The following is a 144,179-nucleotide window of genomic DNA, read 5'->3' as shown; positions in this document are numbered from 1 at the left end:
TATTTAATTTTTTTATATATATATTTACAGGCAGAAACATACATGGATCACAGTGATCTGTGTATGTTTCTGCCAAACTCGCAGATGACAGGCAGGTGTATTTATTTCACAAGTTTTTACAGGAGAGTTCTCCCTTCTCATGAGAGTTTAGAAACTCTCTGCTTAGTAAATTCCCAAATTCTGTCTTCACTAGTGAAAAGGTTCTCGAGTTTTCCCGATGGTGAATTGAAGAGAGTTTGATAACTCTCCAGTATTTTCCCGTAGCAAAGGAGATCTCCCTCCCGAGTTTGACATTAGTAAATTTGAGAGTGGGAAAAAATGCCCAAACTCCAGAGATTGCTAACTCTCCCAAACTCTCACTTTAGTAAATTTACCCCTGGTAGTGCTCATTCACTAGCTGATTCACCCTACTATCTGAAAAATTGTAAAATGGTACGCGGAATGTCGGGTTTTTAAAGAGACAAAACTGATCTAGTATAACCAGAGCAGGCCCTAGGCATAGGCATTACAGGCAAATGCCTAGGGCATTTGCAATGCCTTAGGGGCATCCCGCCTGCAGCCAGCAGTACTAATAATGAGTCACACTGACTCATTATTACAGTACTCTCTCTGCGCTGCCTGCGGCTGGCCGGGGACCGTACTGAGGAAGGAGGAGGAGGGATGAAGGGGGGTCTACTTACCCTCACTGTACGTGATCAGAATATCACTAGACTGCCTGAGACACAGCCCGTCCCCCCGAGTCCTCGCCCCCTCCTCCGTCTATTCTACATGCATAGTCCTTTCCCTGCCTGAGACTCCGCCCCCTAACAACGGGTCCCCGCCCCTTCCTTTCCAGTATAGCCCGACTGTGATTGTGTCACAGCCTCTCCTCTCCTTTCAGCATGTGCCATGGAGACCAGCCCCAGCAGGGACCACGCATCCTCTTCCAGGAGAGGTAAGTGCCAGTCTAGAGCGTGGTATCTATATGCATTGGGCAGGGGTGTATTGTTTTCTTATTTCTGGGGGAGGGAGGTTGGAGTGTGTTTTAATGTCTGTTGTGGGGTGGTATATTAATGTAATAGTGTGTGTGAGTGTAGGAGGGGTGTATTAATGCAATGTGTGCGTGTGTGTGTGTTTGTGTGTGGGGGGTATTAATGTAGTGTGTGTGGGGGGTGTATTAATGTACTGTGTGGGGTAGGGGGTGTATTAATTCTATGTGTATGTATGTGTGAGAGGTTTTTATAAGTTATATGAGGGTCAGTGATGTTCTGTTATATGGCTGTCACTGTGGGTCTCTCTGCGTTATATGGTGCTCATTGCAACTCTCTGCGTTATATGGTGCTCACTGCATGCTCTCTATATTATATGCCGCTCACTGGACACTCTCTGCATTATATGGCGCTCATTGCAACTCTCTGGTGCTCACTGCAACGCTCTCTATATTATATGCCACTCACTGTGACACTCTGCATTATATGGCGCCTTTGCATTATAAGGTGCTCACTGCGGCGCTCTCTGTGTTACATGGCGCTCACTGCAACTCTCTGCGTTATATGGTGCTTACTGCGATGCTCTCTATACTATATGCCGCTCACTGTGACACTCTGCATTATATGGTGCCTTAGCATTATAAGGTGCTCACTGCGGCACTCTCTATATTATATGGTGCTCACTGTGACACTCTCTGCATTATATGCCGCTCACTGTGACACTCTGCATTATATGGCACTCACTGACACTCTCTGCATTATATGGCACTCACTGACACTATCTGCATTATATGCCGCTCACTGTGACACTCTGCATTATATGGCGCCTTTACATTATAAGGTGCTCACTGCGGCGCTCTTTATATTAAATGGTGCTCACTGTGACACTCTCTGCATTATATGCTGCTCACTGTGACACTCTGCATTATATGCCGCTCACTGTGACACTCTGCATTATATGGCGCCTTTACATTATAAGGTGCTCACTGCGACGCTCTTTATATTATATGCCGCTCACTGTGACACTCTGCATTATATGGCACCTTTGCATTATAAGGTGCTCACTGCGGCGCTCTCTGCGTTACATGGCGCTCACTGCAACTCTCTGCGTTATATGGTGCTCACTGCGATGCTCTCTATACTATATGCCGCTCACTGTGACACTCTGCATTATATGGTGCCTTAGCATTATAAGGTGCTCACTGCGGCACTCTTTATATTATATGGTGCTCACTGTGACACTCTCTGCATTATATGGTGCCTTAGCATTATAAGGTGCTCACTGTGACACTCTGCATTATATGGCACTCACTGACACTCTCTGCATTATATGGCACTCACTGACACTATCTGCATTATATGCCGCTCACTGTGACACTCTGCATTATATGGCGCCTTTACATTATAAGGTGCTCACTACGGCGCTCTTTATATTAAATGGTGCTTACACAAAGAAAAAATACAGGTGCACAACTCCAAATTAACTGATTATATATAAATAAATACATTTTGCAGTAAATACAATAGAGGTTTTTGGCATAATCTTGGCCAAGCTTATGGGCCTGCTCACCATATCCGGGTAACCTCTTGTCGGGCAGGTCCCTAACATACTAAGGCTCAAATCCAGAGCGCAGGACACCCCCAAACTAGCCCAGCCAATCCACCCCAAAGCACCACTCTAATAAGAAAAGTGAAGTGTTAAGAGCAGCCGCTGGCCGCATATAAAGCATAAAAATAAAAAAGTGAAATACATATATATAAAGGACACAGACAGTGAAGAATTGTATTTACTGCAAAATGTATTTATTTATATATAATCAGTTAATTTGGAGTTGTGCACCTGTATTTTTTCTTTGTGTATATATCAATGGTCTCCACAGGTAGCACCTCCAATTATATATATATGTCCAGAATGTGCAGTCTGAGATCTATTTTCTTTGTAAACTAATTAGTGCATTGATTTGCACACCTGGGAAGCCTGAGCCACTTCCCACTCAGACTAGCACTTCTTCTACATTGGTTACAGCATGGAGTCTGGCAATGTAATATGCACACCAGTCAGAGGCACAATAATAGGTAAGTCCTGCTAATATTTAGACTGTGTAGTGCAGCTTTGGTTCATTTTTGGGGTGTGGGTCCCCCTAGATTGCTTTGCTGATCTGCTTCAGGGCACCGCAGTATAACACATTTTCCTTTAACACATTTTAATTCTTCACTGTCTGTGTCCTTTATATATATGTATTTCACTTTTTTATTTTTATGCTTTATATGCGGCCAGCGGCTGCTCTTAACACTTCACTTTTCTTATTAGAGTGGTGCTTTGGGGTGGATTGGCTGGGCTAGTTTGGGGGTGTCCTGCGCTCTGGATTTGAGCCTTAGTATGTTAGGGACCTGCCCGACAAGAGGTTACCCGGATATGGTGGGCAGGCCCATAAGCTTGGCCAAGATTATGCCAAAAACCTCTATTGTATTTACTGCAAAATGTATTTATTTATATATAATCAGTTAATTTGGAGTTGTGCACCTGTATTTTTTCTTTGTGTATATATCAATGGTCTCCACAGGTAGCACCTCCAATTATATATATATGTCCAGAATGTGCAGTCTGAGATCTATTTTCTTTGTAAACTAATTAGTGCATTGATTTGCACACCTGGGAAGCCTGAGCCACTTCCCACTCAGACTAGCACTTCTACTACATTGGTTACAGCATGGAGTCTGGCAATGTAATATGCACACCAGTCAGAGGCACAATAATAGGTAAGTCCTGCTAATATTTAGACTGTGTAGTGCAGCTTTGGTTCATTTTTGGGGTGTGGGTCCCCCTAGATTGCTTTGCTGATCTGCTTCAGGGCACCGCAGTATAACACATTTTCCTTTAACACATTTTAATTCTTCACTGTCTGTGTCCTTTATATATATGTATTTCACTTTTTTATTTTTATGCTTTATATGCGGCCAGCGGCTGCTCTTAACACTTCACTTTTCTTATTAGAGTGGTGCTTTGGGGTGGATTGGCTGGGCTAGTTTGGGGGTGTCCTGCGCTCTGGATTTGAGCCTTAGTATGTTAGGGACCTGCCCGACAAGAGGTTACCCGGATATGGTGGGCAGGCCCATAAGCTTGGCCAAGATTATGCCAAAAACCTCTATTGTATTTACTGCAAAATGTATTTATTTATATATAATCAGTTAATTTGGAGTTGTGCACCTGTATTTTTTCTTTGTGTATATATCAATGGTCTCCACAGGTAGCACCTCCAATTATATATATATGTCCAGAATGTGCAGTCTGAGATCTATTTTCTTTGTAAACTAATTAGTGCATTGATTTGCACACCTGGGAAGCCTGAGCCACATCCCACTCAGACTAGCACTTCTACTACATTGGTTACAGCATGGAGTCTGGCAATGTAATATGCACACCAGTCAGAGGCACAATAATAGGTAAGTCCTGCTAATATTTAGACTGTGTAGTGCAGCTTTGGTTCATTTTTGGGGTGTGGGTCCCCCTAGATTGCTTTGCTGATCTGCTTCAGGGCACCGCAGTATAACACATTTTCCTTTAACACATTTTAATTCTTCACTGTCTGTGTCCTTTATATATATGTATTTCACTTTTTTATTTTTATGCTTTATATGCGGCCAGCGGCTGCTCTTAACACTTCACTTTTCTTATTAGAGTGGTGCTTTGGGGTGGATTGGCTGGGCTAGTTTGGGGGTGTCCTGCGCTCTGGATTTGAGCCTTAGTATGTTAGGGACCTGCCCGACAAGAGGTTACCCGGATATGGTGGGCAGGCCCATAAGCTTGGCCAAGATTATGCCAAAAACCTCTATTGTATTTACTGCAAAATGTATTTATTTATATATAATCAGTTAATTTGGAGTTGTGCACCTGTATTTTTTCTTTGTGTATATATCAATGGTCTCCACAGGTAGCACCTCCAATTATATATATATGTCCAGAATGTGCAGTCTGAGATCTATTTTCTTTGTATATTAAATGGTGCTCACTGTGACACTCTCTGCATTATATGGCGCCTTTACATTATAAGGTGCTCACTGCGACGCTCTCTATATTAAATGGTGCTCACTGTGACACTCTGCATTATATGGTGCCTTTACATTATAAGGTGCTCACTGCGACGCTCTCTATATTAAATGGTGCTCACTGTGACACTCTCTGCATTATATGGCACCTCTGCATTGCGATCTGCATTATATGGTGCTACTGATACCCTATGTGCTGTGAGGCCACCACTGGGCTGCGCCAAGTAAAATGGACATGAGGGGCATGAAACCGCACATCTCACGGCTCCGCCTCCATCCATAACCCAGCACCCACCAAGTCCAGCAGGGACAGGCCAGAAGTTGGAAAAACAAGCAGGGGTGGGCGCGACTGCCTCTTTGGCCCTGAAAAGAGTGAGTCTAAAGCTGGGTACAAACTTAACGATGTGTACCCAGCGTGATATCGCAACAGCCGGACCCGGCAAGGATCCCAGTATCGGCAAGTGCATACACACTTGCTGGTGCCAGGAGCAACAGAGCAACGGCGGGGGCCATGCTACATTCCACAGCGTAGCCCCCGCTGATGATATCACCCATCGGACCTGCATGCAGATCCAACAGTTGATTCTGCTGGCATGCGCAATCTTCAGTGACATAGCGGGTACACACTGGCCAATGTGGACAATATGTTGTCCGATCCGCCAGATCGGACGACATAACATCCACTGTGTAGCCGGCATAAGGGCCCCATTTATTAACAAAGCTAAACACCAGAAGCATTTTTTAATTTAGAGTGGCAGTGACACAAACAAAAATGCCCCTCCGGGGAGTTGCAGCAAAGTCCTCCTTGTCGGCCACGTCCTCCACTCAGCTGTTGGCAGCCTAATGCTGCCAGCGATGGGCTTCTGTGTAATGCACATGCGCGACGGTCCATCTGCTCATGTGCATGCCACTTAACCCAGAGGGGACCCGGTAGTGCCTGGAAGTCTTCACTGAAGCTGGAAAGGCAGCGCTGGATCCCCGTTGCAAGCAATGGGGACCGCATCGCTCTCGCCATCTAAAGATGGCGGGAACGATGCTGTGACAAACAGTAGTAATCTTAGATTATTGCTGTTTCTTAAATACAGAAAGAATGACATAGCCCTTTTAGTGAGCGTTAAAGGGGTTATACATCATTGGTAATGGGGCCCTAAGTAAGTCAGCTGAGCTCTCAGCTGGTAGAGGGGCGCTGCTGGATAACTGGGAGATGCTGACTGTGCTAGGAAAGGGGTGCATAGAGGCCAGCCTGGCCAGGGATGCTGACTGTGCTGAATGATTGACGGGTGCTTTGCTGGGAAAGGGGTGCATAATTAATTAGCACAGGGGGACTGTGCTGAATGGGTAGAGTATAGATCCCCTTCAATATTTGTACCTGGAAGTGACATGCAGTGAGGTTGGAAGTTCCATGCCCATACAGTCCACAAAAAGAAGAAATGTGTCCACTTGCAGGCTCGCTTTGCTCGCCACAGGTTTATATCCCCCCTTTATGTCCACGTGGATAGTAGGGAATGACTTTGGACAGTAACAGATGACATCAGGGTACAATTAATGAAGAGGATCTATCCATTACCATGCTGAATGAGGGGTTCTGACTGCTTGGTAAGGGGTGCATAATGAGGCCAGGGGTGCTGTTCTGGATGTGGGGTGCTGGATGAAGTCACGGGTGCTGTGCTGGGAAAGGGGTACTGGATGAGGCCAGGGCGGCTGTGTTGAGAGGGGTGCTTTTCTGTGAGGCGGGCAGTGAAAGGGTAGTATGTGGTTGTGTGAGGTGGGCAGCAACTGGATCAGTATGTGTGCTGTATATATGTGTGTGTGTGTGGGTGTGTGTACATGTAGCTATATATCTATCTATATATAAAGAGAGAGGGAGATGTAATAAATATGTCAAAATGGGGGCAAATTAATCACAATTTTATGTCCTCTGCCAGACTCCTAAAGAAAGAAAGAAGAGAAAAAAAGAAAAGGAAGGAACACCTAGGAGGGAAGTGAAAACTGAGTATCATGTATGAAGAGGTGGGGGAGAGTGTCTATAGAGTGTAGTGTGGTGGAATTATCTGCTAGGGGGCACCAGCCAAAATCTTGCCTAGGGCACCAAATTGGTTAGGGCCGGCTCTGAGTATAACTATATAAAAGATAGCCATAACTTAACCCAGGCGTATTTAACATGCGGCCCCCCAGCTACAATTTTAGCATGCCCTAAAAGCAAAACTGTTAGGTCATGGTGGGATTTGTAGTTCCACAGTAGCTGGAGGGCTGCATGTTGACTATCCCTGACTTAACCCATCGCCACTGAGGGTTCTATCCGGGGTCCGTAACCAGGGCCGTAGAGAGTCGTGGCGGGCAGTGGGGGTGGCTTAATGGCGGGAGTTGTGGCCACGCCCCTTAGAAAAAACACCTTTTTGCTGTGCTGCGAACCCCTCAGTCCGGTGCAAATCAGGAGAGACAGGCAGAGGAGTCTCAGCAGCAGACAGCAGTCTCCCACTGCAGCCCAGTACACAGTGTGCTGGGCTGCTGATAGGCAAGTGGGAGGAGGAGCGGGCCCCTTCAACAAGCTCGGGCCTGGGTAATTAGTACCTGCTACCCCCCTTTCTTGGCGTCACCGCCCGTAACTAGGGGTGTGCGAGTGGTGCTGTTGCCCAAAGTTCAGGGCCCTGTGGACAGCACCATTGCTGCCACACGCCCCTTGCTTCTGGCTCCAGGCAGGCAACCTGCAGTCTGTACAGCCACTCAGAGCATCCTCAGTGCAGAGTATGTACTATATCTAGCCATCAATATATGTATATCATCTATTTTTATATCTATATCTCGCAAGCAAAGAAATCCAGATGAGAAGGTGTTAAATACATTTTCGATTTTATAGCTTTTACACTATCAAATGTCCAAAAATTTAATAAAGCTGATTTATGAAATTAGATATGTTAACTATACCAGGTACATATAAAACTTCTTCACGGCGATGCCTCCACCTGAGCTGTCTTCTTTCTTTTAAAAACGAAGTTCACCAGGGGTCAACTCAGGAATATCCCTATAGTGTAGATATGGTAAACCCGATGCATTATCTTAAACAATAAATTGTCACATAGGACACTTATTAGAAAATTAGCCCACTATATGTAAGTGATTTTTAGCAAAAATCATAAAAGGTGAACAGTGGTACAATAATGAATGTCTGAAGGCAACAGTGAAGCATGGTGGAGGTTCCTTGCAAGTTTGGGGCTGCATTTCAGCATTAGGAGTTGGGGATTGGTCAGGATTAATGGTGTCCTCAATGCTGAGAAATACATTCACAGTGCCGTAACTAGACTTGTTGGTGCCCTGTGCCAGAAAGAGCATTGGTGCCCCCCCCCCACCTATTTTTCAAATAGGGACATAAGATGCACACCCGAAAAAGGGCCATGGCCTCATGGGGAAGAGCCAGGGGAGACATAGGGGAGGAAAGGAGATGCTGGGGATAAAAGAAGAGAAAGCTACAAGTGAGAATGATAATAAACAGAAAATTGACAGGCCCTAACAGCGCCCCTGCCCTGTGGTGCCCTGTGCCATGGCATAGGTCGCACCACCCTAGTTACGGCCCTGTACAGGCAATACCATCAGGGAGGCATCTGATTGCCTCCAAATATATTTTGCAGCAGGACAATGACCCCAAATATACAGCCAATGTCATTAAGAACTATCTTCAGGGTAAAGAAGAACATGGAGTCCTGGAAGTGATGATATGGTCCCCACAGATACCTGATCTCAACATCATTTAGTCTGTCTGGGATTACAGAAGGATTTGAGCAAGCCTAGTTCTCCAAGATGTTTGGAACAACCTCCTTGCCAAGTTCCTTTAAAAACTGTGCGCAAGTGTACCTAGAAGAATTGATACTGTTTTGAAGGCAAAGGGTGGTCACACCAAATATTTATTTGATTTAGATTTCTCTCCTGTTCAATTACCATTAATCATTTTGTTAATTGATAAAAATAAACTATTAATACTTCTGTCTTTGAAAGCATTCTTACTTTGCAGCATTTTTTCCACACCTACCTAAAACTTTATTTCTCAGGCCGTCTGCCGGGCCCAATACTTCAGTTGCCTGGCACAGTAAGTGTGATGCAGCCAAATGACATGCTGCACCAACGTTTCATATAGTTATGTTAGCGCAGCACAACTTATTGGCCATGTCACAGTGCTGGGCGTCGTCAGTCTGGAGGGCAGATCAGATCCCTCCCCCGGTATAAAAGGAATGGCGCATGCCGGGTAGGAACAGTTGCTAGTGAAAAATGTATTTGTGTCCAAAAAGCAAGTGCGCAGTATTTGGTCTGCTCTTTATAGAATTGTTTCCAAAAATCAATTGTGCAGTATCTATTCTGCTCTTACAAAATGTATTTGTTTAAAAAAAAACTGTTATGCAGTATATGGTAAGTTTTTTTCTTTTTTTTTAAATAATTTTTATTGAAACACCGTATAGGACAAACAGAAAAATGAAACATAAATATTACAATTCCGGTTATACATATGAAAATAGAATCATATGTCTTGAAAGGGGAATTAGTATGATTCGGGTCTAATCCTAGGGGTGCCTAACACTAACCTCCCCCCTAAGTACCTAACCCTAACCCCCCTTAAGTGCCTAAACCTAACCCCCCCTTCCCCTTGCCTAACGCTAACCTCCCGGGTGGGTGCCTAACCCTAAGTCCCCCCCGGGAGCCCCTAACCTAACCCCCCCCGTGCGGCTGTCCGCGCCCAGCTTACCTTCAATCGGTAAGCCGGGTGTTGAAGTAGGTCTAATCACAGGCGTCAGGATTTCAACGCCTGTCATTTGTACCTTGCCGGGCTTAGACAGTCGGGAAGCCGGCGCTCGGGATTTCGGAAGTCATCACAAAATGTAAGCAAAATATCACTAATTAAGTCATCCTACAACAAAGTAGTAGAGGTCCCAGTAAGGTTCTCAATTCAATTCAGCAGAAAATGAGAGATAGACGTCATGAAGCGAGACCGAGACCCCAACAAACACTAAACAAAAAGAAAATAATAAAAAGAAAAAAAGACATATATCCTTCTATAGATTCTACGCAGGATTCCAAAATAATCGCAGGGTCGTTAAATAGTTCACGGAGGTTATACCATTGAGTATTCTTAAATGAAACATAAATATGTTTTCGAAAATCAACAGACAGGGTTGAGATATAACTCTCCCATGTGTCAAAAAATTTAGAGACACAGACTTCCTTTTCCAATGTGGTTTCTATCCAATCCATGTTTAACACATGGAAGAGTTTCTCCTTAAATAACTGTGCTGATTATCAATAATATTTTTTTACAGCCTTTTGTCACCCTCTGACCCTCTGGTAATATCCCAAATAATGCCCACTCATTAGTAAAAGTTCACCAAATTATGTAAAGCGTATTTACGAACTTGTAACTAAAAGATTCTGAAAAGAGGCCAGCTAACGGAGAATGGCATCATGGGCATGAGTGTGACGTCGACATTCCTGCCCTAACTGTCTGTGGGGAGAGAAATATGCCTTGTGAAATATATTTAGAAACATCTCTTGGTGTTGAGCCGCCGGGAGCAATTTCCTAGAAGTGGCAGCATTTTATTTCAAGTGTCACAGGAGAAAGAGGGAATGTCTACTGTCCATCAGCTCATACCAGTGCGTATTGAGCGTGTGCAATTTGCGTTCTTAAGAAGGAGCAATAAACAGAGAGTACATGACTAAGAGTTGGGGGAGACAAAAGCATCTCATCTAAGGAGTTATCCCAATCAATATCAGAAAACCATTTAGTAGTTGCGGAGACATAATATTTTGCTTGCATGTATGCTAGTGGGTAGGAGCAGAATGTAGGGAACTTTTCTAACGCTTGAGAATAGGTTAAGGATCATTTAGCATGCCTAGCTAATAAGGCGTCAACCATTTTCAGAAGTTCTCTCTGTAGCTTAGTAAAAGGGAAAGGCGCCAAGCCATGTTGGAATCTGGATTCCCTAGGAAAGATTAAAAAATTGATTTATGGGAATTGAATTAATGTTTATGATGTAAAATGTGCCATAGTTTGCACATGGACCATAGGAGTGAATTTTCTCGCAGTTCTTCTGAGATCTCAGCATCGTGTTAGTGTAAAAATCCCAGCAGGCCACAATCTTGTAAAAAATGCTGTTCAATCGATGTGTTCGCATATGTATCCTCTCCATGTAGCCAATCCTTTAAATATCTCAGTGTCAAAATTGGATTATTGGCTGAGACTAGATCAGTTTAAAATTGAATCGCAGCAACACCATCTTGCGACTGGCCGCAAGACGCCATTTTGCAAAATGGCCGCCTAAGCGCCATTTTAGATAAACTCACACTTTAGTACATGTGTCGATAATACTATTAGCATCATGCGAATGCATCTGTGACCATCGCCATAAGTTACGGCGATTCACCAAAACCCATTTCATGACTTTACGCATTATAAAGGATATATTTCAGAAATGGCTTTACAGTATGTCAAAATTGGATTGCATTAGCTGAACAGAGCAAATGGCCACGTGACAACTAGCTTGTGTAGATAAGCTTCCTGGATAACGTCTGCTCTCACTCCAGGTGGCCCGGCTAGAATACACACCTTACATTAGCAAGCTTCCTGCAATGAAATAACTTCAAAGCCTAGAGTGTAATCTTAGGTTTGGGTCTTGTAGCTGGGTTAATTTGCATCCACACAAGAGTCTGGGAGAATAAAGAGCTTTTCTTTTGAGCCTGGGAAAGGTGGGGGCTGCTTAGAGAGGGGGCATGTGGAACTATCAGGCTCAGCATTTCACACTGCTAGATATTCACTTAGTAAGTGAGATTTAAGTGCACCATTTCTCACACACACATTAATACGCACAATTGCGCTGGTAACTAATCGCATATTAGTGAATGAATAAGATCCTGTATGAAAACACTGTTTTATTAGCTTCATGCTCACGCATCTGCCCCAAGTTAACTAGCGTCTTTACATCACACCCCGCATACTCACACATTACATATTCACACATAAGGTTTAATAAGCTTTAAAGTATAAGATTTAAGTTGGTTCAGTTAGTATAAATGCTGGGAAATAAAGATATTTGATAACTAAGGTTTTATACATGCTAAGAAAGCCGTGTTTGGTTTCGTATTGATGCGTACTCTTTCAACAGAATTCCGGTATTATCGGTGTGGAGATCGCATCATGCATTCTCAACTTATGGACCGCAGAGACTTCAAGCAACAAAATGTATATTATATGAACAACTGTTAGGATGATTGCATGGGGCGGGAGGGCAGAGACCCCCAGTTGTTGGAGGCTGGGTTCAGTCTATTTGAACCAGCCTGTTAAACGCTCTGTAACAGATGCTTCCCCCATGGGAACCAATGGCATAAGCAAGAAACTTCTCTATTGTCCTGTCTATTCTGGGGGGGTATAAATATGTGTGCTTAAACACTGGGTCTTTAGTCTTCTTGCTGAATGCTGAATGACGACGGGGTTTCTTGCTGATGCCTAACATCTGGACCAGAAAGCGCTGCGTATGTATACTGTACTTGGGGTCTGTATAATTCCTTTGCGTCTAATTGTGTCTGGATCAATAGCGTGTAACTGACTGTACTTTTTATTTGAATAATACTTTGTGCTTCGGAACCACATGTTCTAAGTCTGGAGTCTCTATTTACTATATGACTGCGTACGCAAATTGGCGTCATCCTTAGAGGTTTATAGGTAGGATTTTAGAAGGTACAGGCAGGGGTATATAGAGGTTCTGATCCAATATCGTCACTCAGTATGACCAATACGAGGCCACTTAGCCCCCCAAATAAATTTTCAAAATAGTGAGTGCACTTAATTGTAAGTCCCTTTGAGAAAATAATAATGGGAGCGATTGAAATCTGGTATGTTTTTATAAAAATAATGTGTGTTAAAAAAAAGCAAGTGTGCGGTATTTGGCCTGCTCTTTATAATATAGTAACCAAAAAGGAAGCGTACAGTATCTTGTCTGCTCTTAAAAAAAATATTTTTTTCAAGAAAGCAAGTGTGCACTATCTGGTCCGTTAGAAAAAAAATATTTGGGTAAAAAAAAAAAAAAACAAGTAGGCAGTATCTGGTTCACTCTTAAAAAATATATTTGTGTCAAAAATGCAAGTGTGCAGTATCTGGGCCTGTCTAAGAGGATTTTCTTCTCTAAAATTAAATAAAACCTGTTAGTGGAATCACATGAATCAGAGCACACTAAATAATATTATGCTGATTTAACAAGAGGGACAGATCCTACAGACTTTGATTATGAAAATGCTGCAGATCAGAGCCATAACTAGACTTTTTGGTGCCCTCTGCCAGAAAGAGCATTGGCACCCCCCTCATTTTTCAAAGGGACATAATGCACCCAAAAAAGGGCCATGGCTTCATGGAGAAGGGCCAAGGAAGAGATAGGAGAGGACAGGAGATGCTGGGGATGAAATAAGAGGAAGCTACAAGCAAGAATGATAATAAACAGAAATTTGATAGGCTAATGCGCACACACACACAAAAATATTTTTTTTTCACACTGTGGGTGCAGATGAAGAGCACCCCTGATGGACAGAGCAGTGAGCACACCCTGGACAACACAGCAGCACAGCCAGCCAGTCCCTATGCACAACAGACAGCCAGCCCCTTTGGACATTAAGCAGCCAGCCCCTGACACAAGTGACAACAGTAGCCAGCCCTATCAGCACAGCGATCACAGCCCCCTCCTTCCTCTTCACTGAGTGTGTCAACTAACCTAACCAGCCCGCACAGTGTCCACTCTAGCTAGCCAGCCCCTTAGCACAGCGATCACAGCCCCCTCCTTCCTATTCACTGTCCACAGCCAGAATAAAAATGGCAGCGATCGCGGGATCTTTTATACAATTCAAAACCTTCGAGAATCCGACAGCGGGATGATGACGTTTTGCCTCGTTTTGAGATCCAAGTCAGGTGGGAAAACCCGAGTCGACTCGGATCTCGGCTCATACTCCAAAGTTCAGGTGCTCATCTCTAGTTGAAACAGGCCTCCCATCTCTGTCTGCATGCTGCGAATGAGCAGGAAAGTTGGCCAACGCACTCATGAGACAGAACAGTTCTGCGTGATTGCATCGTCGCCGCCCAATTGCCACTTAGAAATTGGGCGTCCATTGTTTGGACAATTTTTTTTATTTTTTTTATTTTATATGTGGCCACATTTTTTCTTACTCATCCCTTTCATTTAGTGTTTTTAGACACTCGTTTACACCTAGGTCTCCCAGGTCAGGTTGCATACAATTCCTTTATTTTGCACCCATGGGTCTGTTTATCATACTGTGTTTACATTTTACTTCTGTATTTAGATAATACATTTATTATTGGTATTACAGTGCTCCCAGTTCCTGTTTTTTACTCTGGATGACATGTAGTTTGGAGGCAAATTGGAACTATATATTATCCACATTGCATCGTGTGTTCGCTCTATCACGCGTTTATGTGCGTCGTTCATCACATCTTCTAATTTGATGTCTTGCACGTCAGATGGGAAGATATATTTCTCTGAAGACATCACCGGTACTGTCAGTGATCTACACGATGATTGCACAGTGTGTACAGGAGAAAAGATTAATTGGATACAATACTCCGACATGCTATATTGTGCCGTCATTTGGAGGATTGCACAGTGTGTATTCTCTATATTGTGTGTTCTAGGATCATCGTACAGTATCTCTTGGACCACGTTCTGATGTGTACCCAGCCTAATACTTTTAAGGTGTTCATGTAGTATGGAATATAGATTGTAAGCTCCACTGTAAAAGGGACCAAGATGAATTATTCTCTGTGTAATATGTAGTCATAATATAACAAAGTTAATAATATAAATATAACTCATGCTTCCCTTTGAACAATCCTTTTTGGTGGTTTATATATATAGCTGCCATTGCAAAATGTCTCTCAGCTTGAAAGGATTTGCATTTGAGCTCTCAAACTCGATCCTTAAGGAAAATGTAACCAAAATTCTGAATCGGAGCCAGTCAGACAGGAAGCTCCTCAGAGGTCACATGACGGCAGAAGTGGTAGTGGGGTGCGCTGTGAAAAGGGATGTTCCATCCCCTAATACTCCCATCATGTGTCATGTGACTGTTTGCCATGACATTTAATAAATTGTAAATTATTAAGCTGAACAAAACCTGAGTCTTACATGTAACCAGAATGTACGTAAAAAAATATGTTCATGGGATTGCAGCTATAATGTTCTAACTATAATGCAGTCTGCCTGATCACAGAAAACAAAGAAGCAGCATGCTCCAGGTTTGAGAAGCAGGTGAGTAAAAGTTTGCATTTAGGTGGCAACACAGCTGTAAATGGAATGGTAAGACAGAGCTGTACAGGTAGGCATCAAGCGTTATCGCATATATCAATGAAAGTCATCAAAAACTATTACGATAATAACATACACTTTAGAAAATCGTAAGTATGGGAAGCTGGAAAGGAATCAATGGGTGAAAACAAAATCAAGCTATGAGTAAAGCAGGGGAACACAAAGTGTACAAGTGAATAGAAAAGCGGTTAAAACAATATTAGGTTTTAAGTGAGGAGTCATTAAGTCAAAACATCAATTAAATTGATGTTTTGATCGTGGCCCTTTATAACGGCAATAACAACAATAATAATAATAAGTACTGTTTATACATGAGAGACAGAGCAATATGTCCAACTTTCCCAAAAATAAATACATAAATAAAAAGAGTATGCGGAATGTCACTTTTGTTAAAATGTCACCTGCTGCAACACTGGAGCTGCCCTAAAGACTTGGAAGCCGCCGCTCAAACAGTTAAAGAGTTAATAAATCACAGGCAGGAGAACTCCTGGAGTAGTAACAGGTCACAGCAAGTGAGAAAAGCCTTCTTTCAGAGCAGAGAGGCTGTCACATAGCATCAGCAATTTACATTCATAAGTATAAAGGAAAGTGATAAACAAGGAGCTTACAGTTCAAAGCCACTCGCAGAAAGAAAACAGAAATGTGTGGTATGTGTGGAATGCCTTCACTTACCACTGTGCTATATCTAGAATAGAAAAGTATATTGCTTTTAAATTCCTCCGTAACAACTCGCATAAATAAAGAACCATGGCGAAGGCACACCAATAAGTTAAAGATATAATTCAAAGCAGAACATGCTAACGGTGGAAAATAAGAGCAGAGTTGAAGACTTTGCATTCAAAACTATAACACGGAGAAGAGCAGCTCCTTAATGTGTCGCCTACATGCAACTTCTACACTCCTCAATAGAGGACAGGTCAAATACTTCACCAGGTCCAAACAGATCCCAGAGAATGAAAGGTACTGAGCACACCCATAAAAGGGCAAAGTGTTGTGTTATCCCCAGGAAGGTACCTGATTAGCAGTAAAATAATCTGGAAAACTGTTATGATAACTGACCAATAGTTTATATAACGGAGCATGAAAGGTCATTTGACTGTTTAACTCAATGCAAAAAAAATGAATGAAGCAATGGGGATGGTATTGTTCAGAAGACAGGATGTTTATATTATGGAACATAGCAGGGGAACGGGCAATGAGCAGCACAGTGAGTTAATGAAAAGAAAAGGCCCCTTACTACTATTCTCATACTATGGGACTGGGCATGATAAAATCATAACACATGTTCACTTGCTGCTCAGATGTTTTCTTTATCTGACATTTCAACCCTTAAAACAAAGAGCTTTTTCATCAACCAAGCTCGTAATATCATTAGCCCACCTTGGTTAAAAGATCTGAAAGATGGGATTTTCCATTTTTTTTTACAGTGTTGTAACCTCAATTTAACCTCCTGTCATTTGTCTGTAGATCCTATGAACCATACTGAGCACCAAGGTGATCAATGGTAAATTTCAGCCATTTTAAAGTAACTGGATCCCTTAAATAGCATTGCCTTAGGCAGGAGGGTGATAGATGTCTTTAAAAATTGCCTTTCCCAACATGCCCAAATTCAGGTGTGGTATGATGTGTCAACAATCATAATGTCGATATTGACCGTGTCTGCATTCATCATGCTGAAATGTTAGAATATCAAAATATCGTCCCTGGTGGCCAAGCGGCGACTTACATGCTCCCAACAGCTTCAGTGGCTAGTTGTGCGGCTTCTAATGGACATGTATCCCTAACCCTCCCTCTAGTGCCCTAACACCCCCCTATTCCCTAACCATAAACCCGGTCACCCCACCCCCACCCCACCCCCGTAGCTTAACCAAAGAAATAAAAAAATAAAAAAAGACTGCACCAAAGAACATTTACCTATTGTGGTTGTCACCTATCGCAACCAATAAATTGTTATTGAGAGATATCACAACTTTACTTATACATCTGAATGACTGTAATAAGAACGTTGAGGAGGTACAGTGAAATTTGTCTTACCCACAAAGCCATTTTCTCCCAATGCTACCTTGTCTGCCAATATTGAGGAGCTTCCATGTGCAGTGTTAGCGAAAGGCCCAGCAGGGACAAATCCCATTGTTGTTCCCTGTTAAAATCCAATTTATACAAGTAAATTTTTAAATACAGTTTACATTTACAAACTGTTTTATAGCAGATTATTATAATGAATATTATAAGTCACCCATTTGTTTTACCATTCCTTTTTGCTAACTTAACTTAACCTAAGCCTAGAAATGAACACACTGACACATGTATGCGATTAAAAGAGGTCACAGACAGAATTTATTGATCCAATTGAAATTAGAAATAAGTGGCAGGAAAAAAGCAGTGCTCCGAGGCCACAGCCCTATGGCTGTAGCCTCGGAGCAGCCATAGGGCTGCTCCCCGCTCCACGCAGACCGACCTGAGGCAGTACCATCCCCCCTTAATTGGCACAGCCTCGGCCCTTCCCTTGGACAGGGACCAGGTCCCCCCTTTGAGCGGTGACCAACTCGCCGCTCTCAAATGAAAGATGCTCCCCCAGGCACTCTTGCGCTAATAATAGGCCGCCCAGGAGCACTGCTTCCCGCCAAAGCCCGGTTCACAGAACCAGGCCCGCCACCAAACTGTGACCCTTTGAGACCTACAGGAAACTGCATAGGTCGCTGATAAACAGCTCTAGCCCCACTCCCATTAGGTGTACCCCATCAGGCCTATAGAAGCTCTCCTCTTCTTAAGGCAAACGTGGGTGCCGTATGACACAGACTCTATATTCCTTCACAGGCAAAGAAGTGTCAAGTGCCTCAATAACTTCAAAGCCAACGGCAATTCCACCCTCTGATTATTCACCGCCTGGGCCATGTCCAAATGATCACACCAGAAAAGGATCCGCCTATTACAAAGCCTGTGGGCCCACAGCTCAACGACCACCACAATAGGGAAAAGTTCCAGAAGCAGGATGTTCCTAGTAAGGCCTAGAGCCCCCAAGCTTCCGGCCAAGGCTCCGCGCACCAGTACCCTTCCAAAAAGGCGCCGAAACCGACAGAACCGGATGCATCTGTAAATAGTTGAAGCTCGGAATTAGCTACAGGGGCCTGGAGCCATATCCGAACGCCATTGAAATCGTGCAGGAACAGCAACCAAATGCGAAGGTCCTCCTTCAGATCTTGCGATATGCGAACGAGGTGATGGGGCTTCTTAACACCTGCCATGGCTCTTTCCAGCCCCCTACAAAAAACCCATCCCATAGGAATGACTCTACAGACAAAAATAAGGAGGCCTAGCAACGATTGCAACTGCTTTAGTGAGACCTTTTTCGCTAAAACAAATGCTTCCAGCAACTCCCCCAAACGACGCACCTTCTCAATCGGCAATCGGCATAACCCTAGCACGGTATCTATTTCTGTACCCAAATATGATAAGCGTGTAACCGGACCCTCCGTCTTGTCACAGGTAACAGGAACACCTACAACTGTGAACAAGACCTGCAAGGAAAACAATAAATCCTCGCAAACCTGGGTATCTGCTGGCCCCACCAACAGAAAATCATCTAGGTAGTGGGACACACCAGCTTGCCCGATACCCGCCTGTAAGCACCAATGCAAAAAGGAGCTAAAACATTAAAAAAGGAACACGAGATGGAACATCCCATCGGCAAACATCTATCAACATAATAGAGCTCCGCAAATCTAAAACCTATGTACTTAAAAGAGTTGGGGTGAAGGGGCAACAGCCGAAAAGTGGACTTGATATCCACCTTGGCTAATAAAGCCCTCCTACCAAAACTCTGTACTATTTCTAGAGCCTGCTCAAATGATTGGTAAACGACCCGGCAATCCGACGGATCTAGCGCGTCGTTGACCGACCCTCCCTCTGGGTAAGAAGATGCTGTATCAGCCTCAATTTACCTGGTTCCTTCTTCTAAAGGCGACACGCACAAACCCTCCAAAGGGATGGAAGAAAAAGAGCTGCACATGCGCCTCAACAGACCTCCCGTGTCACAGGTAACCGAAAACCTTCACTAAACCCTTGTAACAAAAAGGCCACTTCCTCCCTGAGAAGATAACGACCCAACCAACTCTTCAAAGCCCCTAGGTCGACCGGTGAAGGTGCTTTACTTAACACCACCACGTGGTTCGTCGCGCTGATCACCTCAACTCGCCCTTGCACCGCCGGGTCACCCACAATCCTTAGCCGGGTGCCCGCTCGCACAGAGCATGCATATGTGTCTATAACGACAGCCCAACCCTGTATAACATTGCGCGTTATTATACACATAGCATTTCCCTCTGCCGGCTCCAGTACCACCTGGGCGGGCTAGAAAGGGCTGCTTACGCACCACCGAGGGGTCCGAAGGCGTGCGAGGCAGCTGGTTGACTCAAGGAAGAAAGCTGCAAAAACAAACATCCCTGCTTCCCAATTCTGGAACGAACGGAAGTTTTCTTCAGCGACCGCACCAGCTGATTTAGCCAATCTAAAGCGGGAGCCGGCAGCATGGTGCGACCCGTGCCTGGCTGGGGGTGATGCCGCAGATGTGAGGGGCCTGGAAGTCTCCATGAAGCGGCGGGGGGGGGGGCGCTGAATGGTGGGGCCTGGGCATAATGGATTGCAGGAATGAGGGAGGGAGGGTGTAATGTCAGAGGACAGGGGGATGAACCAAAGCAGGGACAGGAAGTGAACAAAGGGGAGGGAGCAGGAGCTGAAAGGTATGAGTTAAGGGTGAAAAGAAGGATTAATAGATGGATAGAGAGGATGTAATAAAAGGAGGGAATTGGACCAGAGAAGGACAGCTAAATAAAACAATATGTGACACTTAGCCAGCCTGGTTTGAAGAAACTGGAAAAGAGGAAAATGGCTCCTCTCACCAGGATATGGGTAATCTGAACCCTCCCACAAATCCTATGATAGGCTTATACCACCCAAATGACCACTGCCTAACCGCACCTTCCCCTAAGCCTTAACCTCAAACTAACTAACTAACTAACTAACTAACTAACAAAACTACATATCAAACAGGGTGCTTATCTATCCTCAAACTTAATTAAGTATTCGGATGCATTACTGTACATACAGATACTTTATTATGCAAATGCTCCAGCTACTAAATGTACAGTACCTCCTATGCTGAACAGTAATCATTACAGCCAAACAGAGGATGTGATTCCATTATCAGCAATGTTTGGTCGCAGTTTGTGTCTATACACATTGAGGAGAACTATGTAGAGCAGTAGCGCTCATTTTCTTATATATATCGCTAAGGCTGTAAAACGAGCAATGTTGCAGTCGCAATGTGCCGCCATTACAAGTGTTCTGATGGCACTTCGTCTACAACTTAATCATCCTCTTAGACTGGTTAAGGGAAGACAATGTAATCTTTGCACACTGCCTCTCTCATTGGCTGCACACAAGGCTCTCCTTGTACTTCTGACTCTCATGTATGCTGACCACCAGTGGAACATGCCAGTGACACAAACCAATTCTTATATCATCACAGATGCACTCTCTCAGCCAGCACAGTGATAATTTACTCGATGCATCTTTATTTCCCACTACTACTATGTTCAGTGATAGACTAAAGGCCCCCATACACGGTGCGATATAGCAGCCAATCCGACGAATTGGAACGATATCGCTGCTATATCATTCCATGTGTGGGTATGATATCGGCCAGTGCGCGCTCCCGTGGGATCGTACATACCTATTCTCCAGATCTTTCTGCATGTTCAGTTGATCTGGGGGAGTGATGTACGATCCCATGCAGCGTTATACCGGTGGGGGAGAGGGGTGCAGGCAGTCGGCCACCCGATCGCTCCGTGTGTGGGGACCGCCCGATATGTCCGCCATCGGATCGGAAATCGCATCGCAAGGTGTATATCGCACAACGTGTATGGGGCCCTTAAGCTCTATCTATGTTTGTTCAGTGAAGAATACATTTGTAGGTTGCCACCTGTAGCTTGTTGCCAGTCATTATGTGACTTGAGAACTCCCTTGCTTTGCTACCAATACAATTTACAATATGCCCACATCTCCTACCTAATGCTGTGACATTGTACTTGACAAGAGGCAGTATGATAATTTATTTAATTATATCCCCTCACCATGTAAATATTGTTTTGCTGCTGCTTACTTTACTCAAAGTGGTTTTCTCTAGGCATTTAGCTACTTTAATTTTGTGGGAATCGGTATGAAATACCGCCGGTTCGATTCCCTGCAGCGCCTGGCCGACATTAGCAGAGTTCCCGGCAGCGGAAGCCCGACAGCGCTGGAAATCCCGATTGTGGATAGGTAAGTATTCTCTAACCTAACCTAACCCTCCTTAGGGGTGCCTAACCCTAACCTCCCCCACAAGTGCCTAACCCAAATCCCCCCTCTAAGTGCCTAACCCCCCCTTCCCCGCTGCCTAAACCTGAGTCCCCCGGGGGGGTGCCTAACCCTAAGTCCCCCCCGGGGGTGCCTAACCCTCCCTCCCCCTAGCCTAACCCTAACCCTCCCGGGGGGGTGCCTAACCCTAAGTCCCCCCTGGGTGGCCTAAACCTAACCCACCCCCCCCCTGCGGCTGTCCGCTCACGGCGCCCGGCATCCCTTCGATCGGGATGCCGGGCGCCGGTCTCCCGGCATCGGGAAAATGCTGGGCGTCTACATCTAGACCCCCGGCATTTCATCCCTCGCCGGGATATGACAGTCGGGAAGCAGGCTGCTGGTATTAAGGCAGCCGGCTTCCCGATTGTATACCCATTTTGTGTGCACTGTTAACTATGCTGAATGTTATATTTATTTACCTTTACTGGTAGCATCATTTTTCTGCCATTACAATATCCTTTTGGATGCTGATTTCGAGTTTTATATGGATGCTGCTGGTTCTAAAGGTTACAGAGCTTATCCCTAAGGCAGTTTGCCTGGGGTAAGGGGCCACCTTCTTGCAGATTTATTCCATTTTAGTGGCCATTGTGATTTGGGAATATAGGTTTTCAGTGTCGGACTGGGGCATGAAGGGCCCACCGGAGGAATGCAGTTATAGGGGCCCATACTTATGGGTGTGGCCAGCCTTCAGAGGGGGTGTGGCTAACCATTAGAGAGAGCATGATCTGGGCCTCTTTAACATATATATATATATATATATATATAATACTGCTAGATCATGCATGATAATGTACCAGATTAATAACAGCATTGCACTGTAGAAAATACACCATGGTCCTGTGCAGTATAATGTAATATATGCATAATGTATAATTCAAAAGCACAGTCTGTAACCTGTTTCCTAGAGGAGGGGTGCGCCCTCAGGCAGTGGGGCCCACCGGGGGTTTCCCCTGTACCCCTGTGGGCCAGTCCAACCCTGTAGGTTTTGCATTATGATTATGTACTGTTAATGTTATTAATATATCTGCCTCTCCTTCAATAGTCTTAGCAATGTGTACACTACTGGGCCTCTTTTATTTAGAGGGAATTACTGGATGTAGGGTTAACTTTATCACTGGTAAAACCAATGCTGTAGCGGATTGTTTGCCTCATGCCCGTGAATAGTAGACATGGGTCAAGCTGATAAAGACACCCGGACCCAATAAGGACAAAATTTAATAGGAATGTATGTCCAGTTGCATTCATGTCCAGTTTCTTCACAGTAGATCATCCTTAACGAAGCCACTTTTAAGGGCACACTGATACCGCACCTCTTATAATGTTTTCCAAAAAAGTCTTGGGTTTGCATCAAAGCAGATTCACATCCCATTCGTCATAAAACAGCCATAGAAGTAGCTCAGCTTGGGCTTCCATTAACATTTTTAAATAAGCGGGGATTATAATATTTTTTATTGCATTTGTGTAACACTTTTGCTTTTACAGGTCGGTTTATCAGAATTATATTGAACTTCAGCAACAGTGGATTTTTATCGAGAGAGGACTGCACTACGATCGGTCCTGAAGTTCCAACAGTAGACTTGCCTAGTTACAGCTCTGACATATACATTCACGCAGGTGATAGATAGGACCTTGCCACTATACACTGTGGACTACTCCCATCAAGTTTGACAATGGACCCCTTTGTTGTATAAACCTTCACGACAGTCCATCAACACTGACCAGTTTTTCTGGTGCCCCAATTGGGGCAATGAGGTTCTGTAATACCTCTACAGTGTCAGTGACTTAATAACAAATGATGCTAGCGTTTTATTTATTTGTCTGGCTGTATTTGTGTGAAAGTGGTGTGTGTGTCTGTGCAGGCTTTGTCAGTGTGTGTGTATCTGTGTCAGTGTATGTTTGTGTGCATGTCTGTGTCCATCAAATAAACATGGAAATTTGATAAGCCCACAGAAATGTAAAAATTCGCTCAACAAAGGAGCAAGAGGTTAAAGAGCTAAATTTACTAAGCACTCGTATATACTTTTGTCTGTCCAGAGTGGTACACTGTCCAGGTCAGCCCTGTCAGTCCTATACAGGTTGAGTCTCCCATATCCAAAATGCTTGGGACCAGGGGTATTTTGGATAACGGAATATTCCGTATTTTGGAATAATTGCATACCATAATGAGATATCTTGGGAATGGGACCCAAATCTAAACACAGAATGCATTTATCTGTTATATACACCTTATACACACAGCCTGCAGATAATTTTATACAATATTTTCAATAATTTTGTGGCTCAAGTAAAGTTTGTGTACAGAAATGAAATTCATTTTATGTTTCATATACAACTTACGCACACAGCCTGAAGGTAATTGTATACATTATTTGTAATACTTTGCGCCTTAGACAAAGTTTGTGTACATTGAACCATCAAAAATCAAAGGTTTCATTATCTCAGTCATGCCAAAATAATTCCGTATTTCGGAATATACCGTATTTCGGAATATTTGGATATGGGAGACTCAACCTGTATATATATATATATATATATAAAATTACTCCCTTGCAGCACTGAGGTCATGGGTTCGATACCCACCACGACCCTACCTGTGAGGAGTTTATATATTCTCCCTGTGCTTGCGTGGGTTTCCTCCGGGTGCTCCGGTTTCCTCCCACACTCCAAAATATACTGGTAGGTTAATTGGCTCCCAACACAAATTAGCCCTAGTGTGTATGTGTGTTCGCATGTTATAGGGAATATAGATTGTAAGCTCCACTGGGGCAGGGACTGATGTGAGTGACCAAATATGCTCTGTAAAGTGCTGCGGAATATGTGTGCTCTATATAACTAACTGGTAATATATGTATATATATATATATACCGTATATAATATATATATAAATCACAGGAGCTCTGCACTCACCATAATAACTAATAATAATAATAAACATAATAAATAGTGGGGTTTTGGTTCCTACTCTATTGCTCAGAATAGCTATCACATTAGTGTTCAACTTAGGGTATGCTATCAAGGTTTTCAGCCCACAGCAACTTTGCTTTTAAATGTGAGACAGTCACCAAGCACACCTGTTGCAAAGCACCTAGGAAAACAGCTGACACAAGTTAGATTAAAAATGTTAAAAGTAGAGATGAGCGGGTTCGGATTAGTTTGGATTTTCCAGCCAAGTTCAGATTTCTCCCGCAAAAAATCGGGTCTCAGAAAGAGGTAAAACGTCATCTTTCATGGACAAACATCATCATTCCTGGACTTTTGTCCAGGAATGATGATGTTTGTCCATGAAAGATGAGGTTTTGCCTCTTTCTCAGACCCAATTTTTTTGGGGAAAATTCGAACTAATCTGAACCCGCTCATCTGTAGTTAAAAGGGGTGCATGAGAAAATGTGATCACAAAAAGATTAAGCCAAAAATTGAATCAAAATAAACAAAAAGCACTAATCCATGGCACTCACCATTCCTAGATTTGGGGTGCAACATGGTATGTGACCACATTGTTTAAACAGAAATGTTTATTATTATTAATTTTATTATTATTGTTAGTTATTATGGTGAGTGCAGAGCTCCTGTGATTTCTATTTAAACAATGTGGTCACATACCATGTGATTTGATTATTTTTTTTTATTCATCTTTTTGTGATCACATTTTCTCATGCACCCCTTTTAACCTGTTTAATCTAACTTGTGTCAGCTGTTTTCCTAGGTGCTTTGCAACAGGTGTGCTTGGTGACTGTCTCGCATTTAAAAGCAAACTTGCTGTGGGCTTTAAACCTTGATAGCATACCCTGAGTTTAACACTAATGTGATAGCTATTCTGAGCAATAGAGTAGGGACTTGCAGTAAAGTGAAGTCCTGTGATGAGGATTGCAAGCTTAAATGAATTGACCAATTCATGAACCAAAACCCCACTGTTTATTATAGAGATGAGCGGGTTCGGATCTCAGAGATCTGAACCTTCACGAATTTTGAGATCTGGGGCGAGAACCGAACGTGTGTTCGGTTCCCCCGCCGGCCTCGAATCTCAAACCGAGGCAAAACCATAGAGACGAAATCTCGCGGCTCGCAAGCTTTCTTAAGGGACCACGTGGCAGATGCGATTTCACTCCAGCTGTGGAGACTGAACAGGGAGGGTAGGTAGTGTAGGGCTGGGAGAGGTGCTGTCTGCTGTGTCCTGGGCTGGTGCTGATCCATTCCTGGCTGGTGCTGTGCTGTCTGCTGTGTCCATCTAGGCTGTTGCTGATCCATCTGGGCTGGTGCTGTGCTGTCTGCTGCATCCATCCGGGCTGGTGCTGATCCATCTGGGCTGGTGCTGTGCTATCTGCTGCGTCCATCTGGGCCAAAGTTCTGGACCCCCCCCCAAAAAAAATATATATAGTCAATTTATTTTCTGTGTGTGTGTGCGTGTTAGGCTTAGCCGCACAAGATACAGCAAGTTGCAACCTAGTGCTGCTCGACTCCAGTCATCATAAATCGGTGCTCCGGGCCCAAGTTTTGGACCTGACAAAAAATAAAAAAATAAAGTGTATTTTTTGTCTAATATTTGTCTGTGTGTGTACGTGTTAGGTTTAGCCGCACAAGATACAGCAAGTCAGCAACGCAACCTAGTGCTGCCCGACTCCAGTTGTCATCAGTCTGTGCTCTGGGCCCAAGTTCCGGACCTGAAAAAATAAAAATAAATAAAGTGTCTTTTTTTGTCTAATATTTGTCTGTGTGTGTGTGCATGTTAGGCTAGCCACATAAGATACAGCAAGTCTGCAACGCAACTTAGTGCTGCCCGACTCCAGTCATCATCAATCGGTGCTGCGGGCCCAAGTTGTGGGCCAGCAAAAAAAATAAAACATAGTGTATTTTTTGGTCAAATTTTTTTCTGTGTGCGCACGACTGCACGTGTGTGAATTTTCTAACCGCACCTTGGTAACAGTATTAGTGCTTGTGACACTGCTTCAAGACTGCAGAAAATATGGAGGGCTGTCACATGACAGGAGAGCACGGGCAAGAACCACATGTTGTAGCTGCCGCCAGCAGTGCAAGGCCGTGAACTTCCTTGTCCTCTAAGTTAAGAAAAACAAATTGAAAGGAAATTTGCCTTTAGATAAACAAAAAATTGGCAATATGCTATTCACTACACGAAGTAGCAAGGAAAGGATAAGGCCTTGAACTTGCTTTATGAAGACTGCTGGTTCTGAATCTGATAGCCCTTCTGCTTGCAGTAGTAGTGTTGGTGGTACCATTAAAAAATTGAAAGTTGTTAAGATGAGTAAGGCAGCTCCAGAAAAACCAACTGTGTGCCCTGAGAAATCGAAATCACAAATCCCCGAGGAGAGTGCAAGTGTGTCCGCGGTCGCCATGTGTGAGCCAAACCTAAATACTAGTGTACTGGAGGATCCTCCAAGTTCCCACATTTGCGTGCACTCTGTAAATGTGTGGAAGGGCACTCAACATCTTGCAGACATAGTCAGTGAGGATGCTTCTGTGGAATTGCACATGGAGGAGGATATTTTGGTAGTTGAAGGCGCTAAGGATGATGAAGATGTTGATGATGAAGATGTTGGTGATGAGAATGTTGATGCAGAGGATGTCCTTTGTGTAAGTAAGACAATCCACTTCTCACGTGTGGAATTATTTCCACCCCAATACGGACAACAGTCGTCAAGCCATATGTAACCGTTGCCAAGCAAAAGTGAGTAGAGGGAGGGACCAAAACCACCTAGGAACCTCATTGTTACGTCACTTGGAGCACATTCATCAAATATCAAAGAGTATGTCGCCAATTTCCAAAACTCAAAACGTGACAAGTCCAGTGTCACCTACCTGCTCCTTCTCTGTGGGTTCCAAACGCCTTCGATCTCCAACACCTGCATCATCAACATCCTCATTTGTCATCGGGAGTAGTCCTGCTGCATCCAAAGTTGTTATTCGAAGCATGATAGACTCCTCTCCTATCCGTGATTCCTCATAAGGATCCTTGATAACTCTGCCCGTTGCTGCTGCTCTTGCTGTGAGTGGATATTCATCCCAGAAGGGGACCAGGAGGAAGGCTACTTGTAACGTATCCTCCAAAAAACAATTAACTGTCAAACAATCGTTTGCAAGGGCAAACAAGTATGACAGCAATCACCCAGTTGCACAGCAGATTACTGACGTCATAACAGCTATGCTGGTATTAGATGTGCGACCAGTATCCGCCATTACTGCAGTGGGTTTTCAACAGTTAATTGAGGTCCTGTGTCCTTGCTACCAGATCCCTTCTAGACTCCACGACATTAAAAAAACCTTATTAATGTCCTCAGAAATGCTGTTGTACCCACTGTCCACTTGACCACTGATATGTGGACAAGTGGGATAGGGCAAACTAAGGATTACATGACTGTGGCAGCCCACTGGGTAGGTGTATTGCCAGCAGCAGCAACATCAGCCAAAAGACAGGTGATACAGAGGCAGGCTACTCTTTGTATAACTGGTTTCACTAGGAGGCATACCGCTAAGAACCTCTTAGAAAAACTCAGGGAAATCATTGCTAAATGGCTTACCCCACTTGGCAGGGTTATCTTAACAGCAGTGTGGGCCCTTGACAAAGCAATGCACTGGGGCCCCTACCCATCAATTCACGGGAAAAACATTTAAATGGTCAATATAATTAAACCGTCCTGCATGTCCATCAGACCTCCCACACATGCAGAGAGACTCTGGTCCTCATTCAGACCCGCTCGCAAGCGATGAGCGCTCGCAAGCGGGTCAATGTTGAGGCCCTGTGCATGCGCGGCAGCCGCACTGCGCATGCACAAACCCCGCAGCGAGAGAATAATTCTCTCGCTCTGGGACTCATTCCAACAGGGCCAGCTGTCGATGGTGATTGACAGCTCGCCCCTTTTGTAGGTGGTGTGGGGGGGTGGCTGGCCAAACGGAGGTGGTCCCGAAGGAACACCTGCCATTTGGGGGTGGCCACACTGACATCACTCGTGATGTCAGTGGTTAGCTTCCGGCTCTATTAGAGCCGAAAGCTCACTGGGGCTTGAGGCAGACGAGACCCTACCACAAGGGTCTCGTTTCAAGCCCCGATGGCCAAGACCATCACGACCTTCAACCTGGCCACTTGCTAAAGCTGTGGGTGGTCACCCACAACTTAGAGAGTGGCCAGGAGGCCGGCTCTTTACAGAGAAGCGGCCGCCCTCATTCAGAGTGAGTGCTCGCATGTTGTGAGTGGCTCTGAATGAGGTCCTCTGTCTGAAGCCGGAGGATGAAGTGAAACTGGGACTGAGGTGAGTACGCAACACCGGTGGTGGGGGGGGGGATGGGGTGGGGGAACTTAGGTCAGAATACAGTGCCGCAACGACTGGCTTATAAAAATATCACAAATTTACCAACTGGCCAGGCTGCAGGGGGGCAGGTTGGTGGGCCCCTACAAGCTTAGGGCCTTTGAGCAACTGCCCAACAAGCCCAGTGGAAGAGATGGCCCTGCCACTTGGACTCTCCTCGGGATTTGTGATTTTGGACAACGCCACCAATATTGTGAGAGCATTAAATGTGGGCAAATTCCAACATGTCCCATGTTTTGCTCACACAATTAATTTGGTAGTGCAACATTTTAAAAAAAATGACGGTCGTGCAGGAGATGCTCTCGGTGTCATTTTAGACATTCGGCGACCGCTTGTCGAAGATTGCATGACCAGCAGGTACTGTTAAATTTGCCATGTCATCAGCTGGAGCAAGAGGTAGTAACTCGGTGGAATTCTACCCTCTATATGCTTCAGCGGATCAAGGAACAGCAAAAGGCCATCCAGGGCTATACAATGGCCTATGACATAGGCCGCGGTGGGGGAATGCACCTTACTCAAGCGCAGTGGAGAATAATTTCCATGTTGTGCAAGGTTCTCAAACCCTTTGAACTTGCCACACGTGAAGTTAGTTCAGACGCTGCCAGCTTGAGTCAGGTCATTCCCCTCATCAGACTTTTGCAAAAACAGCTGTAGAAACTGAAGGAGGAGGTGAAACGGAGTGATTGCACAAAGTATATCGGACTGGTGGATCAATCCCTTGATTCACTTCACCAGGATCCAAGAGTCGTCAATCTATTGAAATTTGAAAAATATATTTTGGCGACCATTCTGGGTTTAAGTCTTACCTTGTGAGTTTTTTTCCAACAGACCAAAATCTAAAACTGTGCAAAGAACTGTTGGTAAAAAATGAAATTTTCCTTACAGAATGCCTGCTGGTAATGCAGATCGTTCACCAACAAATGACATCTGGTCGGGCCTGAGAGAACAGCCTACTAGTGGCTTGTCTTCTACCGTGACTATGTGTGATACGGTCTCCATTCACAGAATCGTGGAGGACTATTGCAGAGATAACATCCTAATAAGCATGTCAGACAGTTCTTTTCAGTACTGGCAGGAAAAAAAGGCAATTTGGAGTCCCATACACAAACTGGCTTTGCATTACTTAAGTTGCCCACCCTCCAGTGTGTATTCCGAAAGAGTTTTCAGTGCAGCTGGCAACCTTGTCAGTGATCGGCATAGGAGGTTACTTCCTCAAAATGTGGAAAATATGATGTTCATTAAAATGAATTACAAATTCCACGAGGAAGACCTCTACCAACAAGTACATTAAAAAATTACAGTGGCGCCTATGGTGGATTCCAGCGGGGACTACTTATTATTGTGTGAAGAAGAGGATGTATACACTGATGGGGATGATAAGTACGACGACAACTTGTAATGTAAAGCCAGTTTGTGTATGGGACCATTTTCATTTCCATGTCCAATGCACATTGGCAGCTTGTTTTATGGGGGTCCAAACAAACCAATCATTTCAAGCACAATTGGCAACAATTGGCAGTCCTTGTCGCTGAAATGATTGGTTTGTTAAACTGTGAATGTCCTGTTTCGTATACAACATAAGGGTGGGTGGGAGGGCCCAAGGACTATTCCATATAGCACCTTTTTCCTTTCCATTATGTGCTGGTTGGAGTATTGCTGCCTGACATTTTAAATTAATGTTTTGGTTGGTTTAGGAACCAATTAATTGTTTTTTAATTAATTTATTATCAATTTTACAGCCAGGGGCTTCACCAATGAATTTATTTTTATTAATTATTCAGCCAGGGGCTGCACCCAATGAATTGTTTTTAAATTCATTTATTATCAATTTTACAGCCAGGGGCTGCACCAATGAATTGTTTTTAAATTAATTTATTATCAATTTTACAGCCAGGGGATGCACCAACTATCAACTTTCAATTCTTCAATCCTCAAGGGTATCCCAACCATCATATTTGCACAGTCCTCAGCTATATTAATAATTATATCAATAAGTTTTGAGCCAGCAAGCTGGATGCAACCTTTTGGCCCTTTAACTAGATGAAAAAAATCAATATTGTGAGCTGTGAGGTGGTCAAAATTGACTGGAAACGAGTGAAAATAAATGTTATTGAGGTTATTAATACTGTAGGAACAAAAAAAGGCCCATTTTATGTGATTTTAGCTGTTTTTGTAGTTTTAAAATCCAGATCCAAAACCAAAACATGAAAACAAAACATGGAGGCGAGGTTTTGGCAAAACCAATCCAGATCCAAAACCAGGGGATATCCAAAACCAAAACACGGGGGTCGGCGCACATCTCTAGTTTATTATGTTTATTATTATTATTATTATTGTTGTTAGTTATTAGGTGCAGAGCTCCCGTGATTTCTATTTAAACAATGTGGTCACATACCATGTTGCACCCCAAATCTAGGAATGGTGAGTGCCAGGGATTAGTGCTTTTTCTAGCATTCCTAGATTTGGGGTGCAACATGGTATGTGACCACATTGTTTAAATAGAAATGTTTATTATTATTAGTTATTATGGTGAGTGCAGAGCTACTGTGATTTCTATTTAAACAATGTGATCACATACCATGTGATTTGATTATTTTTTTTCATTAATCTTTTTGTGATCACATTTTCTCATGCACTCCTTTTAACTAGGGGTGTGCACCGGCCACTTTTCGTGTTTTGTGTTTTGGTTTTGGATCTGGATCTTTCTTCGTGTTTTGGATCTTGATTGGTTTTGCCAAAACCACCCTTTCGTGTTTTGGGTTCTGGGTTTTGTGTTTTGGATCTGTATTTTTTTGAAAAAAAGCATAAAAACAGCTAAAATCACAGAATTTGTGGGTTTTTCTGCTCCTATGCTATTATTAACCTCAATACCCTTAATTTCCACTCATTTCCAGTCTATTCTGAACACCTCACACCTCACAATAGTGTTTTTATGTCCAAAAAGTTGCACCGAGGTAGCTGGATGGCTATGCTAAGAGATACGAGTGGGCGGCACAAACACGTGGTCCATCTAGGAGTGGCACTGCAGTGGCAGACAGGATGGCAGTTAGAAAAACTAGGCCCCAAACTATACATAATTCAAAGAAAAAAAAGAGGTGCAAGATGGAATTGTCCTTGGGCCCTCCCACCCACCCTTATGTTGTATAAACAGGACATGCACACTTTAACAAACCAAACATTTCAGCGCCAGGGTCTGCCACACGACTGTGCCCGAAATGATTGGTTCGTTTGGGACCCCACAAAACAAGCTGGCAATTAATCTGTCCCTGCACAAACTGGCTCTACGGAGGCAAGATGTCGTCCTCATCCACCGATTCCTCACCCTCTTCAGTGTTGTGTACATCCTCATCCTCACAGAGTATTAATTCGCCCCCGCTGGAATCCACAACCACAGGTCCCTCTGTACGTTCTGGAGGCTGGTCTCCCTGGAAGAGTTGATAATTCATTTTATGAACATCATCTTCTCCACATTTTGTGGAAGCAACCTCCTACGCCATTCGCTGACAAGGTTCCCGGCTGCACTAAACACTCTTTCGGAGTACACACTGGAGGGGGGGAAACTCAGGTGAAATAGAGCCAGTTTGTACAGGGACCTCCAAATTGCTTCTTTTTCCTGCCAGTACAGGTATGGACTGTCTGACATGCCTACTTGGATGCTGTCACCGATGTAATACTTTAACAGACAGACGCACGCTTGTCGCTGCTGCTTTGAGGATGCAAGTGCGGCTACAGCCCACACAATTCACAAAGACAGAAAAAAGAAGAAGAATATTTTTATTGTTTGTGTAGCACACTTTGAGGGTGTCACCACCCTTTAACAGACAGACGCACGCTTGTCGCTGCTGCTTTGAGGATGCAAGTGCGGCTACAGCCGACACAATTCACAAAGACAGAAAAAAGAAGAATATTTTTATTGTTTGTGTAGCACACTTTGAGGGTGTCACCACCCTTTAACAGACAGACGCACGCTTGTCGCAGCTGCTTTGAGGACAGTATCATATGCAGTGACAGTAGACTTGTCAGAAATTGTTGGCACGTCCTTCAGTCCGGACCAGATGTCCAAACCAGCCCTTGACTTATGACACAGGCGCACGCTTGGCGCTGCTACTATGTTGATGCACGTGCGGCTACATCGCACACAAGTCACAAACACATTAAAAAAATAGTTTTTTATTTTTTGGAGCACTTTGAGGGTTACACCACCCTTTAACAGACAGACGCACGCTTGTCGCTGCTGCTTTGAGAATGCAAGTGCGGCTACAGCCCACACAATTCGCAAAGACAGAAAAAAGAAGAATATTTTTATTGTTTGTGTAGCACACTTTGAGGGTGTTACCACCCTTTAACAGACAGACGCACGCTTGTCGCTGCTGCTTTGAGGATGCAAGTGCGGGTACATCGCACACAAGTCACAAACACATTAAAAAAATAGTTTTTTATTTTTTGGAGCACTTTGAGAGTTACACCACCCTTTAACAGACAGACGCACGCTTGTCGCTGCTGCTTTGAGGATGCAAGTGCGGCTACATCGCACACAAGTCACAAACACATTAAAAAAATAGTTTTTTATTTTTTGGAGCACTTTGAGAGTTACACCACCCTTTAACAGACAGACGCACGCTTGTCGCTGCTGCTTTGAGGATGCAAGTGCGGCTACAGCCCACACAATTCACAAAGACAGAAAAAAGAAGAATATTTTTATTGTTTGTGTAGCACACTTTGAGGGTGTCACTACCCTTTAACAGACAGACGCACGCTTGTCGCTGCTGCTTTGAGGATGCAAGTGCGGCTACAGCCCACACAATTCACAAAGACAGAAAAAAGAACAATATTTTTATTGTTTGTGTAGCACACTTTGAGGGTATCACCACCCTTTAACAGACAGACGCACGCTTGTTGCTGCTGCTTTAAGGATGCAGGTGCGGCTACAGCCCACACATTTCACAAAGACAGAAAAAAAAATAAGAATATTTTTATTGTTTGTGGAGCGCACTTTGAGGGTTACACCACCCTTTAACAGACAGACGCACGCTTGTCGCTGCTGCTTTGAGGATGCAGGTGGAATCTAGGCGGGATTTGGAACCGGGGACACACTACCTCCATCAATTGTCTAAATCCCACTGCACTAATGGCGGATACCGGACGCACATCTAACACCAACGTAGCAGTCAAGGCCTCAGTTATACGTTTTGCTTCAGGATGATTGCTGTCGTACTTCATCCTCATCGCTAGGGACTGTTGGAGGGTCAATTGTTTAGTAAAAGTAGTGATGTTCCTACTTCCTCTCTGGGATGATGAACAACTCCCAGCAGCAGCAACAGCACTAGGAGGAAGTGGTTCTTGATCTTTCCCTATTTTATTTTTATCGGAGAAAGTTTGGTCCTCCATTTATGTTATATTGATATATACGTGTGGCTAAAGCGCACACAAACACAGAAAATATTTTTTTATTTTTGCTGGAGAGTAGTGCACTTTGTGGGTTACACCACCCTTTAAGAAATGAGTCAGCCGACTCTTTACTTATGGGACACAGGCGCACGCTTGGCGCTGCTCCTTTGTTGATGCACGTGCAGCCACAGTGCACACAAGTCACAAACACAGAAAATATATATTTTTTTTGGTTTGGAGTGTACTTTGGGGGTTACAGCACCCTTTAACGGTCAAGCCAGCCGGCCCTTTACTTATGACACAGGCGCACGCTTGGCACTACTTTGTTGATGCACGTGCTGCTTCTGCGCACACAATTCACAAACACAGAAAATAATTTTTTTTTGGTTTGGACTGGAGTGTACTTTGGGGGTTACAGCACCCTTTAACGGTCAAGCCAGCCGGCCCTTTACTTATGACACAGGCGCACGCTTGGCACTACTTTGTTGATGCACGTGCGGCTACTGCGCACACAATTCACAAACACAGAAAATAATTTTTTTGGGTTTGGACTGGAGTGTACTTTGGGGGTTACAGCACCCTTTAACGGTCAAGCCAGCTGGCCCTTTACTTATGACACAGGCGCACGCTTGGCACTACTTTGTTGATGCACGTGCGGCTACTGCGCACACAATTCACAAACACAGAAAATAATTTTTTTTTTGGTTTGGACTGGAGTGTACTTTGGGGGTTACAGCACCCTTTAATGGTCAAGCCAGCCAGCCCTTTACTTATGACACAGGCGCACGCTTGGCACTACTTTGTTGATGCACATGCGGCTACTGCGCATACAATTCACAAACACAGAAAATATATATCTTTTTGGTTTGGACTGGAGTGTACTTTGGGGGTTACAGCACCCTTTAATGGTCAAGCCAGCCGGCCCTTTTCTTATGACACAGGCGCACGCTTGGCACTACTTTGTTGATGCACGTGCGGCTACTGCGCACACAATTCACAAACAGAAAATATATATTTTTTTGGTTTGGACTGGAGTGTACTTTGGGGGTTACAGCACCCTTTAACGGTCAAGCCAGCCGGCCCTTTACTTATGACACAGGCGCACGCTTGGCACTACTTTGTTGATGCACGTGCGGCTACTGCGCACACAATTCACAAACACACAAAAAATATTATTTTTTTAGCACTTGGGGGGAGCACCCCTGATGGACAGAGCACCCCCTGGACAACACTACAGCACCCCTTTAGGACTGGGACACTGCACAGGACTTTGGAGTGGACACAGCCCCTATGGAGAACTGACTGCACAACACAGTCCAGCCAGCCCCTATGGACTTTGAAGTAGTGGACACAGCCCCTATTAACAACAGCAGCACAGCACAACACAGCCAGCCCCTATGGACTTTGAAGTAGTGGACAACAGCAGGACAGCGCAGCACAGCACAACACTACTCTGCACTACACTACACTACACAGCCCAGCCAGCCCTAACTCCCACCCTCCCTCTTCACTGTCCACAGCCTAGTGAGAAAATGGCGCCGATGCCGGTACCTTATATAGGATCCAAAACCCGCGAGACCCGGAAGGCGGGATGATGATGTTTTGCCTCGATTTCAGATCCAAGTCAGGCGGGAAAAGTCGAGCCTGACTCGGATCGGCCTCGGATCGGGGGGGGTGCGGATTTCAGAAATCCGAACCCGCTCACCCCTACTTTTAACCTGTTTAATCTAACTTGTGTCAGCTGTTTTCCTAGGTGCTTTGCAACAGGTGTGCTTGGTGACTGTCTCACATTTAAAAGCAAAGTTGCTGTGGGTTTTAAACCTTGGTAGCATGCCTGAGTTTAACACTAATGTGATAGCTATTCTGAGCAATAGAGTAAGGACTTGCAATAAAGTGGAGTCCCGTGATGAGGGCTGCAAGCTTAAATGCATTGATCAATTCATGAACCAAAACCCCACTGTTTATTATGTTTATTATTATTGTTAGTTAGTTATTATGGTGAGTGCAGAGCTCCTGTGATTTCTATTTAAACAATGTGGTCACACACCATGTAGCACCCCAAATCTAGGAACGGTGAGTGCCGTGGATTAGTGCTTTTTTAATATATACCTATACATATATATATATATATATATATATATATATTCCTGACGAAGGTTTGATTAAACCGAAACTGTTGACCAGAATACTCTAGGTCTCGTTGACCATCTGTTGATGTCGGTTATATATATATATATATATATATATATATATCTACTATATAAAAGCAAAAAACATTTTGAATAGCATTCGCCCTCTACAGGTCAGGTACGGAATTACGGAATTACAAAAGTTTATCTACTATATTTTTCTATCTTCTCTACTAAATTGAAATTAATTACTGTTACTTTTTAATTAATTAAAAAACACAATTTTTGCATAGCATTCACCCTCTACAGGTCAGGTATGGAATTACATAAGGATTTAGCTTATCTACTATTTTTTCTTTTCTATCTTTTCTATATCAAAGCGAAAATTTGTCCTTCTGTACTTCTGTCTTTCTATGCAAATCCACAGTTTACAAGCGAAGATCGTGACATTTTACATACAAGCATATTAAAACACGGCGGAGGCAACTAAAAAAATTTAAAATCGAAATTAATTACTGTTAATTTTTAATTAATTTAAAACCACAATTTTGCTGGACGCTCATTGTGGGACCTCACGGCATATGGGTAGGGCCTCAGAGCAAGCATTTTGTGTTGTCATGGTTTGTCATGATCTTAATGTTTATTATCGAAGAGAGCTTTAGCAGGCTTTGCCAGCATTCTCAGCTCTCTGATTATACCAGATTACGCAATAGCGTTTACTTCTTTCTTCCAACTGTGTCAAAATGATGACTTTGCAAGGACCCTGCTGTACTATGAGCTGCCAAAATATTACACATGGAATGCTTCTCCCAAAGTTTTTCTGCGCAGAAACCAGGGAGTCATGGTAGATGGTCATCCTGGTATCAGAGCAACAAAAGCTCTTGGCCATGTTTACACTGTGCATCCTACAAATTTTGAATGCTTCTATCTCCGAAGTTTGCTTACACCATTACAGGTCCTACTTCCTTCGAAGACCTTAGTACTGTTGATGGGGTAGTTTGTCAGACTTTTCGAGAGGCCTGCCTAAGGAGAGGTTGGTTGGAGGATTCTGTGTAAACAAACATTCTTAAAATCCCGGGCAACGCTGGGTACTCCAGCTAGTGTATATATATATATATATATATATATATATATATATATAGTCCAAATAGGTCCACACTCTCGTCTTCAATAATAAATTGCTGGGGTGACAGACCCATATGGGATCACAATAATCCTCTTCATGCAAAAGTAGAAAAAAAGGGGGGGTAGCACTCACCAGTCTTCTTAAAAACATTTCTTTATTACATCTCAGTAAAAATTTTACAGCATATCAAAATCCGACGTTTCGGTCCTGTGCATGGACCTTTGTCAAGGTTGACAAAGGTCCATGCACAGGACCGAAACGTCGGATTTTGATATGCTGTAAAATTTTTACTGAGATGTAATAAAGAAATGTTTTTAAGAAGACTGGTGAGTGCTACCCCCCCCTTTTTTCTATTTTTTTTTTTCTATTTTTTCTACTTTTATATATATATATATATATATAGATATGATGGTATGACTGAGAGACAACGCAGTGGGGAGGTGATGGTGTGCTGAGAGATGACACAGGAGGAGATTGTGTGGCTGAGAGATGCAGGGGGAAGGAAGTTATACAGGGGGCACAAATCTGGTTGAACCGCTGTTGTATGATGATGACCTTATTAATATTCCTACACAAACAGGTATCTTTCGGACAATGTGACCTACATGAATAGTGAATACTGTCTGAATACGCCATCTTCCCAAGGAGGTTACATTTCTTCAGAGGTTCCACATTGTGAGAAACCATCATATAGGTAAGGTGCATATAGAATGGAAGGGAATGTTCCCAGAGTGACGAGAAATGGGTGGTGTTTCATGTTGGCACGGCCCCATTGTCAGTAGCCATGCCCCTTCCACTATGTGAGCACTCCCATTTTTTTCTGCACAAATATATTATACTTAGGCAAGGGCGGGGGGGGGGGTTGGCTCTGATCTTAAACTTGCCCTGGGCTCCGAAGACCCAAGTCACACCTCTGCTTCTAATCCATTGGGAGACACTGGGACAGTGGGATAAGGAGGGGCATGTAGGCCACATTAAAAAAAATTAAAAGACAAAAAAAATGAATGGAGTCTGAGCTCCTCCTCTGTATCCCCTTGTGAAAGAACTTTTATTTATTTATTCAGACAGGGAAGGTGAACCATAGAGGCATGATAGGAAGAAAAAATAGAATAACATGTAATAGCCTTGAAGAAAAACAACATATTAGCTAGAGCACCACCATAGTGGCATTGGTGAGCACCCAGTACAAAATTCCAGTTCTCTTACATTTATTGTGGCACAGTGGAACAATGGGGAAAAAACAAAGAAATCCATAAAGATGGTAGCACACCTAAACTACTGACTGTAAAACCTTATGTCAAAAAGAGGCATCCCCCCCACACAAAATTATTGAACCTATAAAAGCTATGTGAAAGTGTGGACTGATGACCCAATAGCAGTCCAGCACAACTGTTCCCGCAAAACTTCAAGCTGTATCTCCCAGGAAGCACTCACTGCCCAGGTGGAATACACTGTCACATTGCCTGGAACAGGAAGGTCAGCACTGATATAAGAATTCTGAATTACCAAGGTAATCCATCTGGAAATTATTTTCTTGGCTGCTGACATCAAGACAAAAAGTTTATTTTATGGATATTCGCAGTTTAGAACTGAAGTGTTCTGACCACATCCAGCAGATGAGCAAACTGCTGTTCCTGAGGCCTCTCAATAGTTCATTCTGGAACAACGATTTACAAATTCTAATGGAATTTAGATACCAGCTTTGATTGAAAATAGGTTTTGTTCTCAAAACTGCTTTGTCATCATGGAAATAAAAGCTCTCAAAAAATGAAGACAAAGCTCCCATTTTGGGGACCCTCATAGAAGAGGAGATTGCTAAAAGAAAGGCTGGTTTCCTACAAAGGAATTAAGATGCACTGACTGTAAAGGTTCAAATGATGAATGTAATACTGACAAGACAATATTCTGATCCCATGGAGTCACTGGAGGAAAGTAAGGCGGTTGCATGTGTAATATTGCTTTGCAAGAGTCTCTGATTGTGCAGAAGCAATGCCAATCTTACAGGCCCCCATACATCAGAGATGGATTGCAGCAATCGTGCAATTTGCAATCGATTGTGTATAAAAATCTGCAATGTATGGGCTTCACAGATCGCAGATTGCAACCAAAAAGTGATTGGAATTGTTTAATCAGATTTGCAGATCGAATTGCAGCAAACAAAGATCTGCCAATCTTGAATGGCCCATCATTTTACTAGTAACGGTCTGCAAATCTGCTGATCATGTCCATACACTAGCAATCTACAGCCCCAATCGATCTGTGAAATCCAACATGTTGGGCAATCTGATTTAATAATTCCAATCACTTTTTTGTTGCAATCTGCGATCTGTGAAGCCCATACATTGCAGATTTTTATACACAATTGATTGCAAATTGCAGAATTGGCACAATCGATTGCTGATGTTTGGGGGCCTTTAGCTGTTAAAGCCAGCTGAGCTAAATTTTGATGACGAAATGGTCAGAATGAAAAGATCATGTTTTAACTAGGGGTGTGCACCGGCCACTTTTCGTGTTTTGTGTTTTGGTTTTGGATCTGGATCTTTCTTCGTGTTTTGGATCTGGATTGGTTTTGCCAAAACCACCCTTCCGTGTTTTGGGTTCTGGGTTTTGTGTTTTGGATCTGTATTTTTTTAAAAAAAAAGCATAAAAACAGCTAAAATCACAGAATTTGTTGGTTTCTCTGCTCCTATGCTATTATTAACCTCAATAACCTTAATTTCCACTCATTTCCAGTCTATTCTGAACACCTCACACCTCACAATAGTGTTTTTATGTCCAAAAGGTTGCACCTAGGTAGCTGGATGACTATGCTAAGCGACACGAGTGGGCGGCACAAACACGTGACCCATCTAGGAGTGACACTGCAGTGGCAGACAGGATGGCAGTTAGAAAAACTAGGCCCCAAACTGTACATAATGCAAAGAAAAAAAAGAAGTGCAAGATGGAATTGTCCTTGGGCCCTCCCACCCACCCTTATGTTGTATAAACAGGACATGCACACTTTAACAAATCAATCATTTCAGCGCCAGGGTCTGCCACACAACTGTGGCTGAAATGATTGGTTCGTTTGGGCCCCCACAAAACAAGCTGGCAATTAATGTGTCCCTGCACAAACTGGCTCTACGGAGGCAAGATGTCATCCTCATCCTCCTCATCCACCGATTCCTCACCCTCTTCAGTGTGTACATCCTCATCCTCACAAAGTATTAACTCGTCCCCACTTGAATCCACCACCACAGGTCCCTCTGTACCTTCTGGAGGCTGGTCTCCCTGGAAGAGCTGATAATTCATTTTGATGAACATCATCTTCTCCACATTCTGTGGAAGCAACCTCCTACGCCTCTCGCTGACAAGGTTCCCGGCTGCACTAAACACTCTTTCGGAGTACACACTGGAGGGGGGGCAACTCAGGTAAAATAGAGCCAGCTTGTACAGGGGCCTCCAAATTGCCTCTTTTTCCTGCCAGTACAGGTATGGACTGTCTGACATGCCTACTTGGATGCTGTCACCGATGTAATCCTCCACCATTCTGTCAATGGTGACAGTATCATATGCAGTGACAGTAGACATGTCAGAAATTGTTGCCAGGTCCTTCAGTCCGGACCAGATGTCCAAACTTGGTCCTGCCTGCCCTGCATCACCGCCAGCGGGTTGCTTAGGATACCTAAGTTTTTTCCTGGCAGCCCCAGTTGCGGGAGAAAATGAAGAAGGAGCCGTTGACGTGTCACGTTCCGCTTCAGCTGACAGTGTGTTCACCAGCAGGTCTTTGCACCTCTGCAGGCTTGTGTCGGCCGGAAAGAGAGACACCACATAGGCTTTAAACCTAGGATCAAGCACGGTGGCCAAAATGTAGTGGTCTGATTTCAACAGATTGACCACCCTGGAATCCTGGCAAAGCGAATGAAGGGCTTCATCCACAAGTCCCACATGCCGAGCGGAATCGCTCCGTCTTAGCTCCTCCTTCACTTTCTCCAGCTGCTTCTGCAAAAGCCTGATGAGGGGAATGACCTGACTCAAGCTGGCTGTGTCTGAACTGACTTCACGTGTGGCAAGTTCGAAGGGCTGGAGAACCTTGCACAACACGGAAATCATTCTCCACTGCGCTTGAGTCAGGTGCATACCCCCTCCTTTGCCTATGTCATAGGTGGATGTATAGGCTTGTATGGGCTTTTGCTGCTCCTCCATCCTCTGAAGCATATAGAGGGTTGAGTTCCACCGCGTCACAACCTCTTGCTTCAGGTGATGGCGGGGCAGGTTCAAGAGTGTTTGCTGGCGCTCCAGTCTTCGGCACGCAGTCGCTGAATGGCGAAAGTGGCCAGAAATTTTTCGGGCCACCCAAAGCGTCTCCTGCACGCCCCTGTCGCTTTTCAGAAAATACTGCACCACCAAGTTTATTGTGTGAGCAAAAAATGGGACGTGCTGGAATTTGCCCAGATGTAATGCCCGCACAATATTGGTGGCGTTGTCAGATATCACAAATCCCCAGGAGAGTCTAAGTGGGGTAAGCCACTGGGCGATGATTTCCCTCAGTTTCTCTAAGAGGTTGTCGGCGGTGTGCCTCTTACTGAAACCGGTGATACACAGCGTAGCCTGCCTTGTAACGAGCTGGCGTTTCTGAAATGCTGCTACTGGTGACGCTGCTGCTGTTGCTGCGTAAGGTGATACATCTACCCAGTGGGCTGTCACAGTCATATAGTCCTTAGTCTGCCCTGTTCCACTTGTCCACATGTCCGTGGTTAAGTGGACATTGTGTACAACGGCATTTTTCAGGACACTGAGGACACTTTTTCTGACGTTTCTGTACAGTCTCGGTATCGCCTGCCTAGTGAAGTGGAATCTAGACGGGATTTGGAACCGGGGACACACTACCTCCATCAATTGTCTAAATCCCACTGCACTAATGGCGGATACCGGACGCACGTCTAACACCAACATAGCAGTCAAGGCCTCAGTTATACGTTTTGCTTCAGGATGACTGCTGTCGTACTTCATCCTCCTCGCTAAGGACTGTTGGAGGGTCAATTGTTTAGTAAAAGTAGTGGTGTTTCTACTTCCTCTCTGGGATGATGAACGACTCCCAGCAGCAGCAACAGCAGCGGCAGCAGTAGGCGTAGCAATGCAGGATCCTCCAGAGGAATCCCGGATAGGAGAGTCAGTCATGCCAGTGACATGGCCTGCAGGACTACTTCCGATCCTGACTAAGGAGGAAATTGACGAGGAGGGAGTTGACGGTGTGGTTTGCAGGCGCTTGGATACAACAGGACAATGGGATTTAGGTGTCCCTGGACTGCTTACGGTCTTAGCCAAAGTTTCTGAACTTGACAATAACTTTTTATGAACGCGCTGCAGGTGCCGTATAAGGGAGGATGTTCCTAGGTGGTTGACGTCCCTACCCCTACTTATTTCACCTTTACATATGGTACATATGGCAAGACAGTTGTTGTCCGGATTTGGATAGAAATATTGCCAGACCAAAGAGGTGGAATGTTTGGTCTTCTGCCCAGGCATGACCGTGATGGGCTTTTTCATCCCACGGACAACAACTGTCTCCCCCAGAGCCTGATTTAAACAAACCACATCACCATCAGAATCCTCCTCGCCAACTTCCTCCTCAGCGCCAGCTACACCAGTATCCTCATCCTGTTGTACTTCAACAGTGACATCTTCAATTTGCATATCAGCAAGTGGACTGTGGGTGCTCCTTTCAGCACTTGCAGGGGGCGTGCAAATGGTGGAAAGAGCCACCTCTTCCCGTCCAGTGCTGGGAAGGTCAGGCATCGCAACCACCACCACACTTGGACTCTCCTTGGGGATTTGTGATATCGTCTTAGAAAGCACAGTTCTTCGCTGTGCTTTTGCCAGCTTAACTCTTTTGATTTTTTTAGTGGGAGGAGGGCTTCCATCGTCATGTGAAGCTGAACCACTAGTCATGAACATACTAGGGATCGACCTTAGCCGTTCCTTGCCACTCCGTGTCGTAAATGGCATATTGGCAAGTTTACGTTTCTCTTCAGCTGATTTAAATGTCTTTTTCAAGGTCATTTTCCTGAACTTTGCCATTTGGGATTGTATGTGCCCTCTACTATGACATTGGGCATCGGCCTTGGCAGACGACGTTGATGGCATGTTATCGTCTATGTCATGACTAGTGGCAGCAGCTTCAGCACTAGGAGGAAGTGGTTCTTGATCTTTCTCTATTTTATTTTTATCGGAGAAAGTTTGGTCCTCCATTTATGTTATATCGATTTGATATATACGTGCGGCTAAACACAGAAAATAATTTTTTTTTTGGTTTGGACTGGAGTGTACTTTCGGGGGTTACAGCACCCTTTAACGGTCAAGCCAGCCGGCCCTTTACTTATGACACAGGTGCACGCTTGGCACTACTTTGTTGATGCACGTGCGGCTACTGCGCACACAATTCACAAACACAGAAAATAATTTTTTTTTGGTTTGGACTGGAGTGTACTTTCGGGGGTTACAGCACCCTTTAACGGTCAAGCCAGCTGGCCCTTTGCTTATGACACAGGCGCACGCTTGGCACTACTTTGTTGATGCACGTGCGGCTACTGCGCACACAATTCACAAACACAGAAAATAATTTTTTTTTTGGTTTGGACTGGAGTGTACTTTCGGGGGTTACAGCACCCTTAACGGTCAAGCCAGCCGGCCCTTTACTTATGACACAGGCGCACGCTTGGCACTACTTTGTTGATGCACGTGCGGCTACTGCGCACACAATTCACAAACACAGAAAATAATTTTTTTTTGGTTTGGACTGGAGTGTACTTTCGGGGGTTACAGCACCCTTTAACGGTGAAGCCAGCCGGCCCTTTACTTATGACACAGGCGCACGCTTGGCACTACTTTGTTGATGCACGTGCGGCTACTGCGCACACAATTCACAAACACAGAAAATAATTTTTTTTTTGGTTTGGACTGGAGTGTACTTTGGGGGTTACAGCACCCTTTAACGGTCAAGCCAGCCGGCCCTTTACTTATGACACAGGCGCACGCTTGGCACTACTTTGTTGATGCACGTGCGGCTACTGCGCACACAATTCACAAACACAGAAAATAAATTTTTTTTTGGTTTGGACTGGAGTGTACTGTCGGGGGTTACAGCACCCTTAACGGTCAAGCCAGCCGGCCCTTTACTTATGACACAGGTGCACGCTTGGCACTACTTTGTTGATGCACGTGCGGCTACTGCGCACACAATTCACAAACAGAAAATAATTTTTTTTTTGGTTTGGACTGGAGTGTACTTTGGGGGTTACAGCACCCTTAACGGTCAAGCCAGCCGGCCCTTTACTTATGACACAGGCGCACGCTTGGCACTACTTTGTTGATGCACGTGCGGCTACTGCGCACACAATTCACAAACACAGAAAATAATTTTTTTTTTGGTTTGGACTGGAGTGTACTTTCGGGGGTTACAGCACCCTTAACGGTCAAGCCAGCCGGCCCTTTACTTATGACACAGGCGCACGCTTGGCACTACTTTGTTGATGCACGTGCGGCTACTGCGCACACAATTCACAAACACAGAAAATAATTTTTTTTTGGTTTGGACTGGAGTGTACTTTCGGGGGTTACAGCACCCTTTAACGGTGAAGCCAGCCGGCCCTTTACTTATGACACAGGCGCACGCTTGGCACTACTTTGTTGATGCACGTGCGGCTACTGCGCACACAATTCACAAACACAGAAAATAATTTTTTTTTTGGTTTGGACTGGAGTGTACTTTCGGGGGTTACAGCACCCTTTAACGGTCAAGCCAGCCGGCCCTTTACTTATGACACAGGCGCACTCTTGGCACTACTTTGTTGATGCACGTGCGGCTACTGCGCACACAATTCACAAACACAGAAAATAATTTTTTTTTTGGTTTGGACTGGAGTGTACTTTCGGGGGTTACAGCACCCTCAACGGTCAAGCCAGCCGGCCCTTTACTTATGACACAGGTGCACGCTTGGCACTACTTTGTTGATGCACGTGCGGCTACTTCGCACACAATTCACAAACACAGAAAATAATTTTTTTTTTGGTTTGGACTGGAGTGTACTTTCGGGGGTTACAGCACCCTTAACGGTCAAGCCAGCCGGCCCTTTACTTATGACACAGGCGCACGCTTGGCACTACTTTGTTGATGCACGTGCGGCTACTGCGCACACAATTCACAAACACAGAAAATAATTTTTTTTTGGTTTGGACTGGAGTGTACTTTCGGGGGTTACAGCACCCTTTAACGGTGAAGCCAGCCGGCCCTTTACTTATGACACAGGCGCACGCTTGGCACTACTTTGTTGATGCACGTGCGGCTACTGCGCACACAATTCACAAACACAGAAAATAATTTTTTTTTTGGTTTGGACTGGAGTGTACTTTGGGGGTTACAGCACCCTTTAACGGTCAAGCCAGCCGGCCCTTTACTTATGACACAGGCGCACTCTTGGCACTACTTTGTTGATGCACGTGCGGCTACTGCGCACACAATTCACAAACACAGAAAATAATTTTTTTTTTGGTTTGGACTGGAGTGTACTTTCGGGGGTTACAGCACCCTTAACGGTCAAGCCAGCCGGCCCTTTACTTATGACACAGGCGCACGCTTGGCACTACTTTGTTGATGCACGTGCGGCTACTTCGCACACAATTCACAAACACAGAAAATAATTTTTTTTTTGGTTTGGACTGGAGTGTACTTTAGGGGGTTACAGCACCCTTAACGGTCAAGCCAGCCGGCCCTTTACTTATGACACAGGCGCACGCTTGGCACTACTTTGTTGATGCACGTGCGGCTACTGCGCACACAATTCACAAACACAGAAAATAATTTTTTTTTTGGTTTGGACTGGAGTGTACTTTCGGGGGTTACAGCACCCTTAACGGTCAAGCCAGCCGGCCCTTTACTTATGACACAGGCGCACGCTTGGCACTACTTTGTTGATGCACGTGCGGCTACTGCGCACACAATTCACAAACACAGAAAATAATTTTTTTTTGGTTTGGACTGGAGTGTACTTTCGGGGGTTACAGCACCCTTTAACGGTCAAGCCAGCCGGCCCTTTACTTATGACACAGGCGCACGCTTGGCACTACTTTGTTGATGCACGTGCGGCTACTGCGCACACAATTCACAAACACAGAAAATAATTTTTTTTTGGTTTGGACTGGAGTGTACTTTCGGGGGTTACAGCACCCTTTAACGGTCAAGCCAGCCGGCCCTTTACTTATGACACAGGCGCACGCTTGGCACTACTTTGTTGATGCACGTGCGGCTACTGCGCACACAATTCACAAACACAGAAAATATATTATTTTTTTAGCACTTGGGGGGAGCACCCCTGATGGACAGAGCACCCCCTGGACAACACTACAGCACCCCTTTAGGACTGGGACACTGCACAGGACTTTGGAGTGGACACAGCCCCTATGGAGAACTGACTGCACAACACAGTCCAGCCAGCCCCTATGGACTTTGAAGTAGTGGACACAGCCCCTATTAACAACAGCAGCACAGCACAACACAGCCAGCCCCTATGGACTTTGAAGTAGTGGACAACAGCAGCACTACACTACACTACACTACACAGCCCTAACTCCCACCCTCCCTCTTCACTGTCCACAGCCGAGTGAGAAAATGGCGCCGACGCGGGTACCTTATATAGGATCCAAAACCCGCGAGACTCGGAAGGCGGGATGATGACGTTTTGCCTCGATTTCAGATCCGAGTCAGGCGGGAAAAGTCGAGCCTGACTCGGATCGGACTCGGATCGGCGGGGGCTCGGGGGGGTTCGGATTTCAGAAATCCGAACCCGCTCACCCCTAGTTTTAACAGAAGTCACAAATATGGACTGCATGCTAATTTTAATATCTCTGAGTACCACATTTTTGGGGAAATTTTGTAGTAGAAGACTCTTTTGTACACCTGTTTTAGTAACATTGGAATTGAAAGGAATAAGTAAACCAAATGCAAAATTTAAGGAACTGACATGTGCCTATTAACACGTCTTCTGGATATCTTGTCCTTGCACAATAGCAGTTTAACTTGCAACCCAAGTTAAACACCAATATGAACAAAAAAGTATGTGACTCAAACGAGAGGCGCTTTGTGCAAGAAAAATAAAAAATAAGAAATATTATGTTCCTTAGAAGAAAAATAGGGTCAGTGATGGAAGTCTGGAGAGTTCTTCATTCTTTGTCCTCCAGTAGATACGTGATATCATAAAAACACAAAATAAAACAAATACATATGTGTAATACAGTTTTATATAAATGAGTTGTGTATAGACAGTTCTTTGTGATGAGGATGATTCATTCAAATGGGTGCTAGCGTACCCCAACTCACGCTCAATGGTGTAATTTCATACATCAAAAGGTTTCTTTAATTTAACCTCCGTGTTAAAGAGCTTTATAGCCCATACCAGAAGGAGAAAAGAGAAGGTGGCGTACCCCACTCACTATAAGGGTATAGGGTTTAAACACATCAAAGTATCTTTATGTAACCTCCACAAATGAGAAGCGTACCCCACTCACGGTAAGTATAGATGACTTCAAACATATAAAGGTTTCTTTATCGATTTATCCAATTTTATTGCAACAGATTGCCCATGGCAAAGGGCAGCAACAGGTGATCATATATTAAAAAGTATAATGACCTACAAAAATGGTCAATCATACATAAGAAACACACAAAAAGTATTACAAGTCCACAAGAACATGAAAAATAGAAAAAATTCCAAAAATACAACAAATTAAAATGGATGCAAACCTGATGTACCAGGACAAATAGGCTGATCACACTAGTGGTGTTTTTTTTATTATCCGCAGCAGATCTTGAAGAATAGCGCCGGCGATGTCATTTTTAATCAGGCGCCGAGTGCAACACTTCCCCCTACTTCCACCTAATAATGCACCTGACCTTCCCATCCAATGGCAGCAGAGGTCCGGTCTGGCCGCCTCCTTCATCTCACTGCCTGGGTAAAAGCTGCCTGCTGCTGGGACCGGCACTAGTCTCACGCCTGTTAGCAGAGATGGCCAAGAAGCTCCTCGCCGTGGTCTTACCCTCCTCTGCCTGACTGGGGTGGTCGGGACACTGCTGCTGTCCCTTCTGCTAAGGAGGGGAGTGTGCACTGAGCAGCTCTGGGGTAATGCACGGTGAGGGAATGAGGCAGCACCGGCAGCAGGTTACTCACAGCTGTATATAATGTTATATATAAGTGCATTCTGCAAGGCTGGCTGTACTATTATCATCTGTGGTGCTGATCTCGCAGGCAGAGTGCATGAGTTTATATTGACACACAAATGTAGCCTCAGAGTATGTACATAACACATTCTGTAGCCTGTACAACAGATTTAGGATTACATCTGCATGCTTTCTCTGAGAATTAGCATTGAGCCTAATATCTGCCTGTGTATGCATTCTACAGCCTCCTGTTCCAGTTGCTGGGGAACTGTAAGTTCCAACAAGTTCTGCTAGGTCATGCTGAGAGTTGTTGTTTCTTTGGATGCCTTGCAAGGAGTCATTAAGACTCTGATTTTTAATCAGGCCCCAGTTGAGAGCCAATCAGCAGTGGCTGCTGGTCCGCGAGTTCCCGTTGGCTTGCCACTGGCGCCTGATGAAAAATGACATTGGCGCGGTTTCCGAAAGGCTCCACATTCACCAGGGCACACAAGAATATAGGCTGGTGGACAGACACAAGGAGGAGGTGAGATGCTCACAGAGGCACATAGGGAGAGTTGCTGGAGGGGGTGACATAATATCCTAGGTAAGGGGCCATACTGTGTGTGGCATTACTGTGGGGCATAATGTGTTATAAGGAGCATTACTGTGTGTGGCATAATGTGTAAGGGGCATTACTTTGGGCATAATGTATAAGGAGCACTATTACTGTGGGGCATAATATATAAGGGCACTACTACTGCATGGTATAATGTTTTATAAGGGGTACTACAACTGTGTGGCATAATGTTTATAAGAATTACAACTGTGGCATATTGTGAATGGGAGGCCCCTTAAACATTTTGCTATGGGGCGCACAAATTTCTAGTTACGCCCCTGCTGATGGAGAAAAACATTTTTGAGAACCAGGAAACTCATGATAAGATTTTGTTAAGTTGTAATCTTATAGTAAAAACAATCTAAGTCGGGATGTGTCGAAAAGAAGCCCCAGAAAAGTTATCAATGTGCAGGGAGGGGGGGGGGGGGGGTGGATTAGACTGTTCTTTTGATAATTGAGCCCTATGTGAAACACCAAAACCTGAATTGTTATTTGGGTGCGACTATAATGATGGGGAAAGGAGTCTGTTTTGATACACAGCTCATCTACACATGGAACAACTTTAGTCTGCCATCATGGCTTTAATCTTTGTGAAAGCCTTTCGGTAGACCAAATAAAATGTCACAAAACAGGAAGTGCAGGCATTGGATAGCAAACGTGTGATAGCATTGATATGTTCTCCAAACTGGAACTTGTGATTAATCATATTTTGTCTGTAGCCAGTAGGAACTTGTTTGATTCCATACCCTAAATCACACATCTTAGCAACTCCATCTTGTAATTGTTGACCCAAAGATTGACATCTTGATATTCAAAGTTTAAAATTGGATGAAATATTCCATCTGGTTCCTGAACCAGAAACAGGTTTAAATCAAAATCCAACTTTTTGTGACGTTGTGGCAAAGCCAGGGACAAACACAGGATTTCTAGAGAGGGATTTCCAAATGCTTGGTTTTAGAGTGAGTGTGGGCAGTCTGTGAAGAAGGCACAATTAGTACTTAACCAGTTATAATATACATTATACAAAGTTCAGTGTACAGTGTGTCATAATTCCGACATATACAGGGCCAGCGATCACAGTAAGCCATAGGGAGTAGGGCCATTCTGCCTAAGCTGAATGTCTTTATTTCAGATGTGACCACGATTCCAAAGCATTTGAGCAAGCCCAGGAGTCTGGGGTAGCGGCATAAGAACCTAGCACCAGCCCTGGACATATATTTCCACACTGGTCTACTTATGCACTGGATAGTGTATGTTATACAGCAGTGGTCGCCAACCCGTATCTCGCAAGCTACCAGTATCTACGGAATTAATTTTGGTAGCTCATCTAGCTGCAGTACTGCCGAGTCAACTAGGAGGAAGTGACCTCTGACACGCGCTCCCCCTTGGCATATTAACAATTAACCCTATAGATGTTGTATAACAGTGCACCCCTAACAGTGTATGTTTTCCAGATCTGCGAGTTGGTGTAAAGGTGTATTCATTACTTACTGATACATTTTAAAATAGCAACAGGGGGAACTAATTATTTCATTTGTGATACTGAAGTCTTTAAAACACGCACCTCTAAAAAAATTAAATTATATACAATTGCTATTGTGGTCATGGTCTGGGCAGTGGAGGGGGGTTTCCAGGCAACTGAACCGCCCCCCTGCGTTTGCCTATGGGCACAGTAATAACTGCCCCTGCAGAAATTACGGATTGTATTGCCTATTCTATTTTTTCTACAAGAACACCTGTAGTAAATAACTTTCTTAGAGTGGCTACAAAAGTAAAAAAATTTTGCCCTGATCCAAAATTCCTTACGCAGGTGTCTATTGTAGAATAAAATCACAGATTCCCGAAAAGATGAAAACAGACCCCATCCACAGGAGTCGCAAGTGAGCAAAGTGCCTGTTCTTCTGACTGCTTGTATGTAACCTTTGTGGTATGTACTTTAACAGACAAAGGATGTCTTCCTTTCTTCTGTCCTCCATAGGAAGCAGAAAATGGACCTCTGACCCATGCTAACACTGGGAGAATATAGAAATTCCACAATGTCAAGGTCCTGTTTGGAATAGAACTCATGAGACTACCGCTGTAATAGTGCATACACACGGGACGATCGAATGCGATAACTATATCGCTGAAGGATCTCCTTGCACCTTCCCGGTGTGCTGGATGATCGATATCGATTATCCAGCACACCACCAACCCATGAATGGCTGGCAGTGTCCCACGATCAACGATCACGGGTTCCTATAGTAACCTGGTCGATATCGACAAGGTTGGCCTGCATGCACGGTCGATGGACGATATCTTTATCGTCCATACATGCCCGCGCATCGCAGGTCGTTGGTGGGTTGGAGGCACCGAAAACTGCACGATATGAACGATAACGATATGATAGATATTGTTCATATCGTGCATTTTCATCGTACCGTGTGTACGCATCATAATGAATCAATGCTAACCAACATGTAGATAAGTAATTGTTACTTACATAGAATATAAGATATCTGACAGTCAGCTTGGTTATAAATGTGCAGCTGAATCAAAGTAAACATTAAACTTGCCATCGCCCTCAATCTGAACTATTATAGTTCAGATTTTTACTAACTTTCTCATAACGATTGAAACACATGATGAAATACTGAATACAGGACACCTGCTCTAAGGACTTTGTTTCTGCAGAATACTGTATAATACATGCGGTTTCCTGAAATTCATTTTAAACAAACAGTTAAACGTAAACACGATTTTTGCTGTTCATCTGAAAGATTATTTTTATCTCCAGTTTCCAAATAAACCACATGCCATACCCTTACTCTTATGCCAAGCCTGATTCTGTTCCCACTTCATTACAAATTCAGTACAGAAATGTGATAAATGGACAGGATAATGGTAAAAGTGTGTTAAAGTAATGTTTCCCATAATTTGTTTTCATCACAGATTATGCACGGCACATAACAGAGTGACATGATGAAACATTATACGAGTTGGGGGAGTAAAATAACATTTGTTCTTGTCCATGATGTGTTCAGAGATGTATGTATGTATGTATTTATTTTAGTTAGGAGAAGAGGTTCTATTAACCCCTTTACTGCCACTACACAGTTGTGCAATTGCTAAGCCCTGTTGCATTGTAGTCGCCAGAATAAAGTGACCTGCATCCTAACTTTCCATTGTGAACCAGACATTTAATATGCGTTACATATATTGAGTACTGTATATAGAAAAAAATACTCAATTTCATATTGAAATTATAATTTGTGGTGTGTGATTTGCTTATTAGCTCAGCTTGACTACTGAATATTGTAGCCAAAACCAAAACTTTAATCTCTATAGCAGGCAGCCAATTACCGGAGAGGTCCATGAGGTCCCAGCATTCTGGCAGTTTTTAGGACAAATCTGCAGCCACCAGCATTGCATATTTTCCATGTACTTCATTGGAATTTCAGTGATGTTGGGCTATCGTATTAAGCTGTGATGTGCACAGACACACATCGCGACCACACATTGTCATCAATTCAATTATCCTTGATACTTTACCACATGAGGAAAAGGGTTGTAGCCTCGAGCTTTAACACCTGAAGCTATTGAATCAAAAGCCCTTTATCTTGCATGGGCAAACTGCGGCTAATGCGCGTTAACTCATAGATTCGACGATAAGTACCCGCAGCGTTGATTTAACTTGTTTGCGGCAGCCGCAATAAGGGCAAAAAGAGGAAGAGCTTCAGGAGGAAGTGAACAGAAATCCGTATTAATTGCAGCCTGCTGGCAAGTGAATAGCCCCAGGCACTGCACTGCGACTAATCCTCACTTTGAGGATAATTAACTTCGGCCCTATATTGACAACCTTGCTTGTTCACAGTCAGGTATGGTTTCAGTTGGGTCATATAAGGTTGACAACCCACTACCAGTTTTCTCAGTTTGGCGTATTTATGAAAATACCAAGTTTGGCTCCATACCAGTAATCCACCTGTTTATCTTATAATAAATCAAAAATTTACCGCACTGTCAATGGAGAGACTTTCCCTATGAAAAGCGGATGAAATATAACAAGGGCCTGTTCATGCAAAATGCGTACCATACTGAGTGGAACCCGTGCAGGTGCTAAGCCCCTAGAGCAAATTGTGAATGGACAATGATGATTGTCAGATGCATCTGAGAATGTATCTAAAGCTCTGCCAATAATGCCAACATTGCCAGAAAACTGCAGCTGTGATTTATATGCAGGATTACAATTATCTGTAGTAATAAAACATCTATCCTATTCAGCTTGTCAAGGGGACGGCTATTGATATTTTTTATTATTTATTTATTATGATGTACTTAAAAATTATATATATATATAATATATATATATATATATATATATATATATAGTAGAATATGCGGAACGTCACTCAGTGAGACTTCACAACTGGATAAATGACAGCACAGCTCTGCTTAGGGTCAACGTTTCAGTGTAGACACACTTTTATCAAGACATACAGAACAACATAAAAACACATACCTTAAATACAGTTCACCTTGTGTACCTCCACCACGCTGATCAGTCCCGGCGGGAGTGATGACGTCACAACTCGCGCTGTAGCGCCGGAGTCACCGTCATCCCAAGGGGGCGTGTCCACCACCGTGTTGAACCATCACCAAGACAACCACTGATAAACACAAAGCAGGACTGTAATACTGTAGTGGCCACAGGCTACAGAGACCACTGTAAAGAATCAATGCAGAATACATAAATCTGCACATGATAACGGGAAAACCAAGCTCATAATTACAGAAGCTCAACCGTACATGTAAATAACTAATGTCCATCTAGACTAAAGCATTAAAGGAAACAAGAGAAAGAATTAATTTCATTAAGCCCAAATGGTTTAAGCGTCTGAAGATTATGTATCCATCTGGCTTCATGTTGTAGTAGGATCCGACCCCGATCACCGCCTCTGATGTTAGGTGGAATCCAGTCTATAATCTTACAACGTAAAGTAGCTAATCCATGTTTCAAATCCCGGAAATGTTTGGCAACAGGCTGATCTGTGGCTTTGCCTTCTATGGCTGCTCGAATGCTAGATCGATGCATAGCCAACCGCTCTTTGAGTTGTCGTGTAGTCTTACCTATATACAGGAGTCCGCACGGACACCTGATATAGTACACAACAAACCTACTAGTGCAAGTAACAGGATATTTGATGGAAAATTTCTTGCCAGACCGGGGATGCACAAATGAGTTGCCCGTTTCCAGATGGCTACATGTAATGCACCCAGTACATTTATAGTTCCCAGGTTTCTTAGTCAGAAAATGCGTTGGGACTTGGTCACAATGCTGAGACACATCATTGTGTACTACAAAGTCCTTAATGTTCCGTCCCCGTTTATATGCAGGGGTAATACGACTATCTTTGAACATCTGTAGCAGAGGATCCTGAGACACTATGGGCCACATCCGTTTTGCTGTGTGCATGATATCTGCCGATGCATGTGAAAATTCCTGTATCCAAAGCACTCTGTTGGAATCCATATTTTTTTGTGTAGAATTGAGGGCTGCCTGTCTAGATATTTTCAGCGCTCTCAACTTGGCATCCTTAAGCACCCTTGGGTTATATCCTCTAGTCAGAAATTTTAAAGACATATTTTCTATTTGTTGTTCAGCATCTTCTGCATTACTGCAAATGCGTATGATGTGGAGGAACTGGGAATATGGTAAGCCCTTTTTCAGGGCTGGCGGATGAAAACTTTCAGCACACAGGAAAGTATTTCTGTCAGTGGCTTTAAAGAAAATAGAGGTGTTAATACATAGATCATCACTAATGGTGATTGCCACGTCCAAAAAATGTATGAACTCATGACTGCATTCAAAAGTAAATTTCACTGCGTTGTCCAAAGTATTAATGTTCATCATGGTAGCAGTAAACAATTCCTCAGTATCGGTACACAAGATGAATATATCATCTATGTAACGAAAATAGGCTGCGATGGAACCCTGTGTAGCTGGATCGGTGAAGAATAAATCTCTCTCCACCTCGCACATGAACAAATTAGCGAAACTAGGAGCTACACAGGATCCCATCGCACAACCCGTCTTCTGAATGAAGAACTTACTATCAAATAAAAAATAATTGCGAGATAAAGTAAGTTCAAGAAGCATCATGAAAAATGAAACATCAGGACCCGTGTAGGCAAGATTGTTTGTAAGGATCCGTTTGATGGCCTCTAGACCTCTCTGATGGGGTATACAAGTGTAGAGACTAACAACATCTACTACACACATTAAATGTCTCTTAGGCAGAGGAGATAGCCGTTGTAGTTGTAGGATGAACGATGTAGTGTCACGTAAAATGGTTGATTGTGCCTGTACCACTGGTTGTAATAGATAGTCCAAATATTGAGACACAATGTAGTATAAAGAATCTCTTGCGGCTATAATGGGTCTGCCGGGGGGATTTATAACATCTTTATGCAGTTTGGGTATAGTATACAATAGAGGTACCTTGGGCCAATCCTGTATCAAACTGTCATAAATTTTTTTGGAAATCACATTGTTGGTAAAAGCTTCAGTGAGTATGTCATCCAATTCTTTTTTAAAAGTCTGGTTGGGATCACCACTAAGTTGTTGATATACCAATGAGTCTGATAGCTGGTTGTAAATTTCTTGTTTGTAGTACTGGGTATTGAGTACTACCACCGCACCGCCCTTATCCGCTGGGCGGATTACAATGTCCTTATATTTACCAAGATTGTGTAGTGCCAGTCTCTCATTATTAGAAAGATTCGATGCACCAGGCAGCCGAATACTATTGGGATCTTGATGCCGTTCAATATGCGCTTGCATACCAGTTGAGAAATGTTTAATAGCAGCATTGCTTGAGTTAGGGTCAAACTTAGATTTTTTGGCAAAGGGGAAAGCAGGCTGACCGGTTTGATCAGCATCACCAAAATGCTCCTTCAATTTCACCTTACGCACAAATTTATACAGATCAACTTTGTTTCTAAAAATATCAAAACCATGTGAGGGGACAAAGGATAGTCCTTTATTGAGTACCGAGATTTCATCCTCTGTAAGGGCTCGTGAGGACAAGTTAAAGACTACGTCTTCTTTTTGTAACTCCTTTTTGATTGACCTCGCCCACTGGCCTCCCCGGCGGGTTTTAGTTCTGCCTGGGTGTCGGTTCTGGCCCTGGTACGTACCCCTAAAGGGGGTCTCTGCGCAGATTTGCTTCCTGCTGCTAAGGCACATTCTGTGTCACTCGATGAGGCTGCTCCACCAGAAGAGTCTGTTTCTAGTGGAAATTTACGAGGTCTGTATCTAGATCTTCTCTCTGTGTTTGACCCCCTGTTGTTGATCCAACTGTATACCCTTAATTCGGCATAATCACGATTTACAGTCTGAAGCTTAGATTTTTTGAATTTGATCAATTCCGCTTTGTATTGGTCAATCTGTGTTGCTAGTTTGGAAAGTAAATCAGTTGAAACATCCGATGGTAAGCGGTGGATATGTGTACTTTCAAATTTGGTAACGTTGTCCTTGGCCACTTTTAATTCTCTTGCTGATTCCTCTATAACCAACAGGATTAAATCAAATGAACAACGATTCAGGATCGCAGCCCATCTTCTGCAAAATAAGGGATTGTAGCGCCCAATAGTGGGGATGTTTTTAATCCTGAATCCTCTTGGAATCTTTTTCTCTCTGTAATAATCAGAGAGTGTGACATCATGTAGCTGGAAATCTACTTCTCGTTTTTTAAGGCGCAGTAATTGTGCTGTTAGTTGTTCAACAGATTCCTCTCACGCAGTGGTTTCCAAATTGTCCTTAAATAAAGTATTGTTGGCTTCTGCATCAGAGAAGCTGAGGATCTCACCAAGTGGCAACACAATATTAGACAGACCTGCAGTATCCGTGGATTCAGGGACCTCAGACATAACCCCAATGTAAACAGAGGAGATGGAGGACCCTAATAATGAAATAAAAAACTGCTAACACACAATAGAACAAAACGTGAAAGCTGATTCCAGGTACTTGATAATGAATATGACGGTGCCTTGGCAATATCCACCTGTAGCTGAGTGGTATAGCAAACCAAACAGAACAGAGATAAACAGAATCCAAACCAGCCCGGCACTCACAATAGAACGGCAATGCTCCGGTGCCTTTTCCAAAAAATTACATAAAGAGTAGAATATGCGGAACGGCACTCAGTGAGACTTCACAACTGGATAAATGACAGCACAGCTCTGCTTAGGGTCAACGTTTCAGTGTAGACACACTTTTATCAAGACATACAGAACAACATAAAAACACATACCTTAAATACAGTTCACCTTGTGTACCTCCACCACGCTGATCAGTCCCGGCGGTAGTGATGCATCACAACTCGCGCTGTAGCGCCGGCGTCACCGTCATCCCAAGGGGGCGTGTCCACCACCGTGTTGAACCATCACCAAGACAACCACTGATAAACACAAAGCAGGACTGTAATACTGTAGTGGCCACAGGCTACAGAGACCACTGTAAAGAATCAATGCAGAATACATAAATCTGCACGGGAAAACCAAGCTCATACAGTACACAATGATGTGTCTCAGCATTGTGACCAAGTCCCAACGCATTTTCTGACTAAGAAACCTGGGAACTATAAATGTACTGGGTGCATTACATGTAGCCATCTGGAAACGGGCAACTCATTTGTGCATCCCCGGTCTGGCAAGAAATTTTCCATCAAATATCCTGTTACTTGCACTAGTAGGTTTGTTGTGTACTATATCAGGTGTCCGTGCGGACTCCTGTATATAGGTAAGACTACACGACAACTCAAAGTGCGGTTGGCTATGCATCGATCTAGCATTCGAGCGGCCATAGAAGGCAAAGCCACAGATCAGCCTGTTGCCAAACATTTCCGGGATTTGAAACATGGATTAGCTACTTTACGTTGTAAGATTATAGACTGGATTCCACCTAACATCAGAGGCGGTGATCGGGGTCGGATCCTACTACAACATGAAGCCAGATGGATACATAATTTTCAGATGCTTAAACCATTTGGGCTTAATGAAATTAATTATTTCTCTTGTTTCCTTTAATGCTTTAGTCTAGATGGACATTAGTTATTTACATGTACGGTTGAGCTTCTGTAATTATGAGCTTGGTTTTCCCGTTATCACGTGCAGATTTATGTATTCTGCATTGATTCTTTACAGTGGTCTCTGTAGCCTGTGGCCACGACTAAAGTCCTGCTTTGTGTTTATCAGTGGTTGTCTTGGTGATGGTTCAACACGGTGGTGGACACGCCCCCTTGGGAGGACGGTGATGCCGGCGCTACAGCGCGAGTTGTGACGTCATCACTCCCGCCAGGACTGATCAGCGTGGTGGAGGTACACCAGGTGAACTGTATTTAAGGTATGTGTTTTTATGTTGTTCTGTATGTCTTGATAAAAGTGTGTCTACACTGAAACGTTGACCCTAAGCAGAGCTGTGCTGTCATTTATCCAGTTGTGAAGTCTCACTGAGTGCCGTTCCGCATATTCTACTCTTTATGTCATTTTTTGGAAAAGGCACCGGAGCATTGCCGTTCTATTGCGAGTGCCGGGCTGGTTTGGATTCTGTTTATCTCTGTTCTGTTTGGTTTGCTATACCACTCAGCTACAGGTGGATATTGCCAAGGCACCGTCATATTCATTATCAAGTACCTGGAATCAGCTTTCACGTTTTGTTCTATTGTGTGTTAGCAGTTTTTTATTTCATTATTAGTGTCCTCCATCTCCTCTGTTTACATTGGGGTTATGTCTGAGGTCCCTGAATCCACGGATACTGCAGGTCTGTCTAATATTGTGTTGCCACTTGGTGAGATCCTCAGCTTCTCTGATGCAGAAGCCAACAATATTTTATTTAAGGACAATTTGGAAACCACTGCGGGAGAGGAATCTGTTGAACAACTAACAGCACAATTACTGCGCCTTAAAAAACGAGAAGTAGATTTCCAGCTACATGGTGTCACGCTCTCTGATTATTACAGAGAGAAAAAGATTCCAAGAGGATTCAGGATTAAAAACATCCCCACTATGGGGCGCTACAATCCCTTATTTTGCAGAAGATGGGCTGTGATCCTGAATCGTTGTTCATTTGATTTAATCCTGTTGGTTATAGAGGAATCAGCAAGAGAATTAAAAGTGGCCAAGGACAACATTACCAAATTTGAAAGTACACATATCCACCGCTTACCATCGGATGTTTCAACTGATTTACTTTCCAAACTAGCAACACAGATTGACCAATACAAAACAGAATTGATCAAATTCAAAAAATCTAAGCTTCAGGGCCTGATTCAGACCCACTCGCGAGCGGCTGTCCGCTCGCAAGTGGGTCGATGTTATGCACTGAGCATGCGCACGACGGAGGGAGCTCAGTCGTGCGCATGCGCCAGACGCGACGAGCGAAGGAAAGTCCTTCGCTCGTTGTGTCTGATCAAAGGGGGCGTGCTGTCAATGTTGATTGACAGCACGCCCCCTTTGGTGGGCGTGCCGGGGGCGTGCCTCCCTGACGGGGGCGTTCCCACGGGAACGCCTCCCGTCAGAAGCCGGCCCACTGACATCACTAGTGATGTCAGTGGGAGTGATTTTGGCTCTGATAGAGCCAAAATCACTCCGGAGCTTGCGGTTGAAAACCTCAACCGCAGGCTCCGGCTCGCAATTTCGATGGTCGCGATGGTCTCGACCATCGCGGCCATCACAAAGCACGCTCGTATAGCCTGTGGGTGGTGACCCACAGCTATACGAGCGTCCAGGAGGACGCTCCATGAAAATGGAGCCCGGCCCTCATTCAGAGCGTGCGCTCTGCTCAGAGCGTACGGCTCTGAATGAGGGCCTCAGACTGTAAATCGTGATTATGCCGAATTAAGGGTATACAGTTGGATCAACAACAGGGGGTCAAACACAGAGAGAAGATCTAGATACGGACCTCGTAAATTTCCACTAGAAACAGACTCTTCTGGTGGAGCAGCCTCATCGAGTGACACAGAATGTGCCTTGGCAGCAGGAAGCAAATCTGCGCAGAGACCCCCTTTAGGGGTACATACCAGGGCCAGAACCGGCACCCAGGCAGAACTAAAACCCGCCGGGGAGGCCAGTGGGCGAGGTCAATCAAAAAGGAGTTACAAAAAGAAGACGTAGTCTTTAACTTGTCCTCACGAGCCCTTACAGAGGATGAAATCTCGGTACTCAATAAAGGACTATCCTTTGTCCCCTCACACGGTTTTGATATTTTTAGAAACAAAGTTGATCTGTATAAATTTGTGCGTAAGGTGAAATTGAAGGAGCATTTTGGTGATGCTGATCAAACCGGTCAGCCTGCTTTCCCCTTTGCCAAAAAATCTAAGTTTGACCCTAACTCAAGCAATGCTGCTATTAAACATTTCTCAACTGGTATGCAAGCGCATATTGAACGGCATCAAGATCCCAATAGTATTCGGCTGCCTGGTGCATCGAATCTTTCTAATAATGAGAGACTGGCACTACACAATCTTGGTAAATATAAGGACATTGTAATCTGCCCAGCGGATAAGGGCGGTGCGGTGGTAGTACTCAATACCCAGTACTACAAACAAGAAATTTACAACCAGCTATCAGACTCATTGGTATATCAACAACTTAGTGGTGATCCCACCCAGACTTTTAAAAAAGAATTGGATGACATACTCACTGAAGCTTTTACCAACAATGTGATATCCAAGAAAATTTATGACAGTTTGATACAGGATTGGCCCAAGGTACCTCTATTGTATACTATACCCAAACTGCATAAAGATGTTATAAATCCCCCCGGCAGACCCATTATAGCCGCAAGAGATTCTTTATGCTACATTGTGTCTCAATATTTGGACTATCTATTACAACCAGTGGTACAGGCACAATCAACCATTTTGCATGACACTACATCGTTCATCCTACAACTACAACGGCTATCTCCTCTGCCTAAGAGACATTTAATGTGTGTAGTAGATGTTGTTAGTCTCTACACTTGTATACCCCATCAGAGAGGTCTAGAGGCCATCAAACGGATCCTTACAAACAATCTTGCCTACACGGGTCCTGATGTTTCATTTTTCATGATGCTTCTTGAACTTACTTTATCTCGCAATTATTTTTTATTTGATAGTAAGTTCTTCATTCAGAAGACAGGTTGTGTGATGGGATCCTGTGTAGCTCCTAGTTTCGCTAATTTGTTCATGTGCGAGGTGGAGAGAGATTTATTCTTCACCGATCCAGCTACACAGGGTTCCATCGCAGCCTATTTTCGTTACATAGATGATATATTCATCTTGTGTACCGATACTGAGGAATTGTTTACTGCTACCATGATGAACATTAATACTTTGGATAACGCTGTGAAATTTACTTTTGAATGCAGTCATGAGTTCATACATTTTTTGGACGTGGCAATCACCATTAGTGATGATCTATGTATTAACACCTCTATTTTCTTTAAAGCCACTGACAGAAATACTTTCCTGCGTGCTGAAAGTTTTCATCCGCCAGCCCTGAAAAAGGGCTTACCATATTCCCAGTTCCTCCGCATCATACGCATTTGCAGTAATGCAGAAGATGCTGAACAACAAATAGAAAATATGTCTTTAAAATTTCTGACTAGAGGATATAACCCAAGGGTGCTTAAGGATGCCAAGTTGAGAGCGCTGAAAGTATCTAGACAGGCAGCCCTCAATTCTACACAAAAAAATATGGATTCCAACAGAGTGCTTTAGATACAGGAATTTTCGCATGCATCGGCAGATATCATGCACACAGCGAAATGGATGTGGCCCATAGTGTCTCAGGATCCTCTGCTACAGATGTTCAAAGATAGTCGTATTACCCCTGCATATAAATGGGGACGGAACATTAAGGACTTTGTAGTACACAATGATGTGTCTCAGCATTGTGACCAAGTCCCAACGCATTTTCTGACTAAGAAACCTGGGAACTATAAATGTACTGGGTGCATTACATGTAGCCATCTGGAAACGGGAAACTCATTTGTGCATCCCCGGTCTGGCAAGAAATTTTCCATCAAATATCCTGTTACTTGCACTAGTAGGTTTGTTGTGTACTATATCAGGTGTCCGTGCGGACTCCTGTATATAGGTAAGACTACACGACAACTCAAAGAGCGGTTGACTATGCATCGATCTAGCATTCGAGCGGCCATAGAAGGCAAAGCCACAGATCAGCCTGTTGCCAAACATTTCCGGGATTTGAAACATGGATTAGCTACTTTACGTTGTAAGATTATAGACTGGATTCCACCTAACATCAGAGGCGGTGATCGGGGTCGGATCCTACTACAACATGAAGCCAGATGGATACATAATCTTCAGACGCTTAAACCATTTGGGCTTAATGAAATTAATTATTTCTCTTGTTTCCTTTAATGCTTTAGTCTAGATGGACATTAGTTATGTACATGTACGGTTGAGCTTCTGTAATTATGAGCTTGGTTTTCCCGTTATCACGTGCAGATTTATGTATTCTGCATTGATTCTTTACAGTGGTCTCTGTAGCCTGTGGCCACTACAGTACTACAGTCCTGCTTTGTGTTTATCAGTGGTTGTCTTGGTGATGGTTCAACACGGTGGTGGACACGCCCCCTTGGGATGACGGTGATGCCGGCGCTACAGCGCGAGTTGTGACGTCATCACTCCCGCCAGGACTGATCAGCGTGGTGGAGGTACACAAGGTGAACTGTATTTAAGGTATGTGTTTTTATGTTGTTCTGTATGTCTTGATAAAAGTGTGTCTACACTGAAACGTTGACCCTAAGCAGAGCTGTGCTGTCATTTATCCAGTTGTGAAGTCTCACTGAGTGCCGTTCCGCATATTCTACTCTTTATGTCATTTTTTGGAAAAGGCACCGGAGCATTGCCGTTCTATTGCGAGTGCCGGGCTGGTTTGGATTCTATATATATATATATATATATATATATATATATATATATATACACACACACACATACACACACACACACACACATCAGGTTAAATTTTCTGTTTCCATGTTACCTGTGACTGTATTGCCTATACACTCTATTACACTGTCCAGCCATCTACTGTAATATACTAGCAATGTGAAGCCACATCTCCTCTCATCTTCCAGGTGCATCTGCTCCTGTAGTCTGCTTGAGTAAGGAGCCGCATTTTGCAAGGTGTGGGGAGTAGGACGCGTCTTGCTTTTGCAAACACCTCAGTTTATGTTGCAAATGTTTTTATTTCTGAACACATGTTATATTATAAGACACTTGTGTCCAACTCAACATAGGACCTACTGCATTTAAGAAAACCATACAGAGCTCCTACAGTTTGCTTAGTATTTTTTACTTCCAATAACAAGGCAATACTTGAGTAACTCTCCTAATGTCACTGAATCTATCCCTAAAAGCTCTACTTGCTTTCAGAATACTACAAATAAAAAAATGATTAGCCTTTATGTCATGTCCATCTGTCACCACAGCCTATACAATTAAATTATTATTATCTTAAAGAATGTTTAAATGTGGTTAATCGTCACTATTCAAGACAGCCTTCTGCAGCTAACATCTGTGAAAACATGACCTATCCTTTCATTACAGCAATGTAAAGAGGCACAGTGGAGGAGAGATAGCTCTGTCTTGGAAAATTCCCATATACTGCCCTGGCTTTTGGCTAAATGAGCTTGGGAAAGAAGAGAGAGATAGGACAAACACAGGAAGCTACATCACATCCAAGCATGTGGAGAATCTGTCAAGTGATATATACATTATCAGCAGGTCAGAAGTTTTCATAAAATAAAGTCAAGACAGATTTGATAACATACTGTACATGAAATTTCAAACCTGCATAAGCATAAGCAGAACTGAAGCCATACACACAACTAGTCACTCATCCCAAAATGATTCTAATGCAAATGCTCTCTTGATGTTGCTCGAATAGATACATTGTAACTTTTCTGCTACAAAAATTCAGAAATTCTAGTAAATTGAATAAACCTCAGTGAAAACACACACACACACACACACACACACACACACACACACACACACACACACACACACACACACACACACACACATGAAATCTCGCTCTCTATATATATATATCCACTTGTAATGATCTGGTTGTCATATGAATGCCCAACGTCGATCAAGCTTGATCCTATTTTTACTACTTCAGACTCTTTAACCAACATCTTTAAATAAATATTAAACAAAGTAAGAGCCTGAGTTACAACTATGCTGCCACGGTTAGTAGCAGGATTAGGGGGAGGTTTAGGGTTAGGGGTCAGGCACTACGGGGAGGGTTAGGTCTAGGCACTAGGGGGGAGGTTCAAACAAAGCAGGTGAGTGTCATTCATATACTGTAGGTATTCATGTTAATAAGTACAATAACTAAAGAATAAAAAATAGGTTCAATAGTGTTACTTGATCCAAAATTCTACTGATTATCTTTCTTGAAAGCACTCCAGTGATAGTACACAGTAGTATATCAATCTTGTGTTTCCCAAAACAATGTGTATTCAGTTCCTTCAATGTCCCTCTTTCTTAGGAAGTATTACTCCCATCATGAAAAGAAAGTAGAAATGGGATATGATAGTGTAAAGTTGATTTTAATTTTGCCAAACACAAGAATAAGTCGATAAAAGTGCATACATAAAGTGCAAAAGATGGACTCCTACCAGATGGATTTGAGACAAGAAGTCTCAGACAGCATTGGATAAAGATGGTAAACCCGGGCAATCCGACGCCTGAAGTGTTAATCTTTGTCTTAGTCCTGGGTAGGGGTCCACTTATTTCTCCTCTACCAACATGTTTCGACTACCTAGTGGTCTTTTTGTAAGGTGAGGAGTAAGTGCTGGCTTCCTGGTATTTATACCAGGTTCAGCCAATCAGACAGCTGTATGCTTAATTAGCTTATGATTTCTTTCTGATTAATCTAAAACAATTCCTTATATACCCCAGGGATAACTCTGTATAACGTGGTTTATAGGGATCCATATATCATATTTTAATTCATGTTGTGAATGTTTCCTTTTATTTGTAATTGTATATCAGCGTTACTTATGCCTATTGGTTCCCCTCAAAGTCATTCATACATTCCCGCCATGCTACTGGCGGGGATGTGTAGATAATGTTTCCCTTCCGGCAGGCTTAATAGTGCTGACATCCGCCCACACTCCTAGCATTGACGGACGTCACTTCCACCCTCTGTCGTACCGGAATCTACACAGACTTCCACCCACACTTGCCAACTTCTAGTGTGGGCGGACGCAATGCCAGATTAATGTCCACATGGGCCTGGAGCTGAAATTCATGAAGGACCTATTGCGCACCGCTGTCACCCTGGGAGTTTTAGGGTTAGGCACCCCTAAGGGAGGGTTAGAGGGGGACAGGGGAGGGTAATAGTACTTACCTGCCCTAGTTGGGATATTCATCCTGTCGGGCATCCGCAGTCGGTATTCGAACCGGCTAAACAGCTGCCGGCATTTCAATACCATTCCGGGAACGAGACAGAGGACCTCATTCAGAGTCGGTCGAAGCGGCCGCACAGTCGTACGCCACCGATGTTCGCTAAACTGCGCATGCGTAAAGTTCGCAATGCACGTGCGAAAACTAGCCGCTATGATCAGAAATTTCTCTCTCCTTGAACACAGCCAGGTCGGTAGTTTGAGTGACAGATTGAGGCGTTTGTGGGTGGTAACGGGAAAGTGCTTGAAAACGGGGGAGTGGAGATCCGAACGCAGGCGTGCCTAATTATGCGAACGGCGTTTTATGGGAGTGCATAATTAACAAAGTAGTGTCATGGCACACGTGACATGGGAGGTTTTTACAATGACATGATTAGAGCTTAAGAGAGGGTATGGTCAACCTTAAGCTTTACAACCAGTTCCGATGGTGCCCGATGGTCTCGATTAATCCTTATATGCCCGGAGATGACGTGTAATGCGTGCGAGAAGTGGGTGTATTTTTTGTCTTCCGGCCGCTTCCTCCACTTGGTCGGCCAGCTGCCGATCCGTTCTTAGGGACGCAACATGCGAGTGCATCATTTGCATATCCGGCCCCTTTTCCCGTACGACCGTGCGGCCGCTTCGACTGACTCTGAATGAGGTCCAGTGTGTGCAGAACATGGTGTCCCAACCTTCCTATCTGACCATTGCAGGAGCATTTGTAGATGTTTATTGGCTAGCCCTCCTGCATAAACACTATCCAATTATTGGCCCGATCAATGTTTCAGTCCTCTGGAGTGTTCTTGGTAAAAGTTCACAGAGGACTGAAATGTTGATCATAGACCTTTGTTGTCTCTCATTCATGGCGGAAGTGAGTGCTACAGTTTCTGACTGTATACAGTGCCAAACTAGAGGTGTGTGCTGTTTGCGGCACCGTCGCTGCCCCACGGCCCTTGACACTGGCAAACAGGTTGGTTGGAAAGGCACCCTGTAGCCAGCATCGCTGATGCAGTGCTGCTCAGACAGACACCCTGCAGTCTGTGCAGCATCCTCAGGCAGGGCCAGATTAACAATGGGGCGGATGGAGCTACAGCTCCAGGCCTCCAAATAAAAATAGGCCCATCATCATGACAGCATGATGTTGACTGACCATCTGCTGTCCACATGGTCAGCCATAAATCATAAGTAGTAAAATTGTATTTCTAGTTACCTCACAAAATAGAATTTTTATTCTTTTACATATTTACGGAGACATTGGTGTTGAGATTATAGCGGGTGTATAGGCCCATGTGGCTCTGGCCACACCACACAGCACTGGTCACACCTCATCTGCTTTTCAAAATAGGCCCTTAATCATTTTCAGCTCCAGGCCCATGTGGCCCTCAATCCGGCCCTGTCCTCAGGACACTCCCGGCAGTGCTGCACTTTGCACTTCCAGATGATGACACTCCCGCCTCCCTGTGCGATGGCATGATGTCATGCACTTAGGGGACAGGGCCAGTAACCTGCCAGGCCGCTAACTGTGAGTGTATACATATATATATATATATTAGGGATGTGCAGGCTCGGATAGGTTCAAGTTTGCACTCCGAGTTCGGATTTTTCCCTCCAAAAAATGGAACTCAGAAAGAGGCAAAACGTCATCTTGCATGGACAAACATCATCATCATCATCATATATATATTAGAGATGTGCTGATGATCCTAATCTCCCCTGGTTTTGGACCAGGATTGGATAAAGCACACTAAGGGCCTGATTCAGACCCGGTTGCTAAGCTGCGCTTGCTAGCTGCCAAAAGGAGCCGGGTATGCAAATCCCGCGATCGCACTGTCTGCCCTAAGGATGCCCTCTATGTCTTAGAGGGCGACTGCAGTGAGCGTACGCAGAAGTATAAAGCCGCCCACCTCTCTCTCTTAGCATATATCATCTCCAGGAAGTGTGTGATTAATCAGGAACATCGAGACCCATCGGAGATGCACGCAGCACTTGAGGTAGCCCCTACCCCACCGCAAGCACTGCGATCAGTTCAGGCAAAAAACAACCAAGTGACAAGTTCAATGACGCTACTTTGCTAATTATCACACCCATTAAACTCTGTTTTGACGCTTAGACACGCCTGCGTTCGCACAGACACTCCCCCGTTCACAAGCACCTTCCCTTCACCACCATCAAACGGAGTTATCTGTTACTCAAAGTAGCGTCCAGTCTGTGTACTACGAGCGCATGATTCCCGGCTACAGTGACTGGTTCGCGCATGCGTACTTTGATGCATACGCATGCGCAGATGTGTGATTATCGCCCCTAGCGAGCGTTTGCAGCTTAGCGACCGGGTCTGAATCAGGCCCTAAATATGTTTGGATTGTCAATGTTTCAGAACCTGTTTTCATACTTTCGTGAGGGATTACGGAAAGGATTTTGATACCGAATTTTTGTGTTTTATACAAGCCGACCAGAGTGCAGCCCATTCCACTGCTACATGGTCCACTCCCTTCACAGGCAAAAGGTAATTAGGTGGACACCAGGCATCGTGGCACAATACTTTGCACAGGAGTGCCGGCCTACCAGTTGTGTATGTGTGAATATATATATATATATATATATTAGAGATGAGCGGTTCGGATTCTGTGGAATCCGAACCGCTCCGAACATTGGGGATCCGAGTCCACCCGAACCCTGTTCGGGTGTTCACCGCCTGACTCGGATCCCCGTTCGGGGCTGAACGGCGGCCGCCTGATGTCGGATTCTCACTAGAGAATCCGACATCAGGTCTCCTCGCCTGTAGGGCAGAGCGCAGTGATAGCGCTCTGCCCTACACAGACACAGACACACAGCCGCCAGCGGCAGCTGTGTGTTTGTTACAGCAGCCAATGAGAGTCACACAGACTCTCATTGGCTGCTGCACGGAGGGAGCCGGCTGGAGCTCACACATGAGCTCCGTCTTCCGGCTCCCTCCTCAGCGTGTGACAGAGCGGACGGCGCGGGAGCGGGGAATCAGGTAAGTTTTATTTTTTTTATTTTTTTACTTGTCAAAGGTCCGGGGGCGCTACTGGGGGGGGTCTGCACTACTGGGGGGGTCTGCTACTGGGGGGGGCTATACTACTGGGGGGGCCATACTACAGAGGGGCCTGCTACTGGGGGGGGCTATACTACTGGGGGGGGTCTGCACTACTGGGGGGGGGGTCTGCTACTGGGGGGGGCAATACTACTGGGGGGGCCATACTACAGAGGGGCCTGCTACTGGGCGGGGCTATGCTACTGGGGGGGCCATACTACAGAGGGGCCTGCTACTGGGGGGGCTATACTACTGGGGGGGGTCTGCTACTGGGGGGGCCATACTACTGAGGGGCCTGCTACTGGGGGGGGCCATACTACTGGGGGGGCTTACTACTACTGGGGGGGGGCTGCTACTGGGGCAGCCTACTACAGGGGGGGCCATACTACTGGGGGGCCCATACTACAGGGGGGGGCTACTACTGGGGCAGCCTACTACTGGGGGGGCCTGCTACTGGGGCAGCCTACTACTGGGGGAGCCATACTACTGGGGGGGCATACTACTGGGTGGCATGCTAATGGGGGGCATACTACTGGGGGGGCCTGCTAATGGGGGGCATACTACTGGGGGGGCCTGCTAATGGGGGGCATACTACTGGGGGGCATTCTACTGGGGGCACTGCATAGTGGACCCTACTACTAAGGGGACTGCATAGGGGGCACCACTGCTGGGGGACATTGTGTAAGGGACACCGCTACTGTGGGCATTGTGTAAAAGGGTCACTACTGTGGGCATTGTGTAAAAGGGGCACTACTGTGTGTCGTAACATAAATAAGAGACACTACTTTATGGTGTAATGTGAATCAGGCCCTATGTGCGGTGTAATGCTAATAAGATTGTGCACTGTGACTCCTAGGGCCGTAGCCCACTTTGTAAACAAGTACTGTGACTCTGCTGGCCGTACCCCACTGGGTGGGTGCACTACTTTTCATTTCTGCCACTGCTGTGTGGCAATGTGTCATAGATGTGCTTTATACTGTGGTGTCTGTGTCGTTGTGCCGCTGCTTTGTCGCTTAGTAACCAGTCAGCTCACTGCAACCTTTGGCCAATAATGTTGAAAACAATCTTATAAGCTGTGATATGGTCTAAATTGACTGGAAATTAATGTTATTGAGGTTAATAATACTCTAGGAAGAAAAAAAAGACCAATTTATGTGATTTTAGCTTTTTTTGTCAATTTTTGTAAAAAAATCCAAATCCAAATCCAAATCCAAAGCCAGTCACCGCAGTTTGGCAAATCCAAATCCAAATCCAAAGCCGGACGACGAATTAGAACCAAATCCAAATCCAAATCCGGCAAAAATGGTCCGGCGCACATCCCTAATATATATATATATATATTAGGGGTGAGCGGGTTCGGATTTCTGAAATCCGAACCCCCCCGAGCCCCCCCGATCCGAGGCCGATCCGAGTCAGGCTCGACTTTTCCCGCCTGACTCGGATCTGAAATCGAGGCAAAACGTCATCATCCCGCCTTCCGAGTCTCGCGGGTTTTGGATCCTATATAAGGTACCCGCGTCGGCGCCATTTTCTCACTCGGCTGTGGACAGTGAAGAGGGAGGGTGGGAGTTAGGGCTGGCTGGGCTGTGTAGTGTAGTGTAGTGTAGTGCAGCGTAGTGTTGTGCTGTGCTGTGCTGCGCTGCGCTGCTGTTGTCCACTACTTCAAAGTCCATAGGGGCTGGTTGTGTTGTGCTGTGCTGCTGTTGTTAATAGGGGCTGTGTCCACTACTTCAAAGTCCATAGGGGCTGGCTGGACTGTGTTGTGCAGTCAGTTCTCCATAGGGGCTGTGTCCACTCCAAAGTCCTGTGCAGTGTCCCAGTCCTAAAGGGGTGCTGTAGTGTTGTCCTGGGGGTGCTCTGTCCATCAGGGGTGCTCCCCCCAAGTGCTAAAAAAATATTTTTTGTGTGTTTGTGAATTGTGTGCGCAGTAGCCGCACGTGCATCAACAAAGTAGTGCCAAGCGTGCGCCTGTGTCATAAGTAAAGGGCCGGCTGGCTTGACTGTTAAAGGGTGCTGTAACTCCCAAAGTACACTCCAGTCCAAACCAAAAAAAAAATTATTTTCTTTGTTTGTGAATTGTGTGCGCAGTAGCCCGCACGTGCATCAACAAAGTAGTGCCAAGCGTGCGCCTGTGTCATAAGTAAAGGGCCGGCTGGCTTGACCGTTAAAGGGTGCTGTAACCCCCAAAGTACACTCCAAACCAAAAAAAATATATTTTCTATGTTTGTGAATTGTGTGCGCAGTAGCCGCACGTGCATCAACAAAGTAGTGCCAAGCGTGCACCTGTGTCATAAGTAAAGGGCCGGCTGGCTTGACCGTTAAAGGGTGCTGTAACCCCCAAAGTACACTCCAAACCAAAAAAATATATATTTTCTGTGTTTGTGAATTGTGTGCGCAGTAGCCGCACGTGCATCAACAAAGTAGTGCCAAGCGTGCGCCTGTGTCATAAGTAAAGGGCCGGCTGGCTTGACCGTTAAAGGGTGCTGTAACCCCCAAAGTACACTCCAGTCCAAACCAAAAAAAAAATATTTTCTGTGTTTGTGACTTGTGTGCACTGTGGCTGCACGTGCATCAACAAAGGAGCAGCGCCAAGCGTGCGCCTGTGTCCCATAAGTAAAGAGCCGGCTGGCTCATTTCTTAAAGGGTGGTGTAACCCACAAAAGTGCACTACTCTCCAGCAAAAATAAAAAAATATTTTCTGTGTTTGTGTGCGCTTTAGCCGCACGTATATATCAATATATCATAAATGGAGGACCAAACTTTCTCCGATAAAAATAAAATAGGGAAAGATCAAGAACCACTTCCTCCTAGTGCTGTTGCTGCTGCTGGGAGTTGTTCATCATCCCAGAGAGGAAGTAGGAACATCACTACTTTTACTAAACAATTGACCCTCCAACAGTCCCTAGCGATGAGGATGAAGTACGACAGCAGTCATCCTGAAGCAAAACGTATAACTGAGGCCTTGACTGCTATGTTGGTGTTAGACGTGCATCCGGTATCCGCCATTAGTGCAGTGGGATTTAGACAATTGATGGAGGTAGTGTGTCCCCGGTTCCAAATCCCGTCTAGATTCCACCTGCATCCTCAAAGCAGCAGCGACAAGCGTGCGTCTGTCTGTTAAAGGATGGTGTAACCCTCAAAGTGCGCTCCACAAACAATAAAAATATTCTTCTTTTTTTTTCTGTCTTTGTGAAATGTGTGGGCTGTAGCCGCACCTGCATCCTTAAAGCAGCAGCGGCAAGCGTGCGTCTGTCTGTTAAAGGGTGGTGACACCCTCAAAGTGTGCTACACAAACAATAAAAATATTGTTCTTTTTTTTTCTGTCTTTGTGAAATGTGTGGGCTGTAGCCGCACCTGCATCCTTAAAGCAGCAGCGACAAGCGTGCGTCTGTCTGTTAAAGGGTGGTGACACCCTCAAAGTGTGCTACACAAACAATAAAAATATTGTTCTTTTTTTTTCTGTCTTTGTGAATTGTGTGGGCTGTAGCCGCACTTGCATCCTCAAAGCAGCAGCGACAAGCGTGCGTCTGTCTGTTAAAGGGTGGTGTAACTCTCAAAGAGCTCCAAAAAATAAAAAACTATTTTTTTAATGTGTTTGTGACTTGTGTGCGATGTAGCCGCACTTGCATCCTCAAAGCAGCAGCGACAAGCGTGCGTCTGTCTGTTAAAGGGTGGTGACACCCTCAAAGTGTGCTACACAAACAATAAAAATATTCTTCTTTTTTTTTCTGTCTTTGTGAATTGTGTGGGCTGTAGCTGCACTTGCATCCTCAAAGCAGCAGCGACAAGCGTGCGTCTGTCTGTTAAAGGGTGGTGACACCCTCAAAGTGTGCTACACAAACAATAAAAATATTGTTCTTTTTTTTTCTGTCTTTGTGAAATGTGTGGGCTGTAGCCGCACTTGCATCCTCAAAGCAGCAGCGACAAGCGTGCGTCTGTCTGTTAAAGGGTGGTGACACCCTCAAAGTGTGCTACACAAACAATAAAAATATTGTTCTTTTTTTTCAGTCTTTGTGAATTGTGTGGGCTGTAGCCGCACTTGCATCCTCAAAGCAGCAGCGACAAGCGTGCGTCTGTCTGTTAAAGGGTGGTGACACCCTCAAAGTGTGCTACACAAACAATAAAAATATTCTTCTTTTTTTTTCTGTCTTTGTGAATTGTGTGGGCTGTAGCTGCACTTGCATCCTCAAAGCAGCAGCGACAAGCGTGCGTCTGTCTGTTAAAGGGTGGTGACACCCTCATAGTGTGCTACACAAACAATAAAAAATATTCTTCTTTTTTCTGTCTTTGTGAATTGTGTGGGCTGTAGCCGCACTTGCATCCTCAAAGCAGCAGCGACAAGCATGCGTCTGTCTGTTAAAGGATTACATCGGTGACAGCATCCAGTCCGTACCTGTACTGGCAGGAAAAAGAAGCAATTTGGAGGTCCCTGTACAAACTGGCTCTATTTTACCTGAGTTGCCCCCCCTCCAGTGTGTACTCCGAAAGAGTGTTTAGTGCAGCCGGGAACCTTGTCAGCGAAAGGCGTAGGAGGTTGCTTCCACAAAATGTGGAGAAGATGATGTTCATAAAATGAATTATCAACTCTTCCAGGGAGACCAGCCTCCAGAACGTACAGAGGGACCTGTGGTTGTGGATTCCAGTGGGGACGAATTAATACTCTGTGAGGATGAGGATGTACACAACACTGAAGAGGGTGAGGAATCGGTGGATGAGGAGGATGAGGACGACATCTTGCCTCCGTAGAGCCAGTTTGTGCAGGGACAGATTAATTGCCAGCTTGTTTTGTGGGGGCCCAAATGAACCAATCATTTCAGCCACAGTCGTTTGGCAGACCCTGGCGCTGAAATGTTTGGTTTGTTAAAGTGTGCATGTCCTGTTTATACAACATAAGGGTGGGAGGGCCCAAGGACAATTCCATCTTGCACCTCTTTTTTTTCTTTGCATTATATATAGTTTGGGGCCTAGTTTTTCAAACTGCCATCCTGTCTGCCACTGCAGTGCCACTCCTAGATGGACCACGTGTTTGTGCCGCCCACTCGTATCTCTTAGCATAGTCATCCAGCTACCTCGGTGCAACCTTTAGGACATAAAAACACTATTGTGAGGTGTGAGGTGTTCAGAATAGACTGGAAATGAGTGGAAATTAAGGTTATTGAGGTTAATAATAGCATAGGAGCAGAAAAACCCACAAATTCTGTGATTTTAGCTGTTTTTATGCTTTTTTTCAAAAAAATACAGATCCAAAACACAAAACCCAGAACCCAAAACACGGAAGGGTGGTTTTGGCAAAACCAATCCAGATCCAAAACACGAAGACAGATCCAGATCCAAAACCAAAACACAAAACATATTAGGGGTGTGCACCGGCCCCTTTTCGTGTTTTGTGTTTTGGTTTTGGATCTGGATCTTTCTTCGTGTTTTGGATCTGGATTGGTTTTGCCAAAACCACCCTTCCGTGTTTTGGGTTCTGGGTTTTGTGTTTTGGATCTGTATTTTTTTTAAAAAAAGCATAAAAACAGCTAAAATCACAGAATGTGTTGGTTTTTCTGCTCCTATGCTATTATTAACCTCAATAACCTTAATTTCCACTCATTTCCAGTCTATTCTGAACACCTCACAATAGTGTTTTTATGTTCAAAAGGTTGCACCGAGGTAGCCGGATGACTATGCTAAGCGACACGAGTGGGCGGCACAAACACGTGACCCATCTAGGAGTGACACTGCAGTGGCAGACAGGATGGCAGTTTGAAAAACTAGGCCCCAAACTGTACATAATGCAAAGAAAAAAAAGAGGTGCAAGATGGAATTGTCCTTGGGCCCTCCCACCCACCCTTATGTTGTATAAACAGGACATGCACACTTTAACAAAGCAATCATTTCAGCGCCAGGGTCTGCCACACGACTGTGGCTGAAATGATTGGTTCGTTTGGGCCCCCACAAAACAAGCTGGCAATTAATCTGTCCCTGCACAAACTGGCTCTACGGAGGCAAGATGTCGTCCTCATCCTCCTCATCCACCGATTCCTCACCCTCTTCAGTGTTGTGTACATCCTCATCCTCACAGAGAATTAACTCGTCCCCACTGGAATCCACCACCACAGGTCCCTCTGTACGTTCTGGAGGCTGGTCTCCCTCGAAGAGTTGATAATTCATTTTGATGAACATCATCTTCTCCACATTTTGTGGAAGCAACCTCCTACGCCTTTCGCTGACAAGGTTCCCGGCTGCACTAAACACTCTTTCGGAGTACACACTGGAGGGGGGGCAACTCAGGTAAAATAGAGCCAGTTTGTACAGGGGCCTCCAAATTGCCTCTTTTTCCTGCCAGTACAGGTATGGACTGTCTGACATGCCTACTTGGATGCTGTCACCGATGTAATCCTCCACCATTCTGTCAATGGTGACAGTATCATATGTAGTGACAGTAGACATGTCAGAAATTGTTGCCAGGTCCTTCAGTCCGGACCAGATGTCCAAACTTGGTCCTGCCTGCCCTGCATCACCGCCAGCGGGTTGCTTAGGATAGCTAAGTTTTTTCCTGGCAGCACCAGTTGCGGGAGAAAATGAAGAAGGAGCTGTTGACGTGTCACGTTCCGCTTCAGCTGACAGTGTGTTCACTAGCAGGTCTTTGCACCTCTGCAGGCTTGTGTCGGCCGGAAAGAGAGACACCACATATGCTTTAAACCTAGGATCGAGCACGGTGGCCAAAATGTAGTGGTCTGATTTCAACAGATTGACCACCCTGGAATCCTGGCAAAGCGAATGAAGGGCTTCATCCACAAGTCCCACATGCCGAGCGGAATCGCTCTGTCTTAGCTCCTCCTTCACTTTCTCCAGCTGCTTCTGCAAAAGCCTGATGAGGGGAATGACCTGACTCAAGCTGGCAGTGTCTGAACTGACTTCACGTGTGGCAAGTTCGAAGGGCTGGAGAACCTTGCACAACACAGAAATCATTCTCCACTGCGCTTGAGTCAGGTGCATACCCCCTCCTTTGCCAATGTCATAGGTGGATGTATACGCTTGTATGGCCTTTTGCAGCTCCTCCATCCTCTGAAGCATATAGAGGGTTGAGTTCCACCGCGTCACAACCTCTTGCTTCAGGTGATGGCGGGGCAGGTTCAAGAGTGTTTGCTGGCGCTCCAGTCTTTGGCATGCAGTCGCTGAATGGCGAAAGTGGCCAGAAATTTTTCGGGCCACCCAAAGCGTCTCCTGCACGCCCCTGTCGCTTTTCAGAAAATTCTGCACCACCAAGTTTATTGTGTGAGCAAAACATGGGACGTGCTGGAATTTGCCCAGATGTAATGCCCGCACAATATTGGTGGCGTTGTCAGATATCACAAATCCCCAGGAGAGTCTAAGTGGGGTAAGTCACTGGGCGATGATTTCCCTCAGTTTCTCTAAGAGGTTGTCGGCGGTGTGCCTCTTACTGAAACCGGTGATACACAGCGTAGCCTGCCTTGGAACGAGCTGGCGTTTCTGAGATGCTGCTACTGGTGACGCTGCTGCTGTTGCTGCGTAAGGTGATACATCTACCCAGTGGGCTGTCACAGTCATATAGTCCTTAGTCTGCCCTGTTCCACTTGTCCACATGTCCGTGGTTAAGTGGACATTGGGTACAACTGCATTTTTCAGGACACTGAGGACACTTTTTCTGACGTTTCTGTACAGTCTCGGTATCGCCTGCCTAGTGAAGTGGAATCTAGACGGGATTTGGAACCGGGGACACACTACCTCCATCAATTGTCTAAATCCCACTGCACTAATGGCGTATACCGGACGCACGTCTAACACCAACATAGCAGTCAAGGCCTCAGTTATACGTTTTGCTTCATGACTTCTGTCGTACTTCATCCTCCTCGCTAAGGACTGTTGGAGGGTCAATTGTTTAGTAAAAGTAGTGGTGTTCCTACTTCCTCTCTGGGATGATGAACGACTCCCAGCAGCAGCAACAGCAGCAGCGGCAGCAGAAGGCGTAGCAATGCAGGATCCTCCGGAGGAATCCCGGATAGGAGAGTCAGTCATGCCAGTGACATGGCCTGCAGGACTACTTCCGATCCTGACTAAGGAGGAAATTGACGAGGAAGGAGTTGACGGTGTGGTTTGCAGGCGCTTGGATACAACAGGACAACGGGATTTAGGTGTCCCTGGACTGCTTACGGTCTTAGCCAAAGTTTCTGAACTTGACAGTAACTTTTTATGAACGCGCTGCAGGTGCCGTATAAGGGAGGATGTTCCTAGGTGGTTAACGTCCCTACCCCTACTTATTTCACCTTTACATATGGTATATATGGCAAGACAGTTGTTGTCCGGATTTGGATAGAAATATTGCCAGACCAAAGAGGTGGAATGTTTGGTCTTCTGCCCAGGCATGACCGTGATGGGCTTTTTCATCCAACGGACAACAACTGTCTCCCCCGGAGCCTGATTTAAACAAACCACATCACCATCAGAATCCTCCTCGCCAACTTCCTCCTCAGCGCCAGCTACACCAGTATCCTCATTCTGTTGTACTTCAACAGTGACATCTTCAATTTGCATATCAGCAAGTGGACTGTGGGTGCTCCTTTCAGCACTTGCAGGGGGTGTGCAAATGGTGGAAAGAGCCACCTCTTACCGTCCAGTGCTGGGAAGGTCAGGCATCGCAACCACCACCACACTTGGACTCTCCTTGGGGATTTGTGATATCTTCTTAGAACGCACAGTTCTTCGCTGTGCTTTTGCCAGCTTAACTCGTTTGATTTTTTTAGTGGGAGGAGGGCTTCCATCGTCATGTGAAGCTGAACCACTAGTCATGAACATAGGGAAAGACCTTAGCCATTCCTTGCCACTCCGTGTCGTAAATGGCATATTGGCAAGTTTACGTTTCTCTTCAGATGATTTAAATGTTTTTTTCAAGGTCATTTTCCTGAACTTTGCCATTTGGGATTGTATGTGCCCTCTACTATGACATTGGGCATCGGCCTTGGCAGACGACGTTGATGGCATGTTATCGTCTATGTCATGACTAGTGGCAGCAGCTTCAGCACTAGGAGGAAGTGGTTCTTGATCTTTCCCTATTTTATTTTTATCGGAAAAAGTTTGGTCATCCATTTATGTTATATCGATTTGATATATACGTGCGGCTAAGGCGCACACAAACACAGAAAATATTTTTTTATTTTTGCTGGAGAGTAGTGCACTTTTGTGGGTTACACCACCCTTTAAGAAATGAGCCAGCCAGCTCTTTACTTATGGGACACAGGCGCACGCTTGGCGCTGCTCCTTTGTTGATGCACGTGTGGCTACTGCGCACACAATTCACAAACAGTGAAAAAAATGTTTTATTTGGTTTGGAGTGTACTTTGGGGGTTACAGCACCCTTTAACGGTCAAGCCAGCCGGCCCTTTACTTATGACACAGGCGCACACTTGGCACTACTTTGTTGATGCACGTGCAGCTACTGCGCACACAATTCACAAACACAGAAAATATTTTTTTATTTGGTTTGGAGTGTACTTTGGGGGTTACAGCACCCTTTAACGGTCAAGCCAGCCGGCCCTTTACTTATGACACAGGCGCACGCTTGGCACTACTTTGTTGATGCACGTGCGGCTACTGCGCATACAATTCACAAACATAGAAAATATTTTTTTATTTGGTTTGGACTGGAGTGTACTTTGGGGGTTACAGCACCCTTTAACGGTCAAGCCAGCCGGCCCTCTACTTATGACCCTGGCGCACGCTTGGCACTACTTTGTTGATGCACGTGCGGCTACTGCGCACACAATTCACAAACACAGAAAATATTTTTTTATTTGGTTTGGAGTGTACTTTGGGGGTTACAGCACCCTTTAACGGTCAAGCCTGCTGGCCCTTTACTTATGACACAGGCGCACGCTTGGCACTACTTTGTTGATGCACGTGCGACTACTGCGCACACAATTCACAAACACAGAAAATATTTTTTTATTTGGTTTGGACTGGAGTGTACTTTGGGGGTTACAGCACCCTTTAACGGTCAAGCCAGCCGGCCCTTTACTTATGACACAGACGCACGCTTGGCACTACTTTGTTGATGCACGTGCGGCTACTGCGCACACAATTCACACACACAGAAAATATTTTTTTATTTGGTTTGGACAGGAGTGTACTTTGGTAGTTACAGCACTCTTTAACAGTCAAGCCAGCCGGCCCTTTACTTATGACATAGGCGCACGCTTGGCACTACTTTGTTGATGCACGTGCGGCTACTGCGCACACAATTCACAAACACAGAAAGTATTTTTTTATTTGGTTTGGAGTGTGCTTTGGCGTTACAGCACCCTTTAATGGTCAAGCCAGCTGGCCCTTTACTTATGACACAGGCGCACGCTTGGCACTACTTTGTTGATGCACGTGCGGCTTCTGCGCACACAATTCACAAACACAGAAAATATTTTTTTATTTGGTTTGGACTGGAGTGTACTTTGGGGGTTTACAGCACCCTTTAATGGTCAAGCCAGCCGGCCCTCTACTTATGACCCTGGCGCACGCTTGGCACTACTTTGTTGATGCACGTGCGGCTACTGCGCACACAATTCACAAACACAGAAAATATTTTTTTATTTGGTTTGGACAGGAGTGTACTTTGGGGGTTACAGCACCCTTTAATGGTCAAGCCAGCCGGCCCTTTACTTATGACACAGGCGCACGCTTGGCACTACTTTGTTGATGCACGTGCGGCTACTGCGCACACAATTCACAAACACAGAAAATATTTTTTTATTTGGTTTGGACTGGAGTGTACTTTGGGGGTTTACAGCACCCTTTAATGGTCAAGCCAGCCGGCCCTCTACTTATGACCCTGGCGCACGCTTGGCACTACTTTGTTGATGCACGTGCGGCTACTGCGCACACAATTCACAAACACAGAAAATATTTTTTTATTTGGTTTAGACAGGAGTGTACTTTGGTAGTTACAGCACTCTTTAACGGTCAAGCCAGCCGGCCCTTTACTTATGACATAGGCGCACGCTTGACACTACTTTGTTGATGCACATGCGCCTACTGCGCACACAATTCACAAACACAGAAAATATTTTTTTATTTGGTTTGGACTGGAGTGTACTTTGGGGATTACAGCACCCTTCAACGGTCAAGCCAGCCGGCCCTTTACTTATGACACAGGCGCACGCTTGGCACTACTTTGTTGATGCACGTGCGGCTACTGCGCACACAATACACAAACACAGAAAATATTTTTTTATTTGGTTTGGAGTGTACATTGGGGGTTACAGCACCCTTTAACGGTCAAGCCAGCTGGCCCTTTACTTATGACAAAGGCGCACGCTTGGCACTACTTTGTTGATGCACGTGCGGCTACTGCGCACACAATTCACAAACACAGAAAATATTTTTTTATTTGGTTTGGAGTGTACTTTGGGGGTTACAACACCCTTTAACGGTCAAACCAGCCGGCCCTTTACTTATGACACAGGCGCACGCTTGGCACTACTTTGTTGATGCACGTGCGGCTACTGCGCACACAATTCACAAACACAGAAAATATTTTTTGATTTGGTTTGGAGTGTACTTTGGCGGTTACAGCACCCTTTAACGGTCAAGCCAGCCGGCCCTTTACTTATGACACAGGCGCACGCTTGGCACTACTTTGTTGATGCACGTGCGGCTATTGCGCACACAATTCACAAACACAGAAAATATTTTTTTATTTGGTTTGGACTGGAGTGTACTTTGGGGGTTACAGCACCCTTTAACGGTCAAGCCAGCCGGCCCTTTATTTATGACACAGCCGCACGCTTGGCACTACTTTGTTGATGCACGTGCGGATACTGCGCACACAATTCACAAACACAGAAAATATTTTTTTATTTGGTTTGGACTGGAGTGTACTTTGGGGGTTACAGCACCCTTTAATGGTCAAGCCAGCCGGCCCTTTACTTATGACACAGGCGCACGCTTGGCACTACTTTGTTGATGCACGTGCGGCTACTGCGCACACAATACACAAACACAGAAAATATTTTTTTATTTGGTTTGGAGTGTACTTTGGGGGTTACAACACCCTTTAACGGTCAAGCCAGCCGGCCCTTTACTTATGACACAGGCGCACGCTTGGCACTACTTTGTTGATGCACGTGCGGCTACTGCGCACACAATTCACAAACACAGAAAAAATTTTTTTATTTGCTTTGGAGTGTACTTTGGCGTTACAGCACCCTTTAACGGTCAAGCCAGCTGGCCCTTTACTTATGACACAGGCGCACGCTTGGCACTACTTTGTTGATGCACGTGCGGCTACTGCGCACACAATTCACAAACACAGAAAATATTTTTTTATTTGGTTTGGACTGGAGTGTACTTTGGGGGTTTACAGCACCCTTTAATGGTCAAACCAGCCGGCCCTCTACTTATGACCCTGGCGCACGCTTGGCACTACTTTGTTGATGCACGTGCGGCTACTGCGCACACAATTCACAAACACAGAAAATATTTTTTTATTTGGTTTGGACAGGAGTGTACTTTGGTAGTTACAGCACTCTTTAACGGTCAAGCCAGCCGGCCCTTTACTTATGACATAGGCGCACGCTTGGCACTACTTTGTTGATGCACATGCGGCTACTGCGCACACAATTCACAAACACAGAAAATATTTTTTTATTTGGTTTGGACTGGAGTGTACTTTGGGGATTACAGCACCCTTTAACGGTCAAGCCAGCCGGCCCTTTACTTATGACACAGGCGCACGCTTGGCACTACTTTGTTGATGCACGTGCGGCTACTGCGCACACAATACACAAACACAGAAAATATTTTTTTATTTGGTTTGGAGTGTACATTGGGGGTTACAGCACCCTTTAATGGTCAAGCCAGCTGGCCCTTTACTTATGACACAGGCGCACGCTTGGCACTACTTTGTTGATGCACGTGCGGCTACTGCGCACACAATTCACAAACACAGAAAATATTTTTTTTATTTGGTTTGGAGTGTACTTTGGGGGTTACAACACCCTTTAACGGTCAAACCAGCCGGCCCTTTACTTATGACACAGGCGCACGCTTGGCACTACTTTGTTGATGCACGTGCGGCTACTGCGCACACAATTCACAAACACAGAAAATATTTTTTTATTTGGTTTGGAGTGTACTTTGGCGGTTACAGCACCCTTTAACGGTCAAGCCAGCCGGCCCTTTACTTATGACACAGGCGCACGCTTGGCACTACTTTGTTGATGCACGTGCGGCTACTGCGCACACAATTCACAAACACAGAAAATATTTTTTTATTTGGTTTGGACTGGAGTGTACTTTGGGGGTTACAGCACCATTTAACGGTCAAGCCAGCCGGCCCTTTATTTAAGACACAGCCGCACGCTTGGCACTACTTTGTTGATGCACGTGCGGCTACTGCGCACACAATTCACAAACACAGAAAATATTTTTTTATTTGGTTTGGACTGGAGTGTACTTTGGGGGTTACAGCACCCTTTAACGGTCAAGCCAGCCGGCCCTTTACTTCTGACACAGGCGCACGCTTGGCACTACTTTGTTGATGCACGTGCGGCTACTGCGCACACAATTCACAAACACAGAAAATATTTTTTTATTTGGTTTGGACTGGAGTGTACTTTGGGGATTACAGCACCCTTTAACGGTCAAGCCAGCCGGCCCTCTTCTTATGACCCAGGCGCACGCTTGGCACTACTTTGTTGATGCACGTGCGGCTACTGCGCACACAATTCACAAACACAGAAAATATTTTTTTATTTGGTTTGGAGTGTACTTTGGGGATTACAGCACCCTTTAACAGTCAAGCCAGCCGGCCCTTTACTTATGACACAGGCGCACGCTTGGCACTACTTTGTTGATGCACGTGCGGCTACTGCGCACACAATTCACAAACACAGAAAATATTTTTTTATTTGGATTGGACTGGAGTGTACTTTGGGGGTTACAGCACCATTTAACAGTCAAGCCAGCCGGCCCTTTACTTATGACACAGGCGCACGCTTGGCACTAATTTGTTGATGCACGTGCGGCTACTGCGCACACAATTCACAAACAGAAAATATTTTTTTATTTGGTTTGGAGTGTACTTTGGGGGTTACAGCACCCTTTAACGGTCAAGACAGCCGGCCCTTTACTTATGACACAGGCGCACGCTTGGCACTACTTTGTTGATGCACGTGCGACTACTACGCACACAATTCACAAACACAGAAAATATTATTTTTTTGGTTTGGACTGGAGTGTACTTTGGGGGTTACAGCACTCTTTAACGGTCAAGCCAGCCGGCCCTTTACTTATGACACAGACGCACGCTTGGCACTACTTTGTTGATGCACGTGCGGCTACTGCGCACACAAATACACAAACACAGAAAATATTTTTTTATTTGGTTTGGAGTGTACTTTGGGGGTTACAGCACCCTTTAACGGTCAAGCCAGCTGGCCCTTTACTTATGACACAGGCGCACGCTTGGCACTACTTTGTTGATGCACGTGCGACTACTGCGCTCACAATTCACAAACACAGAAAATATTTTTTTATTTGGTTTGGACTGGAGTGTACTTTGGGGGTTACAGCACCCTTTAACGGTCAAGCCAGCCGGCCCTTTACTTATGACATAGGCGCACGCTTGGCACTACTTTGTTGATGCACGTGCGGCTACTGCGCAGACAATTCACAAACACAGAAAATATTTTTTTATTTGGTTTGGACAGGAGTGTACTTTGGGGGTTACAGCACCCTTTAACGGTCAAGCCAGCCGGCCCTTTACTTATGACACAGGCCCACGCTTGGCACTACTTTGTTGATGCACGTGCGGCTACTGCGCACACAATTCACAAACACAGAAAATATTTTTTTATTTGGTTTGGAGTGTACTTTGGGGGTTACAGCACCCTTTAACGGTCAAGCCAACCGGCCCTTTACTTATGACACAGACGTACGCTTGGCACTACTTTGTTGATGCACGTGCGGCTACTGCGCACACAATTCACAAACACAGAAAATATTTTTTTATTTGGTTTGGACTGGAGTGTACTTTGGGGGTTACAGCACTCTTTAACGGTCAAGCCAGCCGGCCCTTTACTTATGACACAGGCGCACGCTTGGCACTACTTTGTTGATGCACGTGCGGCTACTGTGCACACAATTCACAAACACAGAAAATATTTTTTTATTTGGTTTGGAGTGTACTTTGGGGGTTACAATACCCTTTAACGGTCAAATCAGCTGGCCCTTTACTTATGACACAGGCACACGCTTGGCACTACTTTGTTGATGCACGTGCGGCTAATGCGCAAACAATTCACAAACACAGAAAATATTTTTTTATTTGGTTTGGAGTGTACTTTGGGGGTTACAGCACCCTTTAGCGGTCAAGCCAGCCGGCCCTTTACTTATGACACAGGCGCACGCTTGGCACTACTTTGTTGATGCACGTGCGGCTACTGCGCACACAATTCACAAACACCGAAAATATTTTTTTATTTGGTTTGGACTGGAGTGTACTTTGGGGGTTACAGCACCCTTTAACGGTCAAGCCAGCCGGCCCTTTATTTATGACACAGGCGCACGCTTGGCACTACTTTGTTGATGCACGTGCGGCTATTGCGCACACAATTCACAAACACAGAAAATATTTTTTTATTTGGTTTGGACTGGAGTGTACTTTGGGGGTTACAGCACCCTTTAACGGTCAAGCCAGCCGGCCCTTTACTTATGACACAGGCGCACGCTTGGCACTAGTTTGTTGATGCACGTGCGGCTACTGCGCACACAATTCACAAACACAGAAAATATTTTTTTATTTGGTTTGGAGTGTACTTTGGGGGTTACAGCACCCTTTAACGGTCAAGCCAACCGGCCCTTTACTTATGACACAGACGTACGCTTGGCACTACTTTGTTGATGCACGTGCGGCTACTGCGCACACAATTCACAAACACAGAAAATATTTTTTTATTTGGTTTGGACTGGAGTGTACTTTGGGGGTTACAGCACTCTTTAACGGTCAAGCCAGCCGGCCCTTTACTTATGACACAGGCGCACGCTTGGCACTACTTTGTTGATGCACGTGCGGCTTCTGCGCACACAATTCACAAACACAGAAAATATTTTTTTATTTGGTTTGGACTGGAGTGTACTTTGGGGGTTACAGCACCCTTTAACGGTCAAGCCAGCCGGCCCTTTACTTATGACATAGGCGCACGCTTGGCACTACTTTGTTGATGCACGTGCGGCTACTGCGCAGACAATTCACAAACACAGAAAATATTTTTTTATTTGGTTTGGACAGGAGTGTACTTTGGGGGTTACAGCACCCTTTAACGGTCAAGCCAGCTGGCCCTTTACTTATGACACATGCGCACGCTTGGCACTACTTTGTTGATGCACGTGCGGCTACTGTGCACACAATTCACAAACACAGAAAATATTTTTTTATTTGGTTTGGAGTATACTTTGGGGGTTACAACACCCTTTAACGGTCAAATCAGCTGGCCCTTTACTTATGACACAGGCACACGCTTGGCACTACTTTGTTGATGCACGTGCGGCTAATGCGCAAACAATTCACAAACACAGAAAATATTTTTTTATTTGGTTTGGAGTGTACTTTGGGGGTTACAGCACCCTTTAACGGTCAAGCCAGCCGGCCCTTTACTTATAACACAGGCGCACGCTTGGCACTACTTTGTTGATGCACGTGCGGCTACTGCGCACACAATTCACTAACACAGAAAATATTTTTTTATTTGGTTTGGACTGGAGTGTACTTTGGGGGTTACAGCACCCTTTAACGGTCAAGCCAGCCGGCCCTTTATTTATGACACAGGCGCACGCTTGGCACTACTTTGTTGATGCACGTGCGGCTATTGCGCACACAATTCACAAACACAGAAAATATTTTTTTATTTGGTTTGGACTGGAGTGTACTTTGGGGGTTACAGCACCCTTTAACGGTCAAGCCAGCCGGCCCTTTACTTATGACACAGGCCCACGCTTGGCACTACTTTGTTGATGCACGTGCGGCTACTGCGCACACAATTCACAAACACAGAAAATATTTTTTTATTTGGTTTGTAGTGTACTTTGGGGGTTACAGCACCCTTTAACGGTCAAGCCAACCGGCCCTTTACTTATGACACAGACGTACGCTTGGCACTACTTTGTTGATGCACGTGCGGCTACTGCGCACACAATTCACAAACACAGAAAATATTTTTTTATTTGGTTTGGACTGGAGTGTACTTTGGGGGTTACAGCACCCTTTAACGGTCAAGCCAGCCGGCCCTTTATTTATGACACAGGCGCACGCTTGGCACTACTTTGTTGATGCACGTGCGGCTATTGCGCACACAATTCACAAACACAGAAAATATTTTTTTATTTGGTTTGGACTGGAGTGTACTTTGGGGGTTACAGCACCCTTTAACGGTCAAGCCAGCCGGCCCTTTACTTATGACACAGGCGCACGCTTGGCACTACTTTGTTGATGCACGTGCGGCTACTGCGCACACAATTCACAAACACAGAAAATATTTTTTTATTTGGTTTGGAGTGTACTTTGGGGGTTACAGCACCCTTTAACGGTCAAGCCAACCGGCCCTTTACTTATGACACAGACGTACGCTTGGCACTACTTTGTTGATGCACGTGCGGCTACTGCGCACACAATTCACAAACACAGAAAATATTTTTTTATTTGGTTTGGACTGGAGTGTACTTTGGGGGTTACAGCACTCTTTAACGGTCAAGCCAGCCGGCCCTTTACTTATGACACAGGCGCACGCTTGGCACTACTTTGTTGATGCACGTGCGGCTTCTGCGCACACAATTCACAAACACAGAAAATATTTTTTTATTTGATTTGGAGTGTACTTTGGGGGTTACAGCACCCTTTAATGGTCAAGCCAGCCGGCCCTTTACTTATGACACAGGCGCACGCTTGGCACTACTTTGTTGATGCACGTGCGGCTACTGCGCACACAATTCACAAACACAGAAAATATTTTTTTATTTGGTTTGGACAGGAGTGTACTTTGGGGGTTACAGCACCCTTTAACGGTCAAGCCAGCCGGCCCTTTATTTATGACACAGCCGCACGCTTGGCACTACTTTGTTGATGCACGTGCGGCTACTGCGCACACAATTCACAAACACAGAAAATATTTTTTTATTTGGTTTGGACTGGAGTGTACTTTGGGGGTTACAGCACCCTTTAACGGTCAAGCCAGCCGGCCCTTTACTTCTGACACAGGCGCACGCTTGGCACTACTTTGTTGATGCACGTGCGTCTACTGCGCACACAATTCACAAACACAGAAAATATTTTTTTATTTGGTTTGGAGTGTACTTTGGGGATTACAGCACCCTTTAACGGTCAAGCCAGCCGGCCCTTTACTTATGACACAGGCGCACGCTTGGCACTACTTTGTTGATGCACGTGCGGCTACTGCGCACACAATTCACAAACACAGAAAATATTTTTTTATTTGGATTGGACTGGAGTGTACTTTGGGGGTTACAGCACCCTTTAACGGTCAAGCCAGCCGGCCCTTTACTTATGACACAGGCGCACGCTTGGCACTACTTTGTTGATGCACGTGCGGCTACTGCGCACACAATTCACAAACAGAAAATATTTTTTTATTTGGTTTGGAGTGTACTTTGGGGGTTACAGCACCCTTTAACGGTCAAGCCAGCCGGCCCTTTACTTATGACACAGGCGCACGCTTGGCACTACTTTGTTGATGCACGTGCGACTACTACGCACACAATTCACAAACACAGAAAATATTATTTTTTTGGTTTGGACTGGAGTGTACTTTGGTGTTTACAGCACTCTTTAACGGTCAAGCCAGCCGGCCCTTTACTTATGACACAGACGCACGCTTGGCACTACTTTGTTGATGCACGTGCGGCTACTGCGCACACAATTCACAAACACAGAAAATATTTTTTTATTTGGTTTGGAGTGTACTTTGGGGGTTACAGCACCCTTTAACGGTCAAGCCAGCTGGCCCTTTACTTATGACACAGGCGCACGCTTGGCACTACTTTGTTGATGCACGTGCGTCTACTGCGCACACAATTCACAAACACAGAAAATATTTTTTTATTTGGTTTGGAGTGTACTTTGGGGATTACAGCACCCTTTAACGGTCAAGCCAGCCGGCCCTTTACTTATGACACAGGCGCACGCTTGGCACTACTTTGTTGATGCACGTGCGGCTACTGCGCACACAATTCACAAACACAGAAAATATTTTTTTATTTGGATTGGACTGGAGTGTACTATGGGGGTTACAGCACCCTTTAACGGTCAAGCCAGCCGGCCCTTTACTTATGACACAGGCGCACGCTTGGCACTACTTTGTTGATGCACGTGCGACTAATGCGCACACAATTCACAAACACAGAAAATATTTTTTTATTTGGTTTGGAGTGTACTTTGGGGGTTACAGCACCCTTTAACGGTCAAGCCAGCCGGCCCTTTACTTATGACACAGGCGCACGCTTGGCACTACTTTGTTGATGCACGTGCGGCTACTGCGCACACAATTCACAAACACAGAAAATATTTTTTTATTTGGTTTGGACTGGAGTGTACTTTGGGGGTTACAGCACCCTTTAACGGTCAAGCCAGCCGGCCCTTTATTTATGACACAGGCACACGCTTGGCACTACTTTGTTGATGCACGTGCGGCTATTGCGCACACAATTCACAAACACAGAAAATATTTTTTTATTTGGTTTGGACTGGAGTGTACTTTGGGGGTTACAGCACCCTTTAACGGTCAAGCCAGCCGGCCCTTTACTTATGACACAGGCGCACGCTTGGCACTACTTTGTTGATGCACGTGCGGCTACTGCGCACACAATTCACAAACACAGAAAATATTTTTTTATTTGGTTTGGAGTGTACTTTGGGGGTTACAGCACCCTTTAACGGTCAAGCCAACCGGCCCTTTACTTATGACACAGACGTACGCTTGGCACTACTTTGTTGATGCACGTGCGGCTACTGCGCACACAATTCACAAACACAGAAAATATTTTTTTATTTGGTTTGGACTGGAGTGTACTTTGGGGGTTACAGCACTCTTTAACGGTCAAGCCAGCCGGCCCTTTACTTATGACACAGGCGCACGCTTGGCACTACTTTGTTGATGCACGTGCGGCTTCTGCGCACACAATTCACAAACACAGAAAATATTTTTTTATTTGATTTGGAGTGTACTTTGGGGGTTACAGCACCCTTTAATGGTCAAGCCAGCCGGCCCTTTACTTATGACACAGGCGCACGCTTGGCACTACTTTGTTGATGCACGTGCGGCTACTGCGCACACAATTCACAAACACAGAAAATATTTTTTTATTTGGTTTGGACTGGAGTGTACTTTGGGGGTTACAGCACTCTTTAACGGTCAAGCCAGCCGGCCCTTTACTTATGACACAGACGCACGCTTGGCACTACTTTGTTGATGCACGTGCGGCTACTGCGCACACAATTCACAAACACAGAAAATATTTTTTTATTTGGTTTGGACAGGAGTGTACTTTGGGGGTTACAGCACCCTTTAACGGTCAAGCCAACCGGCCCTTTACTTATGACACAGACGCACGCTTGGCACTACTTTGTTGATGCACGTGCGGCTACTGCGCACACAATTCACAAACACAGAAAATATTTTTTTATTTGGTTTGGACTGGAGTGTACTTTGGGGGTTACAGCACTCTTTAACGGTCAAGCCAGCCGGCCCTTTACTTATGACACAGGCGCACGCTTGGCACTACTTTGTTGATGCACGTGCGGCTACTGCGCACACAATTCACAAACACAGAAAATATGTTTTTATTTGATTTGGAGTGTACTTTGGGGGTTACAGCACCCTTTAATGGTCAAGCCAACCGGCCCTTTACTTATGACACAGGCGCACGCTTGGCACTACTTTGTTGATGCACGTGCGGCTACTGCGCACACAATTCACAAACACAGAAAATATTTTTTTATTTGGTTTGGACTAGAGTGTACTTTGTGGGTTACAGCACTCTTTAACGGTCAAGCCAGCCGGCCCTTTACTTATGACACAGGCGCACGCTTGGCACTACTTTGTTGATGCACGTGCGGCTACTGCGCACACAATTCACAAACACAGAAAATATTTTTTTATTTGATTTGGAGTGTACTTTGGGGGTTACAGCACCCTTTAATGGTCAAGCCAGCCGGCCCTTTACTTATGACACAGGCGCACGCTTGGCACTACTTTATTCATGCACGTGCGGCTACTGCGCACACAATTCACAAACACAGAAAATATTTTTTTATTTGGTTTGGACTGGAGTGTACTTTGGGGTTTACAGCACCCTTTAACGGTCAAGCCAGCCGGCCCTTTATTTATGACACAGGCGCACGCTTGGCACTACTTTGTTGATGCACGTGCGGCTACTGCGCACACAATTCACTAACACAGAAAATATTTTTTTATTTGGTTTGGACTGGAGTGTACTTTGGGGGTTACAGCACCCTTTAACGGTCAAGCCAGCCGGCCCTCTTCTTATGACCCAGGCGCACGCTTGGCACTACTTTGTTGATGCACGTGCGGCTACTGCGCACATAATTCACAAACACAGAAAATATTTTTTTATTTGGTTTGGAGTGTACTTTGGGGGTTACAGCACCCTTTAACGGTCAAGCCAGCCGGCCCTTTACTTATGACACAGGCGCACGCTTGGCACTACTTTGTTGATGCACGTGCGGCTACTGCGCACACAATTCACAAACACAGAAAATATTTTTTTATTTGGTTTGGACTGGAGTGTACTTTGGGGGTTACAGCACTCTTTAACGGTCAAGCCAGCCGGCCCTTTACTTATGACACAGGCGCACGCTTGGCACTACTTTGTTGATGCACGTGCGGCTACTGCGCACACAATTCACAAACACAGAAAATATTTTTTTATTTGGTTTGGAGTGTACTTTGGGGGTTACAGCACCCTTTAACGGTCAAGCCAGCCGGCCCTTTACTTATGACACAGGCGCACGCTTGGCACTACTTTGTTGATGCACGTGCGGCTACTGCGCACACAATTCACAAACACAGAAAATATTTTTTTATTTGGTTTGGACTGTACTTTGGGGGTTACAGCACCCTTTAACGGTCAAGCCAGCTGGCCCTTTACTTATGACACAGGCGCACGCTTGGCACTACTTTGTTGATGCACGTGCGGCTACTGCGCACACAATTCACAAACACAGAAAATATTTTTTTATTTGGTTTGGAGTGTACTTTGGGGGTTACAGCACCCTTTAACGGTCAAGCCAGCTGGCCCTTTACTTATGACACAGGCGCACGCTTGGCACTACTTTGTTGATGCACATGCGGCTACTGCGCACACAATTCACAAACACAGAAAATATTTTTTTCTTTGGTTTGGAGTGTACTTTGGGGGTTACAGCACCCTTTAACGGTCAAGCCAGCCGGCCCTTTACTTATGACACAGGCGCACGCTTGGCACTACTTTGTTGATGCACGTGCGGCTACTGCGCACACAATTCACAAACACAGAAAATATTTTTTTATTTGGTTTGGACAGGAGTGTACTTTGGGGGTTACAGCACCCTTTAACGGTCAAGCCAGCTGGCCCTTTACTTATGACACATGCGCACGCTTGGCACTACTTTGTTGATGCACGTGCGGCTACTGTGCACACAATTCACAAACACAGAAAATATTTTTTTATTTAGTTTGGAGTGTACTTTGGGGGTTACAACACCCTTTAATGGTCAAATCAGCTGGCCCTTTACTTATGACACAGGCACACGCTTGGCACTACTTTGTTGATGCACGTGCGGCTAATGCGCAAACAATTCACAAACACAGAAAATATTTTTTTATTTGGTTTGGAGTGTACTTTGGGGGTTACAGCACCCTTTAACGGTCAAGCCAGCCGGCCCTTTACTTATGACACAGGCGCACGCTTGGCACTACTTTGTTGATGCACGTGCGGCTACTGCGCACACAATTCACAAACACAGAAAATATTTTTTTATTTGGTTTGGACTGGAGTGTACTTTGGGGGTTACAGCACCCTTTAACGGTCAAGCCAGCCGGCCCTTTATTTATGACACAGGCACACGCTTGGCACTACTTTGTTGATGCACGTGCGGCTATTGCGCACACAATTCACAAACACAGAAAATATTTTTTTATTTGGTTTGGACTGGAGTGTACTTTGGGGGTTACAGCACCCTTTAACGGTCAAGCCAGCCGGCCCTTTACTTATGACACAGGCGCACGCTTGGCACTACTTTGTTGATGCACGTGCGGCTACTGCGCACACAATTCACAAACACAGAAAATATTTTTTTATTTGGTTTGGAGTGTACTTTGGGGGTTACAGCACCCTTTAACGGTCAAGCCAACCGGCCCTTTACTTATGACACAGACGTACGCTTGGCACTACTTTGTTGATGCACGTGCGGCTACTGCGCACACAATTCACAAACACAGAAAATATTTTTTTATTTGGTTTGGACTGGAGTGTACTTTGGGGGTTACAGCACTCTTTAACGGTCAAGCCAGCCGGCCCTTTACTTATGACACAGGCGCACGCTTGGCACTACTTTGTTGATGCACGTGCGGCTTCTGCGCACACAATTCACAAACACAGAAAATATTTTTTTATTTGATTTGGAGTGTACTTTGGGGGTTACAGCACCCTTTAATGGTCAAGCCAGCCGGCCCTTTACTTATGACACAGGCGCACGCTTGGCACTACTTTGTTGATGCACGTGCGGCTACTGCGCACACAATTCACAAACACAGAAAATATTTTTTTATTTGGTTTGGACTGGAGTGTACTTTGGGGGTTACAGCACTCTTTAACGGTCAAGCCAGCCGGCCCTTTACTTATGACACAGACGCACGCTTGGCACTACTTTGTTGATGCACGTGCGGCTACTGCGCACACAATTCACAAACACAGAAAATATTTTTTTATTTGGTTTGGACAGGAGTGTACTTTGGGGGTTACAGCAGCCTTTAACGGTCAAGCCAACCGGCCCTTTACTTATGACACAGACGCACGCTTGGCACTACTTTGTTGATGCACGTGCGGCTACTGCGCACACAATTCACAAACACAGAAAATATTTTTTTATTTGGTTTGGACTGGAGTGTACTTTGGGGGTTACAGCACTCTTTAACGGTCAAGCCAGCCGGCCCTTTACTTATGACACAGGCGCACGCTTGGCACTACTTTGTTGATGCACGTGCGGCTACTGCGCACACAATTCACAAACACAGAAAATATGTTTTTATTTGATTTGGAGTGTACTTTGGGGGTTACAGCACCCTTTAATGGTCAAGCCAACCGGCCCTTTACTTATGACACAGGCGCACGCTTGGCACTACTTTGTTGATGCACGTGCGGCTACTGCGCACACAATTCACAAACACAGAAAATATTTTTTTATTTGGTTTGGACTAGAGTGTACTTTGTGGGTTACAGCACTCTTTAACGGTCAAGCCAGCCGGCCCTTTACTTATGACACAGGCGCACGCTTGGCACTACTTTGTTGATGCACGTGCGGCTACTGCGCACACAATTCACAAACACAGAAAATATTTTTTTATTTGATTTGGAGTGTACTTTGGGGGTTACAGCACCCTTTAATGGTCAAGCCAGCCGGCCCTTTACTTATGACACAGGCGCACGCTTGGCACTACTTTATTCATGCACGTGCGGCTACTGCGCACACAATTCACAAACACAGAAAATATTTTTTTATTTGGTTTGGACTGGAGTGTACTTTGGGGTTTACAGCACCCTTTAACGGTCAAGCCAGCCGGCCCTTTATTTATGACACAGGCGCACGCTTGGCACTACTTTGTTGATGCACGTGCGGCTACTGCGCACACAATTCACTAACACAGAAAATATTTTTTTATTTGGTTTGGACTGGAGTGTACTTTGGGGGTTACAGCACCCTTTAACGGTCAAGCCAGCCGGCCCTCTTCTTATGACCCAGGCGCACGCTTGGCACTACTTTGTTGATGCACGTGCGGCTACTGCGCACATAATTCACAAACACAGAAAATATTTTTTTATTTGGTTTGGAGTGTACTTTGGGGGTTACAGCACCCTTTAACGGTCAAGCCAGCCGGCCCTTTACTTATGACACAGGCGCACGCTTGGCACTACTTTGTTGATGCACGTGCGGCTACTGCGCACACAATTCACAAACACAGAAAATATTTTTTTATTTGGTTTGGACTGGAGTGTACTTTGGGGGTTACAGCACTCTTTAACGGTCAAGCCAGCCGGCCCTTTACTTATGACACAGGCGCACGCTTGGCACTACTTTGTTGATGCACGTGCGGCTACTGCGCACACAATTCACAAACACAGAAAATATTTTTTTATTTGATTTGGAGTGTACTTTGGGGGTTACAGCACCCTTTAATGGTCAAGCCAGCCGGCCCTTTACTTATGACACAGGCGCACGCTTGGCACTACTTTGTTGATGCACGTGCGGCTACTGCGCACACAATTCACAAACACAGAAAATATTTTTTATTTGGTTTGGACTAGAGTGTACTTTGGGGGTTACAGCACTCTTTAACGGTCAAGCCAGCCGGCCCTTTTCTTATGACACAGGCGCACGCTTGGCACTACTTTGTTGATGCACGTGCGGCTACTGCGCACACAATTCACAAACACAGAAAATATTTTTTTATTTGATTTGGAGTGTACTTTGGGGGTTACAGCACCCTTTAATGGTCAAGCCAGCCGGCCCTTTACTTATGACACAGGCGCACGCTTGGCACTACTTTGTTGATGCACGTGCGGCTACTGCGCACACAATTCACAAACACAGAAAATATTTTTTTATTTGGTTTGGAGTGTACTTTGGGGGTTACAGCACCCTTTAACGGTCAAGCCAGCCGGCCCTTTACTTATGACACAGGCGCACGCTTGGCACTACTTTGTTAATGCACGTGCGGCTACTGTGCACACAATTCACAAACACAGAAAATATTTTTTTATTTGATTTGGAGTGTACTTTGGGGGTTACAGCACCCTTTAATGGTCAAGCCAGCCGGCCCTTTACTTATGACACAGGCGCACGCTTGGCACTACTTTGTTGATGCACGTGCGGCTACTGCGCACACAATTCACAAACACAGAAAATATTTTTTTATTTGGTTTGGAGTGTACTTTGGGGGTTACAGCACCCTTTAACGGTCAAGCCAGCCGGCCCTTTACTTATGACACAGGCGCACGCTTGGCACTACTTTGTTAATGCACGTGCGGCTACTGTGCACACAATTCACAAACACAGAAAATATTTTTTTATTTGGTTTGGAGTGTACTTTGGGGGTTACAGCACCTTTTAACGGTCAAGCCAGCTGGCCCTTTACTTATGACACAGGCGCACGCTTGGCACTACTTTGTTGATGCACGTGCGGCTACTGCGCACACAATTCACAAACACAGAAAATATTTTTTTATTTGGTTTGGAGTGTACTTTGGGGGTTACAGCACCCTTTAACGGTCAAGCCAGCCGGCCCTTTACTTATGACACAGGCGCACGCTTGGCACTACTTTGTTGATGCACATGCGGCTACTGCGCACACAATTCACAAACACAGAAAATATTTTTTTATTTGGTTTGGAGTGTACTTTGGGGGTTACAGCACCCTTTAACGGTCAAGCCAGCCGGCCCTTTACTTATGACACAGGCGCACGCTTGGCACTACTTTGTTGATGCACGTGCGGCTACTGCGCACACAATTCACAAACACAGAAAATATTTTTTTATTTGGTTTGGACTGGAGTGTACTTTGGGGGTTACAGCACCCTTTAACGGTCAAGCCAGCCGGCCCTTTACTTATGACACAGGCGCACGCTTGGCACTACTTTGTTGATGCACGTGCGGCTACTGCGCACACAATTCACAAACAGAAAAAAAAAATTTTTTTTTAGCACGTGGGGGGAGCACCCCTGACGGACAGAGCACCCCCTGGACAACACTACAGCACCCCTTTAGGACTGGGACACTGCACAGGACTTTGGAGTGGACACAGCCCCTATGGACAACTGACTGCACAACACAGTCCAGCCAGCCCCTATGGACTTTGAAGTAGTGGACACAGCCCCTATTAACAACAGCAGCACAGCACAACACAGCCAGCCCCTATGAACTTTGAAGTAGTGGACACCAGGGGCGTAACTAGAACTTTTTGGTCCCCATAGCAACATTTTAAGGGTCTTACACAATAACCACAGTAGTTCCCCTAAAACATTAAATGCCCACTGTAATGGTGCCCCTTATGCAATGCTCACTGTAATGGTGCCCTTTACGCAGTGCCCCCAGTAGTGAGCCCCCTGTAGTTGCCCCGAGTAATGAGGCCCCTGTAATGCCCCCAGTAATGAGGCCCCTGTAATGCCCCCAGTAGTGAGCCCCCTGTAATGCCCCCAGTAGAGAGCCCCTTGTAATGCCCCCAATAGTGAGCCCCTTGTAGCTGCCCCCAGTAGTGAGCCCCCTGTAGTGATTCCCTGTAGCTGCCCCCAGTAGTGACCTCCTGTAGCTGCCCCCAGTAGTGACCCCCTGTAGCTGCCCCCAGTAGTGAGCCCCTGTAGCTGCCCCCAGTAGTGAGACCCCAATAACTGCCCCAGTTGTGAGCCCCCTGTAGCTGCCCCCAGTAGTGACCCCCCGTAGCTTACCGCAGTAGTGAGCCCCCTGTAGTTGCCCCCTGTAGTGAGACCCCTGTAATGCCCCCAGTAGTGAGCCCCTGTAGCTGCCCCCAGTAGTGAGCCCCCAGTAGCGACCCCCTGTAGCTGCCCCCAGTAGTGACCCCCTGTAGCTTCCCCCAATAGTGAGCCCCCTGTAGTAAGCCCCCTGTAATGCCCCCAGTAGCTGCCCCCAGTAGTGAGCCCCCAGTAGCGACCCCCTGTAGCTGCCCCCTGTAGTGAGCCCTCTGTAATGCCCCCAGTAGTGAGATCCCAGTAACTTCCCCCCCACGCGCGCGGGCGCGTGCGCACACACAAAACAAACAAAAAAAACCTTACCTTATCCCCGCTCCTGTGAAGCCGCCGACCACCCCGTCGCCCGCTCCTCGGCACTATGAGAGTGACGTCATGACGTCACTCCCATAGTGCACTGCGGGACCCGGAAGACGGAGCTCATTCCTGAGCTCCGTCCCTGGCGTCCGCTCCTCGGCACTATGGGAGTGACGTCATGACGTCACTCCCATAGTGCATTGCGGGACCCAGAAGACGGAGTGAGCTCCGTCCTCCGGCTGCCGCCGGGGGTTTGAGTGGGAGTCGGGCGTCCGCTGGTAACACAATCTCAGCGGGCGCCCGGCATATGGAAAGTGCAGGGGGTGCGATCGCTGGGCCGGCGGGCCCCTTAAGCCGCCGGGCCCCATAGCAACCGCACCCCCTGCACCCTCCATAGTTACGCCACTGGTGGACACAGCCCCTATGGACAACAGCAGCACAGTGCAGCACAGCACAGCACAACACTACTCTGCACTACACTACACTACACAGCCCAGCCAGCCCTAACTCCCACCCTCCCTGTCCACAGCCGAGTGAGAAAATGGCGCCGACGCAGGTACCTTATATAGGATCCAAAACCCGCGAGACCCGGAAGCGGGATGATGACGTTTTGCCTCGATTTCAGATCCGAGTCAGGCGGGAAAAGTCGAGCCTGACTCGGATCGGGGGGGCTCGGGGGGGTTCGGATTTCAGAAATCCGAACCCGCCCACCCCTAATACATATATATATACATATTCTAAGGTAAATAACAGACGGCACTCCAGGTCTCCTAAATCACTTGTATTGAAAGTATGTCACACATAACTTCCGAAGTTTCCTGTTATTCACCTTTGTAGTCGCTTATATAGAGGAGGTGACACCCGGGCACTTTACAATAGGAGGAGATTGAGTGCTGGTCCACTACTGAATTATATATATATATATATGTATATATATATATATATATTAGGAAACATAAGTACACAGGGGTCTAGAGTTACACTGACCTACTGTGCTGAAAGTTCATCATGCTGGGCTCAGGGCTGCCTTCCCTCATGTACTAGGCTACTCAAGGACACAGCCTTACAGCAAGACGGCCAGGGAGCAGAGCTTTGGGTAACTAGGGCACGGCAGTCAGTTTCCTGTAGGCCTATCTTCAATGGGAGGCCTGGAGCTGTAGCTCCACCCGCCCCACTGTTAATCCGGCCCTGGGCAGACGTCAGTTCCGCACACTGTCATATTGGGATCCCCTGTTTTCGTGGGACCTGTCACTTTCGCCCACACTCCACATAGTTATAGGAGGAGAGGGTTAGGCTTAGGCTGCGAGGGGGTTAGATTTAGGCTGGGGGGAAGGGTTAGGTTGTGGGGAGGGAGGGGTAGGTTTAGGGAGGGGTAGGGTTAGGATACTTACCGACTGGTGTCAGTATCCTAACCCTGTTGGGGTGCCAGCATGGGGATTCTGACAGCTGGGATCCTGAGTGCCGGAATCCCGTACCCAACCCATTAATCAGTACTGGAGCATAGTGAAGGGGAGGGAGGTGTATTTATTTAGAAAACACTGATTGTAACAAATTCGACAGTGTGGTGACATTTACCCCAAAGTGCTTTTATCCAGGATACACATGCAGTCTCTATGCTAAAGTATGGAAGGTGTCCTTTTGGAAATGATATACCGCGGGGCAACCCCCCTACAATGTAACTCTTCATTGGTGTCCTCTGACCACCAATGAAAAGTTACATTACCACTACCAATAGGGATATAGTCAGCATCCCGGCGGTCGGGATGCCAGTGGTCAGAATACCGGCGCCGGAATCCCGACCACTGACACCCTGATGGTAAGTATTAGGGTAAGGATTAGGCGTTAGGGTTAGGCTGCAGGGGGAGGTTAGGGTTAGGCTTTGGGAGTGAGGATTAGGGTTAGGCTGTGAGAAAGGTGGGAGGATTAGGGGTTAGGCCAAGAATTAGAGTTGAGCGGTTCGGATTCCTTGGAATCTGAACAAACCCAAACATTGGGAATCCGAGTAGATCTTTCCGCATGACTCGCATTCCACTTTGAGGCAAAACATCATCCTTGCAGTGTCGGATACTCGCGTTTTTTGTATTCTATATAAGGCACAGTGGACGGGACTCGGCGTCATTTCCTTGTTAAGAACGCTGGTGTATGCTGCGCTTAACTCTGCTGTATAAGCTGTATTGTTTGTACTGTTTTGTGCACTTTGTTTTTCTCACGTGCATATATAAGCCCTGTAGCTTCAGTCCACGCAGGAATACAGCTGCGTCATGAAAAAAAATATTGTATTGTTACTTTGTACTGTGCGTTTTGTTTTGTTTACATGCATATTTAAGACACGCCGTGATCTGAAAATTGGATGAAGTTCCGTTTAGAGAAGACATGCATCTAAATACTGTCGCTGCAGCTCCTGCCACCAGTAATGATGGCGACACTAGTCCTTCAACGTCATCTACTAAAGCCGATGCTCAAGGGCATAGAGGGTCTAAGTCAGGGCATCTAAAATAAAAAAAACAATATACAGTGCTAAAGAAAAAAACAACACATCTAATAAAGGGAAAGAGTAGTGCAGTAAAACGTAAAATTGCAAACATGAAATTCACCACACGCAGTGGCAAGGAAAGACTGGGGCCTTGGCCTTTATTTATAACTCGTGGTGCTTCTGCAAGTTTCAGTGAGGCATCTCCCTCTGTCTCTCATGACGATGCAAGACCTTATCACTCAGAGTGCAGAAGAGGTGTAAAAAAAAATGAAAACCACTAAAGTAGTAACTGTGCATTCAGAAAACAGGATTTTTACTCACCAGTAAGATCAATTCCTTGAAGTTCATCTGGGGGATGCCATTACCTGTGGGTTATGCCTTAGGTGAGTTGGAGGCATGCACTAACTAGTTCAATCTGACTCCCACCCCTTATATAACCCCTCCCCATAACTCGGATCCTCAGTCTCATGTTTAACCAAGCCTGGAGAAAAACTCACAAAAGAACTGAGAACTTAACTAATAGAAATTAGTCTGAAGTCAAACAAGGGAGGGGTCATAGCATCCACCAGATGGACTTCAAGGAATTGATTTTACTGGTGAGTAAAAATCCTGTTTCCTATATCGTCCATCTGGGGGATTCCATTACCTGTGGGATCATACCCAAGCAAGCCAAATTAAGGAGGGGGAGCATCAGGAAACGACTGCTCTCAACATTTTCCATCCTACACTGGCTTCACTAGTGCCGAATGTATGGAAATGTATGTACAGAAGACCAGGTGACTGCTCTACATAACTGTTCTACAGAGGCTCCATGTCGTACTGCCCAGGAGCTCCGACCGCACAAGTCGAATGGGCCCGAATTGAAAATAAATAAATAAAAACCTAACTAAAAAGCTAGGGCCTAGCTAGTGCCTTCTCCAAGACTGAGGATCTGGGTTATGCGGAGGGGTTATATAGAGGGTGAAAGTCAGTTTGAACTAGTTAGTGCACGCCTCCGAACCACCTAAGGCATAACCCACAGGTACTGGCATCCCCAAAATGGATGGTAAAAAAACAGAAATTTCACAAATCTCTGAGGAGAATCTAAGTGTGTCCATGAGTTTGATGTGTGAGCCTGACCTTTCTGATACTGTTATACTCACAGAGAAGCTGCCTTCCACCATTTCTGCTCCCCCTGCAAATGTGGGCATGAGCAGCACAAATATAGCTGAAGACATAGAAATAGAGGATGCCACCGAGGAAGTGCAAGAACATGAGGGGGATATTTGTGGAGCTTACGCCAGTGCTAATGAGAATGTTGAGGATTAGGATGTTGCTGTTTGTGTAAGTCAGGCACCAGTGGAAGCAGCTATTGACCATGATAGGAGGAAGGCCATTGTCATGCCTGGGCATAGGACCAACAAATGCACCTATTATGTGTGGAATTATATTTACACAAATCCTGACAACAATTGTCAAGCCATATGTAGCCATTGTGGAACCACAGTAAGTGACGTTAACCATCTGGGTACCTCCTCCCTGTTACATAATTTGCAGCGAACTCATGAATATTTTTTTACATCAGAAACTGGTGCTAAAAAAATAACAAGCAGCCCAGCATCAGCTAGCTCCCTTCTCTCAACTAGATCTCAGCACCTGCAATCTCTACCACCAACACCTTCATCCTCAATATCCCCAGTAATGATCTAAGGTAGTCCTGCATTCAATTTGTTATGGCTAGGTGGCTCCTCCCCTATCCAGGATTACTCAGAATAATCCTTGAGCACTAGGCCTGCTGCTGCTGCTGGGGATGGATCTTCATTCCAGAGGGGGACCAAGAAGACTAGTATTTAAAAAAAAACTGACTGTGAAACAATCCTTTGCAAGGGGAAGCAAGTATGACAGCTCTCATCCAGTCACACAGTGGATCAATGATGCCATTACAGCTATGCTAGTATTAGATCTGCATCCTATATCCACCATTAATGCAGTGTGTTTCACACAGTTAGTTGAGGTCCTGTGTCCGGCCAGTACCAAATTCCATCTCGGTTCCATTTTACCCGAAAAGCCATTTCTCTATACCAGGATGTTAAAAAAAACAAATTATTGGCCTACAAAATGCAAATGTACGTACTGTCCACCGAACCACAGTTATGTGGACAAGCAGTAGTGGGAAAACTAAAGATTACACGACTGTAACAGCTCACTGGGTAGATGATTCGCCTTTAGCAGCAGCAATATCTAACAAACAACGCCAGCTCATTCAGAAGCAGGCTACTCAGTGTATCACCGGCTTCACTAAGAGACATACCGCTGACAACTTCTTAGAAAAACTAAGGTATGTCATAGCAAAATGGCTTACCCATTTGGAATCTCCTCAAGATTTGTGACTTCTGACAATGCCACCAATATTGTGTCGAAGCTGGATGGTTGGCTGAGACCTAAATTGTAACAATTAATATCGGCACAACACCATTTTTGCTCCCAGAGGTTATGACCCTGACACATGGTGAAATGCTTGGTAATCATAAAAACAAACCATCACCATATCTTCACACACAGTATGAACACAGAGACAAAAGAAATATGATACCTGGTGATGTACATACAGCCACACAGTTGATTAGCAAAACAACTGGCTTTCAAGTTCTAGTAGCATTGGATCCCACCAGGATCACTTGGGGTACTTTAAATTTTAGATAAATCCAAGATCTTGCTAAATTTATAGATAATATCACTGAGATGTATGATGACACATTCAGATATACAGGTAAAGAGTTACAGGCCTATAAGAAAGAACTTGTGCAACATAGACTAGTGTTAAATTATTTAACAGCTGTCACTGGAGGGTAGTTTGTGACCTTAGCCACCCAATTTGATGTAAAGTGTTGCACATACATCACAAATAATACTAGTGACCCCAAGGAGGTGATAGACCGGAGGATGGACAAAATTCTGCAGCTGAAATGGGAGTTTCGGAAGAACCATAATGCTTCAGTGGCTGAAGTAGAGGAAAAGTTAGAAGAGTGGCTCTCTTGGTTGAACCCTGTAAAATGGTTATCTGATCTCGGACAGTGGGTCCAGGAAATGGTTGCTAGTGTAGGTAAACTCCTGATCCTCATATTGGTTGTCATCTTAGTAATTGGCTAAAGTATCAGATGTGTTCCTACTGTGTTGAAATGTGGAATATGTAATGCTAAAGTAAACCAAGAGAATGAAATTATGATGGTGGTTAGTAGTAATAATATGCATACTAAGGTAAATGAAGAACTGCATTACAATCCTGAACTAGATTGTACCATCAGATGATGTATAGATTTAGCCATGTATGAAATTTATTATTAAATGTTATTTTAGATATCCTAAATAATGTAAGTCCCTATCCCCATCAAGACTTCTTTGATAGGTTGGGTGCATACCCACCTCTTTCCCATGATCTTCCTAGATCCGCGGTGTGCGTATAAGGGTAGTTTTATGTCCCTCCCAGGGACACATTATTGATGGTTTAATGACCACATTTCATAGTGTAAGCCTGAATAAACTTTAAGATCAGAGTGTGATAGCATATTGTCTGCTATCAAAGGGTGGACTGTCAAAGCCAGATGGTTGGCTGAGACCTAAATTGTAACAATTAATATCGGCATGACGCCATTTTTCGTTGTCCAAATGACAACATGCGTCTGCAAGTTATGAATTATAGAGAGTTAGGTATTGAAATGTACTCTGTAATGTAATGTTTACTAGCCAGTTTAGACTTGTTCTTCGGCGGGAAAACACACACAAAGAGCCGTTGGAGGGCTGAACCATTACTGTACAAATTGACCCATGAACTACATCGTAACAGAAGAACCGAGAAGAAGAACCAATGGGATTATGCCAACTTGTTTCCATTGTATTGCCTACTCTCTGTAAGGGTATATATTCAGGCACTCTATTCCCAGTAGTCAGTCATCTTATTCTTTCTTATTCTTTCTTTTGATGGAGGCTTCACCTTTGATGCTCGGAAATCTGGATCCAGAGCGAGAGTGTATCGACTGTACCTTGTGATTGTATAATCTTTACGCTAATTGTATTTAGATCAAGGCATGTAACGAAAAGCTTTAATGTGAATAATGAACCACACTCAAAGTCTGGAAAGCAATTATTTATTGTGCGACTTGCAACGCTAAATAGCGACATTAAGGTATATAGATCATTAGGTATTCATAGTTGGGAGAGCATTACAGCTGGGTGAATTCCAACATGTCCCATGTTTTGCTCACACAATTAACTTGGTGGGACAGGGTATTTGTTTTTAAATGACAGGGGTGTGCAGGAGAAGCTTCCTGTGGCGTGAAAAATGTTGTTATATTTTTGCCATTCAGCCACAGCATGCAGGAGATTGCAGCAGCTGCAAGAGCAGTTGCATTTACCCAGTGACCAGGGGGGTTCTTAGTCCAACATAGTGCAAGGTGCTGAAACTCTTCAAAGTAGCTACCTGTGAAGTGAGTTCAGACACCGCTAGCTTGAGTCAGGTGATTCCCCTAATTAGGCTTTTGGAAAATCAGCTTGAGAAATTGAAGGAGGAGATTAAACAAAGTGATTAATTGGACTTGTAGACCAAGTCCTTTCTTCGCTTAGCCACAATCCAAGGGTTGCCAATATCTTCAAATCAGATAACTACATTTTTGGTGACTGTGCTTAATCCTAGGTTTAAGTTTTAAGTCGTGTCTTTCTTTCCAAATGACCCAGATCTTAAGAGATGTAAAGAGCTCCTGATGAGCAAGGTGGCAACTCAAGTGGTACGCAACACAACAACATCTCCTCCTTCAGTTTCTCTGGCAGCTGCCATGAAAAAACTCAGCTTTACCAAAAGACCATGTGGTGATGCAGAGGAGTCAATTTGTGACATCTGGTCGGGTCTAAAAGAATTGCTAAAAATTAGTTACTCCACTACCGCAACTCCATCTGATAGGGTCACCATCCAAAGAATGGTGGGTTATTTCATGACATTGTACACATAGGCATGTCACAGTTGGCCTGTTTCAGCAAGGAATGAATGGATGCAGATGCATGCATGTCTGCTGCGAGAATATGCTAATCAATGCATACGCTCGGAGACCGCAGCCCCATACTATGCCGCCCATCTCCCTTTACTCACAGCCTGATCACCACACAAGATAGCATAAACGTCGGTAACATAGAGAACAACTGTGTACAGCTTATGGTATGGCTGCGTATGCCACTGCACTGCCTTAATTATGCACACCACTATAACAGCGTTATAATGCCTGTGTTCGACTGACCAACCACAAACGGCACTACCTGTCAATAAATATTGGAGGGGTCTGCATACACACTGCGTGTGGTTTGCGTACCCTAACCCGATCGCGCACTGACTAGTTCGCACACACGCAGTGTGATGCATACGTATGCGCTGTGCAAAAACATCGGCCAAGTGTGTGCGTTCTCTCCTGTGCATTCCTTGCTGAATCAGGCCCGGAGTCCTTTTGACTACTGGAAAGACAAAAAGGCAATTTGGAGGCTGTTGTACACACTGGCTTTGCATTACCTAAGCAGTATGTACTCTTTTCAGCACAGCCGGGAGCCTTATCAGCGGTCAGCGTAGGAGGCTACTTCCTCAAAATGTGGAAAAGATGATGTTCATCAACATTAACTGGAAATTCCACGGGGAAAAGCTTCACCGCCAATTATGTAAAATACAGAGGTACCTGCAATGGTGGATTCCAGTGGGGACAAATTAATATTGTGTGAGGTTGTTTACACACTGATGAGGGTGAGGAATCAGATGAGGAAAATGCCTTATGAACATTGGTAGCTTGTTTTGTGGGGGCTCAAACAGACCAATCACTCAAGCCACAAGTGGCAGTCCCTATTGCTGAAGTGATTGGTTTGTTAAACTGTGCATGTCCAGTTTAATTTATACAACAGAAGGGTGGGTGGGAGGGGCCAAGGACAATGCCATTTTGCAACTCTTTATTATGCGCTGTTTGGGGCATTGCTGACTGACATTTTTATAGTTTATTAAACTGCCATCCTGTCTACCACTGCTGTGTGGCAAATAGATGTCCTATATTTTTTTCAAACTGCCATGCATTTGTGCACACTGACGCTTAATTTATTTTGTTTATTTCATACTGTATTTATTTCAACTAAAATCACAAATAAATATACTTGCAAATACTCTTATGTCTTTTTCAATCTTAATTTGTAGATACCAACCTGGTTGCCTTTTTTCTTAAATTATCATTTCAATGTGTAACAGCAGATGGGCTTGGCTTTCCTTGATCATAACAGCCATGTTTGGCCAGATACAACTCAAGCACCAAATGGAGAGGATATTTTGTGATAGTATCAGGGGATGTTCCCCCCCTCTCAGCCTTCCCATACATAATCCCAGAAGTATGATGATGAGAGATGTTTTAGTACCAGACTTTAATAATCTCTCTGCTCCTTCCTGTTCAGAGCTTTGTTTGCTGCCACATTAATAGTTCTTCCACCCGTTCAAGAATGGAAATGGACAGGTGCGACACCGGCATTACTCTTGTCGGTGGGAGGGCCCAAGGACATTTCCATCTTGCACCTCTTTTCTCTGCATTATGTGCTGATTGGGGCATTGCTGACTATCTTTTTGTGTAGACAACAAACATTATTGTTATAGTTTATTAAACTGCCATCCTGTCTGCCACTACAGTGCAATTCTCTTTCCTAAATGTGCCATGTTGGTAAATTGAACTGTCACAGCCACTAAAATCTTCTACATGTGGTTAATAAATGCCAAAGAATGTCCAGAAATTTTTATGGCCACAGATAGCAGCTCCTGCATGCCAATTTCATTTGGGTGGGCAAAACATGGGACATGTTCACCCAGTTGTAATTATTAATTAATTTCTGCCATGGCAGTCTAGTGTGAGCTCTCCTTCCGGTGGTCCTTTGTGATATGGCGCCCAAATCACTGCGAGAGGGACTTCTATCAAATCCAAAACCTGTGAAATCCAGCGCTGGGATGATGAAGTTTTGCCTCGATTTTGAATCCGAGCCTGGTGAGAGAACCCCAGCCAGGGCTCGGATCCCGTTGGATCCCGCTCCTCCCTCATAAATTTGCTTCAGAGTCCAAAACTTTAATTAAATGTACTACGAAAACACCCTTTCTTTCCCTGCCTCAACTACATACATACTCCATCTGCCTCAGACCTCTTGATTAACAATAACATTTGTTTCCTGATATGCCATGTTGTAAGTTGAACTGCAATGTGTTTGTGCCGCCCCTTGCCATCGCTTAGCTTAGTCAGCCATCTAGGTCAGTGCAATCTTTTGGCCTAATCTGGATGAAAACAATATTGTGAGCTGTGAGGTGGTCAAAATTGACTGGAATTGAGTGGAAATTAATGTTATTGAGCTTAATAATACTCTAGGAACAAAAAAAAGGCTCAAATTATTAAGTTATCAAGTTATTTTAGCTTTTTTGTAAATCGTTTTGTCAAAACCAAAACCGGACGACGAATTAGAGCCAAAAACAAAAACCAGCAAAAATGGTCTGGCACACATCTCTAGTTAGGATACTTACCTAAACCTGTTGGGATTCTGATCGCCAGCATCCCGACAGCTGGGATCCCGGTCCCAACCCCTACCAATATGCAGCCAAAGATTCACTATGACTAACAGCATGGAAAGAGCGGCCAGCACTGGCAGAACCAAGCCATTCAATCAGTTCAAGCAGGTGAGTCGTGACTGTGTAGTGAATGTGGCTTTTGACAATGTTGTTCAACTTCAGGAGCCCTTCACTATATGCACACGGACCTGGAGTTACTGGCCGTAAAAGAGATTGCATCAGGAGTTGTTCAGCCCCTTTAAAAAATAATGCTTTCTTAAAAGGCATCTTAGTACTGCTAACCCCAATGAACCCTAGAACACATTTTTTTTTTATTGTATTGACAGAGTAAGTAACAACATGTATTGATCATTTTGGATCAGATGATTATTTAAGACATGGCGAGATAAATGCTTTATTGCTCTGATACACTGGTGACAATGCCTTAGAATCAGACATGACCACAAGACTTTATCACAAGCAGTTCACTTATAACCATACAAGTAATGATAATCTGACAGAGATGTATATTGCAGATTCTGAATGGCAATTAATTTTGAATATTTCAGGGCAAATACAGGAGACCAACAGTTATGTGGCACACCAATTTGCTTTCAGTAGTACCCCATGGTCACGCATTATATTTGCGTGGCACTATTCGCTAGTGTAGTCCTAGCAGACGAGAATAAAGTGAAAATATATTCTTACAAATGTATAAGACAGCGCAACCGCAACTTAATGTCTAATGTCCTAGACAGGATCTGTGTAAAGGTCATCACTGGCACTGGCAAATTATTAGCACTGATGCGTTAATCAGTGAATCTTGCTGATAGGATCCAGTACAGTGTATGAAATCGTCCAGCATGTTCGATAGATCCAATCTTTGGTCGGCCGAATCTGGCAGTGTATGCGCTGCTGCGGCCGACCACCGAAAAATTACCTCCTGTCCTTTACAAGGAAATGTTTCCTCCCTAAAGGAGAAAGATATTGGGCCTGATTCAGAGCCGCTCGTAAGCGGCCGCTCGTTCGCTCCGAGCGATGTTTGCCCAACTGCGCATGCATATGGATCGTTATACGCATACGCGAACCAGTCAGTGCGGTCGAAATTCATGTGCTCGCAAAATAGCGAATGCCTGATAATTTGAGTGACAGAAAGAGGCGTATGTGGGTGGTAACAGGGGAAGGTGCTTGAAAACGGGGAGTGGAGATCCGATCGCAGGCGTGCTTAAAGGTCAAAACGGGCGTTTTATGGGTGTGCATAATTAAAACAGCAGCGTCATTGAGCACGTCACTGGGTTATTTTATAGCCAGAACTGCTCGCAAAATTGTGGTAGCAAAAACCAACCACAAGAATAGCGAGCAGCTCATACCCTGGTCGATGTACTCGATTAATCTAATAAATAGCGGACATGACGTAGGATGCGAGCGGCCAGGGGGCGTAGTTTCCCAAAAAACGACCGCAAGTTTTGTTCGCTCGTTCAGACCTAGAGGCGTGAACAGACCGCAAACAGCGAACGGTTCATTTGAATAGCCACCCCTTTTTTTTGAACGAACGACCGCAAATAGCGACCGGCTCTGAATCAGGCCCTTTGTGTGCCCATACACTGTGACATATCTCACAGTATATGGCCACGATATCTGATGGGTGACAGACATTTTATTTGACAGTATATACACAGCATAAGTAACAGTGTTTTGGTTACCCCTTCAGATTTTGTATCCATCCTTGATTAGTACCAATCTACTGAGACAGTAATAAGATAGAAAACATTCAGGAAGAATTTTTTTTAGAAATACTTTGAGAAACATTACAGCCAGCCAATGGCACACATGGTAACCAACATACAAGTTATAATTACTATTATCATCATCAACAGTTACTTATATAGTGCCAGCATATTCCGTTGCGCTTTACAATTGATAGCTTTGCTCACCGATAAAATCTCACTCAACGGAAATATTTAGATTTATTAGAGATGAGCCGGTTCGGATCTCAGAGATCCGAACCCACCCGACCTTAGAGATCTGGGGCGAGAACCGAACGTGTGTTCGTTTCCCACGCCGGCCCCGGATCTCAAACCGAGGCAAAACTTCAGAGATGAAATCTCGCCGCTCGCGAGCTTTTGTCTCTGCTTTATAAGGAGGAACCTGCGTTGGCGCCATTTCACTTTGGTTGTATAGAGTGAACAGGGACAGTGGGTAGTGTAGGGCTGGTGCTGTCTGCTGTGTCCATCTGGGCTGGTGCTGTATGCTGTCTGCTGTGTCCATCTGGGCTGGTGCTGTATGCTGTCTGCTGTGTCCATCTGGGCTGGTGCTGTCTGCTGTGTCCATCTGGGCAGGTGCTGTCTGCTGTGTCCATCTGGGCAGGTGCTGTCTGCTGTGTCCATCTGGGCAGGTGCTGTCTGCTGTGTCCATCTGGGCTGGTGCTGTATGCTGTCTGCTATGTCCATCTGGGCAGGTGCTGTCTGCTGTGTCCATCTGGGCTGGTGCTGTATGCTGTATGCTGTGTCCATCTGGGCTGGTGCTGTCTGCTGTGTCCATCTGGGCTGGTGCTGTATGCTGTCTGCTGTGTCCATCTGGGCAGGTGCTGGCTGCTGTGTCCATCTGGGCTGGTGCTGTATGCTGTCTGCTGTGTCCATCTGGGCATGTGCTGTCTGCTGTGTCCATCTGGGCTGGTGCTGTATGCTGTGGCCATCTGGGCTGGTGCTGTATGCTGTGGCCATCTGGGCTGGTGCTGTATGCTGTGGCCATCTGGGCTGGTGCTGTATGCTGTCTGCTGTGTCCATCTGGGCTGGTGCTGTCTGCATGTGTCCATCTGGGCTGGTGCTGTATGCTGTGGCCATCTGGGCTGGTGCTGTATGCTGTGGCCATCTGGGCTGGTGCTGTATGCTGTCTGCTGTGTCCATCTGGGCTGGTGCTGTCTGCTGTGTCCATCTGGGCTGGTGCTGTCTGCTGTGTCCATCTGGGCTGTATGCTGTCTGCTGTGTCCATCTGGGCAGGTGCTGTCTGCTGTGTCCATCTGGGCTGGTGCTGTATGCTGTCTGCTGTGTCCATCTGGGCTGGTGCTGTCTGCTGTGTCCATCTGGGCAGGTGCTGTCTTCTGTGTCCATCTGGGCTGGTGCTGTATGCTGTGTCCATCTGGGCTGCTGTGCTGCGTCCATCTGGGCTGGTAGCATGCTGCCTGTGTCGTCAATCGCTGCTGCCTCAGTCAGGGGTGCTCTGGGCCCCAAGTTGTGGGCAAAAAAAAAATCTATATAATAAAAAGTGTATTTTTTTTTGTGTGCGTGTGCGTTAGCCGCACTTATTCAGATTTATTAGAGATGAGCCGGTTCGGATCTCAGAGATCCGAACCAACCCGACCATAGAGATCTGGGGCGAGAACCGAACGTGTGTTCGTTTCCCACACCAGCCCCGGATCTCAAACCGAGGCAAAACTTCAGAGATGAAATCTCGCAGCTCGCAAGCTTTTGTCTCTGCTTTATAAGGAGGAACCTGCATTGGCGCCATTTCACTTTGGTTGTATAGAGTGAACAGGGACAGTGGGTAGTGTAGGGCTGGTGCTGTCTGCTGTGTCCATCTGGGCTGGTGCTGTATGCTGTCTGCTGTGTCCATCTGGGCTGGTGCTGTATGCTGTCTGCTGTGTCCATCTGGGCTGGTGCTGTCTGCTGTGTCCATCTGGGCAGGTGCTGTCTGCTGTGTCCATCTGGGCAGGTGCTGTCTGCTGTGTCCATCTGGGCAGGTGCTGTCTGCTGTGTCCATCTGGGCTGGTGCTGTATGCTGTCTGCTATGTCCATCTGGGCAGGTGCTGTCTGCTGTGTCCATCTGGGCTGGTGCTGTATGCTGTATGCTGTGTCCATCTGGGCTGGTGCTGTCTGCTGTGTCCATCTGGGCTGGTGCTGTATGCTGTCTGCTGTGTCCATCTGGGCAGGTGCTGGCTGCTGTGTCCATCTGGGCTGGTGCTGTATGCTGTCTGCTGTGTCCATCTGGGCATGTGCTGTCTGCTGTGTCCATCTGGGCTGGTGCTGTATGCTGTGGCCATCTGGGCTGGTGCTGTATGCTGTGGCCATCTGGGCTGGTGCTGTATGCTGTCTGCTGTGTCCATCTGGGCTGGTGCTGTCTGCATGTGTCCATCTGGGCTGGTGCTGTATGCTGTGGCCATCTGGGCTGGTGCTGTATGCTGTGGCCATCTGGGCTGGTGCTGTATGCTGTCTGCTGTGTCCATCTGGGCTGGTGCTGTCTGCTGTGTCCATCTGGGCTGGTGCTGTCTGCTGTGTCCATCTGGGCTGTATGCTGTCTGCTGTGTCCATCTGGGCAGGTGCTGTCTGCTGTGTCCATCTGGGCTGGTGCTGTATGCTGTCTGCTGTGTCCATCTGGGCTGGTGCTGTCTGCTGTGTCCATCTGGGCAGGTGCTGTCTTCTGTGTCCATCTGGGCTGGTGCTGTATGCTGTGTCCATCTGGGCTGCTGTGCTGCGTCCATCTGGGCTGGTAGCATGCTGCCTGTGTCGTCAATCGCTGCTGCCTCAGTCAGGGGTGCTCTGGGCCCCAAGTTGTGGGCAAAAAAAAAATCTATATAATAAAAAGTGTATTTTTTTTTGTGTGCGTGTGCGTTAGCCGCACTTATTCAGATTTATTAGAGATGAGCCGGTTCGGATCTCAGAGATCCGAACCCACCCGACCTTAGAGATCTGGGGCGAGAACCGAACGTGTGTTCGTTTCCCACGCCAGCCCCGGATCTCAAACCGAGGCAAAACTTCAGAGATGAAATCTCGCAGCTCGCAAGCTTTTGTCTCTGCTTTATAAGGAGGAACCTGCATTGGTGCCATTTCACTTTGGTTGTATAGAGTGAACAGGGACAGTGGGTAGTGTAGGGCTGGTGCTGTCTGCTGTGTCCATCTGGGCTGGTGCTGTATGCTGTCTGCTGTGTCCATCTGGGCTGGTGCTGTATGCTGTCTGCTGTGTCCATCTGGGCTGGTGCTGTCTGCTGTGTCCATCTGGGCAGGTGCTGTCTGCTGTGTCCATCTGGGCAGGTGCTGTCTGCTGTGTCCATCTGGGCTGGTGCTGTATGCTGTCTGCTATGTCCATCTGGGCAGGTGCTGTCTGCTGTGTCCATCTGGGCTGGTGCTGTATGCTGTATGCTGTGTCCATCTGGGCTGGTGCTGTCTGCTGTGTCCATCTGGGCTGGTGCTGTATGCTGTCTGCTGTGTCCATCTGGGCAGGTGCTGTCTGCTGTGTCCATCTGGGCTGGTGCTGTATGCTGTCTGCTGTGTCCATCTGGGCAGGTGCTGTCTGCTGTGTCCATCTGGGCTGGTGCTGTATGCTGTGGCCATCTGGGCTGGTGCTGTATGCTGTGGCCATCTGGGCTGGTGCTGTATGCTGTCTGCTGTGTCCATCTGGGCTGGTGCTGTCTGCTGTGTCCATCTGGGCTGGTGCTGTATGCTGTGGCCATCTGGGCTGGTGCTGTATGCTGTGGCCATCTGGGCTGGTGCTGTATGCTGTCTGCTGTGTCCATCTGGGCTGGTGCTGTCTGCTGTGTCCATCTGGGCTGGTGCTGTCTGCTGTGTCCATCTGGGCATGTGCTGTCTGCTGTGTCCATCTGGGCTGGTGCTGTATGCTGTGGCCATCTGGGCTGGTGCTGTATGCTGTGGCCATCTGGGCTGGTGCTGTATGCTGTCTGCTGTGTCCATCTGGGCTGGTGCTGTCTGCTGTGTCCATCTGGGCTGGTGCTGTATGCTGTGGCCATCTGGGCTGGTGCTGTATACTGTGGCCATCTGGGCTGGGGCTGTATGCTGTCTGCTGTGTCCTTCTGGGCTGGTGCTGTCTGCTGTGTCCATCTGGGCTGGTGCTGTCTGCTGTGTCCATCTGGGCTGTATGCTGTCTGCTGTGTCCATCTGAGCAGGTGCTGTCTGCTGTGTCCATCTGGGCTGGTGCTGTATGCTGTGTCCATCTGGGCAGGTGCTGTCTGCTGTGTCCATCTGGGCTGGTGCTGTATGCTGTGTCCATCTGGGCTGCTGTGCTGCGTCCATCTGGGCTGGTAGCATGCTGCCTGTGTCGTCAATCGCTGCTGCCTCAGTCAGGGGTGCTCTGGACCCCAAGTTGTGGGCAAAAAAAAAATCTATATAATAAAAAGTGTATTTTTTTTTGTGTGCGTGTGCGTTAGCCGCACTTATTCAGACAGCAATCTAGTGCTGCCTGTGTCGTCAATCGCTGCTGCCTCGGTCAGGGGTGCTCTGGGCCCCAAGTTGTGGGCTACAAAAAATAAAAATCTATATAATAAAAAGTGTATTTTTTTGTGTGTGTGCGTGTGCGTTAACCACATTTATTCAGACAGCAACCTAGTGCTGCCTGTGTCGTCAATCGCTGCTGCCTCGGTCAGGGGTGCTCTGGGCCCCAAGTTGTGGGCAAAAAATAAAAAAAGCTATATAATAAAAGTGTATTTTTTTTTGTGTGTGTGCATGTGCGTTAGCCACACTTATTCAGACAGCAACCTAGTGCATCCTGTGTCCTCAATCGCTGCTGCCTCGGTCAGGGGTGCTCTGGGCCCCAAGTTGTGGGCAAAAAAATATTAAAAATCTATATAATAAAAAGTGTATTTTTTTGTGTGCGTGTGCGTCAGCCGCAACTTGGCTACACTATTGCTACTTGCTAGGTGACTCTGCTGCAAGACCGCAGTGAATATGGAGGGCAGTCACATGACAGGAGAGCAAGAACCACATGTTGTAGCTGCCGGCAGCAGTCATGAAGATGCAAGGCCGTCAACGTCCTCGTCCTCTATGAAGACCGATGCCCCAGGGCTTATGTCAGGCCATGGACATGGAAAAGCAACTTTTTTTAATTTATTGAAGAAAAATAAATCCAATTTGACTTTAGATAAACAAAAAATTGGCAATATGCCATTCACTACACGAAGTGGCAAGGAAAGGATAAGGCCTTGGCCTTTATTTATGACTGGCGGTTCTAGTGATGATAGCCCTTCTGCTTGTAGTAGTAGAGGTGGTACTATAAAAAAAATTAAAGTTGTTAAGAAGAAAACGAGTAAGACAGCTCCAGAAGAACCAACTGTGTGCTCCGAGAAATCAAAATCACAAATCCCCGAGGAGAGTGCAAGTGTGTCCGTGGTTGCCATGTGTGAGCCAGACCTTTCAAATAGTGTACTTGAGGATCCTCCTTCCATCATTTGTGTGCCCCCTGTAAATGTGGGGAAGGGCAGTCAACATATTGCTGATGTAGTCATTGAGGATGCTTCTGTGGAATTGCACATGGAAGATGAGGAGGATATTTCGGTAGTTGCCGCTAAAGATGATGAGGATGTTGTTGATGAAGATGTTGATGATGAGGATGTTGATGCCGAGGATGTTGATGTCGAGGATGTCGTTTGTGTAAGTCAGGCAACAGTTGTTGCTCATGGCATGAAAAAGCCCATTGATGTTGTCATGCCGGGGCAAAAGACAAAAAAAATCCACTTCCGGATTTGGGTGGAATTATTTCCACCCAAATCCGGACAACAGTTGTCAAGCCATCTGTAACCAATGAGTGAGTAGAGGTAGGGACCTTAACCATCTAGGAACCTCCTCCTTGTTACGTCACTTGGAGCGCATTCATCAAATTCCAAAGTGTATGCCGCCAAGTTCCAAAACTAAAAATGTAACAATCAGTCCAGCGTCACCTACCTGCTCCCTCTCTGTGGGATCCAAGTGCCTTCGATCTCCACCACCAACACCTGCATCATTAACATCCTCATTCGTCATCGGAAGTATTCCTGCTGCATCCAATGTTATAAGCATGAATGACTCCTCTCCTATCCGTGATTCCTCATAAGGATCCTTGATGACTCCGAATGTTGCTGCTGCTGTTGCTGTGAGTGGATCTTCATCCCAGAAGGGGACCAGGAGGAAGACTACTTGTAGTACTGTAACCAAACAATTAACTGTCAAACAATCCTTAGCAAGGGCGAACAATTATGACAGCAGTCACCCAGTTGCACAGCGGATTACTGACGCCATAACAGCTATGCTGGTATTAGATGTACATCCAGTATCCGCCATTAATGCAGTGGGTTTTAGAGAGTTAATTGAGGTCCTGTGTCCCCGCTACCAGATCCCTACTAGATTCCACTTCACTAGAACAGCATTAAAAAAAACCTTGTTAATGTACTACGAAATGCCATTGTACCCACTGTCCACTTGACCACTGATATGTGGACAAGTGGGACAGGGCAAACTAAAGATTACATTACTGTGACAGCCCACTGGGGAGGTGTATTGCCTACAACAGCAACATCTACCAAAAGACAGCTATTTCAGAGGCAGGCTACTCTTTGTATAACTGGTTTCACTAAGAGGCATACTGCTGAGAACCTCTTAGAAAAACTCAGGGAAATCATTGCAAAATGGCTTACCCCACTTGGTCTCTCCTCGGGATTTGTGATTTCTGACAATGCCAGCAATATTGTGAGAGCATTACATCAGGGCGAATTCCAACATGTCCCATGTTTTGCTCACATAATTAATTTGGTGGTGCAACATTTTTTTAAAAATGACAGGGGCGTGCAGGAGATGCTCTCGGTGGCCTGGAAAATTTTGAGACATTTTAGACATTCGGCAACTGCTTGTCGAAGATTGCATGACCAGCAGATACTGTTGAATTTGCCCTGCCATCAGCTGAAGCAAGAGGTAGTAACTAGGTGGAATTCTACCCTCTATATGCCTCAGCAGATGGAGGAGCAGCAAAAGGGCAGGACATAGGCCGTGGAGGGGTAATGCACTTTACTCAAGCGCAGTGGAGAATAATTTCCATTTTGTGCAAGATTCTCAAACCCTTTGAACTTGCCACACGTGAAGTTATTTCAGACACTGCCAGCTTGAGTCAGGTCATTCCCCTCATCAGACTTTTGAAAAAACAGCTGGAGAAACTGAAGGAGGAGCTGAAACTAAGTATTTCGGACTGGTGGATCAAGCCCTTGATTCGCTTCGCAAGGATCCAAGGGTCGTCAATCTCTTGAAATCAGATCATTATATTTTGGCGACCATACTTGATCCTAGGTTTAAGTCATACATTGTGTCTTTTTTTCCAACGGACATAAATCTGAAAAGATGCAAAGACCTGTTGGTAAAAAAATTGTCAGCTGAAGCGGCACGTGACACGCCATCATCTCCTCCTTCAGTTTCTGCGGCTGCCAGGAAAAAAACTAATTTTCCATACAGAATTCCTGCTGGTCATGCAGATCAGTCACCAAAAAATGACATCTGGTCGGGCCTGAGAGAACTTCCTACTAATAGTGACATGTTACCGTGACTATGTCTGATACGGTCACCATTCACAGAATAGTGGATGATTATTTTTGGGATAACATCCAAATAGGCATGTCAGACAGTCCGTTTCAGTACTGGCAGAATGGACATTGTACTGCACAGCTGACACATTGTTGCAGTTAAGGTTGAGGCTGGGCACAACATGTGAGTTACAGGACTGTACTTATCTGACAGAATGTTGATGCCTGGTACCTCCATTTGGAGAAGTGCCTCCCTTTGTCTCCCTCTGTCCATATATTGTGTGCACAGCATATGATTATACCTCAAAGCCAGCATTGCTATTACGGATGTCCACAGAACTGCACAGAACCTTGATTCAGTTCTATTGAACTAGCTACGGTACTTCAATATATTGCATCAATTGATGTAAAATTACATTCTTCGAGTATCACACAATACAATCCTTATACTGGTAATGCCAGATTTTTTAGGATCCACCTCCTTTAGGTTTTATTATACATTGTAGTGTATTATTGATTTATTTAGCTTATATTAATTTTCTGTAGTTAATAATATTATTGTCTTATATGTGATATTCTATGACTGGTCATATTGTTGTTTCAGGATATTAAATTTGCTTTTATATTTTGATAAATTATATTGTGTTTTATTGCAGTCAGGACTTCTTTTCATCCCAATTAGTGCAGATAATACAATTATAAGTACTGGCAGGAAAAAGAGGCAATTTGGAGTCCCTTACACAACCTGGCTTTGCTTTACTTAAGTTGCCCACACTCCAGTGTGTACTCTGAAAGAGTTCTCAGCGCAGCCGGGAACCTTGTCAGTGATCGGCGTAGGAGGTTACTTCCTCAAAATGTGGAAAAGATGATGTTCATTAAAATGAATTACAAATTCCACGAGGAAGACCTCTACCAACAATTACATCAAAAATATACAGAGGCGCCTATGGTGGATTCCAGCGGGGACGAATTAATATTGTGTGAAGAAAAGGATGTACACACTCATGGGGATGACGAGGACGACGACGACAACAACATCTGATGTTGTAATGTAAAGCCAGTTTGTGTATGGCATCATTTCCATGTCCAATGCACATTGGCAGCTTGTTTTAGGGGGGTCCAAACAAACCAATCATTTCAGCCACAATTGGCAGTCCTTGTCACTGAAATGATTGGTTTGCTAAGCTGTGAATGTCCTGTTTCATATACAACATCTTGCACCTCTTTCTCTGCATTATGTGCTGTTTGGGGAATTGCTGTCTGATATTTTGAATTTGATTGTTTATGAATGTCCAGAAATTATAATGGCCACACTCAGCATCTCCTGTATGCCCCTTTCAGTTTTTTAAAAATGGCCACATGTTAGTGCTGCCCACTGCTGTCGCTTAGTTTAGTCAGCCAGCTAGCTGGATGCAACATTTTGGCCTTAGGCCTAACCTAGATGAAAAAAATCAATATCGTGAGCTGTGAGGTGGTCAAAATTGACTGCAAATGACTGGGACTAAATGTTATTAAGGTTAAAAATACTGTAGGAACAAAAACAGGCCCAAATTATGTAGTTTTACCTGTTTTTATCATTTTTTGAAAAAAGATCCAGATTCAAAACCAAAACCAGAACCAAAACTCACAAGGGTGGTTTTGCAAAACCAGATCCAGATCCAAAACACAAAGGAGATACAGATCCAAAACCGAAAACTAAACACGGGGGTCGGCAGACATCCGTAATATCTATACACAATCACACCCTATACAGGATGCTGCAATCAGCCTATAGTCAGCCTGAAATTACTGTTAGGCCGTTGAATGCAAGCTATTCTATTAACAAATACAAAGGTTATTAGTAATCTGTATAACAAATCAGGAATGGCTGTCTGGGCTCCATCATGCACAGAGGGAGTGTAAACACCTGCACACACGCTAGGATACCTAATCTAGCAGTTCTTCAATGGGAATCTTCATCTCCCTCTCCGGTACTGGCCCCGCATGCCGAGACTAAACCCGGAAATGATTGCATAATCGATCATATTAACTTTTTTTTTCCTCAAACAAATTTTTACTTAAATATCAGTAAGTATAAATATCCAAAACCATTATCAAGTGAGTAGATAGAATTGGAAGGTAGACCCTGATCCAAACAAAATTAGGGGAACATTTACTAACATGAGGATTTTTAGAAGTGGAGAAGTTCCCCATAGCAATCAATCAGATTCTAGCTTTTATCTTCTATAAGGTGCTAGATAAATATTAAATAGAATCTGATTGGTTGCTATGGGCAACATCTCCACTTCTAAAAACCCGCACTTTAGTAAATATATTCTTAATCCTCTGCCTTTGTGCAAACAACATCTGATTAATAAATATAAACTAGTAAATTAATTGCAGGGTTGACGCAGATAATAAATAAAACACTGCAATAAAACCACAATGCTGAGGAATGCTAACCACAGTATGATATAGTTTTATTGTGGTATTTGGTAAATACACCACAAATAAAAACTCATAACTTTAGTGTTAAACATGAAAAAGTATATTCAAATATATAAAAATTCCTAAGGCTCTTATAAATTACATATGCCACTTTGAAACCAGAAGGAAATCCTATGCATGTAACCAAAGAATGTGCTTTATTAAACAAACTGCTTCATATTTAGGTAATATATCATATGTCCACTGAGCCACTAATCTATGTCAGATCCACTTCACTTTATTGATACAGCAAGATGGCAGCTGCCAGTCATGTTCAAGTCTAATAAACTGTACTCCCAGCAGATCTAAACATCCCGTGTTTATTAGAGGGAAAGAATTTGGCAGAGGGGAAGATATACGTTCTGCCAAGCCCAGATATTCCCTGTGGTCTATCAATGACTCAAGTGCATTTCATTCGCTTCATATATAATTTCCAAATGCTCAGTCCCTTCTTACACATTTTATATTACTTCACCTCCGCCTGAAAATGTTGAAATGTATGCTCTTCATGTGTATTTTATAGTCTTCAGGAGTGTAAGTAACCACAAGACTATAAAACATAAAAACAAATAAGTAAATAATAGTAATTATACTACAAAGGAACATTAAAAAAATAACACCTATTTAAAAAAAGGATCAAGAATTTCGAGCCTCAGAGGAGCCCTTCTTAGACCTGTGTCAGAGGCTAATGGTAAACTTTTACCAGTTCCTTCTGCTCTTCAGAACAGTGATGGAAGTTACCTCACTAGACAACTGAGACCCGAAAAGAAATCTGCATTAACCCTGCAGTTATCGGGTGATAATAGCTAGTTAACACACGAATACATGTACTTTACACCTGAATCCAAAATTGTAGAGGCAACCTGCACCCTCCAGACTGCAGCTCAGTCCACACCCCGAGTGCACCACAACTCCAAATCACACAATAAAAACAAATGGGTGGTTCAATAAGCGCTGTCTTCCGCAGAAATGAGAATGTCCGTCTCAATAGCGACTGTCACTCAAGATGTAAAAAAGAAGATACACAACTAATTATGCTAAACTCGTATCAGGAAACGTTCTTTCTTTGCATAGGGTCTTTTCCTCCACGACTCACCTCTTTAATAAACAATGCATTCCTATCAAGGTTTCTTTGTACTCAGGATCCCATCACTATTATGTATGTTTGATCATATTCATACATTTCCCATCCAGAACCCTTAAGTATACGAACTCACCTGGGAACAGGTATCGATGTCCACATAAAGGTATCTTTACTTATCACAGCGGATAGTCCTTTATACAAAGAATATTTTCATCCAATAAAGGTGAAAAAAGTGTACATTTATTGGTTTAAAAGGATGATTCCCAAAAAGAAACGGAATGTAAACAGGTACATAAAAAATAGGCACAAAATCCAAAAATACATAAATAAAATACTACCTCAACTTAAAACAAGATAATAGGATGTGTATCAATTAAAGTGGAAAAGGTTAAAAAATACCAGAGTCTCAGTATAGACAAACACCAACATGTTTCTGACATATAGTCTTTCCTCAGGGTGTACTAAGACTCAAATACTTATAGGGGTATATATACCCATATACTGGTCACATGACAATTTATAAAATTATAGGTGCATGATAAAACCCAGAGAGATACAATTGCTAACCACATATTAATATGACAAACAACCCTTCAAAATCAATTATACAAGATATATATATAAATGTACATCTGTAAATATATAATTAAAAATCTCCGGACAGAAAAAGAATTAAACATAACTGATACATCCAGTCCGTGTTTATATTGAGACCTTAAGTCTAAAACAATCTTGGCGCCACAGTGGTGAACCCGCGTGGAGAAGACGGGATGGTTACTTCCTAGTTCCTGTGTATGGAACGCAAACACCAGCACGTCACTTCCGGCTTCCTGTCTGTGAGCCACAAAGACCGTAAGTCAGCATGCGGCCATAACGGAGTGACTTCCATTGTAAATGTCCATCTCTATAGAGCTCGCAAGGAACAGGGAATGCTGGTAAAAAGGTTCCTATGGGGAAACATAGTTCCTATCCAAGTTCAGCAGATATTTCTTTGGACTTTAAATAGATATGCAGGTTGATCGTATCTGTCATGAGTTGATGGAGCAATGAGGACTTCGAAGGTTCCATAGGTGGAAAAGAATGAAGATCCTCATAGAAGTTGCAATACCATGCAATAATAAAGAAATATAAATGTTTAAAAACAATACACTAATAATAAAATAAATATTAAAAAAAACATATAATTTCTAATGGAAATATAAAAATTATAAAAACCACTTCATTTCAAAATCAACATTTAGACCCTTTGGAGCTAGAGATTTTAATAAATAGATAGACTTCATCTCCATCTTAGCAAGTATATTATGCTTATTATCAGTCCTCCAATTGGCCTTTACTGTTTGTATACCACAAAAAGAAACAAGATGCTTTACATCACATTGATGCTGAGTTTTAAAGTGTAATGACACATTATGGGATTCTAAACCTTGTTCAGATAACCATTCAGATTACATGTTCAGATAACCGTTCTTTTAACATTCTCTTAGTTTTACCCACATATTGGTTACCGCAGGAACATTCTAATAGATAGATACAGTATTTATTGTGACATGTTATAAAGTCATCTATTGAAAAGACCTTATTAGTTTGGGTGGACTTGTATGGAGCAATTTTAGTTATTGGACTTTTACAAGCTTTGCACATACTGCACGTACCACACCTAAAAAAGCCTTAGGATTTGTTCTTACCAAACTATCCCTAATATTACGGGCCTTTCTGTATGTAAATCTGGGTCTATGATCAATATGATTGCAAACTGGGGTCTTTCGTTAGAATTCCACAATGTCTTTGTATGATCTATTCTATTTGTTTGTGCTGACTATTGTATTGAGTGATAAAAGCTATACCATTATTTTTACCTAAAGCACCATTTTCCTTAGTGTCCTGGATAACCTTTAATCTATCTAAACATAGTCCATTTTCCCTAGCTGTTGTTACTAAATTACTGTCATACCCTTTACTGACAAATTGATTGCTTAATTTCTCAGCCTGTTCTTCATATACACACACTTCTGTGCAGTTTCTGCGAATACGTTGAAACTAGCTGTTTGGTATGCTTTTAAGCCAATTCAAATGGTGATTGCTTTTAGCCTCAATATAACTATTACAGTACATTGGTTTGGTGTAGTTCTTTGTTTTAATTACACCATCCTCAATATAAATGGTTAAATCAAGAAAGTTAGCTGAAACTTCACTAACACAAAAACTCAACTAAATATTGTGGACATTATTATTCAGATGCTGACAAAAAATATCTAAAGTGTCTTGATCTCCCTTCCAAATAAAAATTATATCATCGATATAATGGTACCACAACACCAGGCTGGTACCAAAGTCATGCCCACTCCAAACTGAGTGGTCCTCCCACCATGCCATAAATAAATTGGCATAACTTGTGCCAGCCTGGTACCCATTGCAGTTCCTACGAGCTGTAAATAAAAAGCGCTGTCATACCAGAAAAAATTATTTACACCTGTTAACACAATCATTTAACTGCTGTTAACATAGCTATCGGGAGAATTTGGGAGGCTAATTGAATAGCCCAGAGCATTAAAGCCCGAGACTACCTCCCGTTACTACCCGCGGTAATTTACAGGGGGCAATTGAACTCTCCCCTTAGACGTCACTGGCACGGGTATGTGGGATATTGAACTTTGCTTCAGGGAGATAGTTCATCCAAGTAGTCATACAATATACCAGTAGATGGTACAGACTTACCAGAGTAGAGTGCAAATGTAATTTAATTAATATTTCATAAAATCTACAATGTTTCCAAATATATTCAACTGAAAACCATTTAACATATTGTGGGGATACATCAAACCTCTTAATTCAGAATTTCAACAGCATTGTCAAGCTTGGCCTAGTAAAGAGCAAGATTTGCTATATTCAGGGAGAATATTCCTCAACTGTGTCTCAAACCCAACATCAACAGCTTTTTGGTCTACTATGCCCAAATCCAATAACATTACCAAAAAAAACCAAAACACAATATGGAGGGGCCAGTCATAGGACTCTACAGTATATGACTGTACACTACAAGAGTGTATATAGCAAAGTTTTACAAATAGGATCGAGTTATATCGATAAAATATACCTTGTGTGTCTATTTTGCATATGTAACCATAAAATTATATTTATAAAAAAAAATCCACAAAAGTTAAGTTTTTCTTTAATTATAATGTATATTATACTTTTATTACTTTGCAGAACCTAAATGCAGCATCAACACACAGTAAATATTATAGCCCTCATAACTGTTTATGCTGATGGCTGTATGTACACTACTAATATGAGCTACTGTAAGAGTTATTTTTAATCCAAATTTCTAGTTGAGTAAATAGGTCCTGTGTACTAATAGTCTTAGAGACCTTTTATTTGCCTTTCATATGTTAATTGATCATACAGTCAGTGCTTTGGCAGTGACTGGCCAACACCAATCCAACAAGGACTATCTGATCGAATGGATTCCCTGAAGTCACATACAGCTGAGATACTATGCTTATTTTCTCTAGATGAATAGCAGTTTCACCGGATGATCTCACTATGGGCCTGATACAGAGATATTGTTAGATGCAGACTTCTTAGACCCGACTGCAGCCTTCTTAGACTCGACTTCTTAGCTTATGCAGCCTGGCCAACGCAGCAACCATCGATCGAGATGGTGGTTTGAGGTAGCGTATACGGATGCTTCACTCAGATCACAGATGCATCTGGAGGTGCTTAATTTCTACAGACACCTCCTCCTGTATTTGTATTTCAGTTGAACGGTATTGCACAGCTGCTTCCCTGTGAGGATGTAGTCAGCATCCCAGCATGCAGGATGCCGATGGTTGACATAGCGGCACCGAAATCCTGATACTTCGGGATCCCGGCACCAGAATCTCAACCGCCGGCATCCCGCAGGTAAGTATCGGGAGTTAGGGGAGGGTTAGGTTTAGGGTCAGTGTTAGACACTAGGGGGAGGGTTAGGTGTAGGCACTAAGGGGGGAGGTTTAGGTTTAGGGAAGGGGAAGGAGGAGGTTAGGTTTAGGCACAAGGGGGTAGGGTTTGGTTTAGAATCAGTGTTAGGCACTAGGGGGAGGGTTAGGGGTAGGCACTAAGAGGGGAGGGTTAGGTTTAGGGTGGGGGATGAGAAGGTTAGGTTTAGGCACTAGGGGGGAGGTTAGTTATAGACACTAAGGGAGAGGTTAGGTTTAGGCCCCGGGGAGGGAGGGTTAGGGTTAGAGTTACAATACTTATGTACGGGTGTCGGGATTCTGACTGTCGGGATGCCGCTGTCGGTATTCTGATATGTGGCAACCCGCCTGCCGGGAACCCTTACCCAACCCTTCCCTGTGCAATACCATCCATCTCTGAAGCAGGCCCTATGTCCTGTAAGTAAAAGTACAGACATAAGGTCTGCTATCCATATAAGACTTATTACACTTTAACATGCTAAGCTCCATTGTTATGTAATCAACCTTGCCAGTAGATGCTAGGAGTAAGTGTTCAGCATTAATGCCAGATGCTTATTGACCTGATTTAAAGAGGAAAGGACAGCCACACACCATATTCTGTGACTGACATTTTTCCTCCATAGATAATACTTGGTAATAGTAAATCATTTATGAAATGTATTTCAACTATCCACAACCGCCACCAACATTCAGGAACACTAGACGAAACCAACAAAACAATTAGCAACTGAATTATAAATGGCTCCAGAAATGCAGGTATAGAAAACTTTTGCAGTGTATATTTAGGGGACAGAAAGTGTTGGGTGTGGTATAATATATCAACAATGTTTAGGTCAACAGTTCAGTGGGTCAACAGGATTAAAAGGTTGACAGGTTCAAATGGTCGACACACAACTGGCTAACACACAAATGGTTATCACTTTTTTTATCTATTTAACCATAACCCTAACTCTTCCCGTGGTGATTAACACTAGCCCTCCCCTCAAGTGCCTAAACATAACCCTAACTCTCCCCCTAGTGCCTAACCCTAACCATCCCCTCAAGTGCCTAAACTTAACCCTAAATCTCCCCCTAGTGCCTAACACTAACCCTCACCTTAAAAATGTTGAAAAAATATGTGTTAACCATTTTTTTGTGAAACTATTTGTGCTTCAACCACTTGAACCTATCATCCTTCTGCACTCCTGACCATGTCGACCTATTGTATGTGGACTATCTATTGTCAACCTAATGACTGTCAAACATTGTTGATCTTCCATCTGGATACCGAAAGTGTCTTCCATGCCCAGAGGATTGTGGAGTCTTGAAGAGCAGAGGAAAACAAATATTTTCAATCCTCCTCTGAATATACTTTCATGTTAGTACACATTGTTTACTACACTAATTAGAATGTGGAGATTACACATAATTTGGAGATCGTGGATGAAAACTATTACCCAACAAAAGGCATTGCTAAAATTAAATTCACTTACATAACAGAAGCAGCAATGATTAAGCCATGAGATCAACATTTAAGTGCACTTTAGTATTGCAAGGGGACACCTGCCCTGAAAACCCTTTTTCTGTGTTTGCTTCTCCAATGGTGATTTTTCTAAAAAATCTATCACTTGTGTCCCACACTATGAAACAGAACACAAAGTCCAAAGTGTCAATTCACAAGAAGACACAGAGATACAATCAACACACACAGTATACTGCAATAAAGTCTCATGCAGAAATGGAAACAAAATATTTGTAAAATATCTATTATATAAATAAAATATCTCTATTCACACCTATTTTTTTAGTGACCAACACAGGTCAAAAATCTGACTCTCTCGGTGTAAATGATTTTTAGTTTACAGTAGGATACATAAAAGTTAGATTTTATTACATATTTTGTCACCAGTCCTTGGGTGAACAGCAACTTCTTTCTTTCTCTTGTATTTATAAATATTGAATCAGACCACAGGCAAAATTTACTAAGTGGCGGATTCTAAACCCCAGCGGTTTGGTGGCGGTTTTGCGATCCGCTGATTTACTAAGGTTAAAACCGCTGCAAATACTGCCGTCAAAACTAATTTTAGAATAGAATAGAACAGGACTGTCATTTAGAAACTGCAGCCAAACTGCCACCAAACCCCCAAGGCTTAGAACACACCGTCAAACCGCCACCAAACCGCCGGGGTTTAGAACCCGCCGCTTAGTAAATTTTGCCCCTAGCATTAACCATCTATGTACATATCACACATCCTGCTGATGTATTGAGTTACCTCTTTGCCAAGTTATTGTAGAAGGGTCAATGTCCAGGCGTACAAATTTATAAATCTCTTCTGCCTTCAGTGGTCCAGGATCAGTCTTGTTAATGCAAATTCTCTAAACAGAATACAGATAAGATATAAATTATAAACATCACACAAAACCCAATAAAGAAACAAAATACCCCACATTAGTCTTCTAATAACTAATATATTTAGTATATCACATTATTAGTTTATTACATGTGGAAATACACCGTCAGCAATTGTGTTTGTATAATAGGTCATCAGTGAGGTGCTGCATGTTGATTTGTCTTCATTTTTGTACACATCTAAAAACAAAATAAAAAATTTAAAAATCACCTGTCACCCACTCATACCCAGTTAGTTTCAGGAAATTAATTAAAGAGTAGCAAACCAATACTGTTTTTTGTTAACTGCAGACAGAAATGATTTCTATTACAGAGATATAATTGGAGTGATCCACAGGAAAAAGGGGTCTATAGATAAATAGGCCCCAGAGAATAAATAAATAGAGCAACCAGAGAAGGAAGGCAACTGGTACACACTAAAAACAGAGGTCATTGTCAAGGATGGGGCTGGGACTGATGTGAACGGCCAAATATTCTCTGTAAAGCGCTGCGGAATATGTATGCTCTATAAAAATAAATGGTAATAAATAAGGACAACTTTGTAAAATGTAATAAAGAGTTATGAACTGTTAATTATGCTACTGGACATGGACCACAATTTTATTTGACCTAATAAATGAAAACAAGCACATTGTTGTTATTATAATAATAATAATAATAATAATAATAATAATAATAATAATAATAATATCTATTTGCTAAACCTTTCCTGAAAAATACAAGCCTTACTTGAACATAACATATATATAATCTCTTTAAATTATGACAGCCATATTTGTGTTTTAATTACTCCACTACCCCTAAACCTGGGGGTGGGGGAATCAGCCACTGAGGGCATTTTATCACTTATGGTGCATACACACGGTCAGATTTTTCTTCAGATCTTAACGATAACAATTTCACAAATCATTCAATCGTTCATATCTGAAGGAAAATCTGACATATCTGACATATCTGAATGATGAACGATGCGCGTTCCCGATGGTCAGATAACGATATCTCACATCTGATGTGTTTGCAGTCACATTTGGACGATTCCATTCATTTTACTGTAGTCAAAAATCGTTCAAATCGTTCAAATCGATCAAATCGTTGGTCAAATCGTTCATCAAATCGTTCAGATCGTTCAATCTTTCATCTGACACATCTGACAAATGTGACCGTGTGTATGCTCCATTAAGCTGCATACACACACAACGATTTTGTTACCAACGATTTTATGAACGATTTTCTGTCAGATTATCTGTCAGATTTTTTAAATTGTAATGAACGATTTTTTTGAACTACAAACTATTTTTGCATATTCCCTTAAGGTTCCCACACACATAGTGATATTTTAAACGATCTGGCCGATTCTGACGCATTGGAACGACAGATCATGTAAAATATGGCCAAATCGTGAGGAAATCGTGAGTCCCCACTCACGATCACAATGCGATGCGCGGCCCCACTGGTCGCACATCGCATCATCAGATCTGCAGTGCAGTAGGGCAGAGGACACGATGCACTGTGAAAATCTGGATGCAGGAGAGATCGTTTGAAGATTGGACACCAAATTGTGTGCAAATCGTGTGTAGAGCTGCCTGGGAGAGTTTCAAGGGAAATCGTACACAAATCGTACACATCGGCTGATCGTGGGCAGATCTGTATGTGTGTGGGCACCTTTAATAAAAATCATTCAGTTGGTCAGTCTGACTGAACTACAAACTACAAACGATAATCGTTCATCGTTTTAACTCAGAAAGTGAACGATTTTTTCAAAGATTGAACGATAAACGTTATCGTTAATGATAATCGTTCAAAAAATCGTTGTGTGTGTATGCACCTTTAGAGGTAAGACAAAATGCAATCAATCACAATCTGAAGCATAAAATTAATACATATTATTGTTTCTTAACATTTAAATCTCCAACAATGAAGTTGTTTTAAATTAAGTAAAATGAATGGAAGTTCACAAGATAAAATCAGCAAAATCACTGGCAATGTAATGCGTCATTGAAAAAGATAGGAGTATTTTAGAACAGCTCACACAAGACGTCAGTGTTATTTTGTGCCAGCTGTGTTTTTTGCCAAGTATTAGATAGAGTGGCACTTCACAAGGAAAGCATCAGCTTTCAGCCTGTTGGTGATTAATATTTCTCACTAGAAAAATCTGACTAATGTATTGTGACGCCCCTTATATAATGCATTCCACATGGAAAAACACATTCTCTTAAAATATTAGACATTCACAAAATAATGTAATTTATTTAAAAAAAAATAATAATTGTATTTGCATGATTAAAAAAAAAAAAAGACATGGTTCAAATAAGTAAAATAAAAAGTAATCAGAAACAGGTTGAACATTCTTGTAGTATTAAAAAGACACAAAAACATAAAATTTTCCACACCCATTATCCTCTATATATTTATTTCTTAAATGTAGGACTTTATATTATTTAATAACATCACAAATCAGTAAGTATGTAGGAGGTCACACACTGAATGCTGCACGTGCTTCAATTGCCCAGCACGGGTCAGATCCGCGCCCTCCTCACATTTCTAAAATCATAGCTATCTCCCTGAAATGCTTTTTCAAAAGTAGGCAATTTTGCCTAAAAAGCTGACTGAATTTACAGTAACGGAATTGGGTCCATTTTATTTAGGATGCTTAAGATAGTGAGGGTCACACGCAGCAATATTTAAAACCATAAAACTATAAACTGAATATTCCCACAAATTATTAAAAGCTTAGACAAGCTGTCAGAGCTGCAGTAACTTGGGGTTTTAATAACTATGGGCCTGATTCATTACGGATCGCTATTGCGATCGCAGCTGTGATTACGCATGCAGTCTCACTGCGAAAATATGCCGTCGCAACCTAACATAAGGACGCCCACTTTACTTTACACACATCCGTAATACATTGCAAGTCTGTGAAACCATTAGTAACATGGAGTACAATCAGAGACTCACATACATTTGTGCAAGGTCTGACCTTACTCAGAAATTGCTGACCTCATCACTCGCAGTGAAAGCCCAAGCTGCGTATGGCATCGCGGAGACTAAGTTATGCACACTCCTGTAATGGCGTTCAAATGCACTGGCACGCCTGTGTTTTGTCGACCACCCCACATCACCACCCCCAAACTCTCACTTCCTGTCAATCACTCTGCGTAGTCAGCGCGATCACAGGGGAGTCTTCGCGCACTGGGATGTATACGCAAGCGCAGAACCTAACAATCGGCTGACTGCGTGCGTAATCGCTGTTCAGATTGGTAATGAATCAGTCCCTATATCAACTCCCTTAAGTTCCTGCCAGTGTGTGAAATGGTTCAGAAGGGATACATTAGCCAGACCAGCATTATTATTATTATTATTATTATTATTATTATTATAGAAACACAAGTATTTAGATCAGATAGATGTAGTTTCACAAAACCTCCACATACAAATACACATAATAAATAAATTGGTATGCATATGCAACTACTACAATGCGTTTTGCAGCTCTCAAAAACATGACATTTGTCAAAAACAAAGCTAGTGAGGTCCATGTACAGGGATAATTAGAACCATGGCACAAAATATTTTGCTTTCAATGTCCCTGGTTAAATCCATCTGATCGTCAGAATGCGACACACCCATGTCCTGTTTTAAAAGGCAATGTCTCATCTGACTATATAATCAAAACCTGCATATACAGTAAGTAACAGAACCACTGCCACCTACTGGTGACAAAACATATGTTATGGTGAGATTTCATAGTGCAAGAGTAAAGCATTAAGGGCCTGACTCAGAAAGGATCGCTGATGCGATCACGGCTGCAATCGCGCACGTAGTTCTGCCGTGAAAGTATGGTAATAATTGCAAACCCAAATAACTCTCACGGACAACATGCAAACACCCACTTCCGCTCTCGCTCATCCGTAATACATTGCAATCCAGCCAAAACATTGGTAACATCAAAGTACATCGAAGCCTCTCGCACAATTACGGCAGGTCAGGCCTCACTTATAAATTACTAACTTTCCTGTACGCAGTGAGGACGCAAGCTGCGTATGCCGTCGCAGGGGCTTGTTTATGCACGCCCCTGTAACGATGTTCAAATGCACTTGCATGCCTGCTTTTCTCTGACCAAACCCCCCCATCAGCACCCCCAAACACTCTCTGCCTGTCAATCAATCTGCATGATCTCTGTGATCGCAGTGCAATCGCAATGAATCATTTGCAAACGCGCAATGCATACGCATTATGCAATAGTCGGCCGTCTGCGTACGCGATTGCAATAGCGATCCTTGCTGAATCAGGCCCTAAGAGTTTTGGACCAATAATACATACATTTTTCTTTCTTTTTACCTTGATCTGCCATTTACCTAATTGCCCAATCCACCTGTAAGCCATGTTACTATTATATATGATCTTAGATTATTAAATATATCAGATTGAGACTATAAAATAAAACGCAAAGAATGTCATACAAGACATTTGGAATGCGACAGGTAGACCATAAGAATCATACAGTACATTCATATTGTTTCTTGGATATGCAATTACTTAAAAAAAATCCATAAATTCAATTTAAAGCTTAAATGGATTTCTTGTAAATACTTGACCAGCCATTCGTCTATAAGTCCATTTCTATTTATTTATCAATTAATAAAATATATTAGCTAATTTACTACAGTTAAACTATAAAGTAGGTGCTCAAAAGTGTTTAGAATTCTTCGCAAAGCTGAGTCTTCATAAAAACATTTGCACAGTATTGCTAAGAGGCCAACTTTAGAGGCTGCTCCCCATTTTGAGTTAAAATTTACCAGCCACATACTCACATTGGGGCCGCCATCTTGTGGTTACAAGGAAGTATGTTGCTGTATGCAAGCAATGGATGCCCTTTAATAGTTAGATGAATATGGGTAAACATAGGTTTAGGTTATAGCCAGGGCCGGATTAACAATGGGACGGGTGAAGCTGCAGCTTCAGGCTTCCATGAAAATAGGCCCACAGGATACCCTGCCACAGCCATATGCCAGCCCAGGGCAGCCTCACATTTGAGCTGCAGTCCCCTCCAGTCCGACTCCTGTAACTGTGACTGCCGTTATCTCCGGTTCCCTGGGGAGGGGGCGGGGGGTGTGAAGGGAAAAGCTGCAGGTATCCCTGGTGGCTGTGCTTTTGTCAGATTGTTTTGGGGTTCCTGGACCCCTAGGACCACCAAATTCTTGAGCAATTAGCTCTTAATCTCCTGGACCTTTTAACTATAGACCCCTGGGAAGCGGAAATAATGAGTCACAAAGGGTGAAAACCAGAATGCTGGGCGCTGACTGGTTCTCCAAAACAGCTGCTGACCACTGGTCCAAATTGGATGCCATTTTGTGAGATTGTTTCGGGGTTCGGGGTTCTCCTGCACATTTATATGGTAACGATAGACCTACAGGAAGTGGAGATAATGGGTCCCAAAAGCGTGGAAACAGGGGTGCTGGGCATTGATTTGTTCAGCTGGCCACTGTATACATATATACAATATGGAAGGGGATGCATGCACAGACAGGAGACAAGGCAGCATTAAGTAAGGTGAGCATGAGGAAAGTATCTCCATTCTGAAAAACTGTCTCCGCAGAAATTATAGTTTTTCGGAAGAGATACTTATGTAGAGGAACCATGCTAAATTGATCTGATAGTTATGGAAAATTCAGTGCGAGTTCTAAACTAATTTAACACTATACAATTTTTAGTATTGATGAATAGACCTCTGAGTCTTTGCCCTGGGTGACAGAAATCCTACCATCACCCGTGTGTGTATATCTTGTTATAGTTCCATTAAAAAGTGGTTGAAGGTATTCGCTAGCTATGCCCTCCATGGAGATAGCCACACCCACAGCACTGACCACACCCCCTGTGTAGACCACTCCAATACAACACTGGTCACGCCCCCACATTACTAATAACACCGGTGCAGGGCTTGTCACACACCCTGAAGCGGCACACAATAGGCCCTTCATAAATTTCAGCTCCAGGCCCATGTGGACATTAATCTGGCACTGGATACATCAGCAATAAAGTAACCACTATTTTATTATAACATATCAGGGGCAGCAACAAAACTTTAATTTTGTTCGCAGCATTCAGTGATCGCTGTCTTTCATCTGACTGGAACCGATATTAAACTATCCCTGCAGTGTCTGTGTCTCTAATCAGTAAAGCCTGGGTGTGGTATATTATGTAGACATTCAGAATGTTGACAGCATAAATCCGCTATGATGGTCTGAATGTTGACATTTAACATTTCAATACTGACTTGATGACATTGCTAGAATGTCGACAGTTACAATGTCGACAATGGGATTTTTCATGTAAATGCTACCCTAATCCTAACCACAGCCTAACCCTTACCTTAATCTGGCCCTAACCCTAAAATCCAATTTCAACATTCTGTATCCACACTGTGAATGTCAACATGTTGTATGTCATCATTATGCTGTCTACATTCTGAAGCAGACACATTACATTATGAGTAATTGAATTGTTATTTGTTGCTGAATACATGAAATCTACATTACACGTTCAGGCTTCTTTATTGTTTTCTATTTCAGGATGCACAACGCCTGCAACAATCTAACACTTAACAGTGTTACAGCAATAGTGTTACCTAAGCAAGTCTTCCGTTACAGGCAGTTCAGTATACTGTACATGTTGGAAATGGGTCCCAGATAACTCATATCGTAAACATAGCACACAATTTATTTATTTATTTTTTATTCATTTGTTTTGTTTTATGATGCACTATTTGAGCTACTGTTTTCTCTCAATTGATGTACCACACAATTCAACTCACTTTTAACTGAGGAATATGAATTGGAACAAAGGGCCTGATTCAGTCCTGCTCGCTAGCGCTATGCTGGGGCACTGCGTACTCGCCGCGCATGCCGTGCACGTGTGCAAGACCCATAGCGAGTGAGAAATTCACTTGCTTCACTACAGCAGCTGCACGGAGCTCTGCAGTCTGTACGTTGGTGTGGTGAGCAGGGAAGCTCTTAGTTTTGTGATATTATGGGGCAGCACAGATGGTGTAATGGTTAGCATTACTGCCTCCCAGCACTGAGGTCGTTGGATCGATACCCATTACGGCCCTAACTGTGTTGAGTTTGTATATTCTCCCTGTGCTTGCGTGGGTTTCCACCGGGTGCTCTGGTTTCCTCCCACACTCCAAAAATATACTGGTAGGTTAATTGGGTTGTAACAAAATTAACCCTAATGTGTAAGTGTATGTGCATGTGATAGGGAATTTAGATTGTAAGCTCCACTGGGGCAGGGATGGATGTGAATGGACAAGCGCTGCGGAATATGTGTGCGCTATATAAATAACTGGTAATAATAATATTATCATCATCTCCTGAGACTAATAGCTTCCCTGCTCACCACAACAATGTACAGACTACAGAGAACACAGAGCTCTGCGCTGCTGCACTGTAATGACAGGCAGCCAATCTGATTTGCCGCTAGGTTGCCTATCATTATTATTATTATTATCATCATCATCATTTATTTATATGGTGCCACAAATGTTCCGCAGTACCTTACAAAGCACATAAACAAGTTGTAGACAAGCGACTTACAGAACAATACAATACAGGACCAGGAGATGGATAATATATATTGCTACATAAGCAACCAAGTGTTAGGTGCCCTAGTGGTGAGTAAGAAGAAGATGAAACTAAATTAGGGAGAAGTACAAGAGGTTAGAGGGCCCTGCTCATAAGAGCTTACATTCTAAAAGTGGAGGGGAAGATAAACAGGGGTGACACAGATGGGGAGGAAGGTGTATGTATCAGGGAGTTAGAATGACAGCTGGAAGGCTTTGATGAAATAATGGGTCTTGAGAGCCCGTTTGAAGGATTGCAAAGAGGTGGAGAGTCTGATGGGGAGTGGGAGAGAGTTCCAGAGGTGGGGAGCAGTGCGGGCAAATCTTGGAGGCGGGAGTGGGAGGAAGTAATCAGCTGGCATGAAAGGCAGCGTGCATTAGTTGAACGAAGAGAGTGGAGAGGAGAGTGAAGGGAGATGAGATCAGAGATGTATATGGGAGAAGATTGGGTGAGGGCTTTGTAAGTGCGTGTGAGAACCTTAAATTGGGTTCTAAAAGGGAAGGGGAGGGGAGGCAGATGTAGAGCGTTTTGAGAGGAAGATAAGCCATGCAGCAGCATTAAGGATAGACTGGAGAGGAGAGAGATGGGATTTGGGGAGGCCAGATAGGAGGAGGTTACAGTAGTCCAATCTGGAGATGACCAGTGAGTGTATGAGGGTTTTTGTAGCATCCTGGGTGAGATAGGGTCTGATGTTGGAAATATTTTTATTTTATATATATTTATATATATATATTTTTATTTCATTAAGGGCACCAGCCAAAGGCTAATCAGCCATACATCATATGCATAATGTCACTGCTCAAGAGCAGGCCAAGGTCAGTACAGTCAGTCGACCCCAAGAATCCCTCTTCCCTGCCACTGGCTGTCTTCAGAAGCTCTGTGCCTGAAGCTTTTTGACCCCAACCCCCTCCTCACCCCATCATATGTGTGTCTATGGCTACAGTTTTCTATGTAATTATCTCTCTCTCTACCCACTTTATCTGCCCGTCCCATGTAAATCTATGTCTGCACCCCCCTTCTGTGCTCCTGCCCATCCGCCATATGGGCCTGAATCAGACCCGCTCGCGAGCGCTGAGCGCTCGCAAGCGGGTCGATAGTGCTCTAGTGCGCAAGCGCACGACGGAGGGAGCTCTGTCGTGCGCATGCGCGAGACCCACATAGCGACGGCCAAGCCGTCGTTATGGGTCTCGCACCAAAGGGGGCGTGCTGTCGATGGTGAGTGACAGCGTGCCCACCAAAGGGGACGTGGCTGCCCAGACGGAGGCGTTCCCATGGGAACGCCTACCATCTGGGTCCGGCCCCACTGACATCACTAGTGATGTCAGTGGGAGTGCTTTTGGCTCTGATAGAGCCAAAAGCACTCCTGGGCTTGCGGCAGCGAGACCCTACCGCAGGGTCTCGTCGCAAGCCCGATGGTCGCGATGGTCTTGACCATCGTGACCATCTTTTTGGCTGTTCGCATATGCTGTGGGTGGTCATCCACAGCTATGCGAGCGGCCAGGAGGCCGCTCCAATTTTAGGTAGGAGGGCCCTGATTCAGAGCGAGCGCTGTAGTCAGAGCGTCCGGCTCTGAATCAGGCCCTCTGTTCCTTCTCTTTGGAGGGCCCTACATGTTTACTTTGTACTAGGCCTCACTAATTCTGATGAAGCAGCCTTGGGGGCTGGTTTGCCTTGGCTGGTAGTGGCCTGAGGGCCTGGAGCAAGATGCAGCCTTTGGGCTGGTGGAGCAGCCTTGAGGGCTGATTTGCCTTGACGTACATCATAGTAAAGGATGTTTTTAGATCCTATTTTGCGGCGCTCCACACCACTATGTCCTTATTGGGATAGTCCTGTATCTTAGCGCTGAAATCCGAGATGTCTAATTTATTATGACAAAGAGATGTGTACAGCAGCGAGACTGTTGTCAGCATATTGGAAACTGTGACAGAAATGAAAATGTGCAGCAATATCACCACTCACACTGACTATTGCTTTATGAAGGGAATCCCCTCAGACATGCACTTGAGCACATAAAGACTTGTGAATGAAGCTAAATAAGTTGGACTAGAGATATGTGTTATTTTGCATAATTTATTTCCCAGCAATACTTGTATCGACAACTATGAGAAGTCACATGGTCTATGGTATACACATATAGGCTACAGCCCTCTGTGGGAATTGTATAAAGGGATTGGGAACTATACAAAATCATCTCAATTGGATATTAAGAATGAGTATGAACAAATACAAATATAAATTTAAAAAAAATCTGTTGCAGCAGCAATAGAGGAGAATTACACAGCATATATGATGTGACATCCTTTGGTCAAAAACAGAAGTAATAAACCTCATATTTGTACCAACAGATATAATAGGTGAAGTGATAATTATAAGACCGTATTTTGGAAAATTATTCTCCCTTTTCTCTTTTTTTATTTTTTTTATTTGAATCAGTGGAATAATATCCCTGATATGCTGTGATATATGACATACTATACATACATTAACTGTATGTGAGATTAATATGTAAATGGTGATATTGTCTATATTGACATCTATAATAGGACACTTAGGGCTCTATTTATTAACATTATTTTTACTAAAATAAAGTGAAAAAGGGTGTTTTCACACCCTTTTCACATTATTTTAGTTTCACCTGTAGTTATTACAGGGCAATTGGAGTAGAATTAGTAAAATTCTACTCCAACCCCCAGTATCACTTATTTTTAGTAAAGCAGATCGCATTTCCCATAATTGTAATGGGAAATGTGATCTGTGTGCAAGGTACTAAAAATAAATTGTAAAAAAATACCGGGGGAAGCCCTGTGACAATAACGCCACCTGGAGGTGGCGTTATCCAGGGTCTCCCCCAGTTACCGGGCTCCCACTCTGCTCTAACGGGGAGAGCAGAGCCGGGAGCCGGTACCAGTAATCAGCTATGTGGTCTAAGTAGACCGCAAGCTGATTACTGTAAAAAAAAGAAAAAAAAATTAAACATTTTTTTTTTCCTTACCTGAATCCAGGGACTGGTGATCGGGCCTCCGGTAATGGCTCCTCTCCGGTCAGCTGGTCTCCCACAGTGCACTGGGGCCCGGTCATCAGGTGATCGGGTCCCAGTGCAGTATGGGAGATCACCTGATCGGGAAGCCCGGAGAAGATCACCGGAGGCCAGGAGGATGCAGGTAAGTGTAATGAAGGGAGGGGGGGTCGCGGGGGGGTCGTGAACGCGGGGGGCGGGGCTTAGCACCGGGGCGGGGCTTAGCGTCGGTGGGGGGTTAGTAGCGGTGGTCGGTCGGCGCATGCGCGGGCTCTTAGTCGCGGTATTTTTTCCGAAAATACCGCGACTAGAGTGCGGATGGGATCCGCAGGGACAGAGCTTTATCGCAAGCTCTGTCCCTGCAAGGGATTTATAGTAAATCCCTGTGATATTGCCTGAATTCGCAATGCGAATTCACTCGGTAATATCACACTACAATCCGCATTCAATATGCGGATTGTAGTAAATAGAGCCCTTAGTGGAGCAGGAGCGTACGCAATATTAAATACAGTCATTTACACTACACACACCGAATTCTTTTTAATATATTTTCGCTTTTTAGTCCCTTGATATTAAAAGTTATGTTTTATACATTATTACTTGTCTAGTGCACCACTATGGATATTTCTATTCTTTCTTCCTCTATCAGTAAGTGCAGATCCTAACAACAAGTCATCCTTCTACCAACTTCAATCACCCAAAATAAATCATATTTACAAATGTATGAAATGAAAACATGTATTATCGCATATTTTTATTTTAGGGCTGGGGGAACCTGTTTTATAAACTATTGTTTTTATCTGTGGAACATGCAGCTCCAGCTTGTACCTAAGATAATTCATATAGGCTTTATGAGGGTGCAGCTGAGCAAAACATTCAGTAAATAATTGCTAAGCTCATTTCTACATGAACAACCTTGGGCAAAACCTTAGGCTGGGTACACACCTAAAGATTTCTGTCCAACCATCTAACTAGTTGATTGGTTGGAATGAAAATCTGGTAAGGTATGAAAGCAAATGACGATCAGAAATTTGCTCCCAAACGCCGGAAAATGGACAAAAATTTCTGTTTGAACAAATTGTTTAGATCAAACATTTAACAAACTTGTCTGACGACCATTTTCATCTGTTTTCTGGCATTTAGGAGCAAATTGCTGATCATCAGTTACTCCCATACGTTACCAGATTTTCATTCCAACCAATCAACTAGTTGGATGGTTGGACAGAAAATCTTTTGGTGTGTACTCAATGTCTTCACAAAACGCTGAATATATGGTAGATTAAACACACTGAGCATACTCAGAAATATTTTAAACATGTTATTTTTCATACCTCTTCCATAGGGATAACTTGAGCATAGCCCCCTCCTGCTGCTCCACCTATAAAATATAGATAAATTATGTTTACCAAATAGTCAAATGAAAAAGTGTACAACCCTAACAGTAAAAACATACGGGATTGACATTACAATCATGAACCTTTAGTGAAAATGCTGTGATGTCCAGCCTGGCCTGTTTTCTACTGATTCAACCATACTGACATGAAGGCAGCAGCACATTATTCCTATTGCTCCAGTTCAAAGTTTACCTTTGACTTCAAAAGTGGGACCTTGTGAAGGTTGTCTTAGATATGCAAAAGAATTGGTATTGATATGTGCGGTCAGGGCTTGTACCAGTACAATGGTAACGGTGCTTTTCCCTGCCCCAAGCGGCGTTGGCCTTATTCTAAGGGAGGGGAATATAAACATGACTTTTTGACACTCAAACCGATTCATCTATAACAGTAAACTGGAAAAGAAAAAGTCAGCCTTGCTACTTGCGTGAATGAAGCTGCTGTAAGGCTGGACCTGGTCAGACAGAACACATGTCTTGTGTTCATACCATCCAGTGTGATACAAGAGAATCTAATCTACTATTTTGGCAAGAGATCTGAGAACTGAAACTAACAAAGATATGGATTTTCGTAAAACCATGAAATCAAACCTGCTTTCTGAAACTATCTATCAAAATGACATTGACAGCCCTGTCTCAAGATCCACATTAGGAGACCTGGGAAGTTTGAGGGCATCTCTGGGCGATTCCGCTCCCACCCCCGCTGGCCTCTACTACTGACCAGGCAGTACTGCTACCTCTCCCCATGGGGATCCACCTGACAGGGACTTCTCCGGTGCCTGGCTCAGCCGCAGGAAGCGGCTCCATAACAGGCTGCTCCTCCATCGCTGCCGCAGGTCTCTGCTGCATTGTGGGAGGTGCCACTGCCACTCCTCGTGGGATGCCTCCTAGTGGAGACTCCCCTGCTGCCTAATTAAGTCCCCTTAATGAAGTCTACCAGAGTGATGCAGAGTGTATGGTCTCCAGCTCCCTCTGCACCCTGCACTGTTACTGTGGCCTAGCTTTCCCCTCTGAGACCTCTGAGAAATTAACAGCAAGCACTTGCTTCATGCCTGTGGTGAGGAGATAGTAGATACAGCTCTCCTTGTCTGGCACACTTCTTGCCACTTACAGCAGTGTGGTTACTCCTGTGCTCTTTACTGCATAGCCCACTATACCTTTACTCTATTTTTTTTTTTTTACAAAGCAGATAATCTATGCTGGAATCAGCAGTTGCCTTTTCTCAACATTGCTGAGTGTATCCTACACTTCAGGCATCCTGGAACTCCCCCCTGTGGTCATAGCTTCTATTGCAGAAATTTGATTTCTACTTCTCATTTTTATTGCCGACTCCTTTGAGCGATATTCATGTAATGGTTGCTCATAACTGCACCGAATGTCCCTACCATGCTACCATGAAACTAGGCTTCATATGTCCATAATGGCTGCACATTAATTTTCTGGCCTCTGGGGGTTAGGTGCTCGACTGCCTCATTTCTCCATATGACATCGTAACACTACTACATATGTTTCCAGCCCATCATTAACCTATTTTTACTGATTCCTACATGCCATGGGTAAAACCGGAAAATCTGCTCATAAGAAAGAAAATCCTCATCCTAGAACAGAGTCATCTCAATCGGGTCTACATCCATTTCTATTGCCAAACCCTGTTAAACAAGACCCCTGACTCGGAAGCTTCTTCACTAGATCCATCGAATCCTCCTAGCCCTTTGCCAATGGAGACCCCAGCTCCTCAATCCTCTGCGAAGTCCAGCAATAACATACAGGAACTCCTGGCATATGTTAAGACCCTACCAACAAAATCAGATATCCAAAACACTCTTCAACATTAACTGACTTCTGTTAAACAGGATCCCTCCTTACTTTCGGACCGCCTCACATCCCTAGAAGATGGTCGGGAACACACAGATACCACTTTGTCTAAGCTGACAACTATAGTATCTAAACATTCTATGGAATTTACTCTCGCTTAAAACTAGAATGGAAGATTTGGACAATCATGGCCGTAGAAACAACATACGCGTAAGGGGTCTGCCCGACGATGTCCTCCCTTAATCAATGCTTTAACAAAGGTTTTTAAGGAGATACTTGGCAACGACCCAAATGACAAGCTACAATTTGACCGAGCCCATCGAGCTCTGCGGTCGCGTGGTTCCTCCTCCGATTGCCCAAGAGGTGTAATCTGCCGACTACACTTCTTTGCCCAAAAAGAGGAAATAATGCAGAAAGTCAGGCAACTAGATGGAGTGGACTTTAATGGCGATGTCATTCACATTTTCCAGGACTTATCTTGGCACACTCTGCAACAACGTCAAGCTCTACGTCCACTAACTGATGAATTGCGTAAACCCCAATTAAAGTACAGATAGGGCTTTCTTTTCCAGTTGCAAGTGACTTTCTCGGGCAAGACTCACTCACTCTACAATCCATCTGACCTACCATCCTTTTGCTCCTTTCTGGGTCTTCTGAAAATTGAGACCCCTGACTGGAAGGAACCATTAGCACTCAACTGTGCCCCGTCCTTCCTCTTGGCAGACGGTCCGGAATCCCCGATGCCAACTCAGGTCTTCCCCAGCTCAATCTGAAGCAGATGTTACCAGATTGTTTAACTCTTTCCTTTTCTTCTAGGATAGTGTTCACTATATTGAGCTACTTTATACTTAATATTACTACTGTTACATTTCCCACAACGTAATGATTGCTAATCTTATTGTGTTTTGATGTCTATATCTAGATTTTATATCTTGCTAATTGTTTGAGGTTAAAGTTGACATTACCCACCTGTGCCCCCACACCCGCTTCATGTATATTACTACTGAGACCTCGGACCATCATTTTTGTTCCGTGATCTCAGACGCGGGTTTTTCATTATTGTCTATTTTACATATCTTGTTAATGTTTGTATTTTGCTGCTTCTTTACCCCTTTTTTCTTTTTCTTTTTTCTCCTTCCTTTCTCCCCTAGGGTCTTTGATTGCTACTATTCCTCTGCCCTCCCTAATGTCCCTACCTACTAAGCTTTTAGACTCCTCTGTAAATGACCGGGGACTAAATACCCCCGAAAAGCGATCTCACCTGTTATGTTCCCTATGTGCAAACCAAGTAGATGTAGCACTGGCCCAGGAAACCCATTTTAAAATATCCGCTTGCCCCCAGTCTCTGTGTGATAGGCATTATCCTACTGCCTTCTATAATAATAACCCCGGTGGGAAATCTAAAGGTGTGGCAATCCTTTTCTCAAGGAAGCTCCCCATCTCTGATGTAGCAATACACAGATTGATTCCAGGTAGACTCCTCTTACTTACATGCCACATATATAATCAGGACTTACAGTACAAGACAATACAGAATAAGAAGATAGTTGCAGCAATCATAACACTCAAAAAAGCAGCTACCAAGTGTTATGTGCCCTTGTGGAGAGTTTTGAGTAGATGATCGTATGAGTGAGGGAAGGAAAAGCACAAAAGGGAAGAGGGCCTTGCTCATGAGAGCTTACATTCTATAGGGGGGGAGACAGACAGGGGTGACACAGATGGGGTAGACAGTGAGGAAGAAGCATGTAAGCAGCAGGTTAGGATGAGAGCTGCAAGGATTTGAAGTAGTGAGTCTTGGGACCCCGTTTGAAGATTTGTAGAGAGTCTGATAGGGAGAGGGAGAAAGTTCCAGAGGAAGGGAACAGCATGGGCGAGATCTTGGAGGCAGGAGTGGAAGGAAGTGATCAATATGCAAGAGAGGTTGGATGCATTCAGGCCCGGATTTCCCACAAGGCATCCTAGGCGCTCGCCTAGGGCCCCACGAGTCCCAAGGGGCCCGTGGATGGGCCCCTTTTGACTCGAGGGGCCCTAGACGGGCCCCTTTTCCCCAAGAAATCTGGCCAGTCATGATGTCACGAGGACCCACTTATACAGTCCTGCTGCGGCACCACTGTCTGCATTGTCACAGAGTGACTGTGCATAAGAGGGAGGACGAGGGTCACTGGCTCCTCCGACCAGCCCCATCCAGCTCCAGCCCACCGCCAGCACAGCAGCCTCTGCCACTGACTGCCAGGCTTGCAGCTTGCCACCAGCAGCACGCATCGGTGGCACCCTGCAAGGAGCAGAGGGACAGGCCAAGGCAGAGTCTGGCTGAGTGAGACAGTGACCGAGGATCCAGATCTCAGGGAATCACAGCAGCCAGGCAGGTAGGGTCAAGTACTGTGCTATTCTCAACTACTCTAATATAGATTAAATTATGTAGGATTTATTTTTTATGGTAGATGGGGTCTGGGAAGTGGACAGGACTGCCTTATATTGCAAGCATATAGTAATATACATTATGATGATCATGATATTATTAGTACATCAATCCAGGATGATGGTATTTTCATGTTAGGCACTTGTAATATACTATAATGCAGTCCTGCCCACTCCCCACCTTCCATTACAAAAATAAATCCTATAGTGTACTTTTAAAAAAAAAGCGGAGGGGTGTAATGGTGATGACTCATCCCCATCATTGTACTCAGCTGAGCACAGTCACAAACAATACTGGGCATGGCCACACCACAACCCCCACTGCAGATGCCACCTCGCAGCTACCTTAGGGTATTAGGCTTAGTTTGGGTTTTGGCATTAGGGATAAGGTATTAGGGTTGGTGTATCAGTTTGGGTTAGGGTATTAGGGTCAGATTAGGTGTTTGAGTTGGGGTATTAGGGATGGTGTAGGGTTTAGCGGTTAGGGTATTAGGGTTAGAGGTTATGGTTAGGGTCAGGTTTGAGCTTAGGGTTGAGTTAGGGTCAGGATTAGGGTGGGGATGCTTTGCATGAATCAGGAAAGCAAATAAAGTGCTATGGATTGTTTGAGGTAGGGGGGCCCCAAACTGGTATCTTGCCTAGGGCACCATGAGGTCTAAATCCGGCTCTGGATGCATTAGTAGGAGAGGGAGGGAGATTAGTGTGATGTAGATGAAGGTGTGGTGAAGTGATAGGGAGAGGAGGGTGGGTGCTGAGCTTAGTGGTTGGGTAGTAGGACCATTGTGGGGGAGAAAAGAATGAAAGGAGTAATGGGAGAGTAGGAGGGGGGAAGCAAACAGACAGAGGAGGGGATAGAAGGGGAGGAAGTAGTGGAGGAGACTATGGGGGAAGGATAGAGGTGGGAACAGTGGGCAGAATAAAGGATTAGGTAGGCACTAAGTAAAGTGAGAATTTGAAGAAAACATGGTCACAGTGTGGATGAGGTAAGAATATGTGTATGTGTGAGAACGACAGTGTTGAGGGTTTTTAAAAAAAACTGGTGAAAGAACACTGGTGAATGCGTATGCTTGATGACAAAAGGTTTTTGTTTTTGTTTTGTATTGAGGGGAATATACGTGTTTGAAAGGGTTTTGAAAATGATTATTAAAAAAGAAGTCCAAAGTTGTGAAGCTAGGCAAAAGCAATGGTAAATCAGACCGTATATGCAAGGTTTAGAGGATACTTTGCATTGGTTCAAATAAGAATTTAGTTTTTAGTGAAAAAAGAGGCAGCACAAATAGTAGCAAGTGACATAATGTCTTTGCAATGACCAGACAAGGAGTTCAGTGTTACATGTCCTGGTTATGCAGGCTGTAGGTGTTTGTTGTGAAGAGGTAGTGAACTCACACTTGATGCTCCATAGGTGTCCATATGCAGTATTGATAGCAGTTTAGTTGTGTTAGATGAAATGTTCTCCTTTTGTTTTTCTTTGGTTTAACGCCATCTAACACTGACATTTTCCCTAAAATCTATTTTGCACTTGTGATTCTGCACTTAGGAGTCGGCTAACTCCAGCCAAGGCTAAACAGCCTAGTGAATGATATTTAAGTAGAGATGTTGCCAAGTATAACTTCCTTATATCTGCCCTGGACATGCTTGACCCCTTACTTAAAGGTAT

This window comes from Taudactylus pleione, unplaced genomic scaffold, assembly GCF_031769625.1.
Source record: "Taudactylus pleione unplaced genomic scaffold, aTauple2 ptg000154l, whole genome shotgun sequence".
Lineage (NCBI taxonomy): Eukaryota > Metazoa > Chordata > Amphibia > Anura > Myobatrachidae > Taudactylus > Taudactylus pleione.
Note: the sequence above shows the minus strand (reverse complement) of the source record.